The sequence below is a fragment of the Rousettus aegyptiacus genome, unplaced genomic scaffold (assembly GCF_014176215.1).
Source record: "Rousettus aegyptiacus isolate mRouAeg1 unplaced genomic scaffold, mRouAeg1.p scaffold_m13_p_8, whole genome shotgun sequence".
Classification (NCBI taxonomy): Eukaryota; Metazoa; Chordata; class Mammalia; order Chiroptera; family Pteropodidae; genus Rousettus; species Rousettus aegyptiacus.
Window position 1 is genome coordinate 19,020,856 of NW_023416311.1, and position 120,876 is coordinate 19,141,731.

The window sequence follows — 120,876 nt, forward strand, 5'->3', positions numbered from 1 at the left end:
ATTTGACAATAAAATGATGTACTGATCAATCTACAACATGAATGAACCTTGAGAACATTATGTAAGAATATAAAGAACCCAGTCACAAAAGACTATGTATTATATTATTCCTACGTGAAATGTCCACAATAGGCAAATCCATAGAGACAATATAAAATTAGTGATTGACTAGCGTTGAGGGAAAGGAGCTGTAGGAGTTGGGGCTTATCAATAAGCAGTAACAGCTAATGAGCATAGCGTTTCTTTTAGGGGGATGAAAATATCCTAAAACTAGATTGTGATGGTTGCACAACCCAGTGAATATACTAAAAACCACAGAATTGTACACTTCAGACAGGTTAATTGTATGGGATCTGAATTACATCTTAATAAAGCTGTGAATTTTTTTTTTTAAGTCAGACTGTTTGAGTCCCCAGGGAGTAGGAACTGGGATATAGAATGCCTAAAGTGTTAGATAAGGGGGACCAAAGAACTGGTGGATTATCTGGGCCCAGAAAGGGAGCAGAAATTGTGGGTCCCTTCTAAACATCCACGGGTTCTACTTCAATCATCATGGTAGATAAATACCTAAGCATATCTGTTGATATGTGTATATGGTATCTTTGCACAAATTTTAAAAAGATGCCTCAGCTCCCCAAATAAATCATTTTACTCAAAATTATACATCAAGTCAGTACTAACCAAAGTCTCCCTGCTTCTAACCCACGTTTGTCTTTGTTTCTTTCCTGGACTTGTTTCAGACTTCAGTCCCACCTTGAACAAGCAGGAGGCCTGGGGTCAGTGTCCTCCTCTGGTTATGGGGATGGGCAGTGAGTGTCTGTAACCAAACTAGTGCCCTCTTCCTGCAGCCATGACTCCCTGGTCCCTGCTGTTGCCATGTACCCCTTTTGCTCTTCTATGAAGAACAGGAATGAGGGCTCTTCCCAAAGCCTGGGCATGACAACACTGAGTGAGGCCCCTGACCTTAAGGAAGTATCTACTAATTCTGTTCTTGGTGCTACCTGGTGTACCAGTCCTCGGCTAGGGCCAGCTGCTATAATGTCCCTCATGACTGGCACCTGGGCCTGAAGATAGGCTACACACTTGTCACTTCCTAAAGCTACCAACTTGCTGGCCTCGAAGTCTAGGGATGATAAAAGCATGGAAAAGAGGATCTGGTCCACTCTGACCTTTGGCTTTGTTTTGGCTTATAAATGGGGAAGGCCCTAGTGGCTGGAATTTATAGTCCAGAATCAGTTTTTGAGTGTTCTAGAAATATTCTATAGGAATTTGAGCACTTATGTGTAATTTGGCCCAAATGGGCCACACTGCTTTTCACTTCTTCTTCACTTGACATATTTTTTGGATATCACTTAACTACATAGATTGATAAACCTAATTTTTTAAAAATAGCTACATAATATATTTTAGTAGCTAGTCTTAGTCCTTTGCTAATGGATATTAAGGATGCTCCACTATCACAAATTTTGTTGTACTGAACACTTTTTATCTTCAATTTTGCCACAGAAATGGAAATAAAAGTGTAAATTCTTTGAGGTGTACTTGCTGAGTCAAAGGGTTTAACTTTTTCATAAATATGATTAAATCATCTTCCCAAGAGGCTGTATCAATTTATACTAAATATGGGGCCTCATTTTTGTTTTTCCATTTTGGTCTTTGAAAGATTACTTTAAAAGATATGCAGTCTTTCAGAGTATGGCTATAACTATAAATTTAGTTAACAGCCTATCTTTTCTCCACTGATTTGAATAATCACATTTATCAAACTAAATCCCCAGAAATAGTCAGGACTGTTTCTGACCCCTCTCCCTGACTCCAATTTATTCTTCTGCCAAAAAACAAAAACAAACAAAAAAATACACAAAAACTGTTTTCTATGCCAGTGCTTTGGTGTTTATCTGGTATATAAGCACATCACCTCCACTGTTTTTAAAAAATGTATAGGAACTTTGGACTTTTAAGTTCTGTTAAAAAATCCTTTTTCGATGGCAATGAATTTAAGGCTTAAGCTGGGGAGAATCAATATTTTTAAATAATGCCTTTCTATTCAGATGCATGGTATATGTCTCCATTTAGTTAGGTCTTAATCTTTCAGGATTGAACGATCGTTTTCTTCATATAGGTTTTGCATGTTTCTTGTAAAGTTTATTACTCTGTAGTTAATGGGTTTTGTTATGGTGAATGGGACCCTTCCCCCCCCCCAAGTATATTTTCTAATTTGGTATTGCAGTATATGGGAAATACACTAATTTTGGGCCTCAGTTTATTATCTTAGAAGTGGAACTACTCAATAAAAGGTTTTTGTGGTCAAGCAAGTATGGGCTAAACAAAGCTATATGCATTTGTTCATTGTAGGACTTCAGTCAATGACTTTAATGCACTTTTGATGATCAAGAATCCCCAAGAAAGGCACAGGGAATGTCCTATACTTATTTGACCATGGAACTCTTTGTCACAAGACATTCTGAAACATACTTTGAGAAACAATGTACCCATAGATCTTTCTGGTTTCTAATCTGTCAATCCAGGGGTCTCCACTGAATGGTATCGGATGCCCAAACTCTGCTCCCCTACCCCCAACCAGAACACAGAAGACAACCCAGTGTAAAAGTGAATGCTTTAATGAGTGTTATTCAAGGAGAGCCAAGTCTCTCAACAGTGGGTACCAGCCTCCACTGTCCCCAGATCTTTGTTGGGAAGGTGAGCAGGCTGTTCAGGGAGCAGGGATCTTGGGTCTAAAGAATAAGCTGATGCAAAGGGAGGTTCAGGAGGCACCCTAAGGGGGCTCAGTTCCTGGGAATGCAGATGAAGGCGCATGGGCCTCAGACGGGACCCTCTTCAGGCATTCCTAGCAAAGCCACAAGGGGTTCAAGGGGCGCGGGGGTCCCAATGGGCACAGGGTGGGTGCGTTCATGCTTGCGCAGGTCACTGGCACTCAAGAATGCCTTGGGGCAATGGGCGCAGGAGTAGGGACGCACAGAACTGTGTGTGCGGCTGTGCTTGCGCAGCCCAGCGCGGTCTGAGAAGCTTTTGCCGCACTGGGTGCAGGGAAAGGGCCGGAGCTCTGGGTGTGAGCGCTCGTGGCGACGCAGCAACGTCAGCGTTGAGAACGTCTCCTTGCACTCCCGGCACGCAAACTGCGGTGGCTTCTCATCAATCTCCTCACCCTCCACCTCACTTGCCCCTCTCAAGGGACCAGGGGCCTCCCCAACCCCAGCATCTTGGCATTCCACATGCTCCACTGTCATGCCCACCACTTGCCACTGGGTGGCCATCACACTGCCTGATTCTGGGGGCAGCCCTAACAACCCTGCTGGAGGGTCCCCTAGCCCTGAACCTGCTGCTGGGGCCGTTGAGCCCTCACCTGCCACACTGACAGGCAGTGCCAGCCCCACTACCAGCTCCTGCTGTGGTGGAGCCCCGGCGGCCTCACTACTTCGATGGGTCCGTTCATGTTTCCTCAGGCTTGACGACACCACAAAGGACTTTCCGCAGGCGTTACAATGGAAGGGGCGCTCACCCGAGTGCACCCGGCTGTGCTTAGTGAGACTGGCTCTCTCGGCGAAGGCTCGCCCACACTCCTCACAGCGGAAGGGCCGCTGGCCTGAGTGCACCAAAGCATGCCGCTTGAGGTCCCAGGACGCCACGAACGTCTTGTCGCACTGCAGGCACTTGAATGGCCGATCGCCTGTGTGCACCCGCCGGTGCATGGCCAGGTCCGCCGGCTGCCGGAAGTCCTTGCCACACTTCTCACACCGGTAAGGCTTCACGCCCTCATGCGCCCGCTGGTGTCGCCGGAAGCTCGAGGGGTCGGAGAACATGCGGCCGCAGCGTGGACACAAGAAGGGCTTCTCGCCAGAGTGAGTACGTTCGTGGCTCTGGTAGGAGCTGAGCTGCGTGAAGCCCTTGCCACAGGATGGGCAGCGATAGGGTTTCTGTGCTGCATGGATGCGCTGGTGGCACGTGAGCGAGGATGAGCGGGAAAAGCTCTTCCCGCACTCTGAGCAGAGGAAGGGACGCTCACCCGTGTGGGACCTGTGGGAGTGTGGGAAACCCAGCATGAAGATGGCAGGCTCATAACCTGACCCCTGCTGCCTACATGCCCTGTAAGTTAGGGGCCTCTAACATCCTGAAGGTGTTGGCCCAATTCCCCTAAGAGCCACAGGGCTGTACCCCAGAGGAAGAAATCTTCAGGCTGGATGTCTAGATTCCAGAGAAGACCTCTCTCTGCATTCCAAAGACCCAGACATACTAGGCCCAACTCACATCTCCTGGGCACCACCAGGGACCCTCTGAGTGGCCCAATTTCAAGCCCTGCCCTCTTTCCTGCTGTCCAGGAACCCAGGCTAAGCAGACCCACCGGCATCCTCCACGGCTGCATCCCAAGGCAGTCTTGCCCAGCCCTGCCACGCGCCACCCACCCACCAAGCAGTGGCACCAGCTTCTCCCTCCTGCTCACCACTCACCACAGCCCCACCCAACTCACCTTCCCATCAGCTCATTACGCTCCTTAAGACCCTACCCCAGGTCCCATTGGTCACAAGGCAGCTTCTACCGTCCCACCTCCACCCTGTTGGCTTGCTCTTCCCAACCCCTTCAGGGGCCCTCACCGCTCGTGGTTGCGCAGGTCCTTGAGCTCTGCGTAGGCCTTGCCACAGCGCTCGCAACCATAGGGCCTTAGGCCGGCGTGTGTGCGCCGGTGCTTGCGGAACACAGAGGGGTCGGCAAAGCTCTTGCCGCAGTCAGCGCAGGCGTAGGGCCGCTCACCCGTATGACCGCGCTGGTGAATCTTGAGCTTGGAGAGCGCGCCATAGGCCTTGGGGCAGTGCGCACAGCGGAAAGGCAGCTCACCAGCGTGCGAGGCCAGGTGCACGCGTAGGCACACGGGTTGCATGAAGCGGCGGCCACACTCGGGGCAAGGGAAAGGCTTCTCACCCGTGTGGCTGCGCCCGTGACTACGCAGCTCGGGTGCCGTTTTGTAAGCCTTGGGGCAGAGCAGGCACGCATAGGGCCTGGGTTTAGCCGCTGCACCTGACACTTTGTCCCCGCTGGCATCCTCGGCTTTGGGCTCTGTCTCTGGCTTCAGCTTCACCTCTCCTGCCTCCTCTGCGCAGTCTAAAGGCCCATGTGTTGCAGCGTGTCGTGCTGCCCTGGGCGCATTTGGAAACGTCTTGGTACAGGACAGGCACTTGTAGCGGCGGCCCGAGCGCTTGAAACCGGGGCCTGGTGACCCGGCCTCCGCAGACTCCACCTCCATGGCCTCGATGCGCAAAGTTCTGCAAGAGAAGCAAAGTTAGAAGCCACATCCCTTTTCCATTCTCCAAGGCCTCTCCCCTCACCAAAGCCCTCTTGAGACCTGACAGGGAACCCTATCTCATCTGCGTTTCCTACCCAGGACCTCCCAATCCTTCCTTCCAAACATTACTGGCTCTGAAACTCTGTGCTCAAGTTTCCTCTCTGGTCTGTTCAATGATGAAAGGAGTTGGGCCTGGTGACTTCATAGGGGCTAAGGTAGAAGACTGGAGTCATTAAAACGTCTACCTACACATCCTTCCCCAGTCTGCGTTTTTCCAAATCCTGTGGGATTCCCAGAAGGCCCTGGTTCCATCCTTCCTTCTTCAGCTCGGCCTGTGCCAAGATGCAGGGTCCTTTGCAAGGCTGCCCAGCACTCCTTAAGAGATTACCCAGATGCGGGTCTGGCCTGAAGGTCTCTGCCCATGAAAGACAGAGGTGGGTCTAGAAAAGGGCAGAACCAGTGGGCTAAATGTGATAGACACCATCTGTCTGAAAGTGATAGGTCCCAGGCATATGTATTTTGTTTTTCTCCTCTAGGTGATTAGCTTTCAGAGGCAGCAACTGTTCACGCAGAATTCTGGCCTTGCACAGCTAGCTGTAAGGGACTCCACCCCAGACAGGAATCCTGGTCTGCCCCCTGCTCTGGAATCGCTGTTGGGGTCCTGCGCCCATAGGTCTGGTCATGGGAAGCTCAATTACTCTCAAGGCAGCTTGAGCCATTGCTAACAGTTAGAAACCTGAGTCATAATCAATTTATCTGGCCTGGCCTCCTGGGACACCCACTCTGGCTGAGGCCCCTTCATTCTTAGTTCAGAGACCAGACACCCTCCACACAGCTGTTCCTGGGGATCAGGAAATAGGATTAACAGCTGCATTAGTCTTAACACCAGCTCATCCTCCCTGGGGGATGAAAGGAAGAGGATTACAGCAGATCCACTTAAGGAGTGCTGAGCAGCAGCAGCTGCTGGGGGTGGCCAGGGTGGGGGTGCCCAGAAGTGTGCCCAGAAGCTAGGCTGGGAGGTAGGAGTTCTTTGATCCTTTCTAAACCTGCTTCCTCATCTGTACACCTCAGGAGTTGGTGGCTTCTAAATTACGACCCAGGGAAGACATGGAAGGCCCTGGAGTAAATGGCAAAGGCTGCATCTTTAGAGTCAGCACCCTTCTGCCTGGTAGCCTCAGTCCTCTACCCCTACACACATAATCTAGTTTGCAAAGACAGCCGGGCCTTCTTCCTAAAACACCGTGTGGTACTCTGTCCTCTGCTTAAGAACTTTTCATGGCTTCCATCACACTATGCAAGTTCCCAGGTCCGTCCTGGCTATGACAAATCCTACTAATCCTTCCTTTGAGCTCCACTTCCTCCAGGAAGCTCTTGCATCTCCTGCATCTCCCCTTCGGTTTTTGGCCCCAATCCCACAAACTCTGTACTACCCTCAGCTTGTGTTTTTCACCTTTCCCACTAAACCCTGGGGCTGGAAAGTGAGTTAAAGGGCTTAAGGCCCAACCTTCCCCAAGGTTTGAATTCCCCCTTCAGCTTCCAGGGGATCCTTCTTTTATCTCTGGATGGGGCACTCACTACCTTTCTTCCAGACAGTTTGACTAATAAATAAAATTTCTTCTTAATAAAAAACAATAAATCACATTTACTGAGCACTTGTTAAATAACAAGCAGTATCCTAAGCTCTTCACATGTATTAACTCACTTAAATTTCATGTCAACACCATGAGAAATGTTCTACTATTATTCCCTTTTCACAGATAAGGGAACTGAGGCCCAGAGAAACAATATAGCATTGTGCTTAAGTACACCATCTCTGAAGCCAAACTGCCTGGCTTTAAATCTTGCCTCCCTTCCTTCCTAGCTGTGATGTTATACAATTTACTTCATGCTGTAGGACCTCAGTTTTCTCATCTGAAAAACTGAGGTAATAATAGTAACTTACCTCACAGAGTTGAGTGAGGATTGAATGTGATAAGATTACTGCTCTCAATTATTGAGTCTTTTCTGAGCCAGACACCGCTAACAGTGCTTCTTATTTAATACTCTTATAGCTTCCTGAGATACGTTGTTGGGCCCTTGCTCAGTTATCTGGGCCCTTCCAGACTGGTCTACTGCCTGGGCCAGTCTCACAGTGAGCAGACCCTGAGCTCAGGTCGTGCCCTTGTCTTCTCTTACCCCTGTAGAACTGCCTTGAAATCAGAGCCAGAACACTTTGTTTCTGTTTCCCTCTCAGAGGGCTGGACACCATGGGTTCTGAGCTCTGTGCCTCAGTTTTCCTGTGAACCAGAAACCAGAGAGTTGGAGGGGTAAATTTCTCCTCCTAAAACACTCCCCAGGTGGAAAGATAGGGGGGTGCCAGGTTGGTTCCAGCAGGCACCCAGCTCCATGAAGAGCAGAGGGCCAGGTAGTCTAGGCCACTGTCTAAAATCCCACCATTAGTTCTTCAAGTCGCAGTTCACTGAGGACTCTTCTATCCACCACTCCCTAGAGTGATGTTTCTCCAAGTCAGGTCTGTGAACCTCCTGCATGAAAATAAGCATCCATGAAATGTGGAGCAGGACTCAGAAATCTGTACTATGAACACAATCTTTGGGTCATTCCAATGAACGTTCGACACGTAAGAACCAAAGACACATCAGTAGGTCATCACGAGCTTCTAGGAAAGAGAGATTTTACTACACCTCGTTTTCAGATGTAGAGATTATACCCCCATAAAGAGAAAGACTTGCACAAGGACTCATAGCTAAGCAAGGAGCCCAAACACAAACCCAAGTCTTCAGATCTCTGGGTTGGGCTCTTTCTCACCAGTCTTAATTCACTTAAGGTTTATTAGGCAAATAATAAGACTTTCCACTGCTCCTAGGACAAAGACCAGTATCTTATTTCATGGCCAGCAAGTCCCTGAACCATCTAACTCTTGCCTACCTCACCTCTCACTCCTCTTCCCTGGCTCATTAGGCTCCACCCACACAGGCTCCTTTTCTTTTTCTCAAACAGCTGAATTCCTTTCTACTTCAGGGCCTGTGCACTAGTATTTATCTTTGCTAGAACCACTGTTTCCCAAGGATCTTTGTGTAGCTATCTCTTTGGTTTCACTTGGGACTTGGCTCCCTGTCACCTCAAAAAGGGCTTTCTGACCACATTTTTACTATCTGTCCCCTTGCTGATCATTCTCTATTCCCCGTTTAATTTTCTTTATGGTGCCCACATGGATAACATTCCTTACAAGTTTACCATGGGCCAGAGATCATTCTAAGAATTTTATGTGTATTACTCAAGCTAAGCCTGCCAACTACCTGGAAGTTTGTTTTGGACTGAATCTATGCATGCACAGAGGAAAGGCCATGTGAAGACATAATGAGAAGATGGCCTTCTACAAGTCAGAAAAAGAGACATCACCAGGACCTTAATTGGCCAACACCTTGATTTTGGACTTCTATGCCTTCAGAACTGTAAGAAATAAATTTCTGTTGTTTAAGCCCCACATCTGTGGTTTTTTGTTATGGTGGCCTGAACAGACTAAGTTAAACAGTATTATTTCTCCCGTATTACAGATGGGGATACTGAGGCACACAAAAATGAAGTAACGAGCATGGTCACAGACAGGTAGTCTGCCTCCTCCCAAACTTCTGCTTTCTGTCCCAATTATTGCTTTGATAGCACTTACGCATTTTATGGCTTGGTTGTTAATTCTCTGCAAGAGTCTAGGCTGGCAAAAGCCAGGAACCTTTATTATTCTGTATCTACCACACCTAGAACTGTGCCTGGTGCCCCAAAACAAACTGAAAGAATTAATCTCTGAGATGGAATTCAAACCCAGGCCTGTAGCCATAGCAGGCGTTTGTGAGAATGTCTGTCAATGACTATTTATTAACTGAATTTCTCTGCCTGTCCAAATTCTCAAGGTCCAAATATCACCCCTATTTGCCCCACTGGATTCATTGCTTTACTGAGGGGGACTTGTCTTTGCTTTACTACTGACTTAGGAGGAAAATGAAAACTTGCTGCCTGGACAAGTTCAAAATGCCAGGGATGTAGAGGTTTAATTCCCAGAGAGTTTAGGCTAGGACTCTGCGAACAGGGATAAGGTGAAAAAAAAGAAGCCACTTTCTATTCTCTCTGCACCTAGGTCTCCCCATGTCTAGACAAACAGTCACCCATAGGCCTCACAGCCTATGAGAGATTTGGTGAGATGGAGGATGGGGAACTGTGACGTGTGTAGAGGTGAGAGCTAATCATCTCCTAGGCCTCCAAAATGGTTGGTTAACAATCTAATCCCAACCTACTTTACCAGCCTCAGCTCCAGAGACAGTGACCCCATCCCAACAGAGACTGAAGCTGCAGCCACAATTCTTGAACTTCTCCATCTAAATGCATCTCCACATACAGTGCCCTCTGCCTCGAGAGCAGTTGCCTGCCTTCTCTCATGGGAAAACTCTTGCATCCTTCAAATATTCGCACTCCCAATGCCTTCGGAAATACTTAATAGGCAGTACAAGTAAGGGCGCCATGGCGCACTGAACCTCAGTTTTCTCATCAGTGAAATCAACCGCTGAGGTACGTGGGAGTTTAAAGAGCGTTAGGGCCTAAGAGACAGGCTGAGGAGAGGCAGAGAGCTGTAAGAACCCTGCGCTTCTGGCTCCCTGCAACCTTCTAGGTGTCGGCGCTCCCGCGAGAAGCTTCACAGGGCAGGGGCTGACTCGTCTCGGAACAACCCTTGGAAAATGTGGCCGCGGAGAACGTGGCAAGAAGGAGTGAACGAAGAATGACAGAATGAACAAATGAATGGACCTGGACAAAGGCCTGCAAATGGCGTTCTCTAGGACCGCAGGAGGGGCAGCCAGGACCTCGGCCGGGGAGGGGGCAGCAGGCGCCGGGGCCGTTGCCAGGCGGGTCCCACACCTGGGACAAAAGCCCGCGACATGGCGGGCTCTAGGACCCCCGGGCCCGCCCTGCGCAAGGCAGGCAGCCGCGCGGGGAGAGCCCAGGCGCCCGCAGCAGCCCGCCCGCGGGAACAGCCGGCGGGTTCTAGGACCCGCTGGGCCCAGAGCCTGCCTGTGTCCTCCCGGGACCGCACTTCTCCCGCCCCGCCTGCGCTGCTCGCTCCAGGCCAACCCATCCACTCTCGGCTCCCACAGGGAAACTGAGGTTCGCTCGGATTGCGTCCATACTAGGGACGCCTGGGGGTCCCTGCGGCTTCCTGCCGGCGTTTCCTACCTGAATGGACTTAGGCTCACTCCGTTGAGTCAGCGGCAGCTCCTCTCACCGACAGAGCCCAGGACACTGCCAGGGAGGGGCAAGCGTTAGGACCCAGCGGCGGAGGAAGGCGGGGTCCGCCGGCGGAAGTGGAAGGGAGCTTCCTCTGCTAGGGAGGAAGGCAAAGTTTACCCACGCACCCCTGGCCGAAGGTGGCGGAGAGACGTCTTGTAAGGGGTCTGTGTTGGCGCAAAAGACCGGGGACGCCGAACAGGCTTACTATATATATATATGGGTGTTGCTTGTTTGGGGCCAGGTCCCCAAGAACTAGAAGGTGGGAGGACAGAAAGCCCATGCTCAAGCTTTGTAGTACCGACATGCTCTTATAGTTAACATTTCCCACTTAACAGCGAGGGATGCATGAAGCTCCCTCCATATGTCTTGGGAAGGTTTTCAAGGAGCCCCACGAAAAATGTTTCCAAAGTACTGAGGCTACGGCTGCAGAACCCTTTTTTTCCTCTCTTCTGACCTCAGCCAATGTGAACCGGAACGATTTTCTGCTCTTGCCGGAAGTGTGGCTAAGGTTAGTGCAAAACGACGCTGCGCTTGACCTACATGGGCGGGGTTAGAGTCGCAGTTTAGCTACTTCTCTCTTGCGCCGGAAGTGTGTTTGTATAGAATGCTGCTTGGAGGCGAGTCAGAAAGTGTTCTTGCGGCGCAGGTTTCGCGGGGAAGCTTTTCCGGTCAGGACACTTCCTGTTTCCTAGTAACAATAGGAAGTGTCCGCGGAGCTTGGGGTAGACTCTTGGCTTTTGCCAGCTGCGCCCTTTCTACTCTAGCTCCTTCCTTCTTTCCCTTTTCCTTTGTCTCTTTCTCTACCCTCCCACCTCCTAGGAGCCCTGGCGGAGTGTGCGTATGTGGGCGCGCGAGAGCCCCCCGCCGCCACCCCTTGGGGCGCGCGGCTGCAGTTAGAGTAAGGGTCGTAGTGCGCAAGCGCGCTCCCGTTCGTGGTCCCCAACGGACGCACCCACGGCGGGAACGAGGAGGGGCCACCCGTACGAGGTAGGGGGTCCTATAAACAAATTGGCCCAGGAGATGAGTAAGACGAGAGGACCTCGGTGATCGCTCAGGAGAGAGGACTCTTAAGGGAAGAGGTTTTGTGAGGTGAGAATTCAGGGAGCAGGTTCGTTGTGGAGGGGTTAGTCGGAGATAGGGAGTTGTTTTGGGTTCCTATGGGAATGAAGAGTCAGAAAGCACGGTAGCTTGCTATGGAGAGGGCAAGGGCATTGGAAAGGAGATTGCCTTGAATCAGTGGGTTTGCTCGCGTCTAAACTGGGACAACAGGCATTACAGTTTGTTGTGAGGATTAAGTGACACAATGAATATTCTTTATTTAGCATGTGCCCAGCACAGGGTAATGCTCAATTAGCATGTGTTGCTGTCATCATCAGTATTATGAGAGGAGGTAGAAGAAAAAATGAGAAGTGGGGTGGTGAGGGTATAGTGAGGAGGCGTGGGAAAGAAAAAGGGGGTGAAGAACAACCGGAAATGGGATGGAATTTCCATGACGGAATTTAGTTTGGGTTCACGGGAAGTAGGTGAAGGAAGTGGCCAAGAGTCTTTTAGAAAGGAGATCTCGTTACCCTAAAAGGAATAGGGGATGTGGGGGAACAAGCCAGCCCTTTCTCTGAAGGAGGCCGCTAACTTTACTTCTCAGTCCCTTATCCGTGAACTGAGAAAGAAGTTGCTTTTTCAATTCCAGTAGCCTACTCTGTTTATCTGAATAGTGAAGGAGAGATGATTGGATATCTCTTATTGAATGTCCTAGAAAAGGTTCAGGTTTCTTTTTAAGGTGTCTCAGGAAATAGATTGTTTCAGAATTTTAGAGAGGAAAGGGTAAGACTTTAGATTTGGTCTGAAGAACAGGTTAATAGTTTGCGATCAGAGGTAGGTTACATCTCTGTAGTCTTAAGTTTCCTTATCTATACTTCAAGTGATGAGTAGGCCTAGGGAAGCTCCCATATTAGGAGAGCTTGTGTGTAGGGAGGCATGAAATGAAGGTGTTTCCAGATTAGATCCAGTAGAAAACAGGTCCCTGGGCATTGCTGCTTGGGGAACCTTTTTATGACCTCTGGTGAACTTGCTGTCTACAGAGGCAAGAGGCAAGGTTAATTCAAGCTTTCCTTCTAACCACTGCCCCCTCTTCCTAGGCCTTTTCCCCACCACCAGAGGAAGATGCTGCTGCCATCTGCCTGCTCTTCCTGAATCTCCAGGTTTCTGCCACACTGCCCCATGGAGGACACAGCCACCTTTCTCAGTTGCTGTGACTGTCAGCGCCACTTTCCTAGCCTTCTGGAACTGTCAAGGCACCGAGAATTGCTCCATCCATCCTCCAACCAGGACAGTGAGGAGGCTGACAGCATCCCTCGGCCCTACCGCTGTCAGCAGTGTGGCCGGGGCTACCGTCACCCAGGGAGTTTGGTCAATCACCGTCGGACCCACGAGACTGGCCTTTTCCCGTGTACCACCTGTGGCAAGGCCTTCACCAATCCTATGGCTCTCAAGAGCCACATGAGGACTCATGTTCCTGAGGGCTGCCGCAGGCGCAGGCCTCCCTACCCCAAGGAAGCCACTCCACACCTTCAGGGGGAAACTGTGGCCACTGACTCCTGGGGCCAGAGGCTTGGCCATGGAGAAAGCTGTGGAAACCAGAAAAAACGTGCTGAAGAGACATCTGTCTCTGCATCTGGGCCTGATTCTGGGGCAACTCTGGGCACTTGGGAAGTTCCACCCACTAGACAAAGAGAAGGCTGGGAAAGCCAGCCAAATCCTGAGGAGGGTGCAGAGAGCTGGGGGCCCACCACCAATTCTGCCAGAGCCACACCGCTCCCCAGTCCAGCCAGCAGCCTCCTTAGCAATTTGGAACAGTATTTAGCTGAATCAGTGGTGAATTTCACAGGCAGCCAGGAGCCCACCCAGTCCCCTCCTGCTGAGGAGGAACGGCGGTACAAGTGTAGTCAATGTGGCAAGACTTATAAGCATGCTGGGAGCCTCACCAACCACCGTCAGAGTCACACACTGGGCATCTACCCTTGTGCCATCTGCTTCAAAGAGTTCTCTAACCTTATGGCCCTTAAGAACCACTCCCGACTCCATGCCCAGTATCGGCCTTACCTGTGTCCCCATTGCCCCCGTGCCTTCCGGCTCCCCCGAGAGCTGCTAGAACACCAGCAGTCCCATGAAAGTGAAAGGCAGGAGCAGCTGTGGGAAGAGAAAGGGATGCCAGCCTCCAACGGGCACACAGATGAGAGCAGCCAGGACCAGCTTTCTAGTACACTGAACGGCTCTGGGGAGCTGGAGGACAGTGGCCTGGAGGAGTACCGACCTTTTCGCTGTGGAGACTGTGGCCGTACTTACCGCCATGCTGGGAGCCTCATCAACCATCGCAAGAGCCACCAGACTGGTGTCTACCCCTGCTCCATCTGTTCCAAGCAGCTGTTCAATGCAGCTGCTCTCAAAAACCACGTGCGAGCTCATCACAGACCCCAGCAAGGAGTTGGGGAGGATGGGCAGCCATCAGTGCCACCAGCTCCCTTGCCTCTGGGTGAGACCACACACAAAGAAAAAGAGGTCCCCACAACCACCCTGGACCATCGCCCATATAAATGCAGTGAATGTGGTCGGGCATACCGCCATCGGGGGAGCCTGGTGAACCACCGCCACAGCCATCAGATAGGAGAGTACCAGTGTTCACTCTGTCCCCGCAAGTACCCCAACTTTATGGCCCTACGCAACCACGTGCGGGTCCATTGCAAGTCTGCGTGCCGCAGCGCAGGCCCCGGGCCTAAAGGTCCTTCCAGCCACCTTAAGGTGGAGCTCCCACCTGACTTGGTTGGAACAGAGGCAGCCCCATGTACAGACCAGGGGAATGGGTGCAAACATGAAGAGGCCACTGATGGTACCCCAGCAGCAGATAGGACAGCGCCACAGATATGTAGCATATGTGGGATGCTCTTCGAAGACCCTGAGAGCCTTGAACATCATTGCCAGACCCATGAGGAAGGGGAAAACAGCAGGACAGAGGCTAGGGTGTCACCACCTCGGGCATTTGCCTGCCGAGACTGTGGAAAGAGCTATCGCCACTCGGGCAGCCTTATCAACCACAGGCAAACCCACCAGACGGGGGACTTCAACTGTGGTGCCTGCTCTAAGCATTTCCACACCATGGCTGCCATGAAGAACCATTTGCGATGCCACAGTCGGCGGCGGAGCAGGCGACACCGGAAGCGGGCTGGTAGTGCTGGAGGTGGGGGAGAACCCAAATTCCTGTCAGGCGGGAACTGGGCCCAGGAGTTGGCAGAAGACAATGAGGGCCTGAACTGTCCCCAGAGCCCTTCAGGGGAAAGTCCTAGTGAAGCTGAAGGCAATCTAAAAAGTGATAGGGACTGTCTGCAGACTCAAGCCGAAAGGGACAAATGTGGGCTTGAGAAGGATAAGGCCTGTGTCCAGGGCAATAAAGAGAGCAAAGGTCCTGAGGAAGGACTGGAAAGAAAGGAGGCCCGTTTCCTTAACTTGGACATCCCAGGTGATGAGGAAAGCAATGGGACTCACTTCTGTGATAGCCTCACCAGGGTAGATGAAGATCAGAAACCAGCCACTGGCCAACCCAGCTCCTCTTTTCACTCTGCTGAAGCTGTTACTAGCTGGCAGGCTGAGGTCTCCCACACATGTTCAGACTGTGGACATTCTTTCCCCCATGCCACCGGCCTGCTGAGCCATAGACCCTGTCATCCACCAGGCATCTATCAGTGTTCCCTCTGCCCGAAGGAGTTTGACTCTCTGCCTGCCCTGCGCAGTCATTTCCAGAACCATGGGCCGGGGGAGGCAGCCCCAGCACAGCCTTTCCTTTGCTGCCTCTGTGGCATGATCTTTCCTGGGCGGGCTGGCTACAGGCTCCATAGGCGCCAGGCTCATGACTCCTCTGGTATGACTGAGGGCTCAGAGGAGGAGGGGGAAGAGGAAGGAGCAGCAGTGGCAGCCTCAGCCCACAGCACCCCACTGCAGCTCTCGGAAGCAGAGCTGTTGAATCAGCTGCAGCGGGAGGTGGAGGCGCTGGAGGGAACTGGTTATGGACACATCTGTGGCTGCTGCGGTCAGACCTATGATGACCTGGGGAGCTTGGAGCGTCACCACCAAAGTCAGAGTTCTGGGAATACCACAAACAAAGCTCTCAGCCACTTGGAAGCATCAGATGATGCCACAGAAATGGTTTCAGATAGCTTCGAGGGCACAATGACCTCTCTTTCTGCAGAGGGTGGAGACACAAAGTCTGGGGAGGGAGTAGGTGTAACGATTGCAAACAGCCTTTGCATGCATGGTAAGGAAAGTTCTCTCGAGGCCCAGCCACGTCCTTTCCGTTGTAACCAATGTGGCAAGACCTATCGCCATGGGGGAAGCCTGGTGAACCATCGCAAGATCCATCAGACTGGAGACTACATCTGCCCTGTCTGCTCCCGCTGCTACCCTAACCTAGCTGCCTACCGCAACCATCTGCGAAACCACCCACGCTGCAAAGGCTCTGAGCCCCAGGTAGGGCCCATCCCAGAGGCAGGAGGCAGCAGTGAGCCCCAGAATGTGGCAGAGGAAGGACTGGGGCAGGCAGAAGTGAGGAAGTTCCAGGAGGAACTTAAAGTGGAACCTCCAGAGGAGGTGGCAAGAGTGAAAGAAGAGGCATGGGAGGAGACCACTGTGAAAGGAGAGGAGATGGAGCTGAGGTTAGAGACTGCAGAGAAGGGCTGCCAGACTGAGGCCAGCTCTGAGCGGCCCTTCAGCTGTGAGGTGTGCGGCCGGTCATACAAGCATGCTGGCAGCCTCATTAATCACCGGCAGAGCCACCAGACTGGCCACTTTGGCTGTCAGGCCTGCTCCAAAGGCTTCTCAAACCTCATGTCCCTCAAGAACCACCGGCGTATCCACGCAGATCCCCGGCGTTTCCACTGTGGTGACTGTGGGAAGGCCTTCCGACTGCGGAAACAGTTGGCTAGCCACCAGCGGGTCCACATCCAGCGGGGCTGGGGCACCCGAAAACTGACTCGGGAAGATCGGCCCTTCCGGTGTGGGCAGTGTGGGCGGACCTACCGCCATGCCGGCAGCCTCCTGAACCATCGGCGCAGCCATGAAACAGGCCAGTATAGCTGTCCCACCTGCCCCAAGACCTACTCCAACCGCATGGCCTTGAGGGATCACCAGAGGCTGCACTCAGAGAGCAGACGACGGCGAGCAGAGCAATCCCGGCGGGCAGCTGTGCGCTGCGCCCTCTGTGGCCGGGGCTTCCCTGGCCGGGGCTCTCTGGAGCGGCACCTGCGAGGTCATGAGGAGGAAACCAAAAGTGGTCAAGGAGGCCCCAGTAGCACAGAAGGCAGCAAGGGGAACCCGACTGATGACCAGGGACTAGAAGACAGATTGGGTGGTAATGAGTCAGTACCACAGCTGGAGTATGGTGCCATGAGGCCACAGGAGCAGAGTCATAGCCCCGTCAGGGTATCAGGTTCAGAAGCCACAGAGCCAGTATCCTGGGGCATGGGGCAAGCAGGTGGGTGGCGAGGAGACAGGGGACCAGTAAATCATGCTGGAGATTGGGTTCCTTGGGGTCATGTACTGAACAAGCCAGAAAATGAGTCAGGGGACAGTGTCCCCAAGAGTCCTTGCCACCTTGGCAACAGCCAGCCCAGTGAGCCTAGTGTGAGTCACGTAGATAGCTGCGACAATGGAGACAGCAGTTCTCAGCTCCAGTCAGAGAGCCACCCCTTTTCCTGCTGCCATTGTGGCAAGACCTACTGCCAGTCTGAAGGCCCTTTGAACCACAACATCCATAAGACAGACTGTCACTATTGCTTGCTCTGCTCCAAGGAGTTCTTGAATTCTGTGTCCACTAAGAGCCACAGACACAGCCACAATCACATAGCTGCCCAAACCTTTGCCTGCCCTGACTGTGGCAAGGCCTTTCAGTCCCACCATGAACTAGCCAGCCACCTGCAAACTCATACTACCAGGGGCCTTTGTCAGGTGGCACCCCAAATAGAGGAGGCCATGGATCCCAAAGCTGGGACTGTGGAGGATGAGGTGGATCTCCCTAGTCAAGGAAAAGCCCAGAAGGCCCTAGTGGAGCTCCCCAGGTCCCCAGAAGAGAATGCTGGGAGAGCTGATGGAGGCCAGGGGGTAAAGTCCATAGTGGCTGAAGATGAGGAGCGGCCCTTCTGCTGTGCCCAGTGTGGGCGTTCCTACCGCCATGCTGGTAGCCTACTGAACCACCAGAAGGCCCACACCACTGGACTCTACCCCTGCTCCCTCTGCCCCAAACTTCTACCCAACCTACTTTCCCTTAAGAACCATGGCAGGACCCACACAGACCCTAGGCGCCATCGCTGCAGCGTCTGTGGCAAAGCCTTCCGGACAGCTGCCCGGCTAGAGGGCCATGGGCGGGTCCATGCGCCCCAGGAGGGGCCCTTCACTTGCTCCCATTGTCCCCGCCACTTCCGCCGCCGCATCAGCTTCCTACAGCACCAGCAGCAGCACCAGGAGGAATGGACAGTGGCCAGCTCTGGTACAGGGGGTATGAATGGGTTTGGGTGCCAGAGGAGGTGGGCGCACAGTGGGGGGCAAAATCTGGCCCGAAGGTGGTGAGGGAGCAAAGAGTGAGTGGAGAGGGTCACATGGATTCCAAGAGGTCAGGGGCTTAGGTATGGAATGAGAAAACTCTGAGGATGCTGCCTTCTGAGTGGCCTAGATCTGAGCCCCTGGGTCAGGTAAGTAAATAGCACAGTGGGATGGGGTATGGGGAGTGGGCAGGGGAAGAGGCAGCTATCTGGGTTCTGCTGTGACAGCCAATGAGTATTTTTGTTTTGGGAGGGGAAGTGGGTGAGTACTATCTAGCTACCAAAGCTGTAAACTCTCCTGATCCAGCCAGTAATGATTCCCAGAGAAAAAGATGATCTAGGTTCTACTCTTTAGTCCTAGAGGAGGCAGGGAGCCAGGGATTGAGGAATGGGGCATGGGAGGCACCTCCAGACTGGACTTTGTGGCCTTGGTGCTGACTTGGCCAGAGAAACTGGGTCATTGGTGGGCCCCCAGCTCCCTGGCCCTCTTTCCTTGCATCTGGTCTCTGCTCCTCCCCGCATTTCTTAGAAACTAGACTTTTGGCCCTTTCCTACCACTGTTGCCTCCTGTTTCTTCTCCAACTCTATTCAACCCTTTTCTTCCTCCTTCACTGGGTATCTCCTTTTTAGGATCCAACCAAACCACCCTTTCCACTTGAACACCTCCTCCTGCCAGCACACTTTTAACTGGAGAACTGAGTCATACATAATTGTTTTTTTTGAAGCCAAGCCCAATTGTAGCAACAAGTCATTAGCCCCTATCTCCTTATATCAGAGAATCTTAGAGTCACCTTGACCCAGTCCAGCTGGAAGACAAGGCTGCTGAGTGGGATAGCCTGTTCCCTCAGTCAGCCCCGGGCTTCTGTGCTCCACATTCTCTAAAGATCTCTTAGGACCCATTCCATTTAGTGGCCACTATGGATGGGTGCCCTGAGATGGTGGGCCCTTGACCAGAAATTGTCAGAGAAGGAGGGGATGTTGGGCAAGATTCCCTCAGAGCTGACAAGATAGCTTTCAGGATAAAAGAGTTCTTGTGACCTCAAGGGAATTAGTGAGGAGACAGTTAGCCAGGTTTGGAAAAATAATTAGAGGTCCTAGGATTCTGGGGTTCTCATATGGGCCTCGAGCCATGGGCAGGGCTAGGGAGGGGGATACAAGCTTTGTGAAGCATACCCCCCCTTAGTGACCTCTCTTTCTCCCCAGGAGGCCCAAAGGCCCCAGCGGCAGGCAGAGGGGACTTGTTGCCACCTCCACCTACCCCCACGACTCCACTCCTGGACCCTTCACCCCAGTGGCCTGCAGACCTCAGCTTCTCCCTCTGAACTTCAAGTCTCCAAAGATCAGAGTATGGGGTGGTAGTGCAGGTTGCAGGGAAGAGGCTTGATTTCCATGTTCTGCTCAGGAGTAGTTTGGGCATCCCCAACTCTTCTCCTTCCCCCCTATGAAGAAGACCCAGATCTGCCTTTCCCAAGGAAGGGGTAAGGTATTTCTCATGTCCCTGTCCTTGAAGGACTTCCTTCTCCAGCCTTTGTCACCATGCTCTTCCCTGTGACTGGCCCTGCAAGAAACATGGTGCCAGGCTCTACCACAATGCCAGTTCACCCTCACCAACTCTCAGATTCCAGCACTAGGGAGAGGCAAATTCAGACAGCTACCAGTAGGAACATTGCCTGTGGAAGGGGGGCCTTTTGCTACAATTTGTAACTTATTTTCTAAAATCTATTTTGTAACAATTTATTTAAGTTTTAAAAAGGGAAATTGATACCCCCCCCAAAAAAAATTTTTTTTCAATGTATGTGGTTGGTGTGATTGTATCTAAGGGGATGGAAATATAGGGACCACTGAGTCATTTAAGTCAGAAAGCAGAGCTGGGAGTGGGGAGCATCCACAAGTGACATCTGCCTGTCCTGCAGGGTAGAGAGTAGGGGCAGCTGCCGATCTGAGCAGACTCCTTCTCAGCCCACTGGGCTGTTGGGCCTGCCCCAGTGCCTGGAATCCTGTGTGGGTGGGGGGAATGGAGAAGGGCAGAGGCAGTAACTTGTTTGCAGCATCTCAGAGCCATCTGTCAACAGCCGGCTGGTTGGCCTGTCAGGGAGAGGAAGGAGTTGGCAGGTTGGCTTCATCCTCACACCTTCCCTCCCTCCTTGGAAGACAGAAAAAGGAGGTACTACTTAGCCTCCATACTGGATGAGAAAAAAAGTTCAGAGAGGCTAAGAGTTCTGTGCCAAGTCACACAATAATGGAGAGCCAGAATTTGAATCCAGATGGATTTGTTCACTGCTCCACCCTGCCCAAGGCAGCTAGATGTGGCTTGGAACAGATCTTTCCCTAGACAGAAAGGATCTGGGGAGCTAAGTGTCAGCAGGGAGGCCCCAGGACTACATACTCATGTTAGCCAGGCAGCTACCAGTCTCAGCCTCGGGCTCTGGCTCCTTGGTGAAGTAGACCTGCCAGTCCAAACTGCTGACCCAATTCTCATAGGTGGGAAGTGCTGTAAAGACTGCAGGCTGTGCAGGGCCTTGACAGGCATCTCCAAAGCTGTGTAACCCAGCCAGGAACCATGTGCCCCTCACTTCATGCACTAGTGGTGCCCCAGACAGGCCCTGTCAGGGGTCAGGTGACACTGAGTGACTTCCTTTTCCCCAGGGGCAGCTATGAAGAGCAGAAGGGGTTAGGGGATGGGCTGAGGCTCTTTATTTGGAAGCCAGCAAAAAGGCTGAGTTTCAGGTGAGAGGCAACTCTGGGGTAAGGTTTGGGGCACTGGAGCTTACCTCACAGCGGGGCAGCTCACCCACAACACTGGTACACACCATCCCTGGCAGAAGGGGGATGCCATCGTTCTGAAGGGTTCTATGCAGCTGGCTGCAGGCCCTGAGCCCCAGGATGGTGACAGGCACTGTCTGAGAGAAGCTGGTGCCTGCTCAGAGGGGGGAAGACCTGGCTGCCCCAGTGGCCTCTAGGCTGATGGACAGCTGTCGGTAACCCTTTCCTACATACCTGCTCCTTGGTGGGACAGTCCCAGGACCCAGCCACGTTCCCCAGCAGGCAGGCGGTGGTCAGCGTAGGGCACACAGAGGGGCCGCAAGCTAGGGCCCAATGTCACAGGCTGGGCCAGCAGCAGGAGAGCCACATCATAGCCTCCTTCTGGGTGAATGTAAGCCCCATGCAGAATGAGTTGCTTTAGGCCCCACTCTTCTGGTCCAGCCCCCAGCCCTACGCTCCATTCCTCTGGGTTCTGACGCCTGTAGAGACAGCATTGACAGCATTGGGTAGCAGGGCTGCCAGCAGGGGCAGGAGGGAAGTGCACAAAGGCGAGGGAGACAGGGCTCACCCAATGAAGCAGTGGGCAGCAGTCAGAACCACCTCCTCTGACACCAAGGCTCCCCCACAGGCCAGCTTCCCCTGGTGCTTCAGCCTGGCATCCCAGGGCCATGGGGAGGGGGCTCCTGCCTGGGGACCTTCTCTCCTCAAGGATCCACAGGCTGAAACAGATAGATTACACCATCTGCCTTATTGCTAAGTGCTCACTATGTACCAGGCCCTGTGCTAAGCACTTCTCGTGGACTATCGAATCCTCACAACAGAATTTTAAGTTGAATGTTACCCTTGTAACCAAAGTTCCAGAGAGGTTAAGTGACTTTCTAGCTAATAATCACAGGCAAGTAGCAGATGGGATTCAAAAGCCATGGCCTTAGCTTTTAACCCTGATAGTCCAGCCTCAAGGGAGTGGTGTGTTCATCGTTCTTCCACCCCACCTGACTGCACCCCTCCAGACTTGGACTGGCCCCAGAATCCCTGGCTCCTATACTTCTCTTACCATCAAGACATAGCTTCAGTACCAGGAATTATTTTACATGCAATTTGCATGTTAGTCACTGAATGCCAGAATTCTGAATGGGAACCCTGCCCAGTCTCCCTGGGTCCCTACTTAGAAATTTGCAGCCAGATCTCAGAGACCCCCCCTTCTTAAACTCCAAACCCATAAAGTTCTGGAGCATCTATGCCCCTCAGCTCAAAATGCAGCTATTCCCATCTTAGGGTCCCCTAGTTAGTAGGTGGCAGTTTGTAGATACCCTGTATCAATTCTCTAGTCTGAGCTGATATTTATTTAACTGTGGTCCTCATTCAGGCTTGAATATAGCACATATATTATAGCACACTCTGAACAGCTCCTGCTCATACCTACACAGCTGTCCTCATCACTGATCTCCAGGGTCTCTGGGTTCTGGGCCAGAAAGGCTGCCCCTTGAGCTCGAGCCTTCAGCCAGGAGCTGTAAACAGCCATGTCAGTCAGTAGCACAGGAGTGTCTTCCTGGGCACAGCTTGATGTGAAGCTGATGATCCCAGTCTGAACCCAGTGTCCATCAGGCTCTTGGCACAGCACGGGACCCCCAGAATCTCCCTAGAGCAGGCAAAAGAGTCAAGGACAGATACCTGAGCCCTAGCCCTGGACAGACATCCTCTGCAGCCCTTCTGCCCATCCCTGTGGCTTGAGGACCCAGCCCAAGGCCAGGCCCCCTCCCCTTCTGCTCCCTTCCTCTCTCCTCCCCCTCGGACCTGACAAGGCCCCTGCACCCCAGGCTGGGCACCCCCACACAGCATCCCGGGCCGGGCAGGGCTGGCCAGCAGCCGCTGGTGCAGCCGATTGTAGAGACAGTTGCACGTGGGGCGGCTGATTAGACGCAGGCGCAGATTCCGTAGAGTCCTGGGAGCTGACAAAAGAGAGGGAATTGGGGCCAGAGTCTGGGCTCTGGGGAGCAAGGGAGCCTGGAAGCAGGGACAGTTGGCAGCTGAGGCCGTATGCCCCTTTGGGATTCAGTCTAGGACAGCACTTACCATCATTGGTGTCCTGATCCCAACCAGTGGCCCAGCAAGAGGTCCCAAAGGGGAAGCGATGGCCAGGCTGGGGCAAGCAGAGGGGCATGTGGGCCGTGGGGTGAGCGAGCTGTAGCAGGGCCAGGTCTGAGCCCTGGCTGTAATGGTTATAAGCCCTGGGCAGCTGCAGAGCAGTCACTCCCACTTCCTCAGCCCCTGGGCTCAGCCCCTTACGCTGCAGAGAGCCCAGGACAACTGACCAGGAGTTCAGTTCTGTCATTGCTGCTCTGGAAGGAGAAGGACAAGGCCCAAGAATGGAGTGCAAAGGAGTCAGTGACACCATGGAAGGCAGCACAAAGGCAGGTGAAAAATATCAGCCCATGGCTTTAAGTGAGGTCTTTGCTTCTCACAACCTCAATTTCTCATTTGTAAGGCTTCTATCATAAAAGGTTGCTAAGATTAACTTGATAATATATACCTAACATATGGCATAGTCTCAGTAAATGGTACTTTGTTATTCTAGGGGCTAGGATTAGTCTTGTGGGGTTTGGGGACACATCACCTACCCTCAAAGCCAGAAACCCTGTCTGACCCAACCACAACTTACTTTTCAAAGCAGTGGGCAGCAGTGAGGACCCAGGTGTCTGCCACTAGGGATCCACTGCAGATGTGGAACCCCTGCCTCCTCACACTGGCCTGCCATGGCCACTCGCCAAGCTCCGTTTTGCCCTCCTGAGGTTCAGGGGGGCCAGGCCCACGCTGCCCACAGGCTGTAAAGAGGGATGGGTCAGGCTGACAGCAGGTCCCTATCCTGCCCTCACCGTAGGTCTGACCCAGACCCAAGTAAGGCCCAGGCCCCATGTCCCCAAAGCTTACCACGCTGAGCTCCTTGAAGACCTGGAAAGAGAGAGACATAGGTGAGACTTGGGGGAGACTTACCTTCCTGGCCCAGCTTTGGTGGAGGGGACAGGTAGGTGAGACTGGCCCCGGGTCCTTGCCTATGACTCTGCGACTACCTCACCAGCCCCTCCCAGAATGAAAATATTTATATGAGGTCAAGAAAAAGCTTTTATTGGAACCTATTCAGAGCATATGCTCAGTAATTAATTCTCCTCCCTCAGCTGTGCTCAGCACTCCTGGGCCTGAGGAGCAGGGCCTGGGGTTCAACAACTTGGGACCAGGCCAACCTTCCTCCAGGGTTCAGAACCCCCCAATTCCTGCCCCCGCCACTGAGTCAGGGAGGTGGCCTGTGTATATAGAGAACATTAACTTAATTGTGCCCTCAACCATGACAGTTTCAGAGGAAGGATTAGATACCTGTGTCATGTCCAGGTGATAGACAGCTCCAAGAGATTGAGACTCGCCTCACCCATTCTGACGACTCAGACTTCCCCCTTTTTAGAAACCACCAGACTCTACCAAAGGTCCCCTGCCCTGCCTCTTCCTCATCATAGGCACACACAAACACACCCATTGAACATCCCGAGCCAGGAGATGGGACATATGTAAAGACTGAGAGACTGAGGCCAAAGGTCCCCAGCATTTGCCTAAGGTTATCCTGGATAGAGAGGCAGATAGGAGGACAGGGTACATACACAGGCACTGTGACAGTTCCTGCAGACATAGACTGTAATCCAGTCCAAAAAAATCACACTCATTTTGACATAGGCAGCCACATACACTTCCCCCCACACACAGCTGGACCCTGTTACATCGCCACAGGCAAACTGTCACCCCACAGGCATTCTCCCTCACACACACCAAGCTGCAGGGGCTGCTGGGGCAGAGGGTGGCCACTGAGTCCCCCTATACCACACTCCCATGCACTCAAACACAGGTGGCTCACCCTCTACGAGGACCACGGTTCCCAAGATGAGCAGCCCTTGTCCCCAACTTGGCTTCATGCTGCTCCAGGCCATTCTGCTGCCTGTGCTGTGGTTCTGAGAGAGGCTCTCTGAGTCTCCCTGGCTCCACCTCTTCTCCGCCCTCAGTTAGCTAGGAGTCAGGTGTCATTGCTTTTCCTGGGCTGGAAGGAAGCCAGCAGCTCTTAGCTCTGGGGCTATGGCTGTGTGAACTTGGGCTATTCACCAACCCTCTCTAGGCCTCAGCCATGGCCAAACTACCTATGTATGACTTTGGACAGCCTGTCTCTGCCTTGTCTGAAAGACTCAGAATTGTTGAATATAAATATGCTTAGACCAGAGCCTGGCAATAGAGTAAACTTGCTCCCAGCACAGAAGCTAGCCTCCAGTAACTGTGCAGGGCACAGTGGGCAGGCCCTCCAGTTCTCACTTTTCATTTCGGCTTCTCCAGCTCTCTCTCCCAGGCCCAGGTCCGAGTGGGTCTCACATACCTTCTTCCATCTTGCTTCAGATGCCCTGTGTTTAGGCCTGGGTGTTAAGGTGCCAGGGCTTTCTGCTATTTGCTGGCTATGAGACTGACAAGTCTTAACCTCTCGGAGCCTGCCACCTTTGTGGCAGACAGGGTTACAGTAGTGCTCACCTTTCTCACAGGTGTTGGAAGACTCAATCAGGAGGGAAGAACACTCAGGGTGCATCCTTTTTCACTTCCTGACTTTTAACTCAGGCCAGCCCAGATTGAACCCCAACCCCAACAGAGATAGTTGTGACTAGGGTTAAGAGACAGATGCTGGACCAAATGGTCCTGGTGGATTAAAGTCCTGAGGGTTCCCTAACCCTTTTCCAGGCACTGGCTGTATGATCTTAGGCAAATTACTTAGCCTCTCTGTACTTGTTTCCTCATCAAGATAGGGATAATAACAGTACCTACCTCATACAATTGCTATAAGAGTTAAATGAGTTAATACATGTCATGTTCTTAAACAGTGCTTGGAATGCAAATAAGTGCTTGGTAAATATTAGGAAACACAAATCAACAACACTTACAACTTGTCCCTGGCCCTTCAGGGCCGCCAAGACTGGCTTGCAGTAGTAGATAAGGAAGCCAGATGAGTTAAGGTTAGACTATAAGAAGAACTTCCCAGCAAGCATGCACAGAATCAGAAAGGCAGCTTGTCTTTGCAAATGCATGCTTGGCCCTCCCAGGAGAGGAGGCCTGGCTTTCATGGGCAGCAGGGATAAGATGCCAGCCTGCTACCTGGGAGTGGGGGCTGATGGTGCCCCAGGTCTTGCTGACTCCACCTGCTGGAGAAGGAACTAACCACCCTTCCCAGGAAGGCCCTCTACTCTCCCTCTGATTCATATTCTTCCAGTCTCAGGAGGCAAGAATGGGGGAAGCCCAACAGTAGGCAGGTGGCTCAGACTTGGCCAATTTATTAAAGAAATTTTATTGCTTAGAACCTTCCCTCCTTGGGCAACAGCAGAAGCTTTGGAAACCAACTCCTGGGGACAGAACCAGAGGCACTAGGATGGAGGAGAGTGTGGCACATTTGATTCATTGTTGTGTTGGGAGTATGGCTTAGGTGAGTTGCAGACTCTTCCAAGGACCCAGATGTGTTCCCCCTGGGCAAGGCTGACATGCCAAAGCAGAGCAGATGAGTTCAGCCTGCCTTGGGGGAGGGCTTAGTGCCCCTTGACCTTGTCCTGGGGTCCCTGGACATCTCGGACATTGAGCACCATCAAGCCCACATTGATGGCATAGGTGGTGAGGCAAACGATGCAGAAATCATAGAGCACGAAGAACAGGATCCAGGCTAGGTAGACAGAACCAATGAGAGACACCAGGGAACTCAGTACCAGCAGAATAGATGCCCAGCGGCCCCGGAGGCAACCTGCAAAGCAGAAGAAGGTCAGGCATGGGCTTCAGGGACTGGCCACCTCTAAAACACTGCCATGACTTCATGGTGCCACCCAGACAGCAGGTGCTGCTGGGGAACAATCTAAAAAAAGAGGCTTTGACAGGCCCTACCAAGGCCTTGTTTCTCCTATCTGTTCAATGATCCTTGAGACCCAAATAGTGAATTTTCCTGCTCAGCTCTATATGAGATGAAAGACAACAATCTTTGGATTCCCCCAGAAAGGAACTCAGGTCTTCCTCAAAAAAAATAGTGCCCTAGCAAGTGGTTAAGAGCCTTTCTGGCTCTGAGAGTACCTAAACCAACTTAAAGACTCCTGTTAGTTCTCACCCTCAGGTGCTCAGTGATGAGCAGCTGGCTGTCAGGATAGGGCTGGGCTTGCCAAGGGAGGAATGGCTGTTACCAGGGGGCAAGGCCTGCAAGGAAGGGGCAGGGCCACTCACCAAACAACAGCTGAAGTGTGTAGAAGATGCAACCAAATATGCTGTTGGATTGATTGAAGATACTGTTGGGGCCCAGCACGTGTTCCACCAGTCCGAAGCCCTGGCCCCACCTGGTGGAGGGGAAGGCCCAGATTAGGAGTGTCAACCTTGTGCCTTGGGCCCTGTCCTGGAGAGGTGATTTCCAGGAAGCCACCTAGGCTGTCCTTTCCCATTTTCCCATCCCCCCACCCCCCCACCCCCCACCGTTAGAGTCCAAGAGTCCATGACATCTCAGCGCAGCCTCCCTTTGGCCAGGACAGGATTCCATGTGTCTGCTCCTATCTTCCCCTATCCACAGGCCTAGCCATGGCTCCCGCATATGCCCCTTTTTTCATCCAATGCCTTCAATAATTCTTAAGATGGCAAGGTGGGTAATAACGAATGAACCTTGCTTTGCAGAGTTACCAGAGACTGGGAATCCGGGGCAGAATCTCTGCCGTGGATTTCTAAACCTTCAGCTCCCAGGCAGCCCAGTTCCCTCCTCTGTATTCGGTCATCCCACTAACCCCCGGCCCTCAAGCATAGCCAGACTTGGCTACCTTGTCCCAAGGCACGGTCATCCTGAAGACCATCATCGGTCCCCGCACGTTATCCCACCTTCCCCTCCTGCCCCGTCACCGTTATTCCTTGCCAGTACTCCCTCAAGCAGTCTGGTCCTCATGGATCCGCTCCCTGGTATCACGATCCCAGACTTCAGAACCATTTGGCAACCCAGCCGCCATGCACATCTGGTCCCAGTGCACCACTTCCAGGAGCAGCCCGATACCCCAAGCCTTCCTCCATTCCCGCGCGTACCTGGAGGAAAAGACACGCGAACAGCTGATAGCAGTGCCCACGTCGCAGAGCGCGCGGTAATTCTGGTCCCGGGCACGTGCCTCCTTCACGTGCTGCGCGTAGAAAGATAGGACTAAGCCCGCGAGGCAGAGCGCGAGCCGCACCCATCTGGGACTACACAAGATAGCGTCCATGTCTCCTGGTTGGGTCCCAGGCACCAGCCTTAAGGGAACAAGCCACGGAGCAGGGAAGGGGCGGGACTGGCCCACCCTCTCCCGCCCCTCTGACGGAGCGAGGCCTGGCCTGGTCTCGCACTCCCTGGTCCTATTGGTTTTTCCTGACTGGATAGGCGTGCTGGAGAAGTAGGAAAACAGCGAGGAATGCTGGGACTGGAAAACCAGATTAAGGGACACAGGTAATTATGGAATAAACAACCTTCAGGGCATTGTGGGAGTTGTAGTCCAAGCGGCTGCAATGCCTCAAGGGAAATGGAGTCTCCGGAGTTTTAAAAATTACAACACCTATATTAATTATGACTAACAGTAATAGCGCTTACCCTATGCCAAACCCTATTCTAAGGATTGGAACATCCAGGACCTAGAGACCTGAGGATCAGAGAATCTAGCAAGTACTGCGATCCTATCCAGAAGCAAGCATTTTCCTCGAAATTATTTTTCAGACACCATTAGGACTATAACTACCCTAAATTGCTCAGCCATTTCCTCTTGCCTCGCCAGCGCCTCCTGCCGGCTGGTCTCTCTCTCCCTTAAATTCCCAGCTCTACAACCTCTGCCATACCCTTGACAGTATCCTAATCTCTGTTTTTTTCTAGCGCCCTCCTGGAGAAACATGAGCCTGGATCAATCTAACAGTCCCTCCTTTTGAAGCTTTCAGTGGGCTAGCTGAACTCTCCCCTTCATAGACATCGCACCTATTGATGACCCATCTCTTTTATATCCTTCTTTCTCATCTACTTTGAAACTTGCTTCTCTTTTCCATTTTGGGCTTCAGCTCTCTCACCTGCAAAATGAGTACAATAATAGTACCTACATCAGAGGGTTGTTATGAAGATGAAATAAGTACATATAAAGCTCTTAGAAGAGTGCCTGACCAACAGAAATGACGGTGTGTGACCTTCGAGGCTAATTTATAGAGATGTCGCAGCCTCCACCTTGCCTCCTCTTAAATCACTTATTCTGGGGGAATTGAATAATAAATAACAGCAATTTCAATAGCTCAGAGAATAAAGCCCAGTATTTCATTTTTTAAGCTCTAAAGGAAGAGGCCTCGTGGGGTGCATGTTCAACCTCCGCCCCCAGGGGGCAGCAATGTGTTCGGGCCGGCTCGTCAGGCGCGCGGGGTCAAACCGGGTGAGGCAGTGCTTAGGCGCTCCCTGCCTCTGTGACAGCTACCGCCGCCCACTCCTATATCCGGGTATGCGTCGCTGCCACGTGAGTGCGGAGCATTCCAAGTCCTTGATTCTTTGCTCAAGCTGTCCTCCCCCGCTGAGCACCCTTCCTTTTCCCTTCTCCCACGGGCTCAGGCCTGCTTCAGGAACTTAGTGGTCTCCCAGTTTAACTCCAGGATATTGCCAGGATTCTGGAAAAGAAAAGGTGGGAGTGGTATGAAGGATGAGGGGCGAATTGGAAATCCAGAGACTCAGGGATCCTCTTCCTCATGGTCTATGCAGATCTTCCCCCAGTTCCTCAGACAGGCCAGCCATGGTGAAGAATCCCACCTCTGCTGAAATTTCAAGACAGCCTTTGGGCTCCAAAGATGTCGCCTGCTTCACTTAACTTTCATAATTAAAATTTAAAAAAATATGTAGAAAATACATAACCATGGAAAGGAAAAATCCTATTAGTACAAGTGTACACACGTGCACACAAGTCTCCCATCATCTGCTGCTTAGAAAAAGTAATTGTCTTTTCACTGGTCTCTCTGCCTTTGGTCTCACCAATCCTCGACCTCCCAATCACTACAGCCAGAGGGTTCTAAGGAGCAAACCTGACAAATTAAAACTTTTCTGTGGCTTTTTACATCCTCAGGACAAATGCAGACTCTTTTCCATTCATGATCTGGCTCTGGTCACCCCATCAGTCCCTCTCCTTTATAGTCACCACATGGTTGCAGGCATATCCTCAGATTATCCAGGCTATTCTCTATCCTGCCATCATGCCCTTTCCACTCCAGCTCTGGTGCCTGGCCAAGTTCTACTCATGCTGCACCTGTACCAATGTCCCAGTCCCTATTTGATACTCCTACAGCATCACATAGGCTCTCATCACAGCTGATGACACTGAAACTGTCTTCCTGATGGGAAAGGGTCTATTTATTTGATTCAAAACCCAATATCCCTCTCCTGGCACAGAAAAGTCTCCCAATCGATGTTTGCAGGCATGAATGAATGAATGATAATAATACCTAACACTTACATAGTGCATATACATAGTGCTAATTCTATGCCTGGCACTGTTGTAGGCACTTTACATATATAAATTCATGTAACCACACAACCGCCAGGGTTGCTACATCCTCATTTTACCAATATGTAAATCACAGCATTGATCAGTTTAAGTAATTTGCACCTGATAGTAAGTGGCTGAGCTGGGTTTTCAACTAGACAGTCTGGTTTCTGATAAATAAATCAAGAGTAGGAAGAAGGCCAGGACATTAGGGAAGGAATTCAGGTAGGATTTGGTCTGTGCACTTTACATCTAAGGTTCTTCTTGCCCTCTCCAGTTTCGCTCCTAGGGAGCCCATTTTATAGACTAGGAGACAGAGGGCCAGGGAGACCACAGATAACTCTGGGAGCCAGGTGGAGGGAGCCGTGGTATTTATTTGGGGGTACAGGAGCAGGGGCACAGCCAGGATGGGTTGGCAACTGGGTTGCGAGTCCTCCTTTCCAAACTACAACTCCCAGAAGGCATCGGATGCCCACAGCCCACGCGACGTCACAGCGGCAGAGGGCGAGGGCCGCTTGGCTAGACGGGCCTGCCGACTGTTGGTTACGCTCGGACCCGGGCCCTGGCTCGGGTTCCGCGGTAAGTGGAGCAACAGTCGCAGACTTTGCCCGTGGAGGTTTTGCAGTGTGTGCCAGCAGCCTCCGCCGCTGTACAAGCTAGACTGGGGGCTGCCATCTACCATATGGAGCAGGGAGGGGGCGGGGAATCCAGGTCGAAACAAGTGACCTGCGGAGGGGAAACCCAGATGGGGACTCCCGGGCTGCAGCTTTGATGCAGCCGGCACTCCCGTGCACAATGGGTGCACAATACCGTGTGTAGCACGTAAGCTGGCTGAGCGGGGGTAGAGGGCCGGGCGGGGCCGGGAGCAGAGTCTGAAGGCGCAGGATAGGGGTCGCTCCTCCCCGGAATGGGGGCGCCCAGGAGCAGAGGAAGCAGGAGCGAGGTTTTCCCGCTGGACGGGTCTGAGGATCCTCTTCGCTCCAGACCACCAGATAGAGCCTCAGGTTTCAGAATAGGAGCTCCAGAAAGCAACGTTGTACGGGTTCGGGTTGTATGTGTTTGGAGAGGTGGTTGAAGGGGTGGGCAGAGATTGCCCATTCGGAGGATCCCAGTGCCTACGTGGAGAGGTGGTGCGGGTCGTCCGGATTCGGATACTTACAATTCCCCCTTACCCGACCCCGGTAGATAGGAGCTGCTCCTTGGGGGCTGAACTTGTCAACATCCTCCTACGGCCCTCGCCTCTGAAGTCAGAGAAGAACCCCTACCCACCCACATCCCTCTTGTCCCATTTTGGGGTCGCCTCCGTCTATCCGGTGCTTAGCCCTAGTGGCCGCCTTAGTCCGCCAGAGGAGCAGGACGATGATACTGGCATCTGTGCTGGGGAGTAGCCCCCGGGGTGGGCTTCCGCTCCGCCCCTTACTGGGGCCTGCACACTTGCTCCGGGTACTCTCCACATCAGCCACCGACACACATCACGTGGAGATGGCGCGGGAGCGCTCCAAGACCGTCACCTCCTTTTATAACCAGTCAGCCATCGACGTGGCAGCTGAGAAGGTGCGCAGCTGGGGCAGCGAAGCCCGGGTTCCTCGCTGGAGTGGGTGTCCAGGGACGGGGTGGAGCTAATGTGACGGGGCGAAGTGTTGGAGAGCGAGTGCTCAAGCCTCATCTGCCCCTCCAGCCCTCAGTCCGCCTCACTCCAACCATGATGCTCTATTCTGGCCGATCTCAGGACGGCAGCCACCTTCTGGTAAGACTCCTGCCCCTATTTTCCTCTTGGTCCCTGGAGCTCTGACCCAGCCAGCCACTCAGGCCCAAGCCCTGCCTTCTCTTTTTTCTTCTAGAAAAGTGCCCGGTACTTGCAGCAAGAGTTGCCAGTGAGGATTGCTCACCGCATCAAGGACTTCCGCAGCCTTCCTTTCATCATTGGCTGCAACCCCACCATACTGCATGTGGTAAGGTGGCCTGGAAGGGGGATGAGTTTCCCTAGTATAAGCGACCTTAGATCAGTGTACCCACCACCCAAAGGGAGATGGGACCAGAGTGGCAGAGATTTGCCAGCCAAAAGGTTTCAGGATCTAGAGGACTCAGACCCAAACCTTCAGAGGCCAAGGCTGCATATTCATGGGTGCTTAAAAGGTCATGGTGGGGATTTGAACCTAGTGAATTGGGGTGATGGCAGTTCCCATGGGTAGGTGTGGGTAGTTGTTCTCTACCCAGTGCCCACAGCATCCCTGTGAATTCCAACACCTCTTCCTTGCAGCATGAGCTGTACATCTGTGCCTTCCAGAAGCTGACAGACTTCCCTTCGGTGAGGGTTGGGCCAGGGCAGGGTGAGGGAGGGGCTGAGAGGTCAGGGTCTGGACCAACCATGTTCATGACTCTGTGGCCTGCAGATCAAGGACCAGGCGGATGATGCCCAATACTGTCAGCTGGTGCGTCAGCTGCTGGACGACCACAAGGATGTGGTGACCCTCTTAGCTGAGGGCCTACGTGAGAGCCGGAAGCACATACAGGTCATGGACAGTGCAGTGGGGGCCTTTTGGAGGGCCTGGAAAAGGCACCGGGTTATTGAGACCCCACTGTTTATAGGATGAGAAGCTCGTCCGCTGCTTCTTGGACAAGACACTAACTTCAAGGCTTGGGATCCGCATGTTGGCCACACATCATCTGGCACTGCATGAGGACAAGGTGGGGTGCTGGGACCTGATACCCACCTGCGAATGTCAAGTGAGGCAGAGGGGACTGAGCCTGGGCCTCCGTGGGATGGGGACCTGGGCCAAGGGCCTGGGGCCACTTCATGAGTCTGGAGACTATAAGCATTTAGTTGCTGAGGTGTGGGTAGAGGTGCTGCCTAGTCTGACCTTTTTTCTCCTGCCAGTCTGACTTTGTTGGCATCATCTGTGCTCGTCTCTCACCAAAGAAGATTATTGAAAAGTGGGTGGACTTTGCCAGGTGAGGCTAACACAGCTAAGGGGGTGGGTGGATGTCTTTAGGCAGGAAATACTTGGGTCTGAGCACTTGCCTGGGGGATGGGCTAAGGCAAGGTTTCTCAACTGTGATACTATTAACATTCTGGGTCAGATAATTCTGTTTTGTGAGGGGCTGTCCTGTGCTTGTTAGGATGTTTAGAAGGATCCCTGGCCTTTACTCACTTGATGCCAGTAGTACTCCTCATTTGTGACAAAAATATCTTTAGAAATTGCAAAACTTCCCTAGGGGTGGGGCATGGGGGCAGAGGCGCCTCCAGCTAAGAACCACTGGTCTAAACCTTACTTCTACCCACAGACGCCTGTGTGAGCACAAGTATGGCAATGCCCCCCGTGTCCGCATCAATGGACATGTAGCTGCTCGATTCCCCTTCATTCCAATGCCACTGGACTATATCCTGCCCGAGTTGCTCAAGAATGCCATGAGGTGGGCTGGCTGGTTATGTTAAAAGGGGATAGACAGGAACTGGGGTGAGGCTGGGTTACCACCACTACTATTGGTCTTTCCCCTCTGCATAGAGCCACGATGGAGTCTCACCTAGACACTCCCTACAATGTACCAGATGTGGTTATCACCATCGCCAACAATGATATCGATCTTGTCATCAGGTTTGTCCTGAGTGGGAGATGGGTAGGGGTGGACAGGGGTTCCAGACACTATTTTTGACTTTCTGTATGACTGCAAACTAGTATCCACTCCACTCTGACTTAATCCTTGGTCAGACAAGATATTCTTTGGTCCTGAGATTGCCATGAGCTGGACGAGAATGAATCTGGGGCCAGCTGCACGCCCCAGGGCTCTGTATGTGGTAGGAACTGAGGGGCTTAGAATGGGGAGAGTGTCAGGAGTAACCATTCTATGATGCTGGGCTGAGAGTAAATGTTAAGTCCTATGAGAAGGTAAAGTCAGTGGCCCAGGCAGAAGTGAAGATAGAGAAATGTAGCTTATAAAAAACAAGGCCCAAGGGTCTAGGTAGACTACATTCCACCTTTGAGTAGAGGGTGGCACTATCTGTTTGGAAGGTAGTAAGCCTCCCACCAAAGTTGAGCCAAGCCTATATTATTGCCATCCTGCCAGGATTTCAGACCGGGGTGGGGGAATTGCTCACAAAGACCTGGATCGTGTTATGGACTACCACTTCACTACAGCTGAGTCCAGCACCCAGGACCCCCGGATCAACCCACTCTTTGGCCACCTGGACATGCACAGTGGTGGCCAGCCAGGACCCATGCATGGGTGAGTTACCACCAAGCTAGGATGGAGGGGTGGGAGGCCCCAGGAGACTCACACCTCTGAAGCCCTTGCCCTATCCCCTACCTACCCCCAGCTTTGGCTTCGGGCTGCCCACGTCACGGGCCTATGCGGAGTACCTTGGTGGTTCCCTTCAGCTGCAGTCCCTGCAGGGCATTGGCACAGATGTCTACCTGCGACTCCGTCACATCGATGGCCGGGAAGAAAGCTTCCGCATCTGATCTCACAGTCTTTGACCCTGTCCTTCCAGGCCACACACCCTGGTCCACACACTGCTGCATCTTGGGTCCTAGGACCCCAAACAGATGGACTTAAATGGAGCCAACGCCACCCCTCAACGGGTTCCACTGCTTCTCTGCCTCCAGGCCTTGGTGGGGAAGTGGGGATACTTGAGGTCTCCAGCACCAGCTCCATCCTCGTTCCTGAGGAACCACATTTTGACCTGCTGTTTGTTAATTAAAGTTCACATATTGAATTCCCTCTTGGGCCCCATGTGTGGGGAGGGCAGTTGAGTTTTTGTTTCTGACCCCATTCAAGTTCCCTGGGCCCTTGGGTTCAATTAGTTCATGCCCAGTCTCATAACTGTCCTAACAGTCTAGCAGACCAGGAGTAGAAGTGGCCTCTAGTCTCTTGCATGTTTGATTTGGCGAGAGTGGAAATGACTCTGGCAGTTTGTGCAAAGACCTTACATTTATTTAACAAATGTTTTCTAGACAATATTTAAGGGCCAAGTTGGCCCCAGCTTCAGTTCTGACTCTTCCCTTCCTGGCAATCAGTTTCTGGAGGTGAATGTCACCAGATGGGGCAGCTACCTGAGCCACCTGATTCCTGAGCCTAAGGTTAAAAATACTGTCCACCACCTGTGCCTACTGCTGCCAAGGAAAAGAACACACAATATTGTGCCTTGGCAGGCCTCAGAGGATGGTGGGGCCCTGGTAGGGAGGTTGAAAGGGCTCCACCGGGCAGGTGGGGCCTCCTGCCCATCTTGCCAGGGAAGTAGAAAATCGTCCTGAGAGCCTGTATGGTGGGACTGCTGATGGAGGTGGGGGATTGAGTGGGGAACAGAAAACCAGTGACTTGCCAGGCTGAAAATCCTGCTGGCTATAGTGCAGGAGGGTGAGGCTGGAGAGGTAGGCCACAGCAGTCTACAGGGTGCAGGGCCTTAAATACACGACCAAGAAGCAGAGGCTTTATCCTAGAGGCAGCAGGTATCCACAAATGGGTTTTAAGCTAGGAAGGGATGTTTTGGGTTGGATTCCCTAGAAGCTGACCCTGAGAGGGGGATTTGTGCCCAAGTGATTTGTTGAGAAAGTGTTCCTGGAATGGAGTAGAGGAAGCAGGAAAGGGAAGGGTAGAAAGCCAGGCAAGGATGTGATCTCAGGCAAAAGTCCAGCACTAGTAAGTTCTGCCACAGAACTGGAGGCAAGAAAGCTAAGCTTCACAATCACTGGTGAACTCCATTTGACAGTCAGTAATGTCTGTCTGTTTTGGGAAGTGGGGGTGCAGAGGTACTTGATTACCCCAGGCCGAAAACTTCAGTTTTCAGCGGTTTCAGGCAAAATAGCTCTCTTAGCCAGAGGGGCAGCTTGCCAAAGAAAAGCTTCTGGTGCTAGCTTTTGAAAGCACATCAAAGGTAATCTGGGCATAAAGAAGCAACAAAAAGATTCTAGGGGATATGACTGAAACACCTGACTGGTTCTTGGAGAAACAGACTTGCCACTGGTGGCCAGTGGACAGGAGGGAGAACAGTGAGGAGGTTGGTTTAGTGATACTTACTCATCAGGGATTTATAAAGCCTAGGCTAATCCTTAACTAGAAAGCACAGCATCCCTAACTAAAGATGTTGGGTGAAGTCGAAAGTGAGACACCGAAACCCTGGCTGGATAGAATAACAATCTTGAAGGTTGAGGTTGGAGGGGTGAAGAGTGGGAAAAGGCATTACAATTTTTTTTCTTGCTTTTTTATTTTTTATGCTGCCAGACACCTGGTATTCACTGCCTCTCCCCCCAAACTCCTTCATTTCCCAAAGGCCAAATTACCAGTACTTCCCACTACCATCCCCCACAAATACCTAACTCAGATCTATTTCTTGATCTGTGTGTGACTTTCAAACCCCGTTCTCAGGAGCTGAACATTTCACCGCTCTTAGAATAGTTTCTAAGTCCTATAACCAAATTATAAAACAAACAAGATTCAGAGTGGCTGAAGGGAATGTTTACAGAGTACCTACCTTGTCTGGCACTGTGCAATCACTTGTATACACAAGAAGTAGATAAATACATGGTTTAACCTTTATATAGTTGTATGGCTTACATAGTTATATACAGTTTAACCCTTACCGACGCTCTGAGAATTGACACGTTTGTACAACTTACCAAGGATTCCTCACTAAGCCCAAGACGCTCTCCATTATGTCCACTGCCCTTGGCTAGTTTCTGTTCAGGGGAAGTCTGGTTTTGGTGGCTCAGTTCTTTGTTTAGAAAGGCTTGATTCTGTGAGAGAGATTTATTGACTATCTCTGGACACACCCGACCTGTTTCCCACACCCTAACTGTATCTCTTTCCCTCCCTGAACAAGGAAGGCCGTTTCTTCCATCTTCAAAAAAGGCGTCACCGGTAATAGGCTGGCGGAAGTGGTAGAGCAGGGGCGGGTGTTTACTGCAGGCCGGTAGCCCTAAAATCCTGTAGACAGGGGGGCTGCTCTGGCTCCGCCAAGTTAAAGCGAAGATAGCGCCCCCTGAGAACAGGCGCTTCTCGGCTTCCTCGGGCACCGGGGCCGGACCTTTTAAGGGATCGAGCTTAGTCGTCACAGCCGCAAAGTCCTCTTCAACGCTAGGGCGCAGCCATATTTCCCCACGGAAAGAAAGGAACTCCAGGGCGATGGGCACAACAGATGGCGCCGCGAGACAGTGCTAGCCAATGGGTTCCTGCCACATCATAGACCCTACCCCCTCGAGACAGCTGAGGCCTCCGCCACGTGGGGCTGACCCGGAGCCAAAAGCGCTGCGCGGCGCGGGCCTCTGGCGTCACTTCCACCAGGACAATGGCGGCCCAGGGAGCAGCTGCGGCGGTTGCGGCGGCAGCTCCAGGGGTCGCGGGGGAGGGCGAGCCCGGTGCCGGCGAGAATGCAGCGATCGAGGGGCCCACCCCGTCTCCGGGCCGCGTCTCTCCGCCGACCCCCGCGCGTGGCGAGCCGGAAGTCACGGTGGAGATAGGAGAGACGTACCTGTGCCGGCGGCCGGATAGCACCTGGCGTGAGGGCGGAGCCCAGGGCCAGGGGGCGGGGCTTACGCTGCGGGGTGGGGTCGGAGTAGGGCTCTGTGTGGGGCTGGGACTCGTGGGGATCGTGCTTGAGAAGTGAACGCGGAGTTTCGGGCGATCCCGGGCGCCGCCTACAACCCCACCAGTCAGTCAGTTACCTGATTCTGCATGTAGAGCTCCCATCCCGCTTCCTTGCCCAAACTTAGGCTTCATTCCCTTTTCTTTGTTAACTCTGCTTTCTCACCGGTCTCTCCTGTCTCTCTGTGACTTCTCCTTAAACCTGTCCCCTACAGCCACCAGAGGAGGGGACCTCCCAGAACACAAAAACGACTTTCCCCTCCCTCATCTCTCCTCTTCCCTCCCCTCATCTTCAAAATACACCCCAGAGTCCATCAATGGTATTCATCTTTGTGATCTCTCTGGTTTCTAGCCACCTCTAGCTATTGCCAGACCAGACCACACTATACCCTTTGAAGACCATATACCTTTTTGCTACCTGTGCCCTCTGTTTGGAACGGCTCTTCTCCCCTTTCTTTCTCCTTGCCCACCTGGCTAGCTCCTCTTCCTCCTTTTAACACGATATATCCCTGTGATGCCATTTCTTAATGCCTTCAGGCAAAGTGAGTCAGTCTCTTCTGTATGTTCCTGCAAGATTTTCTGCATACCTCAGCCACAGTAAATGTAACATTGTCGTCATAGTCTGTATCATCCTCTGTCAAAGTGGGAACTTCTGGAGGGCAGGATTGCTTGTGATATATTGCTGTGTCCTCTGTTCCCAGCAACAGCACAGCATAGGGCCAGACAAGCAGTGGTTGCCTTTCTCATTTACTGAATGGTCTGCTAGTCATCGGGCACAATACTAAAAGCTTTAGAGGCATTAACTCACCCTCTGAGGTGGGCACTATTATCTCTGTTTTACAGATGAAGAAACCAAGGCTCAGAAAGCCAAAATAACATGCTCAGTTAAATATAGCTAGGAAGTAAGACGTTAGAATTATATATAAACCCAGGCTGTCTGACTCCAGAGCTAACCCTCGTGACCTCTGAACAAATAAGCAAATATTTATTGTAAAACGAACATCAAATTTGGAGCCAGACATAAACTCAGTTAAGTATTAGCTCTTATCACATTTCAAATCTGTAAACTTTGGTAAATCTCATTTTTCTCATCTGTAACAGCCCATTCTGGCACACCTCATAGGCAGTGATTGAATGGAATGGCAGATGTGGACAAGTGAGGGTTAGCTTACATGTGGCCCTGGAATCTGGAAACCGCTCCTCAGTGTGAAGGATCCCTCTTGTCCTGCCTTCCTTCCTGATGATCCTAGCCTTTTTCCTTCACAGATTCTGCTGAAGTGATCCAGTCTCGAGTGAATGATCAGGAAGGCCGAGAGGAATTCTATGTACACTACGTGGGCTGTGAGTGACTTGGGGTATCTGGGCCTGGGTGGTGGGAGAGGGGTGGAAGGCCAAAGCCCTCATGGCCCATTCTCACAGTTAACCGGCGATTGGATGAATGGGTAGACAAGAATCGGCTGGCACTGACCAAGACAGTGAAGGATGCTGTGCAGAAGAACTCAGAGAAGTACCTGAGTGAGCTGGCTGAGCAACCTGAGCGCAAGATCACTCGCAACCAAAAGCGCAAACATGATGAGATCAACCATGTACAGAAGGTCCGGGCTTCCTCCCCTTCCCCATGGCCCCAGAAGGCTTAGCTACTTCTGCCTACTCCTTGGGTCCCAGTGCCAAAACCATAGCAGCTCCCATTTCTTAAGTCTCCTGAAGTCAGAGACTTTATCTACCTCTTCTCATGTACTCTTCTCAAGTGAGAAAACTAAGACTCAGAAAAGGCAAGGGCTTGGCTACAGTCTCACAACAATGAAATGGCACAGCTGAGCCTGGAACTCAGGCCTCTTGTACCAGTAACCTGTGTTGTCTCCTTTTGGTTATGCCACATTAGATAAATTGGCTTGAAGTCCATTGGGAAGAAAGAGAATGACTGGTATTGGACACTTGCTATGCCAAGAGCCATGCTGAGTACTGTACATGTATAAGCTTATCAAATCCTCTCTAACAATCCAACACCACAGGGATAATTATTTATTTAATTTTTTGGAGATGAGAAAGCAGGCTTAGAGAGGTTAGGTAACATGCCCAAAGTGACACAGCTAATAAAAGGGTGGGCTGGAATTAGAATAAAAATGGGAAACATTTATTGGCTTGTGATCCAAAGTTTTAGCCTAAGTATTTTAATACATGATCTCACTGATGTTGCACAGCAACCCTGTGAGGTAAGCATTATTATCTTCAGTTTACAAGGTAGGTGCAGGTTTAGGAACTCAATCAGGAACTAGATTTGCCAATTAGATTGTTCTACTTCAGGGCACAAACCCTTAACCATGACTTTGACACATCCTAGAAACTCAGGCCACTTGTTTCCAAAACCCAGGTTCTTTTCACCAAGGCCTCTTGCCCCTCAGAGATTACTTTCCTCCCACTCTGAGCCTCAGTTTCTTGATTTGTAAAGTGGAAAGTGTAAACAGGAACTAGGTACACAGATATTCATTAATTTCAACCAGTGCTTTTTCATCCTTCTGAGTGCTTTCGTACTTTGCGGCAATATTTGTCAAACAGCTGTTAATAGATTAACGATTAGTTCAGTAGGTTGTGGCTAGTATTTAAATTTTAAAAATGAAAGAAATAGGATTAAATAGAAAACATCAGAGTGTGTTGTATTTTATTAAAGGTAAGTATTATTTTGAGAAGCTTTTATTTCACGTACAAATACATGTGTGTATATATACAAACGTCAACTAATTTACAGTGCTAATTGCACTTCCTACTATGGATTGTGATAAAAAAAATTGAAGTACCCTGAACTACAAAGACCTCTCAAAGTCCAGTTGAACTTCCTATGATAAACGGAAATCTACATCTGTACTGTCCAATAACCACTAGCCACATGTGGCTCTTGAGAACTTGAAATGTGTTTAGCGTGATTAAGAATCAAATTTTATTTAAACTTAATGAGTTTAAGTGGCCGCATGTAGGTGTGGGCTATTCTACTGGACAGCACAGGTCTCAGGTTCTCAGTGCCTCAACCAATTTGTACTGGTCAGTTAAGTCTAAAAGATGTACCTCTACGCTGGCAATCAGCCAGGCAGATGAGAGTGGGCTGATGGTGATAAAATCAAAGCGTGGATTGAGTTAACAGTCAGCAAGGTACTTCAGAACCTAATTAATGTCTAATTCTAAATAAATTGCAGCATTTAAGAAAAATAGTGTTTTTGTAGTTCTTTAATGCATTTGCAGAAGAAGATTGTGTTTTGTGAGAACTGAGAAATGTGTTTTAAGGAGGTATGTGAGGAAGAAAATCTTCCCTCATCTTTGCAGGCGTTAGGCTCAGCGCTGGACAGACCAGAGTTCTATGCCCAACTATGCTGAGTGCCAGTTCTGTGACCTTGGGCAAGTGACCTCATCTCTTTGTGCCTCAGTTTCCTCTTTTGTGCAGTGTAAATAATGAGCACTCTTGTCTCAGGCTATTTATGATGGCTAAATGAAATAATGCCTGTGGAGTGCTTGATACTTGGAATAAATGGCAGCTAGCTTGTCCCTAAGGGCAAGTGACTTCTCTCCCTGCCTGTTTACTTTTCTGTAATGTAGAAATAAGAGTACTGTATATCAGGGTTACTGAAAGAGTTAAATGAGGCCATATGGGCAAAGTGCTTTGTGGAAGGGGGTTCTGGGTAAAATGTTGGCTCCTTTTTCTCTTCTCAACTGCAGGGCAAGGCTGCTCTCTACTCTGGTTTAGGTCATAGGCCTTCTTGGGTCCCCACTCCACTGTCAGGCTAGATTTGGTTCCTCCTACAGAGTATGGCCAAGGAACAGGATGTGCTGTGACTGTGACATAACTCTTTAGCCCTTGCTTTCTAAGGACTCGGAAAATAGGGGAACCAAGTTGGAGGCACTTAGAGATTATTGTTGTTGACCATTATATTCCTGACTTGGGAAGGAGAGGGTATATTCCACATCAGAAGAATTCAGTTATGCCTTACGGAGGTGGAGGGAAGGGTACTGACCCTCAAGGGACAGGAAAAAGCACAGTAAAAACAATTACACATATTAACTTACAAAGTTCTAGCTCATCACACACACCTGGCTCATGTTCTGTACTAGTTTGGGTAAGAATTATCTGGTGGCAATAGGATAGGAAAGGGTATTCAAGGTAGAAGGAACTGCATGTGCAAAGGCACAAAGGCTGGAAAAAGCAGGACTTTGGTAGCAGTATAGATTTGAAGGGACTGAGGCTGGAGGCTGGGAATCTAAGGAAGCCTAGTCAATTGCCCAGACTTGAGATGGTGGCAGTGGCTATTTGGAGTGGGACAGAGAGGAGAATTCTGAGAGGGACTGATTCCAGAGAGTTCAAGGAGGTACAGTTGACAGGTCCTAGCCATTGATTGAATGCCAGGCTGAGAGAGGGAGGAGTCTTAAGAACAGGCCCATTATTGGTCTTGGGTAGTTGGATGGAGGGTGATGCTCCCAGTGAGATGAGGAACCCAGGAGGAGAAAATGTCTGCAGGGAGGAAAAGTTGAGTTCCCTTCTGGATGGACCCCTTGAGTCTGATGTGCCTGTGGGAAGGACCTCTGGGAGCAGTCCCATGGGCAGGCAGCTCCTTGGATGCTTAGGAAAGAGGTCCAGACACACTGAAAAGTTGGCAACAGATTCTGCTTTGGGCAAGGAAGACAAGATCCATTATTTCCTTTGTCTCACATTAAATTTTGGCTGTCCTGGATTGATCCCATTGTGAAGTTGAAGCTCTTATCAACCCAAGAACTGGAACCAGGCCTCCTGAACCTAGCTCTCTGTTGATCAGACAGAAGATCCAAACTTGGGCATCAAGGATGTCTGGGGTTTATGGGTGGGTGGGAAGATGGGAGAGGAGCTTGGACCAGCCAGCTTCATAACCAGGTAAAACAAACTAGTTATTCACATGATTATTGTTATCACTCAGGGGATGAGGTCTGGAAGACAGGAGGGAAGAACTGGGGGTTCTGGGACAGGGAAAGGGCAGCCTGACCACCACTTCTGTTCACCTCTGTCTACTGCTCTTTCCTTGCCCAGACCTATGCAGAGATGGACCCCACAACAGCAGCTTTGGAGAAAGAGCATGAGGCGGTAAGAAGAGACAGGGGTCCTGAATGTTGGCCCTCCCTACCCCACTTTTTTTGCTCCAACTGAGCCTTCCACTGCTCTCCACAGATCACCAAGGTGAAGTATGTGGACAAGATCCACATTGGGAACTATGAAATTGATGCCTGGTACTTCTCACCATTCCCCGAAGACTATGGGAAACAGCCCAAGCTCTGGCTCTGCGAGTACTGCCTCAAGTACATGAAATACGAGAAGAGCTACCGCTTCCACCTGGTGAGGATACAGGGCTAGACTGGCCTGCTGAGGGCGCTGAGTCAGCAGCACTGGGGAACAGAGATGAGTCCAGAGGAGTGGAGTACAAGGAAAAACTGCCTATGAGTCGAGAGCCCTGGATTCCAACCTGGCTCTGCCTTCGCTGGAGTGACCTTGGCCAGCTTGCTACCCCTCCCAAGACCTCATTTTCCTCTTATGTGGAATGGGGACAGTAATTCCTGTCCTTACCTCCTTCTCGGGTCCCTTGTCCTTCATCACATTTATCAAAGCCAGGTTCCTCAGTGCAAAAGTAGTAGCAAGCACAGCCTCCTGAGCAATGAGACTAGAAAGCGTGGACAGATGGGAAGCATTGGTACATGGGAGCTGCCAGGACAGGGGGCTCTTAGCACTCATGCATTGGGGTGTTCCTCAAAGGGTAGAATATGAGGCTGATGTATGCAGTTCAGGAAATACTGTTGTCATGGATCATAGCTCCCCCCCACCCTGCCCCATGGCACCCGAGTCCTCTAGAGCCAGGCCGACCTGGACTTGAAGCCATCTAGCTGTTACCTAACCCCTCTATGCCCTGGTTTTTTCATTTGTAGAATAGGCTCTGTCTCCTCAAGTTGTTGGATTACTCAGTGTAGGTAAAGCATTGAACCCAGGGTCTATAGATGGGGAAACCAAGAGAAGCAGAGACTTGCTGTAAGCCACACAAGGCAGGATGGGGAGCACCTAGCATAGAACCTCAGGTTCTCAAGCCTCTTTCTCCTCATCCCTACTCCCAGGGCCAGTGTCAGTGGCGGCAGCCCCCAGGAAAGGAGATCTATCGCAAGAGCAACATCTCTGTATATGAGGTGGATGGCAAAGACCATAAGGTAAGCTAGTGGGGGTGAGTACTGGCACCTCCTGGGCGATCTTCACCACCATCCAAAGATAGAGGCCAGCCTTAGGATGAGCTCCACCGGGGAAAGGCCTGTGGGATCATGCTTAGCCTGACACTTAGCCTTTGGCTGGTTCATAGTAAACACATGGCCCTGTGATGCCAGCCTCTGGGACCAGGTTTCCATTCTTTCCCTGAAGACTTTTCTCCTGATGGGATAGTTTAGATTTGGGCATTCTAGAATTCAAGTGGAGATTGCTGTGCCTGAGGCTGCTTTTATAACTACTTTCTCTTTCTGCCTGAAGAAAAGCTATTTTTCCCTGGGGAGGGGGACTGTTTTGTGTAAGATTTTCTTCCTGAGAGCTCCGAGTCTGATGGTTGAGTTCCCTGTTCTTGGCAGAGAGACTTCAGTGGGGCAGGGTGGCCCTTTGGGACCTACTTTACTGTCATTGAGAATCTGGCCTTTGCTTAATCAGTCTGAGGGTCTCATCAGATGTCCCCATTTTCCATGGAAGGGCAATGGAATGTAAGATGAAGAGGGCAGGCTTCTGAGGGGCTCTTGGCTTCAAATTTCCCTCTCATTCTCTAGCTGACCTTGAACGAGTTACTTAACATTGTTCCTGTTTCCTCATCTGTAAGACAGGAGTCATGATAACATTTACTTGAGAGATTGTTAGTGGAGTAACTGAGGCAAGAATGTCATGTACTTAGTATGATGCCTGGCATCAGGTAGGTGCTTAGTAATGGGCCTTCATTATTTTTAGTAACTTGTCGAGGTTCATCAGCCTGGTGATAGCTTGGAGAATATCCATTCTGAGCCCAGTCCTTGCCCACTGCTCTGCCTTCCTGAGTGCCAACAGGGGGAATGGCAGAAAGAGCTCCAGCAGGAGACATGGGTGTTTTTGCCAGCTCCATCCTCTGCCAGCTTTAAGGTCTCAGGCCTCAGTCTCCTGAATAGATGGGACTAACCATGCTGAGCTTACAGTTTTCGAGTCAAATGAGAGTAGATATAAAAGGTATCATATACCAGAGAGATCCTTGATCTGTGCCACGAAGCCAACTTTAAGGTCCCATTGTTTCTCCTGTTTGTCTCTGGCCTTGGGGTACCTGGGCCTGTAGCAGGGCAGCTGGTGAGGATCAGCAGAAGAGTATGGCCAAGTGGGCAGACTGTTCAGGCTTCAGAGTCAGGCCCGAGGCTTGTACAGTCAGCAAACATTTACCAAACACTCAGCTTTGTGCTTAGCCTGTGCTAGGTGCCTAGGATACAGCCTTGAACAACATGGGTTTGAACTGCACAGGTCTCTGTACACATGGAAATCTTATACTGTTGTTCTGATGAGAAGCCCGCTTCCCACTGGCCTCTCTCTGGAGCCTGGCACTTGCAGAACAGGGCAGGAGCTCCTGCCCAGGTGTCAATGGGCTCATTGTACTTGCTTCCAGAGCCTGCTTCCACTTCCTTCACCCCTCAGATTTACTGCCAGAACCTGTGTCTGCTGGCCAAGCTTTTCCTGGACCACAAAACATTATACTTCGACGTGGAACCTTTCGTCTTTTACATCTTAACTGAGGTGGACAGGCAAGGGGCTCACATCGTCGGCTACTTCTCTAAGGTGCTGGTTCGGGAAGCTCAGGTTAAGGGAGGGTGGAGAATAGGAACTGGAGTAGGGGCTGAGCCTCCCTGGAGTTTCTGATCTCCCACTTCTGTAGGAGAAGGAGTCTCCAGATGGGAACAATGTGGCCTGCATCCTGACCCTGCCCCCCTACCAACGCCGTGGCTATGGAAAGTTCCTCATTGCTTTTAGTGAGTGGCTCCTGGCCTGTCCAGGACTGGGCAACTGTTGTGGGTGTGGAGTGCCAGAGCGGAGCTGGGTTTTCAGGACCCTCCTTTCTCCCACTGCCAGGTTATGAACTTTCCAAGCTAGAGAGCACAGTGGGCTCCCCTGAGAAGCCACTGTCCGACCTGGGCAAACTCAGCTACCGCAGCTACTGGTCTTGGGTCCTGCTGGAGATTTTGCGAGACTTCCGCGGCACACTGTCCATCAAGGACCTTAGGTGAGGGCCCTGGTCCCCAACCCTGTCCAGGGCATGCTGTCCATCAAGGACCTCATGAAGCAGATTTACTGGAACCCTTAAAGAGGGAAGAGTTACTCCTAAGATTGGCCATGATCCTGTCTCTTTGTCCCCTTTTGCTGTCCCAGCCAGACCCCACAAGGGAACTCTCCCAGCATCTGCTCCATTTCTTTATGCAGCCAGATGACCAGTATTACCCAGAATGACATCATCAGCACCCTACAGTCCCTCAACATGGTCAAATACTGGAAAGGCCAACATGTCATCTGTGTCACACCCAAGCTGGTAGAGGAACACCTCAAAAGTGCTCAGTATAAGAAACCACCTATAACAGGTAGGTGGGGGGGCTACCAAGGGTTTGTGTGGTGGGGGTAGGTATAAGGACTACTGAGAGCCAAAGAAGGCTTCCTTTTTGCCATCATATGATCCCAAACCAGTCTGACCAGCTCCTAGTACCAAAGCCTGGGGCAGGCTACTCATGCCTGGGTTTCCCTGCCCCCTCCCCAGGACTTAGTCTGCTCTTGTTTTCACCTAGAGGTGAAACCTGGCCTGGGCCCAGAGGCCTAGCCCTGCCTCTCATGCCTCTTTTCCCCACAGTTGACTCTGTCTGCCTCAAATGGGCACCCCCCAAGCACAAGCAAGTCAAATTCTCCAAGAAATGAGTGGCCTGTGCCCCTGCTGCTAGACCTGCACCTCCTCGCCCCTTAGCCTGTAAATATGTACAGACCTGTTTCGTCATTTTTTAAATAAAGTAAGTTCTCCTGGTGGCTCTGGACTTCAGAGGTGGGAGGAAGAGGCCAAGAGATGATGTTCTTCATGGCACATCACATTACACACACAGCCAACTGTGCTCAGAACATTTTACTCCTTCTTTCTCCTTGTAACCCCCTACCCCAGATCCAAGCCCAAGCCTCGTTCCGGTGGGGGCTCAGTCCTCCGGACTCTAGGAGTTGGGGTTCAAGGGGGGCATGGCAACCAATGGGGCAAGATCGAGGCCTTTTCTGTCCTTGAAAACATGTTGCCCGGAAGCAGCTGCAGCCCAGAAGACAAGAAGAGGGTGAAGTGATGGGGCTTATCAGACAGAGCAGGTGGGGCACTGGAGCCAGCCCTTCAGCAGCAATCAGCTGGGCAGCTGCCCAGTCTTCTAGAAACAAAAGAGCCAGGGCCCAGTTTCTTAGCTAAGGGTCCTTGGGGGCTCCATAGGAGCCCAACCAATAGGCTTGTGAAGAACAGCTGGCCAGAAGTTTTAGCCAGTACTGCAGGCAGTTAAATGCTAGACTATGGGTTGTAGTCCCAAAGAGCAAACCCAGGAGAGTGGCCTCAAAAGTTAGGATGGTGCCCTGGATTCCCACAGGGTCCTGGGAGAAAGGAGTGACTAAAGCCAGGCCTCAGTCCCAAAGAGTGGCAAGGAGGGGTCATGTCCATTCCTGGGAATGCAGATGTCTGTCCTTGGGTGCAATATGGTTGTCCTGGAAGCAGGGTCAGCTCTCGGGGTGAGTAGCTCAGTACTCCCACCATGGGTAGAGGAGGCCCAGGGTCAGGGCTAGTGGCAGCAGAAGGATGGGCCCCAGTAAACCCTGGGCCGGGGCAGAGTTGAGGGCCAGATGGTTGCTGCAGAGGTTGATATCAGGCTGGGACTCTTGGAGTTGAGGCAGCACACGAGGCTGGAGCTCTGCCACATGGTGGTGAATCCAGGAGGCATAGCTGGAGGTCAGAGTGTACACACCAGGCCTGTTGGGGGCCCCACAGGCATCACCCCAGCTCACAATGCCCACCAGGTACCAGAGGCCCCCAGCAGGGCATGAGAGTGGGCCTCCAGAGTCACCCTGAGGAGAAAAGCCACACAACTTTAGATACTGCCATCTATTCCGGCCATCCCTCTAGCCATCTGTCAGGACCAGGCCCCAGGCCTCCAGTCACATATGCCAGCCCTCATTTCCCAAGATGCACTTGTCTCATGTCTTCCACTGGACCCCCTGTATTTACCTGGCAGGCATCCATGCCCCCCTTCACATAGCCAGCACACACCATGTCCTGCTGGATAGAGTGGGGCTCACTGGGTTTGGCGTTGATATTGTACAGGCAGTTACATGTCTCACGACTGATCAGTGGCACTTCAAGTTGCTGTAGTGGCCTGGGGGCCTGGAGGCTCACTGTGGGGGCAAAAGATGCTTAGCCAGGGCCTCCTATTCTGAGTCAGGCTCCCTCCATGCCTCTAAACATCAGTGCCCACTTCACCTGAAGGGGCCACATGGCCCCATCCAGTAACAGTACATTGGAGGCCATTAGGGAAGGAGGCATTGGCTGCAGGGAGGCAGATGGGCCGGATATAGCGAGAGAAGGTGATGGGGCTGCTGAGACGGAGGAGTGCAATGTCGCCCTGGGAGCCCTCATGGCGGTAGCTGGTGTGAAGGATGATCTGTGCTACGGTGCGGACCTCAGTCTCAGGGGTGTAGGCGTCCAGCTGGTGGGCCCCCAGCTTTACCTCATATTCTTCCTTGTAGTGTTCCCTGCAAGCAGTGGGCAAAGGCTGGGACCCAGGAGACTTGTCCTGGTTCCCTGATCCTAGTTGCCTTGCAGCATCCAACTCCAGATTCTGATCCCAGGCAAAGGACCCTTCAAGCCCCAAATTGTGCCTCATTTTATCCTATGACCTGTTATCTCTGGCCTTCATTCCTGATTGGTCCTTTCAGACTTTATTGATACCCCTGGACCCAACACAAACCTGACCTCTGGCCTAAATTGACCCCTGAACATTGACCTCCAGCCCACTTTTGACTTCCCTGCCCTGCTCCCCACCCAGCTGGTACCTTGGGAAGCAGTGAGCAGCCGACAGCACCCACTGCTCAGAGACGAGAGAACCGCCACACACGTGGATGCCATCATAGATGATGCTGACCTGCCAGGGCCACTGGCCTGGGGCTGCACTGCTACCACCTGTGATGCGTGCTTGGGAGGCCACACCGCAGGAGGCTGCCCAAGGAGGAAGGGGAGGGGGTCAGGCCCTTCCAGGGTCCCACACCAGGTTCTTAGCTTGGTTTGGACCTTAGGAAGAGTTCACAGACGCCAGCCACCCCTTTGTCGCCACCCCACAGCTTCCCAGGCATGGTCAGTTTTGCCGCCTTGCCATCCTTGATCCGTTACCTGACTCAGGTCTCATACAGCTTCCTTCCTCTCAGGTCTTCCTGCCTTCCATTCAGCCCATCCCTTATAAGTCTTAAGATCTTTATAAATAAGAAATCTGGCCGGGTCATAACTGCTTAAATCCTTCCTTGGTTCTACAGTTCCATTAAGATACATTCCAAGCCTTCCATGATACTGCCATCTATTCCGGCCATCCCTCTAGCCATCCCTGTCACAGACATGGGGCCGCACACTTGTTTGCTTCTACATCTTGGCTTATTCAGGTCACTCTGCCTGGAATACCTTTCCTCATCCCTTCTTTGCTCAGCAAACTCTGATTTACCTATAGAAGCTGTTCAAATGGCAGCCCCTCCTTAGCCTGTCCTGACCTGCTTAGGCAATACACTGGAGTTCCCAGGGCCTTTGCTTTCCTGACACTGCCCAATCACAGGATTGTTCTGTCTGCTTCAACCACACCAACCTGGGCACTCCCTAAGGGTAAGGACTAGAGCAGAGCCCCATGACCCCAGCGCCCAGCGTAGGGATGGACACACAGATGGAATAGTGGACGTGTGTTGAACAAAGGAATAGAGCAGTGGGGCTCTCAGGGTGAGAAGGCCGCCCCACCCCCACAGAGGCCAGCAGTTAGAAACAGGACCCAAAAGCCCTTCACAAAGTCACCTTCCCAGAAGCAAAGAAAACTGCCTAGACAGGCTCCTCCTCTCTCCATAATAATGACAATAGCTACTATTTAGTGACTGTTAAAGCAATGCAAGGCCCTGCAGGGGCTTTTGCTTCCTTTATCTTCTGCACTCCATACAGGGCCCCAAGAGATAGACATCATCAACTTCAGTTTAGAGGTGAGAGGACTGGCCAACCGCACAGCCAGTAAGTGGTGAAGCCAGGAATGAAAACCTGACTCAGTCTGATGGTGTAGGAGACCCTTGTTTCCCTCAAAACAACCCACCTTTGGAGTCAGACCTGAGTTTAAATCCTAGCTCTGCCATTTATGTGCCTTTGGGCAAGTCAGTTCTCTATACCTCATTTTCTCTATCCCTAGAATAAGAGTTATAATCCCCATCTCATAGAGCTGTTTGGGGGGATTTAAATAAGACAATAACGGGTGGGGTGAGCCAGCCTGGCAGAAAGAGGGTCAGGCACTCATTAAACACTCCATGGGAATCTGAATCCATGTCCCCTCCTCTTTCCCTCCTTTATTCCCCCTCTTCCCCAAAAGCATGCCTCACTCACCTTCTGCCCTGGCCCCATCAGCTCCTGGAGGGCAAAAGAAAGAGGGAGGAGTAAGCAGGGAATACTGAAGTTTTCAGATTCCTCAGTGCCTGCCATTTCTTTGGACAGCCCCCTGCACCCCCCCCGCCCCCCGCCAAGGACGCCAAAGCTGAAGGGAGAGGGAGAGGCCAAGAGCCTAGGGAGCCTGGTGTTCTTGAGCCCAGAATAAGGGTTACACCCCAGAAAAGGGTTTTACCCTGAGCCCTGTTCACCACCCCTCCCCACAGTCCCTGCCCACACAGTCACTCACCTAGCTCTGACTGGAAAATTCCAAGCAAAAGCAGAATGGCCACAGCCTCCAGCTGCCTGGGCTCCAGGCCTGCTTTCTGGGCCATGGCCCAGGACAAGGGCCCCTGGGAAGGCACCAGGCACGCAAGGGAATCAACCAAGAAGGACTGGCTTAGAAGGCAAGATCTCGTTGTTGGACCCAGAGGGACGGGATCTCAGAATACAGGAAGATCGAAGTAAATGTCCAAGGCTGGCTTTGGAAGTGGGGAGCAGGCACAAGGAGGGACGCTGGAACCTTCACAGCTGTCAGTGAGGACGCATCTCCGGCACAGCCTGGCCACATAGAGACCTTCCAGAGTGGCAGCTTCTAGGAGAAAGGCACCTACCTGCCTGCCCCTCCCCTGGCCCCGCCCTCACTGCTCAAGTCTGCCCCTTCTCTTGCCACCAAAGTCCTGAATCTTCCGAGCCCCTCGGGGGGGTGTGTGTGTATGCGCGCGCGTGCGCGTGTGGGGGGCACTGATCCACTGGAGAGCAGCCCCAGGCAGGGCTGGAAACTGGAAACCCTGATGACCCAGCTCCTTAGAGGGCCACCCAGCTGCTTTTTGCCCCAGGTCTTTCAGGTCTCCCAGACCAGTTTTGCCCCTCAGGGCTTGGCCCAGCCTCTGTTATCATGGAGCCACAACCACTCCTACCCTGTTCCTTCCTTAGGCCCAGTATCAAGCCTAGGATATGGGGTCTGCCCCACACTAGGGCCATTTTAGGCTCTTCTGTAGAGCCTGCAGCCTCATATGTGTGGTGAGGTGTGGTGAGCGTGTCTGGCAATGCCAATCATCTCACAAATATTTACTGAGCGCCTACAGTGTTCCAGGTACAGGAGACAAAACAGACACTGTCCCTGCCTTTCCTGAGCTCACCCTGAAGTAGGGATGACGGACTTGACTCAAATAATCACACAAGCAATTATAGAATAATTTCAAACTAGGAACTATGATGAAGAAAGAAAGGAAGCTCTGGAAGCCATACATAGGAACTTGATATATATAGGCTGGCATCCAGAAGGGAGTACTGTCAGAACTGAGACCTAAAAGGGTTATGAAAAGGTGTTAACAAGGCAAAGATGGGGGAAGAGTGGTTTAGGCAAAGCATTCTCAGGTGGAGGGTGCATGTGGCCCAGGTTCAGGAAAAGAAGGACTGAGTGACTAGGTTGGGAGTCAGGCACATCCTCTGTGAGCATCTGAGTCTATGAGAAATTGCGAATGCATGTTGGTTTAAGCTTCAGAAAAACAGCCCTGCTTCTTCACATACCTTCCATAGACTAGGTGTCTGGACCTCTGGGCCAAAATTTCAGTGCCCAAGCTAGAGGGCAGGAAATTCCTAAAGTGGGTGAAGGGATGGAAGCTGACTCTTGAAGGGGTCTAAGCTGGGGAGGACGAGCAAGACACTGGGCATTGTGAGTGTGTTTGGGTAGATAATGGGGTATGTTAAATGTTTGTGGGGGATGGCATATGGGTGACTGACTGGGTACAGGATGGGGATATGTGTCCTGTGGAGATTCAGGGACCTGACAGCTAAAGATAAGCCCGGCCTTTTAAGAACCTCTGCCCATCTCCCTAGTTTCCCAAGGAGAACTTCCAGCTGTCCTCTATGTCTCCCCTCCCCCATCCTCTACCTACTCAACTCAGAGATTTGATTCCAGACCCAGAGGTGACCGCTCTGCTACCCTCATCAGCTGGCTTTCACCCCAAGGACCCCCCCCCCTTTCCCAGGTCCCCATTTGTCCTTTTTCTGTGTTCAAACATCATCTCTAAGACCCATTCCTGATGCCCAACCAGGGGTGTCCATATGTATTCCCCATTGCATAGGAAGCACTTCATGGTCTTATCCCTTAGACCCTAGCTGTGCCATGACTCAGTAGTGGGATGGTAACATGCTTGAATTAGTGCAGGGAGATTCACCATGGAGTGGCAGGGGAGGTGGTGAGAGGCAAGTACAAGGACGGTGATGGGTCCCAAACCTGGGGCCACTGGGAAGGATGTGAAAGTGGTAGACCCTTAAAGAGTACCCTTTAAACTTGAAGGGTGCCATGTGTGTGTACTGGGGATGCTGGAGGTGTACTTTGGGGCATCATTCATCAGGGTGTGTAGATGGGGGCAGCTCCCTGTGGGTATAGGATATGGTAGGCAGATCCTAGACTCCCAGACTCCCTGGGCCTTTGCTCTGAAGACCCTCACACTGTCCTTGCTCTGGGGGGAGGGGCAGCAGGGTCAGAACTAGGGCTAAAGTGTCCAGCAGGTGCCGGGGATGCTGATTCCATTAAGGAGATGACGCACACCCAGCTGGCCACCCAAACTCCCCCACCCTAGGGCAGGAATGAGGGACAACTGCCACGTTATCAGGGACACATTTCCTGGAAGCCCAAGACCTGACTCACGGTGGCACAGGAGGGAGGGGCCTTATTCCTTGGGCTTCCCTCTAGTCCCCCCAGCCTGCCCTCAGCAATGTCACAAGGGCCACATATCTGTTTGCACCTTTATTGTCTGATCCTGCTGCCCCGAAGAATTCCAGGGCACAAAATAGCTGGGCACTGAGACCCAGTTATGGGAAGCCACTGCAGTCTAGGTGGGTGGGGAGCTCTGGAGGAGCAAAGGGAATGAAAACTAGTTAGGTCACATTCCAGCCCCACTGGGGTGGAAGTGGAGGGGCTGCAGGGGATGGGGGAAGGACAAAGGGAGGTGGTCCAGGGACCCAGGCCCTTCAGTCCTGGATTAGGGGGGTCAGTAGCAGCAGGAACAGAACAGTAGAAGAAGAGCCTGAGGCCCCAGCCATGTCCAGGGGGCAGAGGTTGCTGCCTTCAGGGGGCGAGTAGAGGGAGCCACTGGGGGCCAGGAAATGGGCCTCTCTCACTATATGGGAGATCCAGGCCTCTTCAGGGCCAGTGGTGGCAAACAGCTCCCGGCTCCCTTGAAGAGCAATGCCCACGAAGACCCAGGAGCCTCCTTGAGTCTGGCACAAGAGCAGAGGTGCTGAGGCCACCTGCAGAGTCAGAGCAAAAACCAAAGGGTCTCTTACCCTCGGTCCTGGTTCCTTGCACCTTCTTCTAGGGTCTAGCCTCAAAGCACTGCTTCTTCCCATTTGGGGCCCACTATCTGAGATTTCCAACCCTATTCTCTCTCTAGGGTCCAGCTGCCAAGCACTGCATTTCCCCTGCCTGGACTGGGATGCCCAGGCCCCTGTACCTCACACCGGTCTTCCTGCCCCTCTGCATACAGGACACAGAGAGTCCCAGGAGTCAGGATGCCCTGATAGAGGCAGTGACAGAGTCGTGAAGTCAAGATGGAAACAGCAGCAGCTATGGGGACTAGAGAGAGGAGAGAAGGTTGTCCCTGGAATTCTTGCCTCCAGTCACTTCTCACCCTCAGGACCCAGGGATCTCACCTCGGTCCTGGGGATCCTTCCAGCCCAATACCCAGCAGCTGGCCCCCAGGGGGATGCCCCCTGGGTGAAGGCAGATGGACAAGGCTGAAGGGGAGGGCTCTATCCGAGAGCTCAGCTCTAGGAGGGCCAGGGGGGGTCGAAGTCCCAGGTGCCGGGGCAGACGGATGCTGATGACCAACCGGGATACCTGCTGGCCCTGTGGGAGGGGGCCGGCCCCTGCCCGGCCCAGGTATACTTCAATGTAAGGTACTGTTGTAGAGCCTGGCCTGTTGGAACAAGGCCCAATGTCACCTCCTGTCCACCCTCCTACCATCACCCTCTTGCTGATAAAGTCCTTCCCAGTCCAGGGAAAGGGTGGAGTGAATCTCCAGGGTCATTCCACTAACTTTTTCATTGTTCCTGCTTCCAAATCTCTCTTCTGTCTCAAAACACTTCACAGCAGTTTCTCTGTGCTGTAAGAACCCTAAGGTAGACTACCCACTATTGCAAGGGTCCTTTGGTCCGTCTCCCAATTTTCTCCTCTTGCCCAGGAGATAGGTGAGACTCACCTGAGGACACAGTGAGTGGCTGCCAAGACCCAGCCTGGGGCCACAAGGATCCCAGTGCAGACTCGATCACCAGCAACATGTACTTCTGCCATCCAGGGCCACAGGAGCCCCATCGGAGCAGGCTCTGGCCGCAGGCCACAGGCTAGGGAGAGGAGGTGACCACCTCAGCTGACCCTGGAAGTCCCTACCATGGATTTAAGCATCCCTCAAAACTAAGCTCCAAAGGCTCCCCCCTCACCACCATGCTCTGTGCGGGGTGGACAAGTCTGTGTTTTAGTCTCCTCTCCCTCAGAGCCCCAGTCCCAGGCCAGCTGGTCCTCTAAGTAGGCTCCCCGAGTCACATGGCCGATCCATGGGCCGTGGGTCTGCAGAGGGTGAAAAGCTCTGGGACGTAGGCAGCCACTGGAGAAGTCTCTGATCCCAGCCAGGAACCAGGTCCCCTCCTCCTGGCACAGAAGGCTCCAACTTGATTCGTTCTGCAGCAAGAGGTTTTGTGTTACCAATCTGTGCGTGCGTGTAAGTTGATAGAGGATATAAAAGACCCTAGGGCTTTCCTGGACTTCACATTCTTCGGTTCTCGGACATAAGTTCCCACTATCTCCAAGCCAGGGTCCAATACTACTAATCAGTATAAGAGGTCAGCCCTCACTTTACGATTCCCTTTAAATCCAGGGGTAAACGAGAAATTCCGACAGCGCCCAGGACCAGGCTCCGCCCCCAGGGTGTTCTGTCCTGGCTTTAACCCCGTCTCCGCCTCCAGCGCACTCAGCCTTGATCCCGGTTTCTCTCAGGCTAGGTTGCCAGCCGCTGGGCCTCTCTCGCAGTCCTACGCAGACTCGTAGGCTCCGCCTCCGCCGCTTACCCAGCAGTGGCCCGCCTCTTTCTCCTCCTCCCGGTAGGTGGGGCAGAGCTTGTGCGGCGGGTGCCCCGGCGGTGGAACCAACGCCCCCTGGCGGCCATACAGGCAGTGACACCACCAGCCGCCTAACAGCTCCGCCTCCAGCAGCGCGGCGGGGCCAGACGCAGGTCCTGGAAGAGAAAATTGTGGAAGCTCGCGCTGCGGCGCAGTTTGGCCCCGCGCCGCGCCGCCTCTCGCCGGGCCCTTGCTCACCGCTGCTACCCCAGCGAGCCAGGCGACAGCGGCTTCCAGGCAGGAAATAATGTTCTGGGTGAGGTAGGCACACTGGCCGCGGGCTCACGCTCAGGTTCACGGGCGCGCGCAGCTGCAGCAGCACTAGGTCAGAGGTGTCGTCCCAGGAGGCGTTCTTGTGAGGCACGAGGCGCGCCACCTGTTCCGCGCGCGGGCGCGAGGGCAATAGCACGCGCCAATTGTCCAGGTCGTGGGGCGGGCTGTCTGTGCTTCTGGGGTTGCGGGATAGAGAGACTAGAGACGTGGGCCGGATCTTGCACATTCGGCTCGGAATTTCTCACCCCTGTCTTAGGCTTTATATCCCAGGCGAGGATCCTGCATCCCAGGCCTGGGAAATGCTCACCAAGACCCCCGCATCCTTGATCAAACTTATACTACTCCTGTACTCGTCCCCAATGGACTGGAACCCCGCTTTGTGAGTTGGACCCTACACATCCCAAGGAGACCCCTCGCTCTCCAGATTGAGGTGCACCCCTCTTACTGCACAAGGGTTGGAGCCAGGTAGATAGTGTCTCAGGCCAGTGGGAGGAGGGCAAGAATCTGACATGTGGGTTTTTCACTCACTCCAGAAAGCAGCTGGCAGGTACCAAGACCCAGCTTTCAGACACCAGCGCCCCATGGCAGGGTTTGAATCCTGGTACCATCACCTGAGCCTCCCAGGGCCAGGCCCCTGGCTGTGGGGCCCTCCCGCACTCTAAGGGGTGAGAAGCCGGGGTCAGGGGAACCCCAGCACTTTCCACCCCAACTCAAACCTCCCACGCTCTGCCAACTTCCAGGTGTCCTGCCCCCTCACCTGGCAGGGCAATGGTGCAGTTCTCATCCTTGAGCTCCCAGGAGCCTGACTGGAGCCCTGGGGACTGGCTAGGAAAGGCAGGCTCAGACTCTGAGCCCATCACCTGTTCTCGGATCCAAGCCTCATAGGGAGCCACAGCAGTGAAGACTCCGGGCCGGTTCCTCCGTCCACAGCCAAAGCCAAAGCTGGTGATTCCGGCCTGGAACCATTGGCCGCCTTCCTCACAGACCAGGGGCCCCCCAGAGTCTCCCTGATGATAGATGACTCAGTGTCAAGGGATCAGCTCAGGGACACACCAGCTTATCCTGGGACACCTTGCAAAGGTTCTGTACCTCCTCATGTTGGCCCAACATACAGCCACCTTCTCCTAGGAACCTGCCTTGGCTGTGTCGTCTTCTGTTTTTCCCTACAGCTCTAAACAGAAGGCAGCCTTGTAAAGCAGAAAGGCTGATGAACACCCCGTCAAAGCCAGGAGTACCGAATTAATGCATTAAAGGCCATGCCGGACAGGCCTGCTGGTCTCACTCAGAGCCAAATGTTCAATGAATAGTTCAAGTAAATGCTGTTTTAGTTTTCTAAGTTCACCCAGTTGTTAAAGTAAATCAGAGGTGCCAGCCTTTAGGAGGCAGAGGCTGTTAGAAATATGGAATCTAAAAGCAGCAAAAAGAGAGTTTGAAAGCAAGTAAGGAGGAAGAACTACAATGCACAGACACTAAAACGATGGTTCTGGGCCATTTAATGCTTAGGGGCATTGTCCCTAAAACATCTCTGTATTCCCAGTCGGGCATCCCTGTAACCTGAACAATGTCACAAAGAAGGCGCAGAATCATCTGTGCTGTCCAATATGGTAGATACTATTTTAGTTATAATTAAATAAAATTAATACAATTTCTCAGGCACACTAACTGCATTGCAAATGTTCAATAGCTAATGTGGCTAGTGACTACTATCCTGGACAGTGCAGATACAGAACAGTTCCCTCACTGGAGGAAGTTCTATTGGACAGCGCTGGTCTAGAGGAATTTGAATTGTTTGCAGTCCTGTTTAAGAAGGCAGAGGATTATATCCGTAGGTCCTGGAACCTCATAATTGAGAGGGACCCTGAAGACCATCTGGAATCCCCACCACCATCATGCACGCTGAGTGCCCTAAAAATGTGTCTTTGAGGAAGGTTTCTGGAAAAAATGGTTAAAATATACTATATTTTGGCCTTTGGTAGGTTATCTGGAAAATTCATTTTGTAAAGGATTAATTCATTTCAAATATAACATCTACTAAGTAACAGGTGCTATGGTATGCTCTGGGATATGGGATTATAATAATAAATAATAATAATAATGACTAATATTTAGCTCTTATTAAGGATGATGTATTGTTCTGAGTACTCTTATACATACAAAATTCATTTAACCATCATAACCACCCTATGCGGTAGGTAACACAGTCATCTCCATCTTCTAGATGAGAAAGTCCAGACATAGGAAGGTTAAATAACTTGGTCAAAGTCGTACAGCTAATAAGTGGTGGTGCTGAGCTTCGAGCCAGGCCAATTCACTCCAGAGTCTGACACGTAGCCACTGTACTGTACTGCCATAAATAACTATGCTTACTTGTTGAGCCCCCAGTTCTGCCCATTTCTAATCGATCCTATCCATTGGCAATCTTGTCCTCTTTTTGCAAATGAGGCTCAGAGATAGAAGAGAGAGATTTGCTTATTTCCCACACTACTTGCTATTGGTTAGTGCTCTGCCTGGCCCTGCCAGTCAGGTGCAAAGGCCTATCCTTACCTGGCAGGTGTCCCTGCGACCCTCTGGGTAGCCAGCACACAACATCCCTGGCAATAGCTGAAAAGTGAGGTTGAAGGGGCCGGGCCGGCTATAGAGACACTGACAGGCAGCCTCTCCCAACAGTTTTAGCTCCACTTCTTGCAGCACCCAGGGAAGAGGCAAGGGGTCTGTAGGCAGAACCAGACAGCAAATGCCGTGAAGCAGATATAGAGCCCCCCCTGTTGCCCAGGGCTCAGCTTTATCACCTTCAGCTGCCTCCTGGACATCTCTATCTAGATGCCCCATGACACTTTAGGCCACCACATCCAAAACCAATCATCCTCTCCTCCTGCTCCTCTCTGTCCTTGCATCCTCATCTCAGGAATGGCCCCATCAAGCACCCAGTGAGAGCTGCCATGGATGGTTGTGTACTGCACAAAGGCACCCAGCCAACAAAGGACACATGTGAGGGCTAAAATCACTAGGCTCTGAGCCCTGACATAGGCTGTGTTGGTCCTGAGAGGACACTCTTTTCAAAAAAAGATGCCATATGTACTAGATGCAGTCCTATACCAAGTTGTCAAGCGTGGAATCTGGGTATCATCTGTGACCCCGGTCTCAACTTCTCCTCCCCAGTGAGTTTCCAGTCCAGAAAGCCTCTCATTTGTGACTTCTTGGCATTTTTACTGCAACTGCCCTCGTGGCCTCCTCAACCCACCCTTCACTTGTTGCTGCCAGAGAAACATCATTAAAGCTCTGCTCTGATCTTGCCAATAACAATCAATGAATCCCACCTAAACTCGAGGCCTCAGTCTTTTCCTGAGGTGAACCTTCTTTCAATGGAGACAAAGTCTCAGGATCCAGAAAGGGAGAGGGAGAGTGTGGACAGAGTTTCTTTCCTCCCCACCTAGAGTCTTGAGAGGTCATGTGAGACTAAAGCTGTACTTGAGGGTCACCTGGGGAGGTTTAGGGATACTCTTGGGGATCTCTAGCCCTCAGTCTGGACATAAGGCCTTCATGGTCCAGGCCCAGAAGCTTTTGTAGCCTCTGTTGCTTCTGCCCCTTCTACTCTAGCCTGGCAGCCTGCTGGCCTGGCCCTTCTCTACCTACTATACCTTACCTGGGTCCCCAAGATGGCCTCCATCTCCTGCCACCTTCCTGTAATGCCAACTTATGTCCTGACTTCACAAAATCTCCTTAGAAATCTTTTGCCCTGAGTGCCCATTGTCAGGCTGGCCTGGCCTCATCCACACAGACTTCTCGAGTGTTCAGACTGAACCTTCCTTGTCACCTCATGCCCAGATAGAGCCCCTGCAAGCAGAAGCTGTGGCATTTCTTCCTGAAGCATCCTCCCAAAGCCCCTGGTACTGCACAGATCTGATCGCAATAGTCATGGAATTATCGTGGGGGCCTGGCTGACATGGAAAGATAGCATTGGATAATGGGGATGGTGGGGAATGGAAAAGTGGTCTGTTTCTCCCCATACCTTCGAACATAAGTGTTTACTTATTTAGCTAAATAAGTATTAGTGTCTACTGACTAGAATGTAAATTCTGGAAAGGCAGGGATTTTTGCTTGTTATGTTCATTGACTATCTAATGCCTAACACAGTGACTGGCCCAAGGAGGTGCTTAAAAAATATGTTGAATGAATGAAAGACAGACTGAATGAAAGAGGGTGAAGAGGGTGATTAGGGACAAGACAGAAGGTGGGGAGTAGAAGATGAGTAGGGAGAAGATAGGATGGGAGGAAGGGGAATGGGAGGAAAGGCAAGCAGAAACTGGCATTTGCTGAAAGCCTGCTATACATACACCAGATGCTGTGCATTGGTGTTGGGATCGCCTAGGGTAAAAATATCTAAAATGCATTAATTACTGCTATGCTAGTAACTGTGTTAGATTTTACACAGATTTTCTTATTGAATCCACCCAACAACCCCATGAAAATGGGCACTATTTTCCTCAGTTTTCAGGGGGAGGAAGTCCACCTCACTCACCTTTTTCTTGTACGTCCCCCCACCCGGTGGCCCAGCAGGCGGTGCCGTAAGCAAAGCGGTGCGAGGCCCTGGGCAGGCAGACTGGCCTCACCGCCCGGCCCAGCCTGGCGGGCGAGGCAAGGCGCAGGAGGGCCAAGTCGGCGCCCAGTTCCACGCTGCTGTAGTTATCTGGCACCAGGATGGCGGCCACTGCGCGGACTTGCACACCGTCCAGGGTCCCGTCCTGGGAATGCACGCCCAGCAGTACAGACCACTCGGCCGCGGGCTCCAAGGTCCCGTTGCTGCACCAAGGCCGAAGAGGGCAGGGGTTAGGTCGACAGGAGGCGGCAGACCTTTGTGGAGGTTAGGGGCTCAGAGCCTGGGAGAAGGCGGAGTCAATAGGAACCCAGGAGGGGAAGAATCCGATCCACTTTTGGGGGTGGGGCGCTCGAGTTTGATATAGACTCCTAAAAAGGGGAAGAGCGCATCCAGTCTGGAAGTGGTCTATTGGAGACCTGGGAATGATGCAATTCGAACTTGGGTATTTAGTGAAGTGGTGGGACCAGTTTGCTGGCAGCCTCAGCACACTCAGAAACAGGACATCCCGCAGAGCACCTAACTTCGGGAAAGGGCAGAAAGGGCGAGGAGGCAGCGGTGGCCAGGCTCCAAGTTAGCCTTGAGTAAGCGGGGTCAGGGTGCTGGACGGGCTCGGCTTTTAAAGGAGAGGGGCTGGACATGAGCGAATACTCACTTCACGAAACAGTGAGCTGCAGAGAGGACCCAGGAGGGGGCGATGAGGGAGCCCCCGCAGATGTGGCTCCCGCCGTGATTCAGGCTTACCTGCCACGGCCAGCTTCTCGGCCGGGCGTCTGAGCCCCCCATGATTCGGGCAGAGAGCTCAGGGTGACCGCAGTCTGCAATGGGGTACCGTGGAGGTCATAGCCCACCCCTGTCTCCCAGGACAGAGAACCAGGTAACTCAGGACAAAGCCCCGTCTAGCACCCCACTTCAGTTTGCGCCCCTGAACAAAAAACAAAGAGAATCTGGGCACTTGTAAGTTTCTGGTCATTTCTACCTCTGTCATCACATAGCCAGCCTTAACCTCCTTTAAGATCTGAGCCCACCCTCACTCTTACCCCCACCCTCTCACCCAGATCTTCAAGTTCTTCGTGGGCAGGACTGAGTACTGAGAAAGGGTAAAGAGGGAAAGATACTGGTGACTTCCAGCCCCTGACACTACCCAGCCCTCATCTCCTTCTCCATCCTCCACCCCCAAACCCACCGGCACCCACCTCACTCCTATCTTTTCTGCCTCTTCACCTAACTCTCCCCAGTTCAGGTGCCTTACCTGAGTCCTCGGAGGCTTCTGGGATGGGGCTGATGGCTGGAAAGAAGGAGGCAGGAGGAGGCTGGAGACCTACACTTACAATGTGCCCTCCTTGACTCTCTCCCCCAGGCTTTACTGATACTCCATCTCTCCATGGCAGCCAAACCTCCTTTCCCCTTCCTCTCATACACTATTCCTCTCCCTCTGACACCTTACTCCCTCGTTTTTCTGACATCCCCCTCCCTTTTTTCTATCTGAGACCTGACGTCCCACACAGACCCCAAGAGTCCTGCTTTCCTTAGATGCTAGGACCCAGGTGTCTTCCAGCTCATCCCATCTCCTGAGGTTACCGAGGATCACAAGTGGGAGGAGCAGGTGCTGGAACATGGCACATTTGAGTCAGCTGGAGATACAGAAATGGGTTAAGGTCTGCTCTCTGCCACAGCTCTGTCACTGTCTAGGCAGCCTGTGACTCCTGATAGTCCTGAAGAGGCAGCTCCACCCTCCCTGGCCAGAGCCCATCTCTGGGAATCCGAGAGGATCTGGGGCTGGAAGGGTGAAGTAGGGAACCTGAAAGCCCATTCCAGAGCCTTGTCCCATCTCACATCTCTGGAGGCCCAGGGTAGGAGTGGAAGGCAGATGTCCTAGTTCCAGGGCACCTGTTGGGTGGGGGAGGGAGGAGTGAAGAACTCTGTGGGCAAAGACAGGAGAGGATAGCCAGGGGCTGGGAGGTCAATGCTCTATGCCCTTGGTGAGGCAGGGCTGCAGGTTAGCAGTGGCCCTTGGAACAAGGGAGGTGGCCCCTCATTGGCATGACTCACCTGAGACCTTACCTCTCTTTGAGGTGTGACTACTCCATGGCATGGGCTTTTATTCTCACACAGCTCTGGTTACCGGAGTTGTTGGCCAGGTCCAGGAAGGGAGCCCTAGGAAATTCAATCCCATCTCAACAAAAGGATCACAGATTCCTGCAGGTTGGGCAGGTGCAAGATTCTGGGAGGGGGATGGGCAGACTGGACAGGCTGGCAAGGCCAGAAAAAGATTCCACCCTTTTCTGTGTTAGAGTGAGTACTCTCAAGTGTTCTGTCACTTAGTCTTTGTGTGGCCTTTCAAAGGCACTCAACCCCTTAGGGTATATCAATACAATCCCAATTAAGAAACATATGGCATCTCAAAGCAGAATTGAGGAAGGTTTAATGAAGGAACTATTTACAGAGGGTAGGCAGGGTTAAGGGAAACCAACAAGGGATGGTGAAGCACCCTAGGGCTAGCAATAATGGAGAGCCCTGCCTGAAGAGGCAAAGAGAGGGAGAAGTTACTGGAACCAAGAAAGAGAGAGCTGAAAATGTAGGTAAGGGCCAGCCCAGAAGAGTGCCTTCAATGGACTGAAATTTTTATCAATCCGTGGCTTGGCTGTGAGGGATCTAGGAAATAAAAATCCCCATCTCACTCTCCTCCTACCCCCTGATCACCTTCCAGCTCCTCCCATCCTCTGAAACCTATCAGAAAGCAAGGGAGACCATGATATGGCCCATAAAGGGCACTCTCTGGAGAAACAGATCAGGATGTAGAAGGGTGGAGAGTGAAAATGGAGGGTGAGGAATAGAGTGAAAAAATAAAATGGAGTCACTGTGGTCAAGCCACTAAATTACTAACTTCAAGTGGTCTGAGGCAGAAATGTTGCAGAAATGTTGTAAAATCAGATCCGTGAGAAACCAAGCACCACTAGGAGAGTTGGAGAATTTAGGATTCTTACGCAGGCAGTCCCAGATGAGCTAGTGCTCTGAAGATCTGGGCCCCGAGCTCAGATGCAACTTTGCTTTTATGGAGCTTAGTTGGCATGGGCCAATTGGTTAATTTGTCCTTAGATGGTTATAGACTGCAGGAGTTGCTATGGGTTACAGGCAGTTACAGAACATGAGATTTTCAGACAGGAGCTTAGGCAATACATCTGTTATCTAGACAGAACAGTCAAAGGAGAGAGTGAGTCTTCAGGTGATCTCGAGATCACTTTGCCCTTTGGCCTATGCAGCAAGCATGTCTACAGAAGCAGAACAAAGAGCTGATTATAAGGTTAGCCTTTTGGTGGAAAATTCCGCTTCATAAGGAAATAATTATTTTTGTTTTAACCGACTCTGGGAACTTAAGCTTTTGAACTTTTCAGTCCTGGGTCAATACCTGGATGCATATCAGTGCGTTTTGCATTAATGCCTGGACATACGTAAAGCCTTCGGTTAATGATCTGAATGACCTCAAGAAGAAAATGGCCACTGGGTGTCTGATGAATACAATCTTGGACCAATCCAGAGGTTAAAAATGCAGAACTGATTCTTCTCAAGTATGTACTTTTTACTATAAAACTCTCAGACTTTTCTTTCTCCTTTGGTAAACTCTGGGTATTGACTAGTAGTGTTTATGGTTTGCAAACCCTAAGACCCTTGAATAAATATTTGCCATTTATAGGTAGCAAAGCCTCCTGACTCTTTTTGAGTACATTTGACAAGGGTCAAACATAGAATATCCAAACACATATACTTATTTTTTTTAATAATATAAGCTAATAATAATATTACTTTATTTGTCCAGTTTCCCTAGAAAGCAGAAGCCTAAGCAAAGCCTACATACTTGTGCTTTGCTAGGAGATACATTCTCAGAACAGCAAGGGAGAGGGGAAATGGGACATGATCTGGGAGGGCAGTAAACTCGGTGGTACTAGCTAACACAATCCTGGAGTTTCTAAGTCCCCTCAGGGCCTCATTTATAGGCATTTGTCCCTCCAAGGATAAAGAACTAGTCCTTTATTCAACAAACACTCAGGAAAATGAGGCAACTGGCATTGTTTAAAAACAGGAAAGAAGAGAGAAATTGTAGGGTGGCTAAAGCAAAATATGCATGCCATGAAGATCCTCACCTACAAACTGCTTGTTCCAATTCAGTAGTTCTCAAACATTTTGGTCTCAGGCCCTCTTTACACCTTAAAAATTATTGGAGTCCAAAAAGCTTTTGCTTATGTGAGTTATATTTATCAATATTTACTGTATTTGAAATTAAAACTGAGAAACAAACTATTTATTAATTCATTTTAAAATCATAAATCTGTTACATGTTAATGAAAACATACATATGATTCTCATGTTTGCTTCTGCATTCAGTTTTTTGGGATATCATGTATTATGCAGCCTTTTAAAACCTACATTGAACGCTTGACATCATGAACATACTTTTGGCCTTGAGCACCCCATGAAAGGGTCTTGGGGGCCCAACCAAGAGTTCAGAGACCATATTTGAGAATTGCTGCTCTAAGACAATAATTAACTCTTTCCCCAAAGTAACAGACCTGAGTAGGACTTGCTCCTTTAAATGGCACAGTGGCTCACCAAAGCAATGGATCTTATGGGAGGAAGAGAGAACACTTTCCTCTAGGGAGACAGGTTGGAATTTCTGGGGTGTGTAGGTGCAGATTGCAAAAGCTGCCCAGGTGATTCTGGTAGTCCCTCCACCTTGAGATGCCCTTGTTTGAGAAGAATCACTGCCTTCAGCTTCCTAACAGCAAACACAAAGAGAGAAACCCTAGAGGAGTCTCTAGGTACTAGGACAGAAAATAAACTCCTGTACATTCTCATGGAGAGGACAATGTAATGAGATGGTGTAATGAAATGGTGTAATGGTGTAATGAAATCTTCCTCAACACATAATTATGGAAAAATCAGCAGAATTTCATAAGACTGATTTTTATAGTGCTGCTTAATGTCAGCCAATAACATCACAATCAAACTACAGTCAACCAAATAATTATGTGGGGATGTCTCTGGGTAAGAGAGGCAAGATATGCATACACAGTTCTCTGCTGGTCTGATTAGCGGAAGAGGAAGCGTATTAGTTTTCTATTGCTGACACAACACGTTACCATACACTTGGTGGCTTAAAACAACAGAAATTCATTATCTTACAATTCTGAGGGTTAGAAGTGTGACATGGGTCTTACTGGGCTAAAATTATAATGTTATCAGGGCTGTGTTCCTTCCTGGAGGCTCTAAGGGAGAATCTGTTTCCTTGCTTTTGCCGTCTTTGGGAGGCTGCTCTTATCCCTTGGCTTATGGCCTTATCCTCTATCATCAGAGGCAGCAACCTTTCATCTCTCTGGCCCCTTTTCTGTCTTCACATCTTTCACTCTGACCAAAACCAGGAAAGGTTCTCTAAATTGAAGGACTCATGTGATCATACTGGGCCTACCTGGATAATCCAGGATAATCTTCTAATCTTAAAGTCCATACCCTTAATCACATCTGCAAAGCCCCTCTTGCCACATATGGTAAAAAATTCACGATTTCTGGGAATTAGAGTGTGTACATCTCTGGGGGCCATTATTTTGCCCCCATAGCCAGAGAATGGTGACTATTATGTCACCTGTCTTCCCAACGTGTCCTGAAATCAAATTTTAGGCAGTCCTTTATATTCAGACAGGCAAATTGAACCTCAAATGGCATCAACATCGGTCTAGTTCTGCACTGGTAGTTCTTGGTCATGCTGGCTGTAAATACATATTGGTTTAATTTGGGCATTGTGGGGGTCAGGAGGGTGGTTTATGAAAGAGCTGCTAATGTGTATTTGTGGGAAGGAGCATTGTTTTTTATGAATAAAAGTTAATGCTAGCTATGGTAGCCACCAAAAAATGATAGTTGATGAAAATTCTGTATTTGAAAGTGAGCGGTTTGCAATGGGAAAACTTGTTTTGAAGAATCCTTAATTAAGAAGCACTAAGAAAAAGACAACTTAATTTAGAACAAGACCAAAAGATTTTGTTTCAGTTACCTATTGCTGCATAATAAACCACCCAAAACTTAGTGACTTAAAACAAAATCCATTTAATCACCTCTCATTGTTCTGTGGGGTGACTGGTTTTCACTAGATGGTTCTTCTAGTCATGCTTGGTATACCTCATGCAGTTGCAGTCAAATACAGCTGGGCCTGGAAACATTTGGAGGTTCACCTGGGATGGCTAGGCCTTTCTCCTTCTCCATGTAGTCTCAAGATCTGTCCTCTCAATGGTGGTGGTTTGCACATTGACTTCCACATACAAAAGGCAAGGAGAGACTCAAGAAAGAGGCAGACCACCCAGATTGGTAGGTGAGAGGGTTAACAAGCCAGGGAACTTACATATAAAGCTGTCTTAGGTGATCATAAGGAGCAGATCTTCTCACTCTACCAGAATCTTAAAAGTTTATAAAGAGGCTGTCCAGATGGTCTCATTAACACATCGTTCTCTCAAAGCTGTGTCCTTTCAAATGGTTCTCTCTGTGGGACTGGTGGGCAGAATGTACATTTCAAGGACAGGCTAGGAGGTGAGGAGCCTCTTATTGCTTGGGTCCAGCTCGAATGTCAACTGCCGGTCATGTCCTCTCAATGACCTCCTCCAACACATGGTCTCTCCAGCAAGGTAGTTGGACTTCTTACTGGTGGCTCAGAACTCCAGCGAGCTCCAAAGCAGAAGCTGCCATGCCTTCTTAAAGCTTAGGTCTGAAACTGACACAGCACCATTTCTGCAGCATTCTATTAACTAAAGCAAATACCAGCCCAGCCCAGATTCAGTGAAGGAGGGAACTACAAAGGGCATGAATATTAGGAGGCATGGTTTATTGCGGGTCACCTTTGGAGATGAGCTACCACAGACTTTAACAGATACTTCACAAAAAGAGGATGCCCATACATAGAATTCAACAAGTGCTCAATAAATGTCTTTTTGTTGTTGACAATGATAAATATGTCTTATATCTGTAGTCTTTGTAACAAATCAGTCTCCTCACCCTTTAGGTTGAACGAAATATCGATCAGAATGCCCCAAGTAATATACATGCATGCATAAAGACCAACATATGAGAATAGAGTTTATAATTTAAATGGAAAAGAATTTGGATAGTTTTACAGTGGTAAAGATACAATGCACTTAGACTTTCTGAAGTTTTTTTTTTTTTTTTTACAACTCTCTGCCTCCTTGTGTTCATCCCAAGTCAAATGAATCACTGCTGCCTTCTAAAGTGGGTTAACCCTAAAGCTCGTCTTAGTCCCCCTTGTGGAGGCTGTCTGTGGTGAGATCTCACAGAACAGACCCCAGTCCTGGAGCTTTGGTATATAATAGCCTCCTGAAGCCAGCCTCCAGTCATGTGCTGTGAATTACCTCTTTGGCACTTACTTTCTTTTCTTCTTTAATTACAATGAGAGGATTGTGGAAGTTTGTGGAATAAGGATATAAGCACTGAGGATTTTGTGAGCTGAGAATCTTTTTTTTCTTAATTTTAAGAAAAAAAAAGAAGATGCCCAATTGCCAATACATACATGAAAAGTTATGCAACGTCACTTGAGAGAAATGGAAACTAAAATCACCAAGAGATATAACATACCCATCAGAATGGCTAAAATTCAAAAGGACGACAACACCAGATGTTGGTAAGAATGTGGAACAACTGAAATTCTCACACATATCTGTGGGGTGAGGAGGGTAAGTAGAAAATTGTTTGGCAGTATTGACTAAAGCTAAACTTATACCTACATTATGACTCAACAATCATACTTCTATGTTTAAATGTAAGAGAGGTAAATGCATCAAAAGATGTGGGCATAATATGGTGTCCCTAGCAGTTTTATTCACTAGATCCCAAACCCTAAAACAACATAAATGTCCAGTTACAGAAAATTTGAGAAATAAATTGTGGTATATTCATACAATGGAACACTATGCAACAATTTAAAAAATGAATTACTGGTATATGCAACGACATGGATGAATATCAGAAATTATGATCAATGAATATGCATCATATTGTATGATTCCAATTATATGAAACTTAAGAACAAACAAACAAATTCATGGTGATAGAATTCTGAATAGTGGTTACCTTTGGTGGAAGTGTTGACTGGGAAGGAATACAAAGGAACTTGCTGAGTGCAGAAAAGTTCTATATCTTGATCTAAGTGGTGGCTTCTCCTGTGTGCATGAATGCAAAACTTCATTGAGCCATGCCTTTAAAATTAGTATACTTTATGCACTTTATTATATGATCATTATATCTGCCTAATAAGAGACAAAACACATTTGCAGTTAAGTGTATTCCAGGGTCAGTTAAGGAGAAACTAACTGAACCAGCTCCAAAAATGCTTTTCTAGACCACAAACTGGTAAAAGGTAGAGCATTACATTAGATACACCAGGGCATGCATGCTATGTAGTCACTTAAAATTTAGGCACAATAATGAAATCCTGTAGCAATTGGAGAAACGATGAAAGCATGCTTCAGCAAAAGTCGTTGATATTACATTCCTGATAAAAAAGATAATTTCTTTTTAAAAACTTCGGTAACAGGTTACTTTTTTCTGAATTGGCCTTTCCACTAAAAGGGTTATCATTGACCTAGAAAAAAAAACATTCTTCAGATAATCCTTAAAAAAATATTGTTTCTCGCAGCCAAGAAGGAGGGAGCAAGAGACTTCTTCACAGGTTGAAGGCAGAGCCACAAATGCTCTACATCAGCTAAGCCTGGAAATACTGCATCTCCTTGTAAAAAGAGGACACACAGAAATTGGAAGTCACTCTACTTCCAGTCAGGGCTGTGAAGATCTTGTGGGCAGGGCCATATGTATCCTCAGAAAAGAATCTGGTGTATCTGTTCTAATGCACACAAGAACAGGTGCCATCAAAGAGCAAGGCTGCAAACATTTTAGGTTGGAAAACTGTTAAAACAGATGTAACTTCTACTAATCTTGCCAAATAAAATAGATGTTCAGTTAAATCTGAAATTCACCAATCAACGAATACTTGTTTTTATATAACATGGTACCTTGAAATATGTGGGAAATACTTTCACTAAAAATTTACTTGTGTTTATCTGAAATTCAGACTTAATTGGGCGTCCTGAATATTTATTTGCTAAATCTGACAACCTTCTTTCCCTTGGCCATATATTGTCTTGCTACGTTACTGTGTATTCTCTGGAAGAGTGAGACTTTCTGGAGTGTTCTCAAAACTAACTTGAAGTGGGGTCTAAAATGCACACTCCACATTACTTAAGGGAGTGACCCTCTGAATAGGAATATTTGAGAGAGCATTGATAAAAGTTGAGGGCATATTGACTGTAATCTGTACCAGAAACCTGGTTAACTGGTATGATCAAGACGTTCCATCTGGTGCTTCCCCTTGTGGCAGGAAAAGTAACAGCTCCTTCTTGCATTTCACTGTGCAAGACACTCCCACCTCCTGCCTCCATTACTGGTCTACAGAAACCATGCTGTGCCTCCCATACTTTACCTCCACATAGCCCTCAAGCAGCTGAGGCTTTTGAAGTCAAAAATTGTCCCAGGACTCAACACTTTGACCTCAAATGAGTAGCCCTACTTCAAGAATACCTCATTTTGATGAGATATACTATATATATGCCATTTGGAGGGTGGTTCCTGAGAAACAGAGGGAACAATCTCGGTTGGGATCTGGGAGAGAGACTTTCTCTACCTCTGAGGAGAGCGGCTGTGTGGGTCTCCTGTGCAAACTGGTGCAGACCCTGGGGGTGAGAGAGGAGTCCAGGAGAGGATGGGAGTGAGGGCAAGATTTTTGAGAAGTGGCTGGAGGTAATAAGGCCCTGACTTGGAGGTCTGAGCTCAGGACACTTTCTGGACCCCTCTTGGTAAACGGGGTGTTGGGCATGGTGGGAGCAGGTACTTGAACCATAGTAGATGTTAAACAAAAAACTTTCATCACTGAAAGTTCTTCTGAACGAATGTGTTTATTGAGCCATAAACAAGCCAGAAAAGGATCAGGTCCTGGGGGAGGAAGTCTAAACCACCAGCATCAGGGCTAGGCAGAAAAGACAACGCATGTCTGCCATCCTGGAGTTGAAGGGCTCTTTGGTGCATTATGTTTTTGGGAAGGAAGATGTAAGTTGTTTTGAAAGAATTTAGCAGTCTGTAGGAAGAAATATTTATTATTCTTCATTGGTTACAGGTAACAGCCCTGAAAGATCACATATATGCAGGATGCGTTGGAGTCTACTGGTCCGCTTATAGATGCCTGGAGGTTGGTTCAAAGCTCCAACATATATTCAGGAATGTGAGCAGTCTTTTGTTAATTAGCCCACAGCTAATAACTGATTATTTTTACCTCTTTTTCTTACTGCCTGCTGTAATTTAGTGTAGGACATCATAGAAGTTCTCTCTTGTCACAGATATTTCTCCAATAGTTTGTTTGCATTTTTTGATTCTAAACATCTAAAATGAGAGGGTATATAAGGAGTAACAGCAACCCATTTAAGCTATCTTCATCAAAAATAGGTATATTGTTATAAAGATATTGAGGGTTTCTCATTGACTCCCAAGAGCTCTCAAAGGACTAGAGCTACATGTGCTGGACTTCTAGATCTATACTGTCCACTATAGATGCCATTAACCACATGTGGCTTCTAAACTTAAAATTAATTAGAATTGAATAGAATTTAAAATTTAGTTCCTTAGTCTTACTATATTTTAAATGCTTAGTACTACATGTGGCTAGTGGCTACCATGATGGCCAGCCCAGATACAGACATTTTTATCATTGTTGAACATCCTGTTGGAGAAACACTATTCTAGATTATTTTTCCAGGTTACAATAACCATTATTCCTATCTGCTTTCCTGATCCTCAGGAGTGGGGCTTTAGCTGCTATTCAATTACATTTAAAAATTGCTCCTGCTTAAAAATCTGTGGCTGCTCAGGGCTCTTATAATAAACCAAACCCCTCAGTATGGCCTGACTAAATAAGTTCCTGACTGCTTTTTCCAATCATACACATCGGCCATTTTGAAGGACACAATCTAAGCTCCTTGGCCACTTCTTGATCTAGGACAAGTGAGTCAAGCTGGGCCAGTCGGTCAGGAGGGATGGTGGTCTGCTTGTGACTCTGACTAGCCCTGCCCTCTAAAGGATTGGTATGTCTCACAGCACCTGCTGTATACTTGGTTTTGGAATTGGGTTGGATCCCTTGATAGCTGAACTTTCTTATAAATTGTTTTAAATTCCTGATCACTAAAGGTCGTTGCTGTGGTTGGGTTAGTACATGAACTGCCTAGGGTATGACAGGACAGGTCAATTTGTACATAGCTCCAATCAGTTCATAAAAGAAACCGTGTGGCTTTCTGATCCTTTTTTTGCTAGGGACCATTCTGCAGAGGGCCGTATCTTGGGAGATTTGAATGTAGCTAGGGATCTCCAACTTGATTTCTACCTTGCTTTTAGATTGATTTTTTATAATAGACCATAGTTTAGTGGTTTTAATTCTTGTTTAGGAGTTAGCAAATTAGGCCGAGTCCAGCCATCAGCCTGTTTATGTAAGTAAGATTTTATTGTAACACATTTCTCCTATTTATTTATCTATAGTCTATGGCTGTTTTTGTGGTATAAAGGCAGGGTTGACTACTTGCAAAAGAGACCTTTACAAAGCCTAAAATATTTACTATCTGCCCTTTATAGAATATGTTTAATAGCCCTTTTTCTAGATGGTCAAATTGTGGACCAAATTCCCATTTCAACTCTTTTAAAAAGCTAAAATTTGATCATTTAAAAGATTATCAATGAATAAAACAAAGATATTCAAAGTTTAAAAAAGAAAAAAGGTTGAACATACTTGAAAGGCAAGGGAACTCACCAGTGAAGAAGAAATACACGGGGAAGGTGGCTGAGAGGGAAAAGTCAATAGAGTTTTGAATATTAGAAATGGGGCTTTCATGGTAATATGCTCAGTAATAATTAAAAACTAACACTCTGGATAGAATGGAATGATCCAATAGGTCTAACCCAATTGGTTAAAACAAGTCCCATAGCTCACTGGTCAGGAAGAACTCATCAGTTAGATCCAATAAGGGCCTGGCATCCAGAAGTAACAATATACTGTAATAAAAGTCATATGAATGTGGTCTCTCTCTTTGATAACCAAGACAGCTTCAAAGTGACTAAAGGGCTGGGCGCAGATATGCTGGACAAAGGGATGATTCACCTTCTGGGTGGGACTGAGTGGGACAGCTCGAGATGGCATGATATTTCATCATGCTACTCAGAATGGCATGCAATTTAAAACTTATGAATTGTTTATTTCTGGAATTTTCTATTTAATATTTTGATACCACAGTTAATTGCAGTAACTGAAACTGTAGAAAGCAAAACCATGAATAAGAGGGGACTACAGTATTACCAAACAAAAGCATATGTTTAAGTTATGGTGTTTGGAGGTAGTTCCATAGTGTAGCAGTTAGCACGTCTGCTTTACATGAAGAAGGTTCTGGGTTCATGCCCCAGTGGAGCCATGATCCACAGTTGATAGCCATGCCACCCTGAACAACCCTGGTGTCTGATCTCAGAAGCTAAGCAGGGTTGGGCCTGGTTACTACTTGGATGGGAGACCATGTAGGAAGACCAGGTGCTGTAGGCATAAATGATAATAATAATAATTAGAACGAGAATTATTAGATAAAGCAGGTCCTGCACATCTATATGCTTTCGGTAATAATCAAATGCTTAGATCAAAGCTGGAACAAAGGTATCCTAAATCATCTTGAGGTTTTCCTGATAAATCTAATTACTGTGGGACTTGAGAGTAGGTGCTTATTACATGGTAAATGCTTATTACTTTCATTAAAGAACGCAATTGAATAAGAGTGGTAGAAATGAATTGAAGATGCAGGAAACCTCTTACCAGGAGAATGTATTGAAACCATTTCTTTCTTTCTTTCTTTTTTTTTTTTTTTGAGCAATTTTAATGTAAATGCTACTTCTTGTTTTGGACCAGTAAAAGGAAGTTCTGAAATATGCAAACCCACAATTCTACTACATTTAGATATTTTTTTATATGATTATCAGCAAACTTCCAAATAATTTTGGTACTGGTCCAGAGGGGTTCTGCCTATTGTCATAGAAAAATTAGTGAATAACAATTATGTTGAGCCAGAACTATGTTATTTTTCCCTATGGACTAAAATAAACCATGCCTGTATATCTAATTTTATAACCAGTTGTGATTAGGTTTTTGAGTGATGGGATGATGTGTTTCTTCTCCTACCACACAGAAGAGACACATCTTCTAAAAATCACTAAAGCCAAGTTGCTTACAAAAACGTCTTCTAATTTCAATAAGGATTATTAGGTAAGAAAACCCCTGAAATGAGAAGCACATCTCCCAGTTTTATTATGCCATGTGTTTCCTGCTTGTTATTTTTAAAGCAAAACTTTCCTAAGTTATTTCACATGATGCTGTCCTTAGAGAAGGGGTTGCTAAATTCTCTGGTTTTCATCAGCAAAAAGAGTAGGAGCTTTAGAGTAAAATTAAAAAAGGAAAACTATTTAGTTAGAAACAAAAAAATCTGTGCCAGAAATCACAAGAGATGCACTTTTAGGTGTGTGCATCTGTCTGTCTGTGCATTCTTACTGCATGCAACTTGGACAGGCTCATCTTACTGACCCACCAGATTTCAAAGACATAGTATGGAAAAAAAAAAGTGTAAAATATCTCACTGACTTGTTTTGCTTTTTAAAATGTTGTTCCTAGAAAATTTATTAGTATATGAGTGAATCTTACTACTGTAGATAATTCCCTTGAGAATTCCACATTTTTAAACTTTTTTTATATGTGTAACTTTCATTTTAGTCAGGAGAACTCAGTAGTTTTACTTGTATTTTCCTGTCAAAATATGCAAATAAATCTAAATCCGTGTGTGTGTGTGTGTGTGTGTGTGTGTGTATGTATATATAGTGAGGGTCCAGAATGAGTCATCCCAAGATGTCCCTCTGTGGTATGCAGATTGTTTTGAGGCAACTTTATCTGCAGGCTCAAGAGAAACTTCTACTCTCCTCCCTAACTACCTAGAAGAATTTGAATTAAAGGCCTTGGGCATGAGAGATTATCAAAGACCTATCTATAGGGCAGGGCAAACTTCTTTTTACTAATGGTCTACTCTTCTTATCCTGCAATGAACTTTTTAAGTCCCTAGGGCCCCTTACCTCATTTCTAGATCAAGATGTCTTATGTACCCATTTTCCCTTTCTGTTTTTGAGCCTCTGTGCATGTGAGGTCTCTGACTCATGTATTCAGGATTCTCATACATATATATGTATTCGATTTGGTTATTTTCTCTCACTAATCTGACATATGCCTATTTGGTCACTAGACTTTGAGGGAAGAGGAAAATTTGTTCCTCTCCCACAGTATATATATATTTAGCATGTTAGAGTTCAAATTTTTGCATAAACAAGTCAAGCAAAAACAAGTTTCTTCAGAGTCTTTTGCATATTTGTCAGGAAGCTCTACATCGCTCTTCTTTCTTGGCCTTTCTGTTTTCACTCTTGTCTTTAGAGCTGGACCCTAAAGCCCTGGGCCCTTGATAAAAGCAGTGATGCACAAATACTACCACAGCATTTTATGTTACCTTTTCATGAACCAGGTTCCAGTTTTTGGGATGGCCACTCTGTTCCTCTGAGACCTCTAACCTATTTGGAAGTGAAGTGCCGTAGTGATGGGACAATTTTGCTCTTTAGTGTCACCATGACCACTAAACTCCTTACCCTGTGCTCATTCCATCTCCTGGCTCTGCCTCCTGGGAGGCTTTCTGCCCTTTTTATTCAGACCCAATCAGTGACCTGGTGGCCCTTTTCCAGCTGATTCAAACAGGCTTTCTCTTAGCAGAGCCCAAATATCTGCTCACTCTTTACTTTCCTAGTTCTGTTTACCATGACAACCACCAAAACTTGAGTGCCTCTCCCTACCCTGGGGCACTTTCTGTCCTGGGCGCTGCCCAAGGAAATAATGAAACAATATTTCTTGCTTGAAGCTTGTACTTCTTGAAAGATGTGTGAAAGAGAAAGGGACATTTATTCATGCCTATTGTGGACCAAACAAGGTTCTAGGGAAAGTTACCTCACAGGGTTATCTGATTATAAATTCCTAATTGGGCAGGTCCTAGTTCCTAGTAAAGCCCCAGGCCAATAATAACTTCTTTAGCAAAAGGCTTATTTATTTTTACCTTGAGCAATCCCTGTCCATTGTTTCTGTGCATCTAGGTTAACATGCTTATGAAATGCGCCCTTTCAGACCCCTCCTTCTAATACTACCCTGAAGAGAGCAATCCCCAAGTGACCTATCCTAACTATCCTATACTCTAATATCTGCCTTGCTTTCTTCCACCTTCAGGTAATCTTCCTTATGTTTCCTCCTTAATCTCAAACGCATGAAAGAACCTGCAAACTGTTAGCCTCAGCATTTACCTCAGTTAAGATCCTGCTTTCAGGTGTATCCTCTTTTCGACTCAAATTTTTATAAAAATTCTTACAGGTTTGGATATTCTTACATCAACACTCCTATCTTCCAAGCCCAGTAAGGGCGACTTGCAAATGGAAAGATTTGATATTTACAAAGACCAAAGAGGTCACTTTTTAAATTTTTATGCCTACGGTACCAGGTCTTCCTGGTGGCCTCCTATCCAAGTACTAACCAGGCCCGACTCCGCTTAGTTTCTGAGATCAGACGAGATAGAGGTCACTTTCTTATATTCCTGTTTGAGTGATGTGAAGTTGGTTTGGCTTAGGACGGTGTGGGTTTTGTCCTGTGAAAAAGTCGTCTCTGAGAGCAGTATTGGGGCTGAGAGAAATTTAGCTCCTGCTCTTTTCCCCAAACCTTTGGCCCTGCCTGGAGGAAGGAATACTTTTCTCTAATTCACACAAAGACATGTTGCAGTCTGGCCCACAGCCAGCACTCCATCTTTTCACACTATTCTCAGGCCCAGTGAATGCTCCTGATAAGAGGGACATTACTTGCTCTTCCTGCCCCCCACCCATGGACAGGGAGACAATCAAAGTGCCTACCCAGGACAGGCTCTCAGTCAAACTGGCTCCTTTCCTCTTCCTCTGTTCATGCCATTCTTGGGTTGACAAATGCCTTGTTCACCCAGCGAACTCTCAACTAAAATGTTATTGCCTCCTAGGTGGCCCCATCCTACTGTCCCACCCTATAACTCTCTTAACCACTTGCCACTGCACTGCTCTGTAAGAGTCAATTTTTTTTTGATTTGGTCAATGTGTCACAGTAGAATTTTAAAATATAAAAGAGGAAGTCTACGGCCATGCCACCCTGAACATGCCTGATTTCGTCTGATCTCGGAAGCTAAGCCAGGTTGGGCCTGGTTAGTACTTGGATGGGAGACTAACTAGGAAAATCAGGTGCTGTAGGCATAAATAATAACACATAATTTTTTTTAAAAAAGAAAATAATTATTTTGGGGCAGGGCATCTTTTTTTTTTTTTTTTTTTGGCGTGGTGGGGGGGGCAGGGGTGGGGAGGAGAGGAGAGAAAGGAAACATTGTTATCATGCAGATTCCCTCTTCCTTCTATGGAGGATGGGGGATAGAGAAGGCCCTCTTGACATTACTTCATTGGCATTGACCAGAAAATTCCAGATGGTTGATTAAGATAATGTAAGATACTGTTTCTTGGAGAGGCTGAAACAGCAATTAAAGCAGGTATTAAATCTAGGTTTATATCATGGGCTTTAGTGTGAGCGATGCCATTTTTGGCCTGTGGTTTTCTTTTTAACAGTGTATATAGGAAAAAATATAGGATATGTAGGGTTCAGTACTATATGTGGTTTCAGGCATCCACTGGGGGTCTTGTAAGGCGTCCCTTGTGAATAAGGAAGGACAACGTACATTTTCACTAACTTCCAATTGACATTTAGCATTTTTCTCAATATGATATCTATAGGCAACAAATCACAGCAGTTTCTGAAGTTCTGTCACCAAAGAAAATTTTCATATTACATTGCAGTGTTGCAGGTATCTTAAAACTTTTTTTTACATTCTACTCTACTTCAAAATTAAGATAGTCATTATATTTGGTATATTTGATTAAAAAGATGTTTTTAAGAAATATTTTGATAACTATGTTTTCATTTAATTGGTTTCCTCTGTATCCATACAGTTCGTTTTATACATTTAAAAATATTATTCTAAGAAGTGGTCCACAGACTTTATTAGTCTTTGGCACGAAAGGAAGTTAAGAAACCCCTAACCTGGGAACTGATCACAGACCCAACTGCCTCCAGGGACCAGCTGGAGGCTTGAAAACTAGGGCCTGCTTTTGTTTTCCTATGTTCGAAAGGAAGAAATATTTTCTATTGCTTTTAACTCTGCTCTAAGAAAAACTGCATTAAACACTTGATATAAATGGCAATTGACACTGGCTTCTGTGAGAGAAATATTAGAGCATAAGGGAGACTGGTGAACTGTAAGCACATGTCCCAGCATCTTCTTGCTGCAGCTGACCGTAGCCTTCTGGAAAACTGGGCCCAGGATAGCCGGAGCCTCCAATTTTCAAGAAAAGCCAGAGGTTTGGATTTTTGTCCTATTTCTAGTGTGGGCAACCAGTTAAAAAATTAAAAATAACATGTAGGCGGGTTCTCCCACTGCCCATGTCACTGGTCCCAGCAGCCCCGGCGACTGGAGCAGCATCACCTGCCAAGGAGCCCAGCTTTTCCCATCTAAGTACTAACCAGGCCCAACCCTGCTTAGCTTCTGAGATCAGACGAGATCCGGCATATTCAGGGTGGTATGGCTGAAGATGAGCCCAGCTTTTCAAAGGTTCTCACGGGCCCCTGCCAGAAAGTACCCAGCTGGCGCCTGCTCCCCGGCTGTGGTGCCCAAAAGTAAGGTCAGTTCCACCCAGGGGGCAGCAAAGGAGGAGCCTAGTATGGGAAGTTGTCAGCTAAGCCTGCTCTTGCAAAAGTGGAAATGAAGTCAAAAAAGACGGCAGGAAAGAATAAATCTTTAGACAAAAAAGTGCAAACAAAAGGGAAAAGGGGAGCAAAGTGGCTAACCAAGAAACTAAAAGTTTACCTGCAGAAAACAGAGAAACTACTATGTCTAATCAATGGTCCCTGTTTCCCTACTTGTACAACCCAGAGTATTTTTATCAACTATTTTGTAAATGCAAGTTTTTTGCTAGTTCTACAAACATGTTTAAGTCAGAGAATTCTACCTCATCTTTTTTTTTTTTAAGTGTAAATTTTTTTTTTAAAGAGGTGCAATCATTTACTAGTTGTTTATTTTTTGGTACAATCAGAAAATAGTGGGATTTTGAATATGGAAAGCTTTGATTATCTTGAGTGCCAGCTTAACATTCCATAGGTGGGGTATTTCTTATATCCTATAACACAAAGCATACTAAATGGCAATTGGGTGTCAGGTGTGCATTTAATATGTCTTGAATATTTTAAATTACTTTTATTCCTACGTTTTTGGTAGAATCTTTTCCAAAAGAAAATCACTCCTTGATCTTGGCTCTCCCTGTCAGAATTTTGTAACATCTTTAGTGCTGGTAGTCCAGTTTTCCTAGTAACTTTGTTAATGTGCTGTGAAAGATCGAAAATTTGATTATGTAGTATATATGATATTAAACCATTACTTAGTGGGACTTTGATGTAAAAGCATGTCAACATTTGAAGATACTGGTATTTGATATTCTAGTAAGGAAAATTAGCCTCCAAATTTTAAGCTGCAAAGTCAGTAGAGTAACTTGTTTCGAGAAGAATCACAGCTATATGACTTTTTAAGTATTTGGCACATATGTTAAGAATTGTGTACTGATTGAAATGTTTGTTTACTTATCCTCAAAATAATTAATAAAATCTCAATTATGAAAGGAAAGAAAAAACATTTAGGCTCCACAGAAGTTGTCCGCAGGCTGTATTTCATACCAGGCCATAGTTGGGGCCTTGGATCTCAAGGGAGAAGCAAAGAAGACTGAAGACAGAACCTTGGAGAGCACTGCTATCTATAGGGTGAGTAGAGGAAGAGAATGAAGAAGGAGACATATCGATAGTGGGAAAGATGGGAGGATAGGGTGCAGGTATGTCATGTAAGGAGACTTTTAAGGGGGAAGTGAGAGGACTCTATGTTATGTGACACTGAGATAAGCCCAGAAAAACCTTTCAGAGGTTATGATTTGAGCCTGTTAGTCCCTGCCGCTCTGCTCCATGAGTGCCCTTCCTCACCCATGTCTTTGTCTTTGCCATTCCTTCTGTTACACCTTTTCTTCTCACTGCTCTGTGAACTCCTACTTATCTTGTAAGGCCTGGCTTCAGTGTGACACCTCTTTCCCCTTCAGTGGAGGCATGACTTGCTTTTCCAGCAGAGTTTTCAGAGTCCTTGATTCCACACTACAGCACTTGCCACATTTGATTCAAGTATACTTTGGGGTCTGTGGGTCTTACCCACATCACATCCACTGGGGGACTATATCCTTTTAATACTTCTCTCCAGGTCTGCCCCACGCTTTGGTACATATTATGCAGTGCTTAAGCAATGTTTGTTGAAGTATAGGGGCTAAGGGCAGGAACTCTGAGCCAGGTTTCCTGGGTTGGGAACCTGACTTTGCCACTTTCTGTGTAGCCCTGGAGACAGATTTGACCTTTCTGTGCCTATTTGCTCATCTGTCAAATATACTCCTCAATCAAACTTTTATTGTGAAGAATGAGATTAAACAAGTTATACTCAAAGCACACAAAACAGTGCCTGATACTTAGGAAGACTTATGAAATTGTTACACTATTATAAATGTTATATATTTAACATATATTATTATTAAATGTTGGCTGTTATTAAATTTCTTCATTTGTTTTGTACATTAGTGCCTCCTCCGTGCCCAGAACAGTGCTTGAAACACTGTAGATACTTAATGTTTGTAGAATGAATGAATGAATGAGTGGACATCCTTTTGCCCTCACCCCAGTGTCACACTGCTCTCCCAAGGGGGGTGGGGATGTTCAAAAGCCATCAAGATCTACATCAGGGGTTTAGTAGAAGTTTGTGGTCAGTCCTAGGGCATAGACCTGAATTGTTTCTTTAGGAAAACACGTTTAACCAACAAAGGAACTTTTGGAACTCAGGTCAAAGGCAAGCTGGGAAAGAAAATCTGCATGTACGTGTACCAGGAATAATGTCCTTTGTCTTGTTTTACTCAATGTTCAAATTTCCTTCTCCAGGTAAGACTGATTTTGGTGCAAGTTGCAGGTTAATTTGAATTTCAGTTTTTGTTCTTGCTCTCACAGGGAGTGAATAGGCTTCAAAACACTGTTAAGTGTTTATATAACCAAGAAAAAGTATTTTGCAGCCACATAGGCCTGGATTCGAATCAGGACCCCTGACCCTAAACTACTTGGCCTATCTACATATAAAATACCTTTACTTTCTTCATAAGATTGTGATGGAAAAGCAACTTGTACATTTTGAGACCACTTAGGCCCTATACAAATATGTTATGACTGGATCTCCACATTGATTCCTTGGTAGGGCTTCAAGAAAATAAAAAGTAGCTCTTTATCAATAAAAGACTGGGAGACCCGTAATCTCTCAACTGAGGTCCAGATGGCGTGGGCTTTCCCGTCCCATGGCTAGTCAGGGGCAAAGCCTTTTAGGTTATGGTGGGCAATTTGTGCTAGATCAGTCTATAATCCAGGATTTGTGCTAGATTAGTCTAGAATCCAGGAGTCCAGACTAAACTCCAAGCTTTCATTCAGGTCAAACGTTACAATCCACAAATCCTGGTGAGGACTAAGGAAACGTCTAAATCCTTTAAATCATTAAGTGAAATCCGAGACGCAGGGACAGAGGGGGTCGAAGTGTGTAGTCAGGGGAGAAACAAATGTTAGAGCAAGAAAGGGAGGTTGACGCCGGAGAAACGATGCATCTTCTGTAGAGGAAGGGTAATGGAGCGCAAGAGCTCATAATCCTGAGTAAAAGCCGGGCCCAGCGAAACCCGTGAGCCTTTGGAATTTCGGTTCCACCCCGGAACTCCAGGCTTTGACTACAGTTCAGTCGCCTGACGTCCTGGGCCCCTCGTCCCGCCCCGAGGTTAATTAGGCCGTACCATTATGCTGTTTTAGGGGTGAAGGTGGGCTCGTCCTGCAGAGCAAATCGGAGTTCGTTAGAAAAAAACATGATTATCTATATTACTTGAAGATTCTTAGTTAATAGGCTTTCCTTATGTCGGCCCCTTACGCTCCCAAGAGTGGAAGGAGTCTGGTGGTACTTCTCCCTTTACTTCCGCATTTGGAACAGTCCTCAGCGGTACGTAGGCGGGGAGGCGTACATAAACCTCGACGCAAGCCGCGCGAGCGTTCAGTCCTCGAGGCGTCCGTGCTCTGCGGTTTTGGAAGCTAATTTTGCGTTGGCCTTTGCGCGTGTACGCCGACATGGCCTCAAACGGTATGTAAGGGCGCGAGCACTGCTGGGCTTTTGTTTTTCAGTGGGACCCGGGCGGCGATAGTATTGTTACGATCTTCTCGTACCAATGTGGCGGGAAGCCGCTGAGAAGGGTGGAAGGGGAAGGCCGATGTCGCCATCTTGTTTCGCTCCTCTGAAGCCTCTCGCGGGGTTAGGAGGTATTTCCTTCGCAGTCCCTTTTTTTGAGGTGAGGTGTAGGAGGCACGCTTCTTGGTGATTTGCAACGTGAGGCACGGGTGGAAATGTTCGGTTCCCGTATCTCCTCCCCTAGCTCCCCCCCGCCCCCCCGCGATTTCCAGCCTTGCGTTCAGACCCGCTTTGTCGCAGTGCTGCATCCGGGCACTCCTTGAGCGCACGCGCTCTGCTGGCCCCACCCCCTTTCTCGCGGTGCGAACCCTCCTCATCTCGTGTTGGTCCTGCTTTTTGTCGCGAGACCCTCGGCAGGCGACTCTGCGGTGTGCGTCCGGTGTAGGCCTCACCCCCACATCTGTTTTGTCCTTCGGGACGGGGCGAGACTGCCGCATTCCCGCCTTGGTTGCCACGCGGCTGGGAACGGAGGCTCGGAATCGGGGCCGCGCGCCTTCTTAATGGTGGTAATGGGGGATCCTTGGGGGTTGTTCAAAGGATTTGGGGACTGGGCCCGAGCGTTTTCCTGCCTAATTATCCTCTTTGAGGCGAGAACCCAAAGGAGCAGCCTCTCCCGGATCTTTTGCCTTTTTCTGCGGGGGAAGTGCCTCGTTTACAGTTATGGAGGAGAGGAGTTGATCTGGCTAGCGTGTCTTCATTGTGGCATTTTAAAAGCCCTTTCGCTGTCTTTGGTTCGCCGAGTTTCCCCACAACTCCGGGGAAGGCAAAGTGACGAGAAAACGGATTCATTTGGAGCCGCAGGGCTTTGGACTTGAGTACCAGTTGACTTGCTTCTTGAGGCCAGCACTTTGATGCACTAAAACTCCACTTTTCTGGTCTCCAAGATTGGGCAAAAGGTGAAGAATGACCTCTTTGGAGACATTGTTTGGTTGGCAGTGGAGGCCTCATCCCAAATATTGCTGCCCCCTGCTTCTAGCAAAACCCATCCCACTTAAATACTCTGATTTTAGCATGTATCTTGGCTCATGGTGATACCTTCCTCATAGAGTTGGTACAAAAACGAGATGTGTGTAAATTTGTGTTTATGATATCAGTTGAATTAATGGAAAATTGCGGCTGTCCACCAAGACTGTTTTTCCGATACTTAACGGTCTCTTGGTCTGTGTAGAAATTTGCTTGTGTGTGTGCATATGTTCGTCCTACTTTTAGGGACTGTGGAAGATGATGTAATTGTGTTTTTCTTTTGCAGACTATACCCAACAAGCAACCCAAAGGTGAGTGTCCTTTTTGGGCTTCCAGAGTTTGTAGAGGGTTGAGGGTTGCTAGGGTAGTTTTTCCTGATTGCACTGGTTTTCTCTTTTCCAGCTATGGGGCTTACCCCACCCAGCCTGGACAGGGCTATTCCCAGCAGAGCAGTCAGCCCTATGGACAGCAGAGTTACAGCGGTTACAGCCAGTCACCGGACACCTCAGGCTATGGCCAGAGCAGCTATGGTTCTTATGGACAGACCCAGAACAGTGAGTTTCTTTAAGTGTGTCACCGCCTCTTTCACTTTCCGAATGTTGTTGCTTTTCTTAAACCTAAGCAGTGCTGAATGTTGAAACTCATGTTTTTTCTCATTCAGTCTATAAACCTTAAAACTCCTTGGAGTCTTGAGTTCCTTCAAACAAAAATACTTATTGGTTTCTAATTATTTCCTTTTATTTTCTTTGACTTTTTACTTTATTACGTATGCTGCACTTAACCCAATTTCCCTCAATATGAAAGTGAAATGTGGGGGGAAGTATTCAATTCACTAAAGGGAGAACGTTTCAGGCATTTCATACTTACAGGGAGAAAATGATTTATAAGATGTTTACAGTCAGGCTATTATATGTAACGTGGTGCACAGAAAGGTAGAATTTGCCCCGACATCTTGAAATGTATGGAATGGATTGTCCTACTTGGCACCTGCACACATACGGAACAGGTTTCAATGCTGTTAATGAATAGTGGTCTCTGGGCTGTGGTTAGTGGTGGTCCTGGAGAGAGTGGCTTTAGGATGGGTGGGAGGAGTTCGGAACTCAAGTTGGAACATCAGCCTTAGGGTAGAAGAGAAGGGTAACTTCTTTGGTTTGCTGAGTTACAAGATTTCTAGGTAGCTTCTACGGCTGGCGTTTCTTATATGGGTAGCATTAGGTGTAACGTGTAATGTTTTTTCCCAACTCATTTCCTGCTTTTTCTTGTAGTTTTTATGACTTCCTTTCTCTTTTCTTTGTAGCAGGCTATAGCACTCAGCCAGCTCCCCAGGGATATGGCTCAGCGGGTGGCTATGGCAGCCAGAGTTCTCAATCTTCTTATGGGCAGCAGTCCTCCTACCCTGGCTATGGCCAGCAGCCAGCCCCTAGCAGCACCTCGGGAAGGTAAGGAGTTGTGGTGGGGGAAGCCTGAAAGATTAGGGGTGACTTGGTAAGGAATTATATTGTGACCAGCAGTAGGAGCACATATGAGGAATAATGGTGGGGGTATCTTTGTTGGGTTAAGAGTTCAGAGAATGGGATATATATACTAAAAGTAAGTTTTGGACATGCTGGCATTATGATTCTTTTTTCTTTTCTTTAGTTATGGTAGCGGTCCTCAGAGCAGCAGCAACTATGGGCAGCCCCAGGGTGGGGGTTATGGTCAGCAGTCTGGCTATGGTGGACAACAGCAAAGCTATGGACAGCAGCAAAGCTCCTATAATCCTCCTCAGGGCTATGGACAGCAGAACCAGTACAACAGTAGCGGTGGAGGTGGCGGAGGGGGTGGTGGAGGTGAGAAAGTGTCTTCAGTTTTCTCTCATACCTATCTTTGATAAGGATGTATTTATATTTTGTTTGACCCTTATCCTAAAAGAGTTCTTAAAAATTTTGATATTTTTGTTCTGTTCTTTTATTTCTGTTCACTTAACTCTTTGCTGTAGTTAAGTTGTTCCATGCCACTTCAACATTTTTTCCCCGGTTCTAAAGTATCTTTTCTTGTAGGTAACTACGGTCAAGATCAATCCCCCATGAGTGGAGGCGGCAGTGGTGGCGGCTATGGCAATCAGGACCAGAGTGGTGGTGGCGGCAGTGGCTACGGGGGAGGCCAGCAGGACCGAGGGGGCCGCGGCCGGGGCGGTGGTGGTGGTTACAACCGCAGCAGTGGTGGCTATGAACCCAGAGGTCGTGGAGGTGGCCGTGGAGGCAGAGGCGGCATGGGGTAGGTGTTTTTGTGAGCCAGGGAGTAATATTAGTGGGGAAGTGTGGTGGGTTGCATGAATCTCTGTTGACGCCCAGTCTCTTAGTGCATGGTTATTTAGGGATTTATGAAGATTTTGATTTGGGGGCATTGTTTCTTCCTACATCCCCATTTTATTTTTGTGAGAACTGGGGAGCCTGAATCCCCACCCAAATCTCTGAATAGAGATTTGAGTATTGACACTTCTATTTCCAAAGGAAAAGGAAAAATATATGGGTATGTATGAATTGGAGTCATTGATATCTTAGGCAAGAAACATGGAAGTAAAGGCTTCTTTCTCTGCAAAGGAAACTGAAGGATCCCCACTCTCCTGGTAATAGGGAAACTTAACTTGCATTCCCCTGTGAATCTCTAAGGGAATTGTTAAATGGTTAACATGACTTTAGCTTCCAGGAATTGGCCACTCTTACTGTATTCTCTAGTCATTTGAATCCGCCAGCTTGATTTGCAGTAATTTGACGACAGTGATGATTTTGTTTGTGAGTTGCTTTTGTGGGGCTATATGAAGTGTGTAGACTTTTTGGACAAAATATGTTTGACAGTGGTATCCCATCCATTTGTTTCACTGTCCCTTCTGGTTACTTGTCCAACTGGACCTTTTTTCCCTTTTCTGTTGAAGTTGAAGTAAAACCTTAGATTTGATGTTAAACCAGTTATCAAATCTGTTGGTGAATATGATTTGAAGGATCTTATCTGTCTCCCTTGAAAAGGGGAGGAATGTCATTGTGTTCCTTTTTTGGAAAAAGTATTTTATTCAAATGAGGGTATATATATATGGTAAGTATTCAGAGGTGGGAGGGGGCAATCTCAAAAACCGTACAGAAGTGAGGAAAACTCTTGTGTGCGTGTGTTTAATGCAAAACTTTAAAAAAAAAAAAACAATTGTTATGTGACTGTTAACTTGCTCTGCATTTTATGTGCCACAGGTATGAAAGGTGACATTGCAAAATACTCCGCTCTTCTCGCAGTGTAGAAGGGGTGACCCCGGGGGTTGGGAGATATCAAAAACAGCTCAGTAGTTAGGATAGGGTTTAGCTAAGTTTGTCTCGCTTTAAGGGGAAACTGCCTTTGGTTTTGACTTTTTATGGAATGGGGTTGGGTCTGCTTGCTGCTTTTAAAGCAAAAACCACAAAAATGTGTGAAGGGCTACCCCAGCCTGGTGTGAAATGTCTTCTGGGTAAATTGGGGGTAGGGTTTTTAAACCAACTGCTGGGTTGTCAGCCACTTGCGACAAGAGGAAAAAACATCTACATCGGAAGAACAACCAAGGAAAATGGGTCATTTTTTTCCAGAGGAAGTAGATACATAACCTTTTAAAGCGAAATTCTTAAAAACTGTGTCTGAGAAATTGCACACGTGTGTGTGACATGCTCAAAGGTCAGGCAAGGGGTGGTCAGGAAGGGGAATGTATTTTAGTATCCACTTGTATCTTTTTTCCAAAGCACATACCCTTGTTTGGGGAATATTAAACACAAACAAACAAACAAAAACCCCGCCCTTTTGTAGCTGTTGGAAGCTTCATGTCCTTTCTTCTAACTTGTCTTCTCCAGCGGAAGTGACCGTGGTGGCTTCAATAAATTTGGTGGTAAGTGAACAGAGTTTCCAAAATTCCCAACTCCCAGCAATGCTTTGTCTGATTGTTCATTTGCAGATGTCTTAGCGTGTTTTAAGTGTCAAAGGTTTTGAAGTGTCCAGAACCACCTCCAGAAAGGGGTGGGGTAGGATGCCACGTGCTGCCAGATGTGTGCTAACCTGGTGGCAGGCAGGGGTAAGACTCAGCAGTCTACTTGTACCAAGTTGGTTTGACCCAGGTTAATCAGAGGTGTTCAGTAGGCTTGACAGGAGTGTTGCCACACCTGGCACTTAGTGACCACCATTATGAAAAACTAGAGTGTGTGCTGGAACACATACTAGCTTTGTTTTAGGATCCTTTTTGAAAGTGTGTTCAAGGTACGCGTGTGTGTGTTTGTGTCTGACAATTTCCAAATATTTTAATTCTGGAAGAGGAATGTGAAATAATTGCCCTGCTCTGAGGATGGTGAAGTTCGTGTGTGTGTGTGTGTACATATACATATATTTATATACGTGTGTGTATATATATACACACACATAGACACGCACATACATGCATATATATGTATAAAATACTGAATGGTGTCAGTTCAATTCTACTCAGATGGGCAAATAGAAATTAGCTGTGGGAAGGAAGATGTGAACTACAAGAAAAGTTGGGAGCATGAGTTGTTCATGGGAAATAACCAGGTCTTAAAACGACACAAACCGAATTCATGGGAAATGGCAAATTTGAGAAGTCTCCTAGTAAGCTGGAACTTTTCTGGTTTGGTTAACAAAAGGTTTCTTGATTTGTCTCACCATATAAAGCTAAAGGCCTGGGTTCATGATTTAGGTGTCGTTTAATATGGGTACAATATTTATATATGGTGAATTCGGAGAAACTGGTCAAAGGTGGTCTCTGGAAAAAAAAAAGAGGCTGCATTATGGAAATAAGATTTGTGGTCTGTTCCCTGGGATGTGCTTTAAAAATATAATAGTTATTATGTATGTATTTCTATTTTCATGTGATTTTGGGAAACAACATGGTTTTAAGAATGGTTTCTAAAGATGAAATTAAAAATTGTTTCATAAGGAATAAGTGTTTTTGGTGTTAAAGTCTGGAGAAACTGGATGGATGCATATCACAGTGCTGGTGGTGGGCTCATTTCTCTCTGGGATGAGAGAACAGGGCCATGCTGATTTGGTTTATTAACTTCAATGGGTCTCCCTCCTGCCTGTCTGCCCCTCCCCCCAATCTGTGCTGAGGACATTTCCCCGCCTGAGCCCGGCGAGGCAGCATTTCCAGATGTGTGGAGTTGTCCCTGTGGGGACACAAGTAAATACAGATATTAAGGAAAGGGTCCTGGGTCGTTTTACCCAGCCACGCCTAGGATTTTCTCTGGGCGCGCAATTCAGGGCAGGGTTTAAAGTGAGGCTGTGAGTACGTACCTGATATTTTGCAAGAGTTTGAATTTGGTGTTAATTTTTTTTTTCCTTGTCTGTTTGTATCTATTGACTAACGACTTCTTTCCTTGTTTTTTTGTTTTTTGTTTTTGTTCCCCCATGTCACTTAAGGCCCTCGGGACCAGGGATCACGTCATGACTCTGGTGAGTGAATCCAGAGGTGGCATGAAAAAAATGTCTACAGTGTGGTATCAAGACTTTCTGGATGTTTTTTGAAACTTGAAAGAATCTGAAAAACAAGATTAGATAAGGAGAATGAAGGGAGTTTAGGTATAGTTAACAGCGATTTATACATGAGTGTATATCAGTAACTGATAGTTTTCTCAATAATTTTGAAAGCTTATTGTCAGGTGTTTTCTTTAAAGTTAGATTGAGTCACTGATTTGTGTTACCTTTGCTTATTTTCTCTCTTTAATTCACATTTCTTTCTGCGTTCCACAAGCAGAACAGGATAATTCAGACAACAACACCATCTTCGTACAAGGTCTGGGCGAGAATGTTACAATTGAGTCTGTGGCTGATTACTTTAAGCAGATTGGTATTATTAAGGTACTTGTGGAGCAGAGTGGGTCTTTTCTATCAGTGTTGCAGACTTTTGGATGGTTGTCAGCTTAATTTGTTAAGTAAAGAACATTAGATGTTATTTTCTAAAATCACGTAACAAAAAGGCACAATTGATACAAGAAAGGAATGTCCTAAACTTTGCATTTACAGTCTATAATCTTTATGTTTTAATATGATGTGAGAGAATATAGTCATTGGCTTTCAAGTTACATGTGAGATAGGAAATAGTAACTGGGAAGAGAAGAGCTGAAGTGGTTATAAGCCTTAGGTTCTGGAGAAAGGAAGGTGGAGGGTGGGTAGTACTCTACATCTGTCTTGTAAGCCTGATACTATCTCATGTTGCTTTCTTCAGACAAATAAGAAAACAGGACAGCCCATGATTAATCTGTACACAGACAGGGAAACAGGCAAGCTGAAGGGAGAGGCAACGGTATCATTTGATGACCCACCTTCTGCTAAAGCAGCTATTGACTGGTTTGATGGTATGTATGGGGGTGGGGGGTAGGACAAACAAGCCTTGGGAAACAGGCTGTACTTTGAGTTTTCCAACACTTTACTACATAAATAGTTTTCATTTTTGCTTAGTTCTCATCAGATTATAAACTTTTTCAGGAAGGCAGAGTCTTGTCTTGTTGATTATACCAAAAATGCTTTTGGACTTGCAGGTCTCAATAAAAAGTTTCTTTTTTATATCTTTATTTCATTAGGTAAAGAATTTTCTGGGAATCCTATCAAGGTCTCATTTGCTACTCGGCGAGCAGATTTCAATCGGGGTGGTGGCAATGGTCGTGGAGGCCGAGGGCGAGGAGGTAAGGAGCTATTTCCTGATGCTAGTATAAAGAGGTGATGGGAAGAGAGGGGAGGGAGGATGGTGAGGATTTACGTGGAGAAGGTTAGGTTAACCAAACTTGAAAAGGGACTAGACCTATTAATTTGTGTCTATACTAGGACCCATGGGCCGTGGAGGCTATGGAGGTGGTGGCAGTGGCGGTGGTGGCCGAGGAGGATTCCCCAGTGGAGGTGGAGGTGGTGGAGGACAGCAGCGGGCTGGGGACTGGAAGTGTCCTAATCCGTGAGTAAAAAACTTAAACTGATTTTTTTTCTCAATCATCATATATGTGTGCCCTTTGTTATGGTAGGGTTGTATGTTTCCCAAACTAGTAAATGCCAAGGCCATACTGATGGGCACAGATATGGCCAAGAGCTTCCCTCCTAAGTAAGGTCACTATAGTGAGAAAAGTATTGGATTGGGTTCACTAATTTGCAGTTCTTGTCCCTGGCTCTGCACCTGGGAAGCCTTTTTCCTTTCTGAGGCCTCAGGCCTCAGTTTTGTCACTATCTGGGGTCATTGGAGTCTTTTCTTAATTCCGGGTCTTGTCTACATCTCTCACCTCTACAAACTGTTTTACTTTTTCTCAGTACATGTGAGAACATGAACTTCTCTTGGAGGAATGAATGCAACCAGTGTAAGGCCCCTAAACCAGATGGCCCAGGAGGGGGACCAGGAGGCTCTCATATGGGTAAGGAAGAGTCAGAGCTGATAATAAAGATTTGGGATCAAAAACCCCTTAATTTTAAGCAGGGAGGCTAGAGGGAAGGTAGGGATTATGGGACTATGATATTTTTCTTTTGTCCTAGGGGGTAGCTATGGAGATGATCGTCGTGGTGGCAGAGGAGGCTATGATCGGGGTGGCTACCGAGGCCGAGGCGGGGACCGTGGGGGCTTCCGAGGGGGCCGGGGTGGTGGAGACAGAGGTGGCTTTGGCCCTGGCAAGATGGACTCCAGGTAAGTAGGACTCTAAACTGAAGTAAGAGTAATTGAACAGCAGGTCATGGGATACCAGGATTTTGTTGAGAAAGTTTCATTTTGAGGGCTGTATTGGAAGCTGAGATTGTAACCGTAGTGAGCAGGGAAGGAGGAAAGGAAAAAATCTTAGGAAATGAATCTGTAAATTCATACTTATTTATACTCAGAGATGAGATATTTCTTGGGCTAAGGGTTTTGGGGGTGGTATGGGTAGAGAGGTTGGTAATTTGAATCTTAATGGATAACTCTTTCTTGCAGGGGTGACCACAGACAGGATCGCAGGGAGAGGCCATATTAGCCTGGCTACTGAGGTTCTGGAACAGCTTTTCTTCTATACCCAGTGTTACTCTCATTATTTTGTAACCTTGCAACTCCTGATCACCCACAGGTTTTTTTGTGTCCGACTATGTAATTGTAACCATATCTCTGGTTCCCATTAAAAACCATCGTTTTAGTTAAATTTTTTTTCTCTTCCCCTGCCTCTGCAGAGGATGTCCTGGTCAGCAATGTGAGTTTTCCTTTTAGATTCTCCTATTAGGAGGAACTGGAATAAAGTGTTTGATAACTTGGTCTAGGGGAGAAAAGGTCAAGTGGTATCCTTGATAGTAGAGATTAAACTTTTCTGTCATTGCCAAAGTTGGATGTACCAATGGGGTTAATGAAGATCATATGATATGTCCTGAAATTTGTCCAACTATGGGTGTTTTTCTTTTACCATATGTACATGCTGGTCTTAGTTTACTACTTATAGCAGCCTTATCTTTAAGGACTTTTGGTTCTTTGAACACTCCTAATGGTAGGGTTCAAACAAATGAGGTTTGCTTTGAGACACTATTCAAATTTGGGGAAAGCACATAATTAACCAAGTTGAGTCTTTTGTATGAAGTAGAGTAAGTGAGCCACCTACTCATGAGTACCCCCATTCACTGTAGTAATTATGTGGCCTCTCTCACCTTACAGACAGAAAATAGAGTGCATGGGTTATGTGGCTCTGGGAATCAGAAAATGGTGGAGCCAGCATTGAGTCCTATTCTGACTTAATTACATTCTGAAACCTTTGTTCTGAAGGGAACAAATTCATTCCAAATATTCGTTTCCTTAGATCTTAGAGGATGCTAAATTTGAGGGAGGAGTAAATAGTAAGAAGCGGGGGAAGGTTGGGGTATTATTACCTTGTATTTCAGGATAAGACCCTGAACCCTAATGTTCTTGAAGGTGGTAGGGCTTGGGTAGATAGTTGCTGTGGGGAGACTTGGGTCTACCTGGGTGTGTCTCATTCTGCATGTGCACGGAGGGTGAGGTCATTGCTATTTTGGGGCTTGAGTGAGCTTTAATAATTGGGAACGGAAAGTCCTCCCCTTTCAAGGGGGCGGTGTTGGAGGTGGGGAAAGAGGGTAGAGAATGGGTTAAAACCTCAGAACAGCTCCTCAATTGTATGTGCAATTTTTGACCCTCAGAGATCTTTTTTATTTTCCAGGTCTTGAGTTGTAGAAACTTGTTCGTACCTGCCAATCGAGCGTGCACTTTAGTTACACAACTGAAAAATACAGCCAACAGCAAAAAAGGTACTTTGTCGTCAGAAGCATGGCTTGTAGAGTGCTTCAGATCCCTGTTTGCGAAGTGCCTTCTTTGCTGAAATCGTTAAGTATGCTGTAGGTGTTTTCTAGACCAGAGTTATTCATCCTCATCTCTGGTGACTTCAGACAGGGAAGCTATGGCTTTGTCAAAAGGGAATAGCTAGCTGCTTTATTCTGCCTAGAGATTGTGGTGCTCAATAACTAAGAGTAAGCTGAGAATGGTTGAGATTTTTCCAGACAGTACTTTGAATTGGGGCTTGTTGAACTTGGTCCACTTTGAGAAACCCTCAGAGCCAAGGATATAGCAATAGTTCTCCCTCCTGTGGTTAGGCTTCCTCTTTTATTTTATTTTTTGAAAAATCATCTTTCTTAAAATGATGTTTGGTTCAAAAGGCCTGATTCGTGTATCTGAGAAGTTTGTTTCTGCTTCACCTAGTAGGATTCTGGTGTTAGAGTTTGGTTGTGATTCCTTGGTCTCTGGTGGAGGTTGAAGTTCCTTGTGAGACCTGATTACTGACTTGGGAGTATTTGTATATAAGTTCTTATTTGCATCCTTCAATGGTCTTCAGCGACATTGACTAGTCCTTAAATAAAAGGAAGAAGGGTTCCAGGAGTCAGTGGGTAAATCCAGTTTGAGGGCCTTTTAGGATAATGGATGAAGACAAATAGTAGAGGAAATGTTGGTTCTGAGAAGCTGGTTCTGCTACCAGCTCACTGGTGAGAAAATAAGATCCATGGACTTTGGGCCCTCTATTCTTTACTGCAGTACTTTTTAATAGGCCAGCAATAGCCAGTCATATTTCTCTTAATTGGTGAAGATTTTAGACGGGTCCTTTGGAGTCTAAGGAATATATTAATGAATTACTGTAAACAGTCTACAATCTTGAAGCACTAGATATCTAGCTTTTTGAATTAGTATTGGGTTGGGTTTCAGTAGGAAGAAAGGTCATGGGTTGGGAGAGGTGAGCTACTGAGCTGCTTGTGGTCTCTGATTAGCTCAGTCTTTTCACCATCACATGCTGTTCCTACCTGGATTTTAGTAACTTGTATACAGGGCTGAGGTTATGTCATCGATATGTAGATTGACCAGTAGTTAAGTCATAGGGTCCAGTTCCTATGAGATATCTTCACCTAGGCATATTTCTTTCCATTTGCAGTCTGTGATCCACCATGGATTTTGTAACCAGATCTCACTTTCCACTAGTTTTCAAGAGAGGGTCCCATCTATATCCATTCCTCCCAGAACTCAGGTTCCCTTTCTTACCTTTGGGCCCTCAGTACTTAGCCTCTTTCCTTTCATCTTTAACTTTATTTTGAAATAATTTGAGACTTGAAGAAAGTTTCCACAAAAACTACCTTGTTCATGATACTGGCATATAAGAACTGAGGAAGGTAGTGTCAAGTGGATATTGGCAATAGATTTGACTAGGGCTTGAGAAATTATTGGGTGTTAACCATATGGTGTTAGCAATTAGAAGTTTTTAGAGACCATTGAATCTAAAATTCTCATTGACCTTGAGGCAGGAATATGTGCGAGAAGTGTGTGTACCTCATGAGCAGGAGTTTGAGTCTGGAAATAGTGTTCTCAGCTGTTTGGATTGTGGCCTTAGCCCCAAATCTTGGCTATGGTGCTAGAAAGAAGGGCTTTCTCTCAAGAACAGTTGAGAACCACCAGTTTGGGAACCGGAGACAGGAAAGAAACTTGGGACTATTGGGTTGAAGATTGAGTATTCTCTGCTCTAGGGGAACCAAGCTTAGGCAGATTTAAGTGGAGGTGGTTGGGGTGGGCATGGGGAAATCCTTGAAGGGTGCAGTTGAACTTTCCAGGTAGTACCCTACACAGACCTCATGGTGGCAGTGTCGCATAGTTGCCCAGGTTGCCTGCAGCTGTTCAGTACAGCTTCCTAGGGCTACATAGCATCCTCTTCAGGGTGAGATCTGTCCAGGCTGACAGCTTTTTTTCTTGTGTTTCCAGATTTTGAGGGGAAAGCTGTCTCGCTTAGTAAAAGCAAATCCCCATGTGGGAAGGCCTCTGCAAACTTGTCTTCAGTCTGAGATGGCAGAGCTGAATCCTCTATTCAGCATTGTACAGAAGTAAGCTGAACATATATATGAATCATTAGGCAATTTTGTTAGTATGTGGACTCTAATTCAGTGTGTAGGCCCAGGTGGGGCACAAGCTCTGATGTCGATGCTGCTGGTTCAAACAGCTCACTTGGAGCCGTGCTGTAAAGTTTTGCAGATACTCGTTTTCTTCTAATGCCCTCTACTTTCCCTGAGAAGGGGAAGTTTATAAAACTTTATACCTAAACAAAGCTAGGTAGAAGTTGAAAAAACGTCATTCATGGAAGGCTGGGGCTGCATTTGGTTTTCATTCTGATCAGTACAGGCCTAATGTTATGATGCTTAGAGATCGGAGCAAGAAACATTGTTTCAGATGCCGTTCCCACTGGGGACCTAAGAACAAATATCTTGGAGATGATTGGAAATGTGGACCTGCTGTGAGCTAGTTGCAGTTAAGTGACGAGCTATGGGATGCTGAGGCACAAACTGGCCTTGATTGAGTCTCTATCCTTTGGCTGTGTACTCTGTGTCCTTCACTCCATTGTGCTGTGTTTGAAGACTTAAAAATGTGAGTTCTCTTGCTGTGCCCCTCTTTGTTTCCCCAAACAAAAGGGAAAAAGGAAGCCCCCAAGAAAAAAATTCTAACTTAAATAGGGTCGTTCCTTAGAATCATTTCTTTGGCCTCACATCTGCACTTTGTTTTTTTTTTATCTTTATTTTTTTTTTATGGTGACATCAGTTAACGAAATCTGGTAAGTTTCAGCTGTAACTTTAATAGTAAGGCATATATATTTACATTTGTGTTCACCTCCCATAGTTAGGTTTCTTTCACCACATATTTGACTCCTTTTACCCTGTCTACCTCCCACCTCTCCCTTCCTAACCGTAACCACTAGTCTGTTGTCCATGAGTCTGTCCCGTTCATTTGTTGCTTTTAGGTTTATATCCCACATATAAATGATATCATGTGATTCTCAACTTTTTCTGTCTGGCTTATTTCGCTTAGCATGATTATCTTGAGATCCATCCATGTCACAAATGTGGCAGTATTTCATCTCTTAGGGCTAAGTGTGGCATCTCTTTTTAAGGCTATTTGTTGTGCAAGGAAGTGTTAGCTGTGTCCTAAGCTCATGAAAATCATTAGGTTCCTGTAAAGTTTTAAAAAAATTAGAGATGCACAGTAACTGCAATTTGTTACTTTTTATATGTAAGATACTTGTACAGAGATTGACAAGATTTCTTTTTATGGCGCTCAGTCTCAGTCCTATGTGAAAATATATCATGACAATATGGTTTGTCACTGGAACCCAGAAGAGTTCACACCACAGCTGAGGGCATGCATGCTAGGACAGGTAGAAGATTTCAAGGTGTTCAGAGATAAGAGGCCAGCATGGTAGGGCATAGGGTGTGAGCAAATAGGGTAGCTGGGATCTTTGGGTATGTGAAAAAAGAGAGGTTGGATGTGGGGTCCTTTAAAGGCCAGGAGAGTTTAGGTATCCTAATGTTAGAAGTGAGACTTTCCAGGGTAAATTTTGATCATGTGATCCCTTGAAAGCAGAGGCAGATAAGACATTAGACACAAGCCAGGTGGGGGCAGTGAGGTTGAAAAGCAAGACATTAAATCTGGGCTATACGAAACATGATAAGATTTGTTTTCTAGTTAGTCTGCTGTTGTCATATGCCTAAGATACAGAGTTGGTTAAAGGAGGACATGTTCACTTTTGGAAATGGTAAGATCCTTGCAGAACACGTAATTGAACACATCTAAAGGATTGAATAATAAGGCTTGAATTAGGAGACTCAAGAAGACTTGGTAGAAGAAGGTTGAGTGAGGGTGGAATGGGGAGGATCAGAATTTTATGGGGTGGCTGGCTAAAGACCAGGGCACAGGATACTGAGGTGTTAGGGCCAATTTCCACTTTGAGGAAGCTCAGCTTGCTTGGAGTACCAAGTAACCTTGGGAACTGTGTGACTGGCCTTGACAGCAGCCACATTTTAAGCTGCTTGATAGTTTTCTCCTGTAACATATCGCTTATTTTCTCTTGGTGATCCAGTAGGTCACAGTAGGGAAATGTTAGACCATCAGAATGAGATCGTATGTATACCCCTAAAGTGTGTTGGAATAAACACTGCATTTGCTAATTGTCATCTAGGTGAGGGTATTCAAAGTGAACTCTTTGTGCAGTTTGTTCATTGTGGGCTGGTGTATCATAAGTGGCACAGAATCATCTGTACCCTCATGCCTGGGTCCCTTGTGTCACACCCAGGGCCCCACCCCTGGGCCTTCCTGTTTCTTTGCATACTGCTGCTTCCCCCCCCCAAAGATGAGTAGGAATTTGGGTACAAAGTGTACTCAGCGTGTCCTAGGATCTTGGTTCCCTAACAGCCTCTGGAAAGGGTGCTTACATGTTTCCTGGGGAGAGAAATGACAATGTGGGTTTGAACTGCTCAGGTCCAAGTTATGTAAGGAGTTTTTTTCAGTTGATCTGCATAGTTCAGATGTGAGTTCAAGGGTCACCTCCATGGTTGGGAACACCCAAATGTGGAGGGCTGACTATTTTAAGATTGAGAAAGAGGTCAGTCTCATATTCAAGGGTCAACTAATATTTTTTCGTAAGCAAAAATTCTATCAAGGAATAGCTAGTAGAATTTCTAATGTTTCGCTTTTGTGGTCTGCATGTTTTCTGGGCAAGATGTAACCTATAACCTTTCTCCAGGGGGTGGGAAGGAGCAATTAAACCTACTGATGTCAGTGCCAGTGCCAGTGCCAAAAGGAACTCTAGAATCGAATTTGATGGCTCGTGGTCTTCTAATGTTTAGATAATAGTGTCTCTTCCTTTGAAAATTGCTCTAATTGTACGATTTTTCCCCCCATGGAAAAAGTGAAAGAAGCTACATAGGTTGGCGAAGAATGTCATAAATGCCTCTAATAAGTCTGGCTCCCCACAATTCCAGACCTGTTGTACCATACCTATTTTAACTTTTAGACCACAGGGCTAACTATAGGCTCAACGGCAGACCCTCTGGGATAGCATTGGAAGAGCCACCAAATGGTGAAGGATGAAGATTTGGGGAACCTGCTGCCCTAGTAACAGGCAGTGGAGTAGAGCGTCACCTGAGCCTGTGGCATTTGGACATGTACCTTAGCTTTGCACGTATTCCAGGTTGGAAGTAGGAAAAACACATGTACAAGCTGTTTTTTCATATATTGTATATAAAAAAAGACTGATTTATCACATACAACCTTTGGCAGTTTCAGCTGCTTCTGGGGAAGCCACCTCAGCTCTGCTCCAGGTCAACTACCAGGAAAGGTTGGCTGTCTCTCAGGGCCTGAAGGAGCATATCCTTGCAGGTCATGTTCCAGGCTGGAGCAAAGCTAAAGAGCTTCCTCATCTTTGTTGGATTGGTGGTTTCCGCCCTCACTGCCTGGTATTGCTCTTCTGACAGAACCTTCCCGTACAACGCATCCAGCACCCCATCCACGTCTGTGACCCGAGCGATGAGGGCTGCCCGGTGTTGGTCGACAAAGTGCAGTGCTGGGGGGTAAGAGGGAGGAGAGCAGATGAGCCTGTGCCAGGGTGGGAGCTGGGGCCCGTTCTTGCCAAGCACTTTCTGCACTCTTCAGAAATTGTTCTGAATGCATACTGTGGGGTGGGGCTCAAGGTGGCAGCCCCTCAGAACACTCAACACAACATGGTCGGATGAATATAACTGTCCCCTTCTCTTACCCCCCAAACTAGGCTTGGCTCGAGGTGTGTGAGTGGGTGGGAAGGGTTGGCCCAGCCTTGCTCTCCTGGTGTTTCTGGCTGAGGGACAACAGGCTGAGCGGGTTGTGATGCTGCTGGGCTGGAGAGGTGCCCAGGCAGGTGGGGTTGGGTGTGAGGCCCTCACCTGGCATGGCTGCTGTCTGAGGAGGGACCTTGATCACTGCTGGTGTGGCTCCAGAACCTGGAAGGAAATAAGTCAAGTGGTCCCCGTTCCCTTTCACCTTCAGGCTCTTGGATTTGGGGCCCCTTGGTCTGGAAGTCAAGGTCAAGAGAAGTGTGGGAAGTCTCCCCAGCAGGAGGAGCTTTAATTAGCTTAGCAACAGGAAGTGATGAGTCTGAGAGGGAAGTGTTCAGTTTGGGGGTTGGGTGCAGATGAGGGGATCGCGGAGGGCATGGAGGGGGCATGCTCACCCTTGCACGTCATTTGCAGCTGCTCTGCTATCTGCTGCATACCCATTTCGCGCAGCACGAGTGCCGTGAGTTCGGCCCCATACGCCTCCAGGTAGTAGCTGACGAGCTTGTCGGTGAGGTCCACGGCGTCCATGGCCAGCAGCGTCCCCCGCGGGATGCGCCCGTAGCCGGTGCGCAGCGGCACTGAAAGCAGCTTCAGCTTGAATTTTTTGAGCTCGTCCGCAGTGAGGTTCTCCAGCGCATCCAGGATGGCATCGCGCGTGCTCCCCATGGCTCTGGGGTTCCTCTGTTGCTATATAGCTGCTTCACCGTGGAGTGTCCACAAACCAGGAAGTCTGCTCCGGGGCGGGACATGTAGATCCCCGCCTTCTGACTCCCGCCTCCGCACCATCCCGTTGCTTCCGACTACTCCCATCCACCCAGGTCTCTCGGCTCAGTCCCCTTGCCATTGTGGGTGGGGTGGGCGGAGAGGGGGCGGGGGACAGGATTCTGTCCTTCAGCTGGCCCACAAGGCGGGACCCGGGAGATCTGGTGAAGAAAGGCTCCTGAGTGGCGCCTGTGTCTCCAGGCCTGCACTAGCTAGCACAGACCAGGAACGCAGTTTACTGAAGTGCCAAGGCTTAGAGTCTTGCCATTCTAGGACTTTGCAATCTCCACATTTCCCTGAACCTTAGCATCCTCTTGCATGTATCATAGCTTCTTAGAACTATAGAATGTTAACAGCCAGAACCATGTAGCTCCCCCAATTCTACCTACTAGGGAGAAAGGTGTAAAAAATGGGTGGAGAGTAGCTGTGATCCACCTTTCTGATCCTGTTTCCTTATCTGTAAAATGGGATTAATATTCATCCATTTAGTAAATATCCCAACGTAACATGGGCTCCTGAAACAGCCAGATGTCCCTGGGAGAGCCAGGATTTGGTCCCAGGAGCTGAATTTCTTAGAACGTGATGACAAGAGACACTTGTAATGGTTGAGAAAATTCTCTACTGGAGGAAAAGTCACAGGTGGAGAGCTGCTCTGGGCCCAGGGCACTTGACCCAGAAGAGCAGGTGAGATGTGGCACACTGGGGATTGGAGCCTAAAGTGTGCCCAGAATTCTTCACGTACATACTCAACATGGCTGGGAAGGCCCTGTTGGTCTAGTCCCTGTGCAGCTCACCAACCTTGTCTGCATCACACTCTGCTCTCCCTCCATCTCTTGAGTTCCAACCTCACTGGCATCTTGAGTTCCTCAGATGTGCCAGACTCATTTGCTTATTTAAACCTTTGCACATGCTTGCTGTTCCCTCTACTTGGAAATCTGTTCCCTTACTCTATGCCTGCCAAACTCTTGAGACTTTAGGTTTCAAATTAAATGTCACTTCTTCAGGGAGATCAGGTTTAGAGTCCCTGCCAAAGTAGTTCATAACATCTGCTATTTATTTTTAGCTCTCATAGCAATTGTATGACTAAATCGTAACTAATTCTGTTTGTTTAGCATCAGTCTTCCTTTCCTTGTTAGTCTGTAAATCATGCCTGTTTACGTCATTGTTATATCCACAGCATCCAGAGCAGTGCTTGGCCTTTAGTAGGTGCTCTATAAATCTTTGTGGAGTCAATGAATGAATTAATGAGCCTTGGGGCTCAAGGGAGGATACCAGTAACTGGAAGGTATACCTTACATATTAGCTCTTCAAAGAGAGGCAGCCTTTAGGAGCTGAAGTACTGTGGACTTGAATCCTGGCTCTCCTCCCTAGGTGGGTATTGGGAATCCTTCCTTCATTTTTCCCTCTTAACAATCACCATTCGTTCTAGTGATGTAATCCTGACATATTACATTTTTATCCATTTATTGGGCATCTATCTCTCCACCAGAATGTGACCTCTATGAATGCAGAGACATTGTTTTGTTCATTGCCAAGTCTTCAGAGATACTCAGAGAGATACTCAGAGATTTGCCACATGAAATGAATGAGGCTGTGTTACTTGAAGCATGTTGTATTCAAGATCTTCCAGAAGGGTAGCAGGGCCCTACTTCCTATCCTTGTGTGTGATGCCCCACACAGGCTGGGTAGTTACTATTTGCCAACATCCTCACGATAGGTAGCACTCGTAGTCCAATAGTGTACCCTGAATCATGGCTGTCTGTTTATTATTGTGCGTCATTGGTCCTTGTCCTTTCAGAATCTCCAACTCATTTCGTGTAATGTGGCCAGAAGTTTACATCTTCCTGGCCCACACATTGATCCTTTCCCTTTCCTGCTCTGAAACCTCCTATGAATGACTCCCAGTGCCTCCAAACCAAATCCAAGTTATTTGGCTTGGCTTTCAGGCCTTTGCCAACCTCCTCAGCAGCGCCTTCTACTATGTTGGCCTCTGGATCACTACACTGTGGTACTTGCTCTATGGTTGCCCTCTTTTTCTCCTAGTCTGCTTGGTGGGTTCCTGCCTGACTTGAGGAGTCACTTTTTGTAAGAAATAATAAAAATTGGTGTCCCTCTTTAGGCTGTGATCCTTCACATACATTATTTCTAAGCCTTACAACAATCCCTTTGGGATAAGGAATAGTAACCCCATTTACGAATGAGAAGATAGGCTTAGGTTGATGGACTTGGCCAAGGTCGTGTGGCTAGGGGATCATATAGCTTATCTAGCTTCTGGATCTGTCTTCTGTTTACTCTTCCTTGCTGACTTTTTTGTCCTCTGTGCAAAAACTAGTTATTGCTTGACCAAGTACACAGGATGCCACTACAATGGCTCTACCACAGTGTGTCTGTTCACTCTACTTTCCTCACTAGATAGAGCTCCTTGAGGCCCCTCTCTTGTCCACAGCACTCAACACAGGGCTTGGTACAGACCCAGCCTTGATAAAACTTTATTCAATGACAAAAGAATCCTAGAATCTAGAATCATAGAAACCTGCCCTTTTTTACATTTGGTAGAATCTTAGGAGCTTTGTGTGTTTGAGCCTCAGAATTTGAAAAATGATTGCCCTATTCAACCCCCACATAGAGCAGGATCTCCTCAGCCACCTATGGTCATTGACTGCATCTCTTGAACCCTTGTTTGGATGGGGTGGCTCTGGTTTTAAGTAAAACCAATGTAACATTTCAATTGAAACTTTGGGGCAGCAGGAAATTGCAGCTGGGGGAGTGTGTATCATGACTAGGAGAAGAAATTGGGCTTCTCACACATGGCTTCCTGGGGGTAAGGGAGCTAAGGACTTGTTTCACAGTGGTGTGACACCATGCCCATTTTCTTGTTCCTGCATATCACCACCTAGGATCCTTCCTTTTGGGCCTGGCTTGCCCCTGGCATCCAACTCAAATCACATTTTTGTTCACACACATTCAGACTGAGACTTGGAAAGATCCTGGCTGTAGTTTTCACCTGACATCACCTCAGAGATGTCATAGGGAGGAAGAGGACAAGGGGCTGGGGACATAACCATTCCTCTCCTAGAATGGGAAGCCTTACTTCTGCAGTGGTTTCAGGCTGGAGCTCAGTGGGAACAAGTGATACATTTTGGTAGGTGATTGTGTTCTATGACACTTTGTGGACTCTGAACTCAGGAGACAAGGTTTTTGAAGAATTTATTTTATTCTAAAAACATATATTAAAGATTTATTAGATGCCCAACCCCATGATAAGCGCTGGTGGGAAAATAATAACAGTAACAACTTCTTCCATTGTTTTCAGTGTCCTATGTTCAAGGCACTGTGTTAAACATCATCTCATTTGATTCTCCCAAAAACCCCATGAGGCATGTGTATTTTATTCCACCTTACAGAGGAGAAAACTGAGGTTTTCAGAAATAACTTTGGAAGCCTACAATGGTAGTAAATGAGGAAGCACAGATTGAATCCATGTTCGTGTCGTCCTAGGTCAACCAACATCCCAAAAGTCAGAATGTCTGTCCTCAAAAATTGACAAATCGCTTGGAGAGATTATGTATATGGAAATTTACGCTTCTTCCATATTGTCCAAAAACACCCTTAGAAGGGCAGACGTTCCCATAATAGTAATGATAATATTAACTTCCTCTTTGCAGAATGCTCTAGAACTTACAAAGCACATCCAGAAAATCGTGAAGTAGTGGGAAAAGTAGGAAATCAGAGGTGCTGGACCCACTCAAATTTGATTCCCAGACCTCTTAGCTTTGTGACTTAGGGAGGTCATAGCCCCTCTCTGGGATCTGTGTCCTGTGTCCTTCATACATTCACCTCACTGAAAAGGGAAGTGAGTTGCCCAGGCTTCCTTAGGGAGGTAGACATAGAACCTGCTCACTCCTGGAGACTGCCAGAGTGGTTTCCCCCTAGGAAGGTGGGGAATCAGAGCCTTGGGCAGCTCTCTGGGAAGCCGTGGTAATCCCTTCTCCTATGACCCACTTTTCTGGGAGAAGTCTCAGGGCTCTAAACTTTGAACCCTGGCAGGAAAGAACCTCCAGTCTTATCTCAGGCCCACCCTTGCCCCCTGGACTACAGCCAGAGCAATTGGTGGTGCTAAGATGCTTCCTGGTGTGACCTTCCACCCAACAATAATAATCCTTTGATTGATGGAGCCAGATTCCTCCTCCTGGAGCCAGAAAGACCACAGACTGCCAGGACACTGGGCAAGTCACTTAATCTCTTTGTGCATCATGGCATCCCTATAAGATAGGAACAATGATGGAGTTGTTAAGAGGTTACAAATGAAGTTATGAGGTTATAAATGGATTAAGAATTATGAAGTGCTTGGAACAAGCCTGGCCCATAGTTAGATGCTTTTGTTATTGTTAAAGTTTCTGCCTCAGTTTTCCAATCTGTGAATTGGGGATGACATTATTGCCCATACAGGGTTCCAGAGAAGATTCATTGGAATAATTAGTAATAGTAATTGCAGTAATAGCCAACATTTATTGAACATCTTCTATGGGCCTGACATTGTTCTAAGAACTTTACATGAATTAGCTCATTGAATCTTCATAACAATCCAATACTCTGATACTAATCCTTAAATGATCTTCATTTTACAGATGAGAAAATCGGGTTAAGTAACTTGCCCAAGGTCACACAACAAGGAAAGAGCAGAGTCAAGATTTGAATCTATGGCAATCCCTGTTTCCTAAGCCCTTTAATGCCAGCACACCATCCCTCGTGTTTATTATATTATCTAGTTTAATTCTCATGACAACTCTACAGGATAGTATTATTACCCTACTTATCCTCATAATGTAGCTGAAGATGCTGAAGCCCAGAGAGGTAGGTGAACTTTCTGAGGGTAATTAGCATGAGCTCATGATGTCAGGATTCAGGACCTGCTTCTGCAGTGGCTTTGACTGGGGGATTCTGGCTTCTTTCTGCATTTATCCAATATAAGGGGCTCTCATCTCCCATTGCACTTATTCCAGATGTTAGGAAGTTCTTCCTTAGGACAAGCTGAAATCTGCCCTCTCTGAGCTCTGTGGGTTCCAGAGCTCTGTCTAAGGTCAGCGACACTTGTCCTCATCTTCTCCTTCCCTAGATATGGTTTCTGGCCCCTCCTTGTCCTCCAATCTGCTGTAGACAATCAACGTTCCTTCTGTGAGTCAGAGTCAGACCTGGCCCATCTACAGAGAATGATTGAGTTGACTGTCACCCGGCCCCCCCCCCCCCCCGCCGTCCTGGATACCCACTCCTATTGACCAAAACCTTTAGTCCCAGCCTGGCAGTGATGGAAATTCTAGGTGAGATTTACATTTGGGGTGTTTACTTTTCTGAGCCAGAGTGAAGTGGCTTGTGGTTTCAGATATCAGCTCCAGATATGCTCTTATCCCTAGCCTCCTCTTGTGTGTTAACCCAAGGCAAAGTCTGAACCATCAAAAATGCCAGAGACTTAGAGTGGGGAAATCAAACTTTTCAAAATTATTGGGGTTCCAGTAAAAAGCTCAAGCTTTCTGAGACTTCTCATATACTATGAGAATCAAATCTGGAGTCGTTTGTACACATAATTGCTCTGATCCAAAAGAATAATAAAACTTCTCTTATCTCTTCCTGAGAGGCCCAAATGATTATAGCCTGAACAAAGTTCCTAGGTTAAGTCCCCAAGATGCCAGGAGCCTGGAGTAGCTTCCTAAGTGGGCCAGCAGGCAACATGCAAGAGCTTTGAGCATTCAAGAAGAAATGAGTCCCAGGACTTAGAGACTTGTCATAAAAGACAAGATACACAAGGAGTTATCTGACTCCAGGGGAGATTTATTTACCTGCCAAAGAGTTGGAGTATGAAGACCTTTAAGGAGAGGAGGGGGACAGTATTCGAAGCCCCCAAACTCCCCTAGGGGACCAGCCTCACCTTCCCCCTCCTCCTTCCTCTTTATAAGCAGGAAAAATAATTCTTGTTGCTCACCTATGGGGTGTCTGACTACTCTCATAGGATAATGGACTTGGGCTATTATCACATCATCCTAGGGCACAGGGGGGCCAAAACATTTTCTGTTTACTGTGAGGTATTTAATGAGAAGTCTATCCCTGATCCAGAACACCTGTGTGCACATTTGGGCTAAAATGAATAAACATAAACATTAAAAAACCAAGAGAGGCAGGGCGTTTAAGGGGAAATTAATTAAGAGACTGAAATGAAACAAACAGGGAGCAGTCGAGGGAGAAAGAGCAAATCCAGGTAAAGGCTGAGGGAAGCTGAGAGAAAATGTGAATTTGTGTGTTTATTCATTCGTTGGGTATTTATTGAGCACTTACCATGTGCCACACACTTTTAAGTTGGAGATAAGCAGCGAACAAATTTATATTCTAGTAGGAGGAGACAGACAAGAAAACCAAGTTCAACACACTGCATGTCAGATGGTGATAAATATTATGAAGAAAAGTAAAGCAAGAAAGAGAGAGGTGAGATTTAAAATCAGAGTTAAGAAAAGCCTCATTGAAAAGGTGACATTGCGTAAAGATCTGAGGGAGGACAGGGAAGGAACTATGTAATACCTGAATTTGAAAGAGTTGCAGGCAGAGGAGATAGCAAGTGCAAAGGCCAAGCTGGAGTGGGCAGGTGAGTGAGTGTGTGAGTGTGTGAGTGTGTGTGTGTGGGGGGGGGTGGAGGGGGGTGGGGGAGTGAGAGATAAGTGGAGTCAGATTGCCTAGGGCCTCGTAGATCACAATGAGGACTTTGATTTTTATTCTGAATGAAATTTAACCAGATTTGAAGCATAAGCATAAAGGAAGTCTTGAGGCTCCCAGGGCAGAATTAACTTCTGGGCTACAGTCTCTGGATTCAGTTTATTCATTCATTCAACTGTCCCTCTATAATTTTTTTTCAAGCATTTAGGAAGGCCCACTTTGCCCCAGGGCTTGTGCTGGGTACTGGAGAGACCTACAGAAAAAAGACTCTCTCCTCAGCTCTGGAGGAAGAAAACCTTTCAGGGTGGCGGAAAGGTTGAAGATGGAGATAATACTGTCAGTGTGACCCTGGAGAGCCATAAGCTTGGGAAATAAGTGGGTGACAAGCCATAAGCTTGGGAAATAAGTGGGAAGGGGGAGGCTGAAGAGTATAGAGGTGGGGGTGGGGGAGAAAGGGAGGACTCCTCCCAATCATTTTTTTTTTTTTTTTTCTTCTTTGTGGTATGAGAGGCCCTGTCTCCTGCTGGTTCTGAGTTCTGGCTCCAGACTGGGCAGGAGATGGGACTGTATGATGAGCCAGGACAGGTGGCCTCGACATGTGATGCTTGCTCTCTGACCACTTAAGTCCTCACTTTTAGAAAGGTTTCCAGAAATGATGGAAGGGGTAGGAGGGCAGCTAAATATAGTTCTAGGGGCAGGGCTCAGTCTGGGAGGGTCTGTCTGCTATTCACTGTGTGTTATTTCTGTAGTGTCTACAGCTAGCTGCCCCTGTGAGTCCCCTGTCTTTGCTCTGAGCGTGCTGCTTGCTGCTCACCTATCTTTAGACACAGCTCTGACCCCGCGTTTGGTTAGGCCTGACTTTGAGACTCCTGGGAGTCTCTTTTTGCCCAAGATCTTCAACTAGACCTGTGAGTCCTGTGGATCCTGTGGGCTTGAAGATATGGGGGAGGGGAGGGCTGGAGATCCTGGAGAGGTGAGAAGCTAGGGGATAGAGGCTCTGGAAAATTTGGGGCTAAGACAGGGGATAGACAATGGGTAAGACTGTGTTTGCAACTCAGGCTCCTGTTTAGAAATTGGGGTTGAGACAATGTCTGTAATAGGAGATATTTTGCGGACTGGGGCTGAGAACTGCATTTGAGATTGAGACAGAGTCCTTCTTTCCCCTTGGCCAGAACCAGGGTCTCTTCCCGTGTGGGATGTGAGGCCTTAAGAGGCCGGGGCTTCTTGTGGGGCTGCAGACCCCGTCAAGGGCTGGGGCTGGACAGGGTTTGCGGCCCTGCTGAGCCTCCTTGAATGATTTCCCTTCTACCCAGGCCCGCCATGTCGGCTGCGCCCGGCCTCCTGCACCAGGAGCTGTCCTGCCCGCTGTGCTTGCAGCTGTTCGACGCGCCAGTCACCGCCGAGTGCGGCCACAGCTTCTGCCGCGCCTGCTTGAGCCGCGCGGCAGGGGAGCCAGCAGCCGACGGCACAGCGCCCTGCCCATGCTGTCAGGCGCCCACGCGGCCGCAGGCGCTCAGCACCAACCTGCAGCTGGCGCGTCTGGTGGAGGGGCTGGCGCAGGTGCCGCAGGGCCACTGCGAGGAGCACCTAGACCCGCTCAGCATCTACTGCGAGCAGGACCGCGTGCTCGTGTGCGGCGTGTGCGCCTCGTTGGGCTCGCACCGGGGCCACCGCCTGCTGCCCGCCGCTGAAGCCCATGCGCGCCTTAAGGTGTGGGACCCTGGCGCCCTCGGCGGGGGTCGGGTTGGATGAGGCGAGGATGCTGTATTTACTTGAATTCTGAGCTTCAGGGCCCCGGGCGCCTGGAGTTGCCGGGAACGCGGGCGGCGGGAAGCAGCTAGGGAATGTGCGGGGCTGACGAGCTGGAGGCGGAAACCGGAGGAGAGGGGAGCCTTGAAGAGGTGTGCAGAGGCGGGCTCTGGTGGGATGGGAACGGCGCGAACCTAGATTTCCCAGGCTCAGCCGCTGGAACTCTCCCGGAGATGTGGGGGAGCAGTCACTGAGCCGGGATGAGGGGGTGGGGAGCGGGAGATGGAGCGGAGCACTGAATCCCGGCCGCCGGCGAGTGAGCGAGGGCACTCCTGCGGAGCGTGCGCGCAGGGAAGACTGGAGGGGCGGGGCTTGGGTGTGGCCAGGAGCCCGGGGCGGGGCTGGCTCCGGCAGCGCAGCTATCCTGCAGAGAGAGGCTCATCAGCTCCTCGAGTTGCCGAAATTGTGCGGACCTGAATGTCATGAGATGGGGCCTAACTGAAGGGGAGGCGGGGCGGCCAAGGCACACCTGGGCACTAAGCTCTGTGCACAGGCCCACGCTGGTACGAGACCCAAGTCCAGATTTGTTTTTCTGGTTGGAGAACGCTTCCAGAGCCCACACACAGTTGTGTGCGGCCCAAAGTCTGCGATTCTCATAGCTTTCCCATGCCATACGTGTGGCAAATCACACGCAGGTAGCTACAGAAGGGTATGTGGCTACACAGGCCCAGGGATATCTGTCATGAAGCATTTATTGGGCTGTGGAAAAATAAACGACAGGTTCAGGGGCGGGAGGAGGCGGATTTTGGAGGCATGGATTGGTCCTCGGTCCCCGCGGTGGAGAAGCTGCCATCGTCTTCTCACCACTGGTGGTCGAGGTGAGCTGCTGCGGGTTTTCTTTGCCCACAAACAACAGTGTTGTCCTGCACTTCTTGGCCCTAGACTCCTGGAGGGTGAAGACCCCAGTTCTCAGGCTAGTATTCGAGGCCCCCAGACTCCTCTAGGGAACCAGCCTCACCTTCCCTCCCACTCCTGACGTCTAGTCCAGCCTGGAGCTGGCCGGTTGTCTCCTAGCCCAATGCAGGAGTCTCATTCTCCAATGCAGGAGCCTCCTTCTCCCAGGAATCCTCCCAATCCAGGCTCACCTCTGCTGAAAACCACATAACTTCCAACCTCATCCGTCTTTATCTACGAAGAGAGAACAGAGTACTTGAAATAGGACAGGGCAACAGGAGTCCCAGGAGCCTCCAGGGGGCAGGAGGGGCCGGACTCCGCATCAGCTCAGCCCTAAGCCTCAGGGAAGGGCCGGCTAGTGGTCTGAAGGGGGGATCCCAGGAAGGAGCCTGAGGGAGGAAGGTAACAGGAAGCCTGGCGAGGTTCCTTGGCGAGGAAGAGGGGCTGGGTCCAGACTTGACCATGTACCAAGACTCAAGAGTGATTGAATGGCATGTGCGGGGCGAGGGAGACTCACGCGACCCCCTGAAGCCGTTCTGCCTCCTCCTGCATGCCTATGTCGCGCAGCACGACTGCGGTGAGCTCAGCGCCGTAGTCTTCACAGTAGAAGGCGACCAGCTTGTCAGTGAGGTCCACAGCGTCCAGCGGCCCGAGCGCCCCCCGCGGGATGTTCCGAAAGCCTTGGCGCAGCGGCGCAGCTCCCAGCTTCAGCTTGAACTTCTTGAGCTCATCCGCCGTCAGGTTCTCCAGTGCCTCCAGGATGGCGTCGCGCTTCTTCCCCATGGCTCAGCTCTGCCTCCTCTGAACCTCCGATGGCCCTGCGCCCAGAGCTACCGGCCGGTCCTGTCCTGCAGCAGGCGGGGCTGTCGCCCTGGAGGACATTCCAGGGAGGAGATTGTCCTGGAAGCTGGCCAGGGGAACCCTTGGTTCAATCCTGTGTCTTCCGCTGGGCCGACATTTAGCTGCAAACAGCGCCTCCTGAGTCTCCCAGTTTCCCTCAGGGAGCGTGAGAGGAGGCTGCCAATTTGGGCAACTAAAGGTGAGGTGTGATGACTGTTCTCATTCTGCAGAAGAGAAAACTGAGGTTGGAAGCCATGGAGGCAGGACTGGAACCATCTGAGTCCAGAACTATGTGCCTTCCAGCAAAGACTGGCTTTTGGCATTTCAAGAGTCATAAACTAACAGGCCTGGGGTAGAAGCCTGCGCACAGATATGTTGGAGTGGTTGCTGCATCAGACATTCTTATTAAATTGCCTTCCCCCAGAGCGTGGTGTGCAGGGAGGCTGATTGAGGTGTTTTGTTAATATCGTGCTTTTAAGTATGTGGTGCAGCCCAGGAATAAGAGGAGGTTGCATTTCTTCTTCACACATCCTGCACTCACCCCCTGAAAACTGATGTATGCTGACCTGTGGTGGAGGAGACCCAGCCACATTTGTGCTTGTCATCCTGACAAAGATCTGTGCTGTGGGGGTTGACTGCTGAGGGGATGGGATTGGGCTAGGGAGTACTTAACCTAAACAGAAAATGGGAAGGTAAAGCATTCTAGACATCAGGACCAGTACTGGCAAAGGCCTAGAGGCCTGCAGGTAGTTTTGGGGAATGGTAAGATTTCAAATTGGCTGGAGGAGGAGCTGGCATTGAAGCTGAGCCATAGAGGGCAGGTTTTAGGGTGGGATGTGTGGGTTTGGGGGGGGGGCAGCAGCATCACTTCTTTATGTCTCACACTCTAGACACAGCTCCCACAGCAGAAGCTGCAGCTGCAGGAGGCATATGTGTGCAAGGAGAAGAATGTGGCTGTGTTGGAGCATCAGCTGTTGGAGGTGGAGGTGAGGGGCTCGGCATAACAGAGTCGGGGGACTGGGTTTTCAGACTGGGGTCCACAGCCAAATGCTTTTGCCTGTCTGTCCCCACAGGAGACAGTGCGTCAGTTCCGGGGGGCTGTGGGGGAGCAGCTGGGCAAAATGCGGGTGTTCCTGGATGCACTGGAAGCTTCTTTGGACCATGAGGCTGAGCGTGTGCGGGGTGAAGCAGGGGTTACCTTGCGGCGGGAGCTGGGGAGTCTGAACTCTTATCTGGAGCAGCTACGGCAGATGGAGAAGGTGTTGGAGGAGGTGGCGGACAAGCCACAGACTGAGTTCCTCATGGTAAGCACTGGATGACCTTCTATCTCTGCCCCTGGGGCCAGGGTTCAGGTCACAGAGACCTCACTCTATTGTCAAATCTCACCCCTGAGGTCTGGAGAGGGGCAGGGACAAGCCAGGGTCACACATGGAAGAGAGGTGGGCCCCAGTACTGTTGTTATGGTTGGGCACTGCACAAGGACACTTTAAGCAGTCACTCTTCATATCATAAATGTTGTAGGTTGGCATATTTATTAGGACAATCTTCTGTCAGGTGGAATTAGTTTCTTGAGGGAGGGGGTACCTTTTTCTAATTTACACAGAGATAAAGGGCTAGGAGTGGTCTTGAATTCTGGGTTTCTTTTGGCTTTTCTGATTCTTCCTGACCCCACACTCGGCATTCTTCATGGTCTACCCCATTTTCGGAAGTCTCCAGTGTCTCCCATTCCTGCTTCACTTCCTTCTCTTTTTCTTTCTTTTCAGAAATACTGCCTGGTGAGCAGCAGGTGAGATTAACCTCGCCCTTTCCCCAACTTGCGCTCATCTTCAGGGATATTGGCTGGCTCTCCCTCTATTCACAATATGCTTACGTACTCCCATTCAGTCCACTGCACTTTCCCTGTACTTTGTGTTGAACATAGGAGTGAACCTGACCTGGTCTTTCTCCTCAGGGACCTCCCAGACAAATGTGGGCAGAGACATAGGCATCACTGTGTGCAGTGGAGGGGAAGTGGGTGGCCAGGGCAGGCATCCCAGAGGAATGCACATTTGAGTTGGACACTGGAAGAATAAACTAGAGTTGAAGAGGCGGAGTTGGGGGAAGAGCATTGCAGGCAGAGGGAACAGCAAAGAAGACTGATAAGAGAGGGAGAAGATGAAGCTGGTGCAGCAGGTGGAGGCAAACCGTGAGGAGCCGAGGGGCTTGGATCTTATCCTAATAGAAAATTTTTAAGAAATTGTGGTAAAATGTACATAACATAAAATCGACCATTTCAACCATTTTTTAAAGTATACACCGAAAGTTCAGTGTCATTAAGTACATTCATGTTGTTTTGAAACTATCACCACCATCCATCTCCAGAACTTCATTTTTCCAAACTGAAAGTTCAGCCGAGGAGTTTTAAGGCACAGTGTGATGTCAGGAGATCCTGGAGCATCACCACAGCCCTGTCCTCCTCTCTTTGGGTTACTGCCTGTTGCTTTCCTCCCACCCCATGCCTCCTCTGGAAGTCCCTTCACAGATACCTCCCCACACCTCACCACCCCTAGGCTGCAGAAGATCCTGGCAGAGTCACCACCACCTGCCCGTCTGGACATCCAGCTGCCTGTCATCTCAGATGACTTCAAATTCCAGGTGTGGAGGAAGATGTTCCGTGCTCTGATGCCAGGTACTGGGCAGGGCTTACTCTGGGTTTATGTTTGTAACTGTATGGTTGATGGTAGGCCCCAGCCACACACAGAGAGGTTTCACAATCCCGGCCGGGAAGATTATCGAAGAAGGTGTCCATTGCCCCTTTACCCCTGCACCCTTGAAACCTGTGCTAAGAGAAAGAACTTTGAGACCATGGGGTTTACAGGTGAGTGACTAATATGAAGGGGACACTGCTTATGGACAGGGTGCCGCTGCTGGTAGCAGGGGAGATCGGGGCCTGGGTTTGAGCCCTGTGTGATCCCTGCCCAGTCCCTGCCCCTTCTGGACAGTGGAGATGATAATCTCTGCTAATTGGGGCCTGAAGGTCTGCAGAGCTAGAACACTGGAGACAGGCCTGGGTCAGACACTGATTCTGATGGCCTGTGGCTGGAGGCCCAAGGGCTCAACCTCCTCTCCCCAAGAGCTAGAGTGCATTGGGTGCTACAGGTTATAGAGATCTAGGACATATACACATTGCTGTGCAGCCCTCACTGCCTTGGATAAAACCTATGTTTAATCCAAGAAAAGACTAAGGCCGAGAGACTAGGTCAAGACTGACAGATGACAGTGGTAGGAGGCAGGGGCTGGCCCTCAGATCAGGCTTCCTGACTATCTTCCATTTTGTAACATACATGGTGAGTTGTATTCCTTGTATCAACTTAATTCACCCACAACCCTGGAAGGAGGCAATTATGGCCTCATTTTACAGCTGAGGAAACTGAAGCTCAGAGAGCTGCAGTCTTTCACTGAAGTCAGAGAGGAGTTCACTCCTTAGAGGGGCTGGGAGGATTAGAGGAGACAAAGGAGCTCCTAAGTTGGTTGTGGGAGAAGGCAGGGGCCTGACTGGTCTCCCTCTGGCAGTGCTGAAGGTGCTGACCTTTGACCCGAGCACAGCTCACCCAAGCCTGGTGCTGTCTTCGTCCTGCCGCCAAGTGGAGTGCTCCGAGCAGAAGGCACGGCCAGCGGGAGAGGACCCGCGCCAGTTCGACAAGGCGGTGGCGGTGGTTGCACACCAGCTGCTCTCTGATGGCGAGCACTACTGGGAGGTGGAGATGGGTGACAAGCCTCGCTGGGGGCTCGGCGTGATCGCTGCCCAGGCCAACCGCCGGGGCCGGCTACATACCGTGCCCTCGCAGGGCCTCTGGATGCTAGCGCTGCGCGATGGGAAGATCCTGGAAGCACATGTGGAAGCCAAGGAGCCGCGTGCATTGCGCACCCTGGAAAGGCGGCCTGTGCGCATTGGGGTCTACCTAAGCTTCAGCGACGGTGTCCTCTCCTTCTATGATGCTAGTGACACAGATGCCCTTGAGCTGCTCTTTGCCTTCCATGAGCGCCTACCAGGGCCTGTATACCCTTTCTTCGATGTGTGCTGGCATGACAAAGGCAAGAACTCTCAACCACTGCTGCTTGTAGGGCCCGAGGGTGAGGAGGCCTGAGCCTTCTGCTGGGTTGAGGAGGGGTGCAGGGTCCTTCAGTCCTGAAAGGAGACAGGCAGGGGTACGTTGCCAAGGCTGAAGGCAGGGCTACTGGGGTGGGTTTGGGTGGGAGTGGGGACTGGGGACTCAGAGGGTTTTGAGGAGTTGGGGGCTGGCATAAACAGGGCCAGTGAGGGGATGGGGTGGTGGTGGGGAAGGGAGATCTAAAGTCAGGTTAATGAGGAAATCCCAGTTTGGAAACCAAGAGGCTCAAGGGTTCCGGGAAGAAACTGAGGTTGAGGGATGGAGGGAAAAGGATCTGGGGCCTGAGGAGTACTGAGCGGTGCTGAAGGGCTCTGTCGAGTGAGGAGTCCCTGCAGTCTCACACTCCCCTCCTAAAAGGACTTTTACTTGGTGGTTCTCCAATTGGAGCATTCACCAGAACCACTTTTTTGAAGCATATAACAGTGACTTGTTAAAGAATTTCTGATTCAGTAGGTCTGGGGCCCAAAATTTGCCTTTCTAACAAGTTTGCAGGTGATGCTGATGCTGCAGGTCACAATGGGATCATCCCTGGAGGACCGCTGACTTAGACGCCAGTCTGTTTAGTCAGATGTCTGTTATGTGGAGTCGGTTATAGATAGCTATCAACTATCAGGCAAAGAAAATTCAACACATATTCCTCCATTCAAAAGCCATTTAAAAATTGCCAGACCCTATGCTTGGTGAATAAACTGATCACCAACTATTTCTCTTTGCCTCTGGAATATGTTTACTGAGTGTCTTGGACAGTGAGGAAATCCCCCAAGTTGCCAACCAAGAGAAAAGCCTGATGCTAATCGTGCCCTGGGCCCTGCTGCTTATGGAGCATAAAGGGATCCCCAACCCAACCTCCTGAGTTGCCCCTCCCCCCACCCCGTTTACTTGATGGTTCACACCTTCTTTAGTTTTAGCCCAAAGACTTATTTTCTGGGCTCTGGAGTAATCACTGAGGCTGACAGTGAGAGTCCCTCTTCCTTGGAGAGAGGCCTTTGGGGTTCAGCAGGTGAGAGCAGAGGCTATGGCCTCTCCTATCCTAAGGGAAGATGATGGCCTGGGGCCATTTGATCTCACAGGCCAGGATGCTGCTGTTGATATGTGACAGCCCTGGGGAACCCTGGCAACTGGCGTTAAAGTGAGAATTTACTTGGGTGATGGAACCAAGAGATAGGGCAAAAAGAAGTTGGTGGGTAAGGTAAGAAAGACCTCAAGATCTGGTTGGGAGGGGCACTCCTCTACAAAGCCACCCCTGGAGGATCCCTGTGTCTTCCCAAAACACGCCTGCCTTTGTGTCCCTGATGTACCAGTGGTTGGCTGGGAGCAGGCCGTCCCCTGGAGGAAGGCCTGTTGGATCCTGGTTCTGGGACGCAGAAGAGAGGATTAATTTGAGGAGCTCTTCATGCTGGAAAATAAAACTATAAAGTAAAAGGGTTATTGAGTTGTAAAATCTAGTAGCATTCATAAAAAATGATAGTATTCTAACTCCTTCCTCATTAAATCTGTGTGAAGAGACAAGTTGACCTATTGCTAGGCAGTAACCTCCTTTTTGTCCTCTCAGCTTTCAATCTTGACCCATCAAATCTTTCAAAAAACACAAATGTGGTAATGTGATTCAGTGGCCCAAAACATTCAACAATTCATTGTTGCCTATAGGAGAAAGCCCTGTCTTTGGATTGGCATTCAAGATGCCTTCCTGCTCTCCAGCCTCATCTCGTGCCACTCCCATGTACCCCCAAGCATCATGCAGCTCTGTCAGTAATGCCTTTTCCCTCTCATTCATCCTGCAGGGTTCTTTGAAAACATCAGCATTTTCTATTCGCTCTTCACCCTAGCACCTTCTCACAACGTGCACCCCACTGCACTGAACCCCTGCCATGGGCCTCTGGGGAGGGCTGATGGTGTCCAAGAGCCCAAAGCCCCTTTCTGAGGAAAAGGGGACTCTGAGAAGCAGGCATCAAGGCAGGAGTAAGTGTGCAAAGATTTATCAGCGGGGACGGCTGTGTGAGAAAAAATGGAGCCGTCAGATTCTGATGCCAACCTGACCCTCAGTGAAGGAGAGAGGGAGGGAAGCTTGGGTGGAAGTGAGTGTTGTGAGGATTCCTCTACAAAGCCACCCCTGCGAGGATCCCTGTGTCTTCCCAAAACACTCCTGCCTTTGTGTCCCTTATGTAGCAGTGGTTGGCTGGGAGCAGACCTGTGGGAGCTGGGAGTGGCACAGACAGAGGAATGGGTTTTACAGCTTTTCAGCTGCTCCCTCGGTCATTTGCTCCCCTTTGATGGAGTTACATCAGAAAATTTTCTTTTCTCAGCTGCTATGGTTTTTTTTCTGCATAAAGTTACCCTGGCTTGAGCTGTGTGCATTGAGGGAAATGATCCTGTGACCTTGCCCATGGCTGACTGAGACATGGGGTCCTTGAGCCAAAGGCAGTCATGGTAGGGTCAATTTGTGGAAAACTGCCTAATTAGGGTGATCCTTGTTGGATGGTGGCCACCTGGCCCAGAATCTCCCTGGGTATATAGGGAGGTAAAATGGGAACAGAGAAATGGGTCCTTTCAGTACTTGTGTCCAAAAGGATCAGAATATCTTCCTTTATTGTCTCCCATATGGAGACTCTGAGGACCCCAACCAACTGAGAGGTTTCCCGTGCTTGACTTCCATGTGTACAAAAACAAACTTGCACCTGCCAGGGCCTTGTTAACTGCAAGCAAAAACATTTATTGAGAGCTTATTATATGTCAATCACTTTATATTCTCATTTATTGCATCCTCACAACACCAGGCTTATAACAACTAGCACCCCACGAGGCTTGGTTTCCTCTTCCCCTGGGGTTTGATTATACCCTGGGAACAATGATGGTACAACCACAAAGAACCTGAATCCACAGGTGTGCGGTGCCTCTTGGAGTACCAACTTTATGCCTGATTTCTTCTTCATAATGGTGGTGGTAAGGAAAAAGTTGTGTAATTCACCAATAAGTAAACATTGAAAGCTTATTCATATTAAAACAAACATATTATGAAGTACAGAATTTGCATGAAAATTTGAGATTAAATAAGAGATGTCCATAAAGGTTTGCATTGGTGCTGGCGGTTTGGATCGAGATCTCCAGACTCTCAGAGATATAAGTTCTTAAAATTATTTTAAAAATTAAAAAATGTATAAACAATGCATGAATATACTTATTAATATCTTACAGATAAGAAAGTTCTCTGACTATGCTCCCCAATCCTAATTTCTTGTTTTCCTCCCTCATCATAAATAATCCCTGTTTGTCAGTTTGTCGAGTGGCTTTCCAGGACTTCTATACATGTATAAGTCCCACAGAAAGTATGTTATATTGTGTTTTTCTTTCCATTTAAGTGATATCATATTCTACATGAACATGAGATTTATTCTACATATTGTATAATATGCTTTTTTCATTCAGTCATATAGTCAGGAGATCTGTCTATGTTACTATACAGAACATACTTTCTCCTTTTTAACTGCTGTGTAGTATTTCACTGTATGACTGTGCCACTGCTTACTTAATCATTCCTGGATTAATTGCTATTTGTTTCTGATTTTTGTTATTACAAATAATGTTGCAAAGAACATCTTTGTGCATTTTATATTAGTTTCACATGTACAGCTTAGTGGTTAGACATTTATATAATTTATGAAGTGATCTCCCTACTAGTCTAGTACCCACCTGGCACTACACGAGTTATTACCATATTATTAACTATATTCCCTATATTTTACTTTACATCCCCATAGCTATTTTGTAAATGCCAATTTGTACCTCTTAATCACTACGCCTTTTTCACCTCACCTCATCTGGCAACCATCAACTTGTTCCCTGCATCTATGAGTCTGTTTCTGTTTTGTTTGTACATTTATTTTGTCTTTTAGATTCCACATAGAAGTGAAATAATATGGTATTTGTCTTTCTCTGTCTGAATTATTTCACTTAGCATAATAATTCCAGGTTCATCCATTTTGTTGCAAATGGTAAGATTTCATTATTTTTTATGTCTGAGTAATATTCCATTCCTCTTCTTTATCCATTGTCTATTGATGGGTACTTAGATTGCTTCCATATCCTGGCTATTGTAAATAGTGCGGCAGTGAACACAGGAGTGCATATATCTTTTCAAATTAGTGTTTTAGATTTCTTCGGATACTCAGAAGTGAAATTGCTATATCAAAAGGTAGTTTTATTTTTAATTTTTTGAGAAACCTCCATTCTGTTTTCCACAGTGGCTACACCAATTTGGAATCCTATAAAAAGTGCACGAGGGTTCCCTTTTCTCCATATCCTCACCAGCACTTGTTGTTTGTTGATAATTGATGATAGCCATTCTGACAGGTGAGAGGTGATATCTCATTGTGGTTTTAATTTATATTTCTCTGATGATTAGCGATGTTGAGCATCTTTTCATATGTCTATTGGCCATCTGTATGTCCTCTTTGGAGAAATGTCTATTCAGTACTGTGCCCATTTTTTAATTAGACTGTTAGTTTTTTGGGTATTAAGTTTTGTGAGTTCTTTGTAGAGTTTGTATATTAACTCCTTATCAGATATATCATTGGCAAATATCTTCTTCCACTCAGTAAATTGCTTTCTGTTTTGTTGATTGTTTCCTTTGCCGTGCAAAACCTTTTTAGTTTAATGTAGTCTCATTTCTTTTTTTGTTACCTTACCCGAGAAGACTTATTCAAAAAGGTATTACTAAGAATGATAACAAAATGTTTACTTTTAGGAATGATTTCTTTTAGGAATTTTATAGTTTCAGGTACTACATTTAAGTCTTTAATCCACTTTAAGTTTATTCTTGTATATGGTGTAAGGAGGTGGTCCAGTTTCATTTTTTTCGCATGTGTCTGTCCAGTTTTTCCAACATTATTTATTAAATAGTCCGTCTTTACCCCACTGTATATTCTTTTTTATAATTTTATTTTATTATTGTTTTCAAGTATACAGTACATTGGTTAGACAATTATATAGTTTATAAAATGATCTCCCTAATTGCTCTTTCTCTCCTGGCTCTCCACCTAGCCATTACATTAATGCTAACTGCATTCCCTATGCCGTGCTCCCTATTGCCGTGACCATCTGTCAACTACTAATTTGTACTTCTTTAACCATTCACCCCTTTCTCCCAGCCCCACAACCCCCCCTCCCCTCTGGCTGTCACCATATTGTCCTCTATATTTGTGTCTGTTTTTGATTAGTTTGTTTTTTTTGTTCCTTAGATTCCACATATAAGTGAAATCATATGGTATTTGTCTTTCTCTGTCTGACTTATTTCACTCAGCATAATAACCTTCATGTTGTTGCAAATGGTAAGATTTCATTTTTTTAATGACTGAGTAATATTCCATTGTATATATGAACCATAACTTCTTTATCCATTCGTCTGTTGATGGGCATTTAGGTTGCTTCCATATCTTGCCTATTGTGAATAGAGCTGCCATAAACATAGGGATGCATAGATCTTTATGAATTATTGTCTTGGTTTTCTTTGGATACATACCCAGAAGCATAATTGCTGGGTCAAAAGGTGTATCCATTTTTAATTTTCTGAGAAACTTCCAGACTGTTTTCCATAATGGCTGTACCAATTTGCAATCTCTCCAACATAGTATGAGGGTCCCCTTTTCTCCACATCCTTGCCAACACTTATTCATTGATTTATTGATGATAGCCATTTTGACAGGTGTGAGGTGATATCTCATTATGGTTTTAATTTGTATTTCTCTGATGATTAGTGATCTTGAGCATCTTTTCATATGTCTGTTGGCCATCTGTATTTCCTCTTTGGAGAAATACCTATCCAGCTCTTCTGTCCATTTTTTAACTGGATTGTTGTTGTTGTTGTTGAGTTGTATGAGCTCTTTATTTATTTTGGATATGAACGTCTTATCAGATGTATTGTAAGTGAATATCTTCTCGCATTCAGTCGATTGTCTTTTTGTTTTGTCAATGGTTTCCTTTGCTGTGCAAAAACTTTTTAGTTTGATGTAGTCCCATTTGTTTATTTTTTCTTTTGTTTCCCTTACCTGAGGAGATATGTCCAAAAATATATTACTGGTAGCAATATCAGAGAGATTCTGCTCATCTTTTCTTCTAGAAGTTTTATGGCTTTGGGTTTTACATTTAAGCCTTTAATCCATTTTGAGTCTATTCTTGTATACGGTGTAGGAATGTGGTCCAGTTTCTTTTTCTTTTTGCATGTGTCTGTCCAATTTTCCCAGCACCATTGTATATTCTTGCCTCCTTTGTCATATATTAAGTGAGCATATAGGTGTGGATTTACTTCTGAGCACTCTATTCTGTTCCACTGACTAATGTATCTGTTTTGATGTCAGTACCATGCTGTTTTGATTACTGTAGCCTTGTAGTATAGTTTGATATCAGGTAGTGTGGTACCTCCAACTTTGTTCTTCTTTCTCATGATTGCTGTTGCTATTTGGGGTCTTTTACAGTTCCATATAAATTTAGGATTATTTGTTCTAGCTCTCTGAAAAATGTCATTGGTACCCATTGTATATTCTGGCCTCCTTTGTCATAGATTAATTGACCATATAGCCGTAGGTTTATTTCTGGGCTCTTTATTCTGTTCCATTTATCAATGTGTCTGTTTTTATGCCAGTCCCATGCTGTTTTGAAGACTATAGCCTTGTAGTATGTTTGGATATTGGATATTGTGATACTTCTAACTTTGTTGTTCTTTCTCAAGATTGCCGTGGCTATTTGGGTCTTTTATGGTTTCCATATAAATTTTAGGATTACTAGTTTAAGTTCTGTGAAAAATGCCATTGGTAGTTTGATAGGGATTGCATTGAATCTATCAATTCCTTTGGGTAGTATGGATATTTTAACAATGTTAATTCTCCTTATCCAGGAGCATGGTATATCCTTCCATTTATTAGTATCTTCTTCATTTTCTTTCTTCAATGTTTTATAATTTTTTGAGTATAAGTCTCTAACCTCTTTGGTAAAATTTATTTCTAGATTTTTTTGATGCAGTTATAAATGGGATTGTTTTCTCTCTCTAATAATTCATTATTGGTGTATAGATATGGAACTGATTTCTGAATATTAATTTTGTATCCTGTGACTTTACCGAATTCATTTATCAGTTCTAAAAGTTTTTTTTGGTGGAATCTTTAAGGTTCTCTCTATATAATATCATGGCATCTGTAAATAATGACAGTTTTACTTCTTTATTTCCAATTTGGATGGCTTTATTTGTTTTTCTGATCTGACAGCTGTGGGTAGGCCTTGCAATAATATGCTGAATAAAAATGGTAAAAGTGGACATCCTTGTCTTGTTCTTGATCTTAAGGAAAA

General features: G+C 48.1%; 12 protein-coding genes and 2 pseudogenes across 40 annotated transcripts; 7 read left to right on the forward strand and 7 right to left on the reverse strand.

Moving 5' to 3' along the window:
- Positions 1 to 2,603: 2,603 nt before the first annotated feature.
- Positions 2,604 to 10,627, reverse strand: ZNF668 (zinc finger protein 668). 4 transcript variants are annotated; one of them, XM_036226345.1, is made up of 4 exons: positions 10,514 to 10,575; positions 7,730 to 7,818; positions 4,611 to 5,276; positions 2,604 to 4,035 (listed from the first exon to the last, which is right to left on the reverse strand). In XM_036226345.1, the coding sequence occupies exons 3-4, from the start codon at positions 5,255 to 5,257 to the stop codon at positions 2,823 to 2,825; spliced, it is 1,860 nt and encodes a 619-aa protein (XP_036082238.1). In that variant the 5' UTR covers positions 5,258 to 5,276; positions 7,730 to 7,818; positions 10,514 to 10,575; the 3' UTR covers positions 2,604 to 2,822. The 4 variants fall into 4 exon arrangements, with proteins under 4 accessions (XP_036082238.1, XP_015988338.2, XP_036082239.1 ...); XM_016132852.2 differs by lacking the exon at positions 7,730 to 7,818 and having other exon boundaries at positions 10,514 to 10,627; XM_036226346.1 differs by lacking the exons at positions 7,730 to 7,818; positions 10,514 to 10,575 and adding an exon at positions 10,088 to 10,225.
- A 313-nt stretch (positions 10,628 to 10,940) lies between these two features.
- On the forward strand, positions 10,941 to 19,899 carry ZNF646 (zinc finger protein 646). 5 transcript variants are annotated; one of them, XM_016132849.2, is made up of 3 exons: positions 10,941 to 11,075; positions 12,703 to 18,104; positions 19,351 to 19,899. In XM_016132849.2, exons 2-3 carry the CDS (start codon positions 12,785 to 12,787, stop codon positions 19,467 to 19,469), a joined length of 5,439 nt encoding a protein of 1,812 aa, XP_015988335.2. In that variant the 5' UTR covers positions 10,941 to 11,075; positions 12,703 to 12,784; the 3' UTR covers positions 19,470 to 19,899. The 5 variants fall into 5 exon arrangements, 4 of the variants coding, with proteins under 4 accessions (XP_015988335.2, XP_015988334.2, XP_015988337.2 ...); XR_004952693.1 differs by lacking the exon at positions 10,941 to 11,075 and adding an exon at positions 11,120 to 11,656 and having other exon boundaries at positions 12,703 to 18,297; positions 19,351 to 19,440; XM_016132848.2 differs by lacking the exon at positions 10,941 to 11,075 and adding an exon at positions 11,120 to 11,656.
- Positions 19,900 to 20,020: 121 nt separating this feature from the next.
- PRSS53 (serine protease 53) lies at positions 20,021 to 26,108 on the reverse strand. 12 transcript variants are annotated; one of them, XM_016132856.2, is made up of 11 exons: positions 24,809 to 26,108; positions 23,839 to 23,859; positions 23,570 to 23,732; positions 22,984 to 23,249; positions 22,705 to 22,859; positions 22,330 to 22,549; positions 21,479 to 21,629; positions 21,145 to 21,389; positions 20,919 to 21,064; positions 20,534 to 20,750; positions 20,106 to 20,232 (listed from the first exon to the last, which is right to left on the reverse strand). In XM_016132856.2, exons 1-11 carry the CDS (start codon positions 24,879 to 24,881, stop codon positions 20,213 to 20,215), a joined length of 1,677 nt encoding a protein of 558 aa, XP_015988342.1. In that variant the 5' UTR covers positions 24,882 to 26,108; the 3' UTR covers positions 20,106 to 20,212. The 12 variants fall into 12 exon arrangements, 9 of the variants coding, with proteins under 9 accessions (XP_036082243.1, XP_036082245.1, XP_015988342.1 ...); XM_036226349.1 differs by having other exon boundaries at positions 20,919 to 20,962; positions 23,570 to 26,108; XM_036226348.1 differs by having other exon boundaries at positions 23,570 to 26,108.
- A 140-nt stretch (positions 26,109 to 26,248) lies between these two features.
- On the reverse strand, positions 26,249 to 28,342 carry VKORC1 (vitamin K epoxide reductase complex subunit 1). Of its 2 annotated transcripts, XM_016132865.2 has the most exons (3): positions 28,015 to 28,331; positions 27,181 to 27,290; positions 26,249 to 26,713 (listed from the first exon to the last, which is right to left on the reverse strand). In XM_016132865.2, exons 1-3 carry the CDS (start codon positions 28,185 to 28,187, stop codon positions 26,505 to 26,507), a joined length of 492 nt encoding a protein of 163 aa, XP_015988351.1. In that variant the 5' UTR covers positions 28,188 to 28,331; the 3' UTR covers positions 26,249 to 26,504. The 2 variants fall into 2 exon arrangements, with proteins under 2 accessions (XP_015988351.1, XP_015988352.1); XM_016132866.2 differs by lacking the exon at positions 27,181 to 27,290 and having other exon boundaries at positions 26,608 to 26,713; positions 28,015 to 28,342.
- Positions 28,343 to 30,940: 2,598 nt separating this feature from the next.
- BCKDK (branched chain keto acid dehydrogenase kinase) lies at positions 30,941 to 35,177 on the forward strand. Of its 4 annotated transcripts, none has more exons than XM_016132860.2 (12): positions 30,941 to 31,037; positions 31,644 to 32,012; positions 32,137 to 32,205; positions 32,300 to 32,410; positions 32,719 to 32,766; positions 32,852 to 32,971; positions 33,048 to 33,146; positions 33,337 to 33,410; positions 33,744 to 33,872; positions 33,965 to 34,054; positions 34,524 to 34,682; positions 34,774 to 35,177. In XM_016132860.2, exons 2-12 carry the CDS (start codon positions 31,818 to 31,820, stop codon positions 34,916 to 34,918), a joined length of 1,239 nt encoding a protein of 412 aa, XP_015988346.2. In that variant the 5' UTR covers positions 30,941 to 31,037; positions 31,644 to 31,817; the 3' UTR covers positions 34,919 to 35,177. The 4 variants fall into 4 exon arrangements, with proteins under 4 accessions (XP_015988346.2, XP_015988348.2, XP_015988349.2 ...); XM_016132862.2 differs by having other exon boundaries at positions 34,948 to 35,177; XM_016132861.2 differs by lacking the exon at positions 30,941 to 31,037 and adding an exon at positions 31,052 to 31,280.
- A 2,538-nt stretch (positions 35,178 to 37,715) lies between these two features.
- On the forward strand, positions 37,716 to 47,083 carry KAT8 (lysine acetyltransferase 8). 5 transcript variants are annotated; one of them, XM_036226356.1, is made up of 11 exons: positions 37,717 to 37,951; positions 39,303 to 39,377; positions 39,456 to 39,631; positions 43,081 to 43,134; positions 43,219 to 43,383; positions 44,151 to 44,240; positions 45,715 to 45,855; positions 45,953 to 46,046; positions 46,123 to 46,297; positions 46,444 to 46,649; positions 46,913 to 47,082. In XM_036226356.1, the coding sequence occupies exons 1-11, from the start codon at positions 37,741 to 37,743 to the stop codon at positions 46,975 to 46,977; spliced, it is 1,452 nt and encodes a 483-aa protein (XP_036082249.1). In that variant the 5' UTR covers positions 37,717 to 37,740; the 3' UTR covers positions 46,978 to 47,082. The 5 variants fall into 5 exon arrangements, with proteins under 5 accessions (XP_036082251.1, XP_036082249.1, XP_015988343.1 ...); XM_016132857.2 differs by having other exon boundaries at positions 37,718 to 37,951; positions 46,147 to 46,297; XM_036226357.1 differs by having other exon boundaries at positions 37,720 to 37,951; positions 46,495 to 46,649.
- A 78-nt stretch (positions 47,084 to 47,161) lies between these two features.
- Positions 47,162 to 53,368, reverse strand: PRSS8 (serine protease 8). The gene is made up of 6 exons (XM_016132864.2): positions 50,979 to 53,368; positions 50,690 to 50,713; positions 49,126 to 49,288; positions 48,554 to 48,825; positions 48,302 to 48,468; positions 47,162 to 48,141 (listed from the first exon to the last, which is right to left on the reverse strand). The coding sequence occupies exons 1-6, from the start codon at positions 51,061 to 51,063 to the stop codon at positions 47,818 to 47,820; spliced, it is 1,035 nt and encodes a 344-aa protein (XP_015988350.2). The 5' UTR covers positions 51,064 to 53,368; the 3' UTR covers positions 47,162 to 47,817.
- A 105-nt stretch (positions 53,369 to 53,473) lies between these two features.
- PRSS36 (serine protease 36) lies at positions 53,474 to 62,337 on the reverse strand. Its single transcript, XM_036225902.1, has 14 exons — positions 62,301 to 62,337; positions 61,972 to 62,007; positions 61,375 to 61,537; positions 60,645 to 60,925; positions 58,670 to 58,836; positions 56,883 to 57,132; positions 56,654 to 56,783; positions 56,051 to 56,355; positions 55,802 to 55,968; positions 55,178 to 55,415; positions 54,940 to 55,081; positions 54,392 to 54,657; positions 54,193 to 54,314; positions 53,474 to 53,989 (listed from the first exon to the last, which is right to left on the reverse strand). Exons 1-14 carry the CDS (start codon positions 62,335 to 62,337, stop codon positions 53,711 to 53,713), a joined length of 2,583 nt encoding a protein of 860 aa, XP_036081795.1. The 3' UTR covers positions 53,474 to 53,710.
- A 10,942-nt stretch (positions 62,338 to 73,279) lies between these two features.
- LOC118607036 lies at positions 73,280 to 73,395 on the forward strand (annotated as a pseudogene).
- A 3,669-nt stretch (positions 73,396 to 77,064) lies between these two features.
- LOC118607269 lies at positions 77,065 to 77,183 on the forward strand (annotated as a pseudogene).
- A 4,892-nt stretch (positions 77,184 to 82,075) lies between these two features.
- On the forward strand, positions 82,076 to 91,532 carry FUS (FUS RNA binding protein). Of its 2 annotated transcripts, none has more exons than XM_016132881.2 (15): positions 82,076 to 82,210; positions 83,565 to 83,589; positions 83,681 to 83,832; positions 84,576 to 84,717; positions 84,917 to 85,107; positions 85,318 to 85,534; positions 87,124 to 87,158; positions 88,703 to 88,735; positions 89,037 to 89,140; positions 89,508 to 89,637; positions 89,863 to 89,964; positions 90,104 to 90,227; positions 90,575 to 90,675; positions 90,794 to 90,941; positions 91,221 to 91,532. In XM_016132881.2, the coding sequence occupies exons 1-15, from the start codon at positions 82,198 to 82,200 to the stop codon at positions 91,258 to 91,260; spliced, it is 1,557 nt and encodes a 518-aa protein (XP_015988367.2). In that variant the 5' UTR covers positions 82,076 to 82,197; the 3' UTR covers positions 91,261 to 91,532. The 2 variants fall into 2 exon arrangements, with proteins under 2 accessions (XP_015988367.2, XP_015988368.2); XM_016132882.2 differs by having other exon boundaries at positions 84,579 to 84,717.
- Positions 91,533 to 96,865: 5,333 nt separating this feature from the next.
- On the reverse strand, positions 96,866 to 99,204 carry PYCARD (PYD and CARD domain containing). Its single transcript, XM_016132883.2, has 3 exons — positions 98,782 to 99,204; positions 98,495 to 98,551; positions 96,866 to 98,139 (listed from the first exon to the last, which is right to left on the reverse strand). Exons 1-3 carry the CDS (start codon positions 99,050 to 99,052, stop codon positions 97,883 to 97,885), a joined length of 585 nt encoding a protein of 194 aa, XP_015988369.2. The 5' UTR covers positions 99,053 to 99,204; the 3' UTR covers positions 96,866 to 97,882.
- Positions 99,205 to 106,796: 7,592 nt separating this feature from the next.
- TRIM72 (tripartite motif containing 72) lies at positions 106,797 to 113,603 on the forward strand. Its single transcript, XM_016132827.2, has 6 exons — positions 106,797 to 107,557; positions 110,281 to 110,376; positions 110,464 to 110,694; positions 111,154 to 111,176; positions 111,940 to 112,058; positions 112,943 to 113,603. Exons 1-6 carry the CDS (start codon positions 107,141 to 107,143, stop codon positions 113,515 to 113,517), a joined length of 1,461 nt encoding a protein of 486 aa, XP_015988313.2. The 5' UTR covers positions 106,797 to 107,140; the 3' UTR covers positions 113,518 to 113,603.
- On the reverse strand, positions 108,338 to 109,494 carry PYDC1 (pyrin domain containing 1). 2 transcript variants are annotated; one of them, XM_016132828.2, is made up of 3 exons: positions 109,068 to 109,494; positions 108,742 to 108,784; positions 108,338 to 108,542 (listed from the first exon to the last, which is right to left on the reverse strand). In XM_016132828.2, exons 1-2 carry the CDS (start codon positions 109,331 to 109,333, stop codon positions 108,781 to 108,783), a joined length of 270 nt encoding a protein of 89 aa, XP_015988314.1. In that variant the 5' UTR covers positions 109,334 to 109,494; the 3' UTR covers positions 108,338 to 108,542; positions 108,742 to 108,780. The 2 variants fall into 2 exon arrangements, with proteins under 2 accessions (XP_015988314.1, XP_036082093.1); XM_036226200.1 differs by lacking the exons at positions 108,338 to 108,542; positions 108,742 to 108,784 and having other exon boundaries at positions 108,827 to 109,494.
- Positions 113,604 to 120,876: the final 7,273 nt, after the last annotated feature.

Excerpts from the sequence above, each read along its gene's own strand:
- PYDC1 (XM_016132828.2), bottom strand. The coding sequence starts at position 109,333 with ATGGGGAAGAAGCGCGACGCCATCCTGGAGGCACTGGAGAACCTGACG.
- PYCARD (XM_016132883.2), bottom strand. The coding sequence starts at position 99,052 with ATGGGGAGCACGCGCGATGCCATCCTGGATGCGCTGGAGAACCTCACT. Across the intron at positions 98,552-98,781 it reads GCTGCAAATGACGTGCAAGG|GTTCTGGAGCCACACCAGCA; the intron begins GTGAGCATGCCC and ends ATTTCCTTCCAG. Across the intron at positions 98,140-98,494 it reads TCAGACAGCAGCCATGCCAG|CACTGCACTTTGTCGACCAA; the intron begins GTGAGGGCCTCA and ends CTTACCCCCCAG.
- PRSS53 (XM_036226348.1), bottom strand. The coding sequence starts at position 23,877 with ATGTCTCTCTCTTTCCAGGTCTTCAAGGAGCTCAGCGTGGTAAGCTTT. Across the intron at positions 21,630-22,329 it reads TGATGAGGACAGCTGTGTAG|CCTGTGGATCCTTGAGGAGA; the intron begins GTATGAGCAGGA and ends TATCTGTTTCAG. Across the intron at positions 20,751-20,918 it reads GTGAGCTGCCCCGCTGTGAG|GGCCTGTCTGGGGCACCACT; the intron begins GTAAGCTCCAGT and ends GACCCCTGACAG.
- BCKDK (XM_016132860.2), top strand. The coding sequence starts at position 31,818 with ATGATACTGGCATCTGTGCTGGGGAGTAGCCCCCGGGGTGGGCTTCCG. Across the intron at positions 32,013-32,136 it reads TCGACGTGGCAGCTGAGAAG|CCCTCAGTCCGCCTCACTCC; the intron begins GTGCGCAGCTGG and ends CTGCCCCTCCAG. Across the intron at positions 32,767-32,851 it reads AGCTGACAGACTTCCCTTCG|ATCAAGGACCAGGCGGATGA; the intron begins GTGAGGGTTGGG and ends TGTGGCCTGCAG.
- ZNF668 (XM_016132852.2), bottom strand. The coding sequence starts at position 5,257 with ATGGAGGTGGAGTCTGCGGAGGCCGGGTCACCAGGCCCCGGTTTCAAG. Across the intron at positions 4,036-4,610 it reads GACCTGCGCAACCACGAGCG|GTCCCACACGGGTGAGCGTC; the intron begins GTGAGGGCCCCT and ends ACACTCCCACAG.
- PRSS36 (XM_036225902.1), bottom strand. The coding sequence starts at position 62,337 with ATGTTCCAGCACCTGCTCCTCCCACTTGTGATCCTCG. Across the intron at positions 58,837-60,644 it reads GGGGGACGTACAAGAAAAAG|ACCCCTTGCCTCTTCCCTGG; the intron begins GTGAGTGAGGTG and ends TTCTGCCTACAG. Across the intron at positions 54,315-54,391 it reads GAAGGATCCCCAGGACCGAG|TCCCCATAGCTGCTGCTGTT; the intron begins GTGAGATCCCTG and ends TCCTCTCTCTAG.
- ZNF646 (XM_016132849.2), top strand. The coding sequence starts at position 12,785 with ATGGAGGACACAGCCACCTTTCTCAGTTGCTGTGACTGTCAGCGCCAC. Across the intron at positions 18,105-19,350 it reads GGCCAGCTCTGGTACAGGGG|GAGGCCCAAAGGCCCCAGCG; the intron begins GTATGAATGGGT and ends CTTTCTCCCCAG.
- PRSS8 (XM_016132864.2), bottom strand. The coding sequence starts at position 51,063 with ATGGCCCAGAAAGCAGGCCTGGAGCCCAGGCAGCTGGAGGCTGTGGCC. Across the intron at positions 48,826-49,125 it reads GCTGCTCACTGCTTCCCAAG|GGAACACTACAAGGAAGAAT; the intron begins GTACCAGCTGGG and ends CACTGCTTGCAG. Across the intron at positions 48,469-48,553 it reads GGGCCATGTGGCCCCTTCAG|TGAGCCTCCAGGCCCCCAGG; the intron begins GTGAAGTGGGCA and ends TTGCCCCCACAG.
- VKORC1 (XM_016132865.2), bottom strand. The coding sequence starts at position 28,187 with ATGGACGCTATCTTGTGTAGTCCCAGATGGGTGCGGCTCGCGCTCTGC. Across the intron at positions 27,291-28,014 it reads TCGCGTGTCTTTTCCTCCAG|GTGGGGCCAGGGCTTCGGAC; the intron begins GTACGCGCGGGA and ends CCCCTCCACCAG. Across the intron at positions 26,714-27,180 it reads CACACTTCAGCTGTTGTTTG|GTTGCCTCCGGGGCCGCTGG; the intron begins GTGAGTGGCCCT and ends TCTGCTTTGCAG.
- TRIM72 (XM_016132827.2), top strand. The coding sequence starts at position 107,141 with ATGATTTCCCTTCTACCCAGGCCCGCCATGTCGGCTGCGCCCGGCCTC. Across the intron at positions 110,695-111,153 it reads CACAGACTGAGTTCCTCATG|AAATACTGCCTGGTGAGCAG; the intron begins GTAAGCACTGGA and ends CTTTCTTTTCAG. Across the intron at positions 112,059-112,942 it reads GTTCCGTGCTCTGATGCCAG|TGCTGAAGGTGCTGACCTTT; the intron begins GTACTGGGCAGG and ends TCCCTCTGGCAG.
- KAT8 (XM_036226356.1), top strand. The coding sequence starts at position 37,741 with ATGGCGGCCCAGGGAGCAGCTGCGGCGGTTGCGGCGGCAGCTCCAGGG. Across the intron at positions 37,952-39,302 it reads GCGGCCGGATAGCACCTGGC|ATTCTGCTGAAGTGATCCAG; the intron begins GTGAGGGCGGAG and ends TTTCCTTCACAG. Across the intron at positions 46,047-46,122 it reads AAAGTTCCTCATTGCTTTTA|GACCCTCCTTTCTCCCACTG; the intron begins GTGAGTGGCTCC and ends CTGGGTTTTCAG.
- FUS (XM_016132881.2), top strand. Across the intron at positions 83,590-83,680 it reads ACCCAACAAGCAACCCAAAG|CTATGGGGCTTACCCCACCC; the intron begins GTGAGTGTCCTT and ends TCTCTTTTCCAG. Across the intron at positions 87,159-88,702 it reads TGGCTTCAATAAATTTGGTG|GCCCTCGGGACCAGGGATCA; the intron begins GTAAGTGAACAG and ends ATGTCACTTAAG.